At 37.8% G+C, this 144,179-nt stretch overlaps 1 protein-coding gene and 1 long non-coding RNA gene across 9 annotated transcripts; one reads left to right on the top strand and one right to left on the bottom strand.

Annotated features, from left to right (window-relative positions):
* Window positions 1-37,922: 37,922 nt before the first annotated feature.
* LOC149775066 (uncharacterized) lies at window positions 37,923-39,518 on the bottom strand. The gene is made up of 2 exons (XR_016416547.1): window positions 38,958-39,518; window positions 37,923-38,374 (listed from the first exon to the last, which is right to left on the bottom strand). It is a non-coding gene; the product is annotated as an uncharacterized LOC149775066 (long non-coding RNA).
* A 1,696-nt stretch (window positions 39,519-41,214) lies between these two features.
* On the top strand, window positions 41,215-105,143 carry LOC149775065 (beta-1,3-galactosyltransferase 1-like). 8 transcript variants are annotated; one of them, XM_089942974.1, is made up of 3 exons: window positions 41,215-41,464; window positions 70,536-70,590; window positions 96,759-105,143. In XM_089942974.1, exon 3 carries the CDS (start codon window positions 96,830-96,832, stop codon window positions 97,868-97,870), a length of 1,041 nt encoding a protein of 346 aa, XP_089799100.1. In that variant the 5' UTR covers window positions 41,215-41,464; window positions 70,536-70,590; window positions 96,759-96,829; the 3' UTR covers window positions 97,871-105,143. The 8 variants fall into 8 exon arrangements, with proteins under 8 accessions (XP_089799100.1, XP_089799096.1, XP_089799099.1 ...); XM_089942977.1 differs by lacking the exons at window positions 41,215-41,464; window positions 70,536-70,590 and adding exons at window positions 85,418-85,630; window positions 89,524-89,660; XM_089942970.1 differs by lacking the exon at window positions 70,536-70,590.
* Window positions 105,144-144,179: the final 39,036 nt, after the last annotated feature.

The following is a 144,179-nucleotide window of genomic DNA, read 5'->3' as shown; positions in this document are numbered from 1 at the left end:
ATGATTATAATTGGGCCATCTGGAAGTGGTAAAACACAACTATTGCTTAATCTGATAATGAGATGGCTCAAATGGGACAAGATGTATCTAGTAGCTCCGTCTGTAGATTATCAGCGATGCTATGATGTACTTAAAGACTTTAATGAAAACGCAAATTTGTTGGATGAAAACGGTGATGATGTTATTGAATTTATTACTGATATTAATGAAGCGCCATCTGTAGATGATATTGATGGATTTTATTAATAATTTAGTTGTATACGACGATGTAATGTTGGATGAGCAATCAAATCCTGCTAGAATATTTTCACGCGGTAGACATAAAAACACAGATGTAATTTATGTAACCCAGCGGTATACACAAATACCAAAAGTGATCAGAGATAACTGCAATATTTTAGCTGTATTTAATGGAGTTGATACACATAATCTGCGAAATATTCATCAGACTTGGTGCAGCGGAGATATGGACATAATTAAGTTTAGAAATTTATTTAGTCAGGCTCAGTTATCCCCGCATGGATTTATAACAATAAACTTACATGATCCGCGTTCGAGATACCGAGCCGGTCTTGATAAATGTTTTGGATAGTAGCAGCAAAGATGGTGCTGTCTCGGCACCCCAGTCACCGCCGCGATGTTTTTTTTTTTTCGATTTTCAGAAAGACTTATTTTTGCGATTCAAGAGTGAGTCAATTAGAGTTTTTGCGATTTTCAGAGGAAGGCTTATTTTGCTATTTGACAGGTAAGTCAATTAGAGTCTGTTCACCCTCTATGCTGCTTCCCTTGACTAAATTCAAAATTAATGTTATAATCCGAGAATATTATTGAGCTTTTTGTAATTCCAGTTAATAATAATTTGAATAAATAAATCCAACTAAACTAAAAACTAAACACAACAATAATGCTGATTCTGCTTTTAAAGCGACTTTCGTAGTCAATGCATTAACTAGTTGCATATTTGTCAGAATGCTTATTTACTTAAATTATCAACCGTACAATAGAGGTGCTAATTTTAGGTGCAAGCCCCACTTCCCCACCATACACCTCCAACACACGCACACACAGCATGGGAGAGATGTATTCAAAGTCATCGACGGGAAGCAGACGGAATATAAATATTGCTGAATGTGACCGACAGGAAGAAAATTTAGGTTTCCCAAGTGGAAATCTACCCGACTATGTCGCATTTGTTACATTTGATACTCTTGAAGAATGTTCTAAACAAAATATCATAGATCGGTATGTCAACGTAAAAAATTAAACCTGCCATTATACCCATGTCATTGAAATGCCAGTAAATATTCCGGTCGGCATACTGATCTAAGATGTTTCATCTAGTATATTGTCAAATCGTATCAGATGATCAAATAGGAAATGTGATATATTCCGGTAGATTGGACCCTGCTAAACCCAAATTATCTTCCTGTCGGCCAATTTTAGCATAGTCATTTTTGGAATCCTTTCTTATATTGCATCAAAATGGTTCTTCAGAATGAAGGGAAGTACTACAGGACTAAAAGAGTTGACATTAATACAAATGTATTTGCGCCAGTGAGCATGTCCCCTCATTCTTCCACTATTGTATCGACGTCATTACTGTTCTTATCCAATTAAAGTCATCATTTTATCATTTTTAAATGACCACATGGCATTTATCCCGAACGCTTACTTGTATTCATTGGTCAATTTAACCAAATGGTACTAGATTTTGCTTATGGAGAAATTATTGCCATAGTTGATACATTTTGTTCGCACGACTTTCTTAACTTTATGTCAGGTTATTTAATTTTGTATATAATGTCTAGAAATTTATCTTTATAGCAAGCTATACATCCATGTGATTTTTCTATCACATCAATATCCCATATTCACCATATATATATATATATATATATATATATATATATATATATATATATACATACATATATATATATATATATATATATATATATATATATATATATATATATATATATATATATATATATATATATATATATATATATATATATATATATATATATATATATATATATATATATATATATATATATATATATATGCACAGTTTGTTTTTAAAATGATTGACCAGTTCATTGTACTGTTTTAGTTGCCTATAGATCATTATTTTTTTTTTCAAACGTAAAATAAAGTTTCTTATGCTTAATGCAAGTCGCCACTCCCACACACACACACCGGTATAAAGGTATTTCACTGACAGGAAACAGACGGAAAATAAATATTGCTACAAGTGGCCGACAGGAAGAAAATTTTCGTTGATTTGACCCTACTTAACCTAAATTTTCTTCCTGTTAGCACCTTTTTTGGTGTATTTGTTTTTAAAGATCCTTTCCGATAGTGAATAGGAATACTTTCTGAACTTGTAAAATGAGGCTTGAATCTGTCCGATATGCCAGAGAGAATACATATCCATCTGTAAATAAATATGACTTTATGGAACGACTAAGGCTTCGAAATTAGCCTTAAATCATATAATGCTTGCTAAAATACCATAGAATGATTAAACGACAGTCAATCTGATTAAAATCAGATCTTCGCTGTTAAACATGAAGAAATGACAGCGACCGCTCAGGAGTCATGTTCTGATAACGTATGTTATTACCATAATCGCTAATTTTATAAACCATTTAGATGAAGTCCTATATCTTCGCGTTTGGAGAAAGAGCATTGAGGATGAAGAGCATCAATATGTACCGAACGATTTGATTCACTTTCAGATTTTTGAAAGCTGCATTCCCGTTGGCTAATTCAAAGGTCACCAGAACATGACCAGTTTGCGGTTGTCGTCAGATCTTCACGTAGGACAGCGGAGATCTAATTTTAATCGGATTGAAGCAACAGTTCACATTGTTTTAGTCTTTTAACCCAACAGAAAACTAAAAAATTGATCAGATAAAAGAATCGCTCAGATTCAAGGATAATCCTGAATTTGTAGCAAAACTATAACATACAAATTCGAAAAGGGGAGACTATCCGAAGAGATCCTTAGAATCGAGTTTACAGCAAAACAAACCAACAGACTACCCATTTGAGAACATTGAAACTAAACTTTTTTTTAAAAAGAAAACTTTGTTCCCTGCAGTTACGCTCAAACCACTTGAGGTATACCACTTAAACGTAATAGACGTGTTGTTATGCATTTCTTTAACGTACAGGCTATAAAGACACCCTTCTGAAAATTGGATTTGTTTGAGAGCCATTCTGTGTTAATATTTGTGTGAGTTGTGGCTATACACAGTTTGCTAAGTGATTATATATCAGTATAATGTGACTGGCTTGGACGCGGCTTGATGCCCCAGTGCTAGAAACCGCCACATTGCAGACATCGTAGCCATATGACTGACAAATTGTGTGTGTGTGTGTGTTTGTGTGTGTGTGTGTGATTAGGATTTTTAACGTAGCTTTTAACAATTTTTCAGTCATATCGCTACGATGTCTGCAGTGTGGCAGTTTATAGTGATGTCTAGCACTGGGGTATCATGCCACAGACACGTAGCATGATGTCCCACCCAGTCACATTATCCTGACACCAGTCCGACCAGTCCTAGCACCAACCTCTTAATGCTGAGCGCCAAGCCAGGCAGCTGTTAGTAGCATTTTTGTAAGTCTTTGGTATGACTCGGCCGGGGTTCGAACCCACGACCTCCCGCTTCCGGGGCTAACGTTCTAACTAGGCCACCGGAGCTGTCTAACAAATTGTTAAAGCTACGTTAAAAATCCAAATCACACATACACACACAGACACACCTCTAAACTTGAATCCTCGACAGTTGTGCTTTTGTAAATTTTAATCCAACTGTTATAATGTATAGCGGAGAAAGATGCTGAAAATGAACTATGACCTGATGATATACTCAGTTAATTTTCCTTAGTTCTCATGAAGAATGGTCACTGTATATAATTTTTTTTATGTATAATCGTTTGTAAATGTACCTTGTTTTTCACCTTTTGTTTCTGTATTTATATTTTTGCTGTATTCTGTATTATTTATTGTACAGTTCGTAATATACGGAAATAATCAATCAACCAACCAACCCATCAATAAAAAAACAACCAACCAATCAACCAACCAACCAATCAATCAATCAACCAAACAATAAATCAACCAACCATCCAACCAACCAATCAATAAAAATCCAATAAATCAACCAACCAACCAATCAATAAAAATCCAACCAATCAACCAAACAACCAATCAACAAATCAACCAATAAATTACCCAACCAAGTACATAACAAAATTGTTAATATTCAACCAGAAATCCACAAGATATCCATATATAAAGAATACATGAGCATTGATACGTGGAGGTAAGGCGTTGGATGTCCTAACACTTAGCCCTACGTTCGATCATTAGTAGAGGGTGAAATATAGCTCAGACCTGTATAATAATATTCTTTATACGTATAATTTCACTATATATTATCGTGCATCATCCTGTAGGATCCAGGGATAACATTTTTTCCGCTATGTCTAAAATATTTTTGCCTTGTTTTCTGCCAGAGGAATGTGGATTGACTTTATCAGAGAGCAGTCAACTGGATCGCCAATTACCTGTTTCAGCAACGTATCATTGCCTATATCCACAACGGGGGTGGGGTGGGTGGGTGGAGGAGGGGGCTTAGAAAATTCGCAATGACATTTGTAGCGTCTTGCAAATTCAACACTCAGTACCGGCCGTCATAAATATCTAACCGGTTTGATAAAAAATTGCAATTTATATTTATCACGCATCCTCTTGTGGGCTACGGGGATTGAACTTTCTGCTCTGTTTACAGCATAATTGTTACTTACAATGATTTATACGTCTTGCTTTCTATCAGGTTTTTCTGGAGTGACTGTTTAGAGGGCAGTAAATAGGCCTACTGGATAGCCAATCGAGTGTGTTAACACCGTATGAATGCCTATATTACACCGTATGAATGCCTATATTACATACTAAGTTTCGTTCTTTTGGGAAGATAGTCCAGAGGATATTGGTCTTTTATGCTGTACCGGAAAAGCGAGTTTTTACGGTAGCTCGATGAGCCGGGTTCGATTGTGTGTTCCCCTTGTCTCGATCATGTAGGAACAGTGTTCAAATTTGAACTACGTAATTTTGATTGGATAAGGTGGATTGCCTCCGCATCCAATGAAATTCACAGACCCGAAACACAGAAATATTTGCTCGATACGCCAGGGTGTAAAAAGGGTTCTCAAATGGAAACCTTGACTAGCGAAGATGATATATATTTTGTTTTCTGTCAACGGGATCTGAAATTGGTCTTGTATTTAGATCATAGATAATACTATCATAGATGGTTACTTGTGACAAGAGTGTGTGACTTACGTATAAATGCCTATATTCTCCACGGAATCCTATGATGTATTGAGGAATGTGCACTTTGTCCAGGGAGTATCGGGAATGATCCATGGTTCTCAACTTGATTTTTTTTTCGTCCAACCATGCAAAGAAAAGTGTATTCCTCCTCTCCTATCTATACTTCGTCTAACAAAGATAATTTTGTTGCCAGGCGACGTATGACAACTATAGTCAGTTATATTAGGCTAATTACCCCTTCCCACCACTATTTATAAAAACCGTTAATGACTTCGTATTTCTTCCTTAGTACTTACTAAACATAGTTATTGGGAGACTTAGTTTTTGTTTATTGGCGCAAAATGCAATATGTTCCACAACTAAAGAATATATTAACATAGACTTTATTTGCCATGTAATTTTTCGACTTTTATATCAGATGTTTCATAGAAAATGCTTTACGATGTGTGTGCCAGACGTATGCTTTTTATCCATGTTTGATGCATTTTGCAGAATGTTCTTTACGTGTTCCAAAAGATGCTTTTATGTAAGTTGCGATAGTGTGTACATTTGTGCAACATGTGTTCAAGGTGCATTCTAATTACAACGTACATGTGCGTGAAGTACAAAATGCATCTTGAAAAATCTCGCACGCGAAATGGTTTCTTTAGATTTGTCAAATAAAAAAATGGACCTTTCATACATCAAAGGTTTTTTCCCTTAATCATCGGCATTCCTTATTTTGCATAAAATTTGCATGACATTTCCTGCGTGTATCGAAAATTATAAAGAAATAAAGACATTTGGCATTTAATATTTTTCAGGATAACGTTGCTTCATTGGTGAACTATTTCGGAATGTGCTTACTGCGTAGAGGGGATTAAATTTTATTAACCTTTGGACGTTTAAACATGTATTAAATATCCTTAGCAATAAAGCGACAAGATATGACAATATCATCAAGCCACCTGCTGTGTTACATGTATTAAATATCCTTAGGAATAAAGCGACAAGATATGACAATATCATCGAGCCACCTGCTGTGTTACATGTATTAAATATCCTTAGGAATAAAGCGACAAGATATGACAATATCATCGAGCCACCTTCTGTGTTACATGTATTAAATATCCTTAGCAATAAAGCGACAAGATATGACAATATCATCAAGCCACCTGCTGTGTTACATGTATTAAATATCCTTAGGAATAAAGCGACAAGATATGACAATATCATCGAGCCACCTGCTGTGTTACATGTATTAAATATCCTTAGGAATAAAGCGACAAGATATGACAATATCATCGAGCCACCTTCTGTGTTACATGTATTAAATATCCTTAGCAATAAAGCGACAAGATATGACAATATCATCAAGCCACCTGCTGTGTTACATGTATTAAATATCCTTAGGAATAAAGCGACAAGATATGACAATATCATCGAGCCACCTTCTGTGTTACATGTATTAAATATCCTTAGGAATAAAGCGACAAGATATGACAATATCATCGAGCCACCTTCTGTGTTACATGTATTAAATATCCTTAGGAATAAAGCGACAAGATATGACAATATCATCGAGCCACCTTCTGTGTTACATGTATTAAATATCCTTAGGAATAAAGCGACAAGATATGACAATATCATCGAGCCACCTTCTGTGTTACATGTATTAAATATCCTTAGCAATAAAGCGACAAGATATGACAATATCATCAAGCCACCTGCTGTGTTACATGTATTAAATATCCTTAGGAATAAAGCGACAAGATATGACAATATCATCGAGCCACCTTCTGTGTTACATGTATTAAATATCCTTAGGAATAAAGCGACAAGATATGACAATATCATCGAGCCACCCTCTGTGTTACATGTATTAAATATCCTTAGCAATAAAGCGACAAGATATGACAATATCATCAAGCCACCTGCTGTGTTACATGTATTAAATATCCTTAGGAATAAAGCGACAAGATATGACAATATCATCGAGCCACCTTCTGTGTTACATGTATTAAATATCCTTAGGAATAAAGCGACAAGATATGACAATATCATCGAGCCACCTGCTATGTTACATGTATTAAATATCCTTAGCAATAAAGCGACAAGATATGACAATATCATAGAGCCACCTGCTGTGTTACATGTATTAAGATAATCCAGTGAGCTGAAGACGTGAAGACGTGTCAAAATGGCACCACTGTAAACCCCTTACCAACACTGTAATGTAAATTAGTCATGTTTTTGTTCCAGATAAGCTATTCATCCTTTCCAATTTCCAATATTCAGAACTTTAAGTATGTTCATGTTTCTTTAAATTCGTGTGCAGATTTGTAAGCTTGAATCTTTGCCATCAAACGGGCGACATTTTATCACCAATTACCCCCACCCACATGAACTGTCCTGTGAACTGAATTAGCATTCAGTCTATGGTTTTGCTTTAAATGTGTTCAAATAATCAATGTACAATTACATTGAAATAAAGCACACTTGTCAGCTGTGATATTCATACCTATGACATTAACCTTTTTAATGTTTGTAACTGTATATTGCATTATATTGAAAATAATTCTATATACGTCAGTACTTTGAGATCATGTTTTATGTTTTTTTGTTCAATCCAGTCTCGCCCAACTGAACTCAGTAAAGGTAACATCATCCATCATTCCATATAAGCATCACGTGATCAGTTTGTGCGAGTTGGCAGACATTTATTACGTATTGCAAGACGCTCTCATCCATTATTACCTCTTAATACCTTTTGACTATCAAAACCAAATTATAGGTATATTTTATATTTCATATTTTATATTTTTGAAAGTGTATTCCTTGTATCTGTTGACTTTCAAATGCAGAATGATAAACTTTGATAGAATGGCATGAATGATAGTAATCACTCCACTCTTGCATTATATATATATATATATATATATATATATATATATATATATATATATATATATACATATGTTTGTGTGTTTTACTCAAAAGATATTAATTAACTAAAGCTCATTATGTCTAATTGTTCTTAAGTGAAGAATGTTATTCATTATTTCTTCCATACACCGTGTGATGACTTACCTTCAGTATTTGCATGTGAGTGGCACTTTATATTGGTTTATAAACCTTAACGTTTTGTACTGAAATGTTATTAAAGTTATTTTGGTGTACCAATATTCAATCCAACGCTTTCTGAAACAGGCAAATGTAAAAATACGCCTCTCATTATTTGATAAACTGTATGGTTTTACACTTACACAATGCTTTACCAGGAAGAACATCTTCTGTAGAACCGATCCCACATTTCACGTCCATACTGTTCGAAAAATACTTTACGGTTCCAGATAACTAGTTTTACATACATTGCCAGCAATAATCAAAACTTAAGACCAACAATAATCAAAACTTAAGACCATGCTATTTTCATTTTTTTAAATATAATTCTTGGACAATGAATTTAATTCTGTTCCTCACTTCCACCAATCAAAACAATGATGTTCATTCAACATTACCATGCTTGTTCATTCAACATTACCATGCTTGTTCATTTAACACTAGCATGCTTTTAAAAAGTAAGTATATTTGAAGTGAAATAAATTATTTCAAATTTGTATACACTGACATCGAGTAAGTTTGTATGTACGTTTTGAAAATAATGTGGGTTTTCATTAAAAGAACACTTAATTTTACTTGAAATCAGTCTGGTAGTATAGTGGACCTAATAGCAAAAGTCACTTTAACAGGAAACGCTTGTGGAGACCATTCTGGTCTATGAAATAAATTTAATCTTGCTAAATTTTATTTAATTACCTAATTATACAATAAATAATAATTCATACATGAATAAAAAAATGTTACTATATAGGATATTAATGGAAGTTAAATTTACTGGTGAGAAGAAAATGATAAGGAGAGTGGACCATCTTTAGTCATTTTATTCTTGGAGTATGCATTTTTGATTTCCAGTAATAACGTGAACCTCACGGTTGTTTGGCACAATCAAAACCTTCCATAAAGAATATATTAACGTTCATAAATGTGGCATTGTGCAGGGAAGTTTGTTTTCTTCTCCAAATCTTTCCAAAATCACTGTCCTCGTTATGGTGGGGAATGTTTGGAAGACATTTCATTATGTTCAGATACTTAATTCACAAATCCATTATTTATCACTCCTGCTCTCGTCGAAGCAATATGCAATTGTTAAACATACATCGATAACAACAAACGTTGTAGAGTTGAAAGATTTATATTTAAATACAATATGTAATTATCCTTTGGATATATTGCACTTATATTTAAATATAATATGCAATTATCCATTGGATATATTGCGCTGATATTTAAATATAATATGTAATTATCTATTGGATATATTGCACTGATATTTAAATATAATATATAATTATCCATTGGATATATTACACTGATATTTAAGTATCTACTCGAAAAAGGGGCATGTTGGTTTTTGGCTGTCCATTCGTCACTCCGGCTGCCACGCCATAAGTTATAAGCAAGCTACAAGTCACACAAATCCAGACTGGACATTTATGTATATCGAGATCTTTTTTACTCAAAGACCCGATTTGGTTCTGGCAAATTACCTTTTTGAATTATTTGTAGATATATTGTGAAACTTATTTTGTCATAGACATTTTTCGTAAAACATCCATTACCTAATGGAAAATAACTTTCTAGCATGATTTAATGAGCCTTGTTTTTTTTTTTTTTTAAAAAAAAAAACATAATAGCCTCTAAAATTTATTTTGGATTCCCCAAAACCCTGACCCAAATCAATATGTTTACCTGAAAAATAATTCGGTTAATTGGCTCATACACACACAGAATAATATAATACTGAATTAACCCGATCCAACTTGATAATTTTTTCATCTTTATCACATTTATAAACATTTGGGACTTTGTCCTGTTTGACATAAACATTGCTAAAAAGATTAAGCTAAAATCACTTGAGGTTATTACGACAAATGGAATATTTTTAGGCATATTTTTAGATTATATGATTAGAATTTCAAGCCTGTGAAGTGTCGAATTTTGAATTACAGAAATTTTAAACTGGAATGCATTGAGCACTTAAAGTCTTATCACAGTTAAGCCAGAGAAGTCTTTGTGAAATGTGACTTCAAACTTTCGTCGTTCATCCCCCCCCCCCATGTCTGTGTAAACTTCAAAGGAGCAATATTTCCGACCCAGTGAAATTGACCGGGGTCTCTTAAAACGGTCTTTAGAAGTAAACATTTGAGCTACCAACCCTAATTGCTTGGTAGGAACCTATGCCCACTTATCATATTTTCAAAGGGAAAATTGTCACGCACTGTGGTACACAGATTCTGGGCTGTCTAAATCTCATGAAAGAAATTATTTCTTTGGGAAAGATTAGGGATCCTTGCCTACGATTGGGTAGACTAAATTAGGGCGTACACTTTAGAGCAATCTGACTTTAAAGTGACGAACCTAGTCGAAATTCTTTAGTCTGGAAATTTCCTAGAAGAGGAAACTTCGTCTCGACACCGTGGAAGCCTGAGATTAGTGTTTTCCTCGTGAAACAAGAAAGGGACCAGTGGGTCGTCGTGTAAAAGGAAAGGCATGTTTAGTGCTAGGACGCGCAAGTCCTGAAAATACAGCGACGAGGTACGCAATTTTAGTTTCACGTAATATCCTATTATTTGATTGTTTGTTTTATGAAAATGTGTTTGCTATGACTAGGTTTCTATACTATGTATCGTTTATTCAATTCATTGAAATGTGCTGATGCTAGAGTTGTTAAGCAACTTGCTTTATTCAATTTCATAGAGAGTGTTGATGCTAGAGTCATTATGCAATTTATTTTATTCAATTTCACTGAAAGTGTTGATGATAGAATTGTTATGCAATTTACCTTTCCAATCATACAGTTCATTGGTAGAATTGACTGCATGCGATCCAAATGTTCATATGTGTAGGATTTCATATGGTTATATGAAGTAACTTGTTGTAAGGACGATACAGATCATCGTGAGTTAACGATAATTACCTGATTATATCTGATTTTGTAATGCTTGGATAATCTTGTAGTTAAGGAATGCCGTGAGTTACATTTCTTTTTAATTTCATGCAGTAGTAATCGAACATGTAGTAGCATATGTAAATTAATATGGTAATACTTAGTAGTCACATGGTAATTTGACTTGCCGCTGGAAAGCGAGGTCAATGTCCTACCGTACTAAGTCAGAATTTACGCGGTGTGTGGATAGCCACAGGCTCTGAATAACGATTAAGTGAATTGTATACATGTCTATAGAGGGTATACAGTAGTATGGGGCAAATTTGTCCTTTAAGGAACAGCTTTCGGAGAGAAGGACGAGACAGTCCGAAGACAGGAGTACGGGGAAAAGAAAGAAAGAAGGACGAGGTCAGAGTAAAAGGACCAGGAAGTCCATGAAGATGCAGAACCTAAAGTTTGGAAGGATGAACTAGGAGACGTTGATATACCGTCAAAGTGAATGAAGGTGATGCAATCAATCGTGGATATTGCGCTCTTTCACCTCTCGTTATGATGATGTAATAAATCCAGATTAGACACACCTGTTAAATTCTACTGATATAATCTAACTTGAATTTGAATTACCGTTTTAATTTGTCCTGACTAAATTTGTTATTTTCGTGTCAAAGGGGGCTCGTATTGTTTTGTTTCTCCCCAGTATTCTCGCTCAGTTCTCTGTTGAAATTCCATTCTTCTTTCACTCCCGCCGGGCTATAATATCGAGGGAGGTCATCCTCTGAATAACGCAGCCAAATACAATTAACCACCCTCTTTATAAGAGGGGAACGTTACAAAGCCATTATAGCAATTCGTTCCATTTTTAAAAATCTATTCTTGAACTTTCTGACCAAAACTTTGTTTTTAATTTACATTGTAGCAAAATATCAACCAAAATAAAGAAACGAAAGCAACTATCCAGCCAAGGCAGCCAGCTATGCAGCAAAAGCAGCCAACTATCCAGCCAAGGCAGGTCAAATCAGATAGATGATGGTGATTGTGCTTATGGTTCAATTTTGCACACCTATTTAAACTTTAGAATAAAACTAAATTTTAAATTAAACACTTAATGGAATGGATAACCAAGAATCAATTAAGGTAGAAAAATAAAATGTAGTGTTATGTAAATGACCTGAATAGGCTTCCTGACCATAACAACAATCTTTCCATTTTTTGTTGTGGGGTTTAACGCCATTTTTCAGCACGATAGGCTATACATGGCGGCCAGTATTAATGGTGGAGGAAGAAACCGTAAAACCCCGGAAAGAACCACCGACCCACGAGAAGCTACTGGCAAGCTTTCTCACATGCCCACATTGGCTGAATCTTAGACTCGAACCGCCGCAGACAGAGGTGAGATGGCAGTGATCCGTAACGAAGAGCGCTTTAGACCACTCGGCCACTCGGGGCCCCCTTTCCATTTTTTTTTAAATACATAATTAGCAATATTTGTAACTTGGCTTTGTTTCTGAATCAGTAACAAATCAATTTAAAAAAAAAAAAACGACTTGATGAAGGTATGGTATACATGTTAACAGGTATATATAGGTATATATAGGTGGCTTCTTTATATTGGATGCTATCATATCCGCTTTTCATATGCTTTACTTCTAGGCACCTAATATTTCCCTTTGACCTTCTAAATCAGGGATTTCTATGCCACACTACTAATAACATTTCCTTTTCTTCACCTTGCTAGATTTGTCCTTTCCATGTGTCAAGTACCAGAACAACAAAATATAGTATCAGGGTGGGGAGGGTGGATACCTATTCTGTCTTTCAGAAACAAACGCCTTCCATTTTACCAAAGTGTAAGTACTATCCACTGAAAAATCTGATTAAAATCAGATCTCAGCTGTCCTACGTGAAGATCTGACGACGACGCATAAGGGTCAGGCTCTTGTGACCTTTGCATTAGCCAAAATCTGCAAGTGAAACAATTCGTTCGGTACACATTCATGCTCTTCATCCACAGTGTTTTGTCTCCAAAAGCGAAGATATAAGACTTCATCTGACTGGTTGACAAAATTAGCGACTATGGTAATACCATAAGTTATCCGAAGATGACCCCTAAGCGGTCTGTGTCATATCTTCATGTTTAACAGCGGAGATCTGATTTTTAATCAGATTGATCAACTGAATGTTTTACTAAATGAATGCATTCCAATCTCAAGTGTATGCATGGTTCATTAAAAGATCTTGGTTTTACAGATATATATTTCCCTGCATCTAGCTGGGCTTGTACCGCTCCGGTGGCCTAGTGGTTAGAGCGTCCTCCTCGGAAGCGGGATGTAGTGGGTTCGAACCCCGGCCAAGTCATACCAAACACTTACAAAAATGGTACTAACATTTGCCTCGCTTGGCGCTCAGCATTAAGGGATTAGTGTTAGGACTGGTCGGCCAAGTGTCTGGCTAATGTGACTGTGTGGGACAGCATGCTACATGTCTGCGGCATGATGCCCCAGTGCTAGACATCACTATAAACTGCCACACTGCAGACATCGTAGCGATATGACTGAAAAATTGTTAAAGCTACGTTTACAATCCAAATCACACACTAGATGACTTGTAACAGCGTAGTGACTTGTAGTCACTTTGCAAAAAAGGCATGTGCAGGTATCCTAAGGAGGTTACAGTAAGACCCAGGTGTTTTTTGGAAGGTAAACTCTCATTAAAAATATTGTTTTCAAGATTGTTGTTTACGTTAACATTTCATGCCCAAGTGACCTGACACGGTTTGAACAGAGTGCTGATGTAATGTGCTCGCTCTTCCCAGGGAATACAACTGTACCATCACCATCCTCTACATTTTATGTGTCATATGCTTGTTTAAATTTCCCAGGAAATGTAACTGTACCATCCCAAGGATCAACATTTTATGTGTCATATACTTGTTTAAATTTCCCAAGGAATGTAACTGTACCATCCCCAGGGTCTACATTTTATGTGTCATAGGCTTGTTTAAATTTACCAGGAAATGTAACTGTACCATCCCCAGGGTCTACATTTTATGTGTCATAGGCTTGTTTAAATTTCCCAGGAAATGTAAGTGTACCATCCCCAGGGTCTACATTTTATGTCATATACTTGTTTAAATTTCCCAGTGAATGCAACTGTACCATCCCCAGGGTCTACATTTTATGTCATATACTTGTTTAAATTTGCCAGGGAATGTAACTGTACCATCCCCAGGGTCTACATTTTATGTGTCATAGGCTTGTTTAAATTTACCAGGAAATGTAACTGTACCATCCCCAGGGTCTATATTTTATGTGTCATAGGCTTGTTTAAATTTCCCAGGAAATGTAAGTGTACCATCCCCAGGGTCTACATTTTATGTCATATACTTGTTTAAATTTCCCAGTGAATGCAACTGTACCATCCCCAGGGTCTACATTTTATGTCATATACTTGTTTAAATTTGCCAGGGAATGTAACTGTACCATCCCCAGGGTCTACATTTTATGTGTCATAGGCTTGTTTAAATTGTGGTGTTAGCTGAACCTCTGTAAGGAAGCTAATATTGGCTTATAATCTGAGACACTTATAAAGGCAAGTTAATTACTTCGACTTACTTTTCCTAATTTGTAGCTATTTAAAGCTTCCGGTTTGTTTTTGTTGTTTAATTTTGTGAATATTTTCTCTGTTGGTATGAAATAAAATATTTAAGCTTTCATCTTGAAATAAAAATATATATATATAATTCATGCAAAATACTAACGTGCACTGCTTAAACTGTTCATTCTAGATCCATTAAGTTTGATGAAACTTGATAAGAGGGTGTTTCTAGAGAACCACATATCCTCCTAATGACCAGGATAAGTCATTGCGACATACTTTTCCCAACTGCTAGTATTATAAGTTTTCTTTTCGCATATCTGACAATCGACACAACTTTACAGACACTTAAAGTATGGAATAAAAAAAGAAATATTTTTCTTTTGGCCCAGAAGCGAAAATCAAATTATTTCTGTTTCAATTGCTTGTTTATTGGACTTATGGTGACTTTAGAATTTGGTTCACTACTTTAGGCATACAGGGCTCAATTATGCCTGGCAAAGGCTATACTGATTTGTTCACTTCCATGTCATTTTGTAAATGAACTGTATCCAGGCAACTTTGGAACATAACCTACTATATACATATTAAAACAAAATGGGTAAAGCATCCATTCCTTTTTTCCCTTGATCTGATTTTGTCCACATGATTGCAAGCATTACATATGTCCCTTCGTAAAAGTAAAGGTCTATTTTTTATTGTTTACAGACTAGGGTAGGAGTGGTGGTTTATACATAACAAATTCTAAAACATTTTGTGTGCTGCAATAAAGAATAGCTGAAATGTATCACTTTCAACAAAAGAACAAGCTACAGTCAGTAGATAATACAACAAAATCGTTGTTTTCTCATCCCGAAGGCCAGTTATTGTATCAATTATTCCAAAGATGCGTGTACTTTTAACACATTCCCTCAGTAAAAAATAGTTTAAACAAGAAACGATTCAAAATTAGAACCAAAGTTTCATTAATCATTTTCTCCATTCAATTTATTTGGTTTATTTTCAGTATATAGAGATTCCGAAATTGTCCATTCATCGGCCGTACATTAGATACAGTATTCGTGACCACTTTGTTTTAGGAAAGATCAATACCGTTCGAGTTATACGTATAAGTAGAACAGGAGACCAGTCTACACTCAACCAAATGCGAATCATCAAACTCATCAAACTGATATGTATTCAAACTGTTATGTATATTCATTTTGCATTCTTTGTTAGTTATTTTTTTAATATGTCTTTATTTCATTACATGCTATTGTAATGTAGCATTGTATGTGGACTTGACCTTGTCCAAAACTGAATTCATTTCTGCTTGACCTGAATTCATTTTTTTTTATTTTATTCTGTAAACATCTAAGACATATCGAAATTATTCTCTATGTGCATGGGTTTAAAATCAGAATTATTACTAATAGAAGTAAATATGTTTATTTGGGTCTAGCTGATATTTAGTGCATTTGACATAGTTCAGTTTCTGGTTTCTAATAATAATCAACATTTTTTATTAATATTTTGTAAACATTAGAATCATTCTAGACGATTATTTTCCATTAAGTAATATTTTTTTGCGCATAAAATGCTATTTATGTGACCTGAGGTCGAGTAGAGAACAATATAATAATTAAACGGAGTGGATTTTGCTTTCGTGCTGTAAGTTATAGCACAATCAAGTTGTATTATATGTTGCGTCCAGTATTATTTCGGGCTGGAATCTGTTTGTTTTTTCCAAATTATTGAAGTCAAGTGATTATTTTCTCTGGAAATACCAAAGTACTCAGATAAAAAATATCTTGGATAGAGACATTCACTGGAATTTATAATATATTCAAGCCTGGAATTCTATTACTGTTATTTAACAAAAGACTGTTGACACATCAACACTCTACGAGGTACCACAGACGTACTATTACCTTCAGGTTTGGATTTAATTTGGACTCCAACGGATTTTTTTTCAGGACCTTAAATTATTAGGACTTGTATCTGTAATTTTAGGATTATTTGGGATTCAATTCATAATACTGTAAGTTCCTTTTTATGACATTTTTACTTGTATTCTAGGGAAATAAATTATTTTGTTTAATTTTGCAAACCTGTTTGTTTTTCACTCTTTCCTGTTACTTAGTTTATGAGCATAGACTCGTAACACTACACCTACTTCCGAGTGTATCACACGGCCTGACAGACTTGGTCGAGCGACGTACCGATAGTAGTGAATAGGGCCACCGTAGCGACAATGGGAATTAGCATTACAGACCCCCCCCCCCCCGGGCCACTTTAGCGACAAGGGAAATTTAACATGGGAAAAAACCCTGGGCCACTTTAGCGACAAGGGAAATTAACATGGGAATAAATCGTGGGTGTGTCTAGCGACAAGGGAAATTAACATGGGAAAAAGTGTTGGGTCACTCTAGCGACAAGGGGAATTTAACATGGAACTATAGTGTGGGTCTGTCTAGCGACAAGGGAAATTAACATGAGGAATAGAGTTTGGGCTTGTCTAGGGACAAGGGGAATTGAACATGGGATTTTTTTAAATTTTTTTTTTGAAATTTTTTTTTAAAAAAAAGGGTAGGCAATCGAAAGTCATTCTCTTTTCGAGAAATATGGGTGGCCCTGAAAAGGGCCTTTGCTTTCATCATTATCTTCTTTTATTTCCTCCACTTCTGTAGCCATCTTCTAACTTTTGCCATTATTCCTGTCTTCTTCTTTATTTCTGATTCAGGCATCCAGTCCGGGTGACCTATGGCTCGGAATTTCTCCTGTATTCGTATCCAGTTATTGTTCAGTTTCTCAAAGCTTACTTTTCTCTTTCTATTTTCTTCTTCTTTTCTTTCTTTCTTCCATCTCTCTTTAATCTTCTTTACCTCTACCTCCATCACTTTTCTCATCAACTCCTCTCCTTTCCTCAGTCTGTCCTGACCTCTCTCCACAAAAGAGCACTCTGTCCCATGTGACATATTTTCAAGAAAGCACCTGACTTTGCTTGCTTTCCTTTAGGCTTCCCACTCTGACATAGGTGGGATTTATCATACCTCTCAATCTCTTTTCCTCTTCTTCTATCATTTCTGCTATCACTTCTTTTGCTACGTTTAGGCATTTAGCGTAGTCCAAATGCTCTGCTATCTACCATTCTTTTTCTGGTCTCTCCACTACATAGATACCATCCATTATCCAATTGTATATATCTACCAAGTTGTTGAACAAATCACTTGCAACCACCATCTTCGTTTTTATTATTCCGTAGAATGGTTCGAACATCAAACCTTGTGGGTTCTTATAGTGAAAGCGTGGACGTGATGGAAAACATCCCCCTAAAAACATAAAATTGATCTTACCTAGATCATGACCAAACAACGCGCGGACGTGAAGGAAAACATCCCCCTACTTTCTCAGTTCATATAATAAAACCCAAACTATACTCTCCACATACGCTAAGAAACAATAAAGAAACCCATAATCTACTATTCACACAAACTTACGTGATCAGTTACAAACACAAACACAAATACATACACTCACACTATGAAAAAAGAGTCAGTGTTTATATTCACACCACTCTACCTACACACATTGGCAAATCGATGGTTATTTCTTTTCTAGAGTATTGGGTAGCCCTGAAAAGGGCTGTGTTTTTGGAACTTCATGGACACCTGGTTAATGGTGGCACCTTCCAGGCCTGGCGCCACATACACATCTTGTTCCCCAGTTGCTTTTTACTTTTTTGGGGAGAGAGCAGAGGCAGGATAAATAGCTTCAGAATCCCAATTTTCTGTCTCTGGGATTCTGAAATTTCTTCTTCTCTCCTTTACCTCCTCTTCTTTGTTTCTTCTCTCCTCTTCCTCTTCTTTGTATCTTCTCTCCGCCTCTTCTTTGTATCTCCTCTCCTCCTCTTCTTTGTTTCTTCTCTCCTCCTCCTCTCTCATCCTTCCCTCTTCCACAATGGCTTCCGCGGCCAGTTCGTTCAACAGGTGCCTGGCATATTCCAGATGCACATGAAGTTCCAACAGTTTCGCTAGTCTGGTGTTCATTCTGGTGTTGATCAATCAACAAGGGTAGCTGGACTGACGAGTGACTTTTAATTTATACTAAAAGCGCGGACGTGAAGGAAAACATCCCCCTAAAACATAAAATTGATCTTACCTAGATCATGACCAACACAACGCGCGGACCTAAAAGAAACACTCACTCACTTTTTTATACTACCCATTCCTATTCTAAAAGATTTTTTCATTAATCACTTCAATATACTATTCACATACGCAAAGCAATCCAATCAACCCCCATATCTACTCCTCCCCACACCTCTAACAGCAAAAATAAAGACATGATCTTAATCTACTATCCATACCAACGTACGTTAGCATTTACAAACACACAATCCTATACACTAACACATACCCTCACACTATAAAAAAGAATTAGTGTTTATATTCACACTACTCTACCTACACACATTGGCAAATTGATGGTTATTTCTTTTCTAGAGTATTGGGGTAGCCCTGAAAAGGGCTGTTTTTTGTTTGCTATGGCAATCTTTTAGTTTCTAAGAATGCGATGTCCTCTGAGGATAGACTTTCTGGCGATAGGTCTGCTTCTTCGGAAAGAGAAGAAGAACTCTTTGGTGTCGATACGACAATCGACAAAGCCTCTGTCAGGTTCAGGTTCCTGCTGCTGTTGTTGTTGTTGTTGCTGTTGCTGCTGTCTCTGAAGCCTGTACTTCTCTGTCCATTCTTCTTTCTCCCTGTTCACTTCTTCTCTGAAGAGCTCTTCTATCAGGTCTTCAGTGACTTTTAACATTCTCACATTCTCTATCTCTTCAGGCTTCGGTATCAGACTGTGTCTGACCCTATGCAAATTCACGTAGGCTTCGTTTATCTTAGCTAGTTTGGAGCACATCTTCGTAGGAGGATGAGTCGACAATGGATGGTTAGACTGGAAACTACCCCGGTTCTTAAAGTCAAAGCGCGGACGTGAAGGAAAACATCCCTCCACGGTTCTCGAGTCGCAACGTTCAATGAGTGTCATGAGAAGGATAGTAAGAAGTCAAAGAGCATGAATCAAACATTCTTATAGCCAAACAAACGACAAAGGCATTTTTTTCAAAGCACAACATTTTTTATTCAAAAATCACTTAACACTAAACAACAACTCTAACATTTTTTTTACAATAATCTAACACTATAACATCAAACATTTTTTTCAAATCACAAACATTTTTTTCAATTTACAGCCTACTTTAAACAGGCCTGACAACGTTGTGAATGAAATTGTGATTTCCACTGTTGGAAGTCATTAGTCCATTGATGGACACTACGTTTCCTAGCTTGAGACAAAAGATAAGCATAATGGTCACAGAACCATCGATCTACTTTCACATCGTTTCTAGAAGAAGAACGAGGATCAAAATGAGTCACTAAATGTTCTAAGGAATAGCCCAGGCTGCGATGATGCAGAAAATACACACAATATTGTCCACACACCAATGAATCTGTGCCTTGTAATTTCACATTATTGAATCGGGTGGTCTGAGCATTTCTTCTCATAAAGTCAATGATATCGTCTTCCAAAGGGGGCAATCCGTACGAATCGAAATATTCCACACATCCTTCTTGAGGAAAGTAAACGGCTACCCAGTGGGTTCCTGGGAGATGACTATCGTCCGTGTTGATCACGTAAGCTAGATGGTCTTGAGGTTTGCGATGAGGGAGTTCATCTTTAGCACAGACGACAGGATTCCAAGAAGCCGTATACGAACTTTGGTTCAAAAGGTAATAAAGTTCCCAGGTATCCATTTGTGTGTTGTTTTTTCTTCTTCACAGGTAATAATAAGTCATCAATTCGATCCTGACTTTTTGCTTGAAAATGTCTGACAAATAACCGTTTCTTCGTTTCGTCTCCTCACTTTCGTTCAGGAGAGCTTCGATGCGATCGATCTCTTGAGTGGTTAATGGTGGACAAGAATGTTCACGCAAGTCTTTATACCACTGATGCAACACGTCTTCGTCCGAGATGAGACTCCAAGCATCGTCCAGATACTCGTCCAATTTTTCTTCTTGACTCAGCATCAGGCATTTATCGTGTTGAATTTGACTGGGATGATCGTTTTGACATCCATAGCAATCTTTCTTGATCAATTCCGTCATTTTTTCGACGAAGTGTTTGGCAAAACAGGAGACTAAATGGGCTTCTTGTTCTTGCCATCTTGACTTCATCATGATATCTTCTTCTTCTTTTTCCATGGTCTCCTCACATTCCATCTCCAAAGTTTCTCCACTAGGTAAAGAGGGATAACAGTCTTCCATGGCTTCTAATAGTCTAGAATGACTTCTCTCAATCTGTTGATTTCTATGGTATTATCGAATTCTGCATACAGGATGACGTTCACCGTGTCTGGTAGAGCATTAGTAAATTGAAGTTCCACACGAATCTGGCCTGATTTTATAGGGTGGAAATGTCCCTCGTCGCTGCCTTGGTCTGGAGTGAAATCGAAAGCCCACAAAGCATAACCTCCTGCGTAATCTTCGTACGTAATGCCGTGACTGGTGTTGGTCCCTAATTGTTCAGTGGCTTCGTACAGGGACAAGTACGATCTCAAGTAATTCTTCCTCTCAAAGTCAGGTTCGAAAGGTCGGGTACACAAGGTCTTGCCATCGCGACTGACTTCGATCTTGGACACGCCAAAGTGTTGAAAGTGGAAAGGATTTTTAGCGAAGGCTCCGTTGAAGGCTGAATTCTCGACCATACCAAGGATTAAACGTTTGGATAACTGTCCTTGAAACAGATGATCTTCAATCATGGATCGCTGTCCCTTGGGAATGGTGAAGGTTTTCACTTCCACGCGACGGATCGGATACTTGGCGGTCGTTCTGCTCAACGTCTGACTGATGTCGTTTCCCACTTTGGGTAACACTTCCACGCGTCGTACGTAGAGTTTGGCCTCCTCGATTTTGCTTTTAGGAGTGCCAGCAGCAGTATCAGCCAACAAATGAAAGCGGCACTGCTGCGAATCAGTCTCAAGCGGACATTTACCCCGTTCAGCAAATATTTCTCTTGCAACCACATGTCCAAATGCAAACGATCCATCAGTTCTAAACTGTTCTTATTTAAGATTTTGCTTCGTCTTTCCTCAAAGCCGTCATTGTCTTTATCTATTACGTCAAACTTGGTCGCTTCGTCAGGTTCCCATAGCACACAAGCATTGAGATGAGTGTTCTTGGCATCTATTCCGTACGTCAAGAGATTTTCCAGGTAGGCACGATAAGGGTAAGTATCCATGCTGCTGCTGACCAGTTTGTTATTCAAGTACAAGTCCAATGAGCTGAACAAGGAATGCATGAAATTGTTGACTGGAGCTATATTCTCGGTGTCTTCTACTGCACCATTATCCTTATCTAGAACTTTGACTTTCAAGTACAAGTAACTGCTATTCAGATCGATGTAATCTTCGGGCTGTCCCTTGATTTCAAACTCGATGGGAGCGGAATCCGTCAAAGAGGAGACGGGCTGAAATTCCACCCATTGGGATTCTTGCATCGTCATCATCGTGGGGGGCATGGCAAACAGGTCCAGTTCCGTCTTGGAACAAGCGCAAGATTCTCGGTGCATCGTTTTTTCTCTGTGTCTCAATAATCGAAAACGTCTAAGTCTCGAACGATTCTTCTTTTCTTTGTCTTTCTCGCTTTAGACGTGTGAAGTCTGGTGAAAGGGTGTTCTCTTCGTCGTCTCTTTCTGCCTTGTCCTTGCTGAATGCCTGACTCGGTAGCGTGCAGGGCATTTATAGGTGTTTCTCGGCGACCCAAAATGTCTTTGCCCGTTTGCAGCAAGACATTTTTGCCAGCCCTCATGAAGGCTTCTTTAGGGTTTTGTTTGTCGATGATGACATTTTGGAGAAATTCTTTGCCTTGCGTCAGTGCCGCATCTTTCAAGGCGTGCAATCCGCGTGTCACCATCGGTTTCAACACCGGGGCCACCGAACGAAAGGCCGATTTTAACATATCTCCTAAACCGTGTCCTCGCTGTCGAGCAACCCCTCGGTACACTGGATACATGACTTACGAATCGTGAGAGAACCGTTTTCGAAAATGGAGTTTCACCGTGACTTTTCCTTTGGTGAATGGAATATTTTGTCCCAAATCTCCTTTTATAGTAATGTTGACCGTGTCCAAATACGACTTGCTGACCGGCCAATAGTGAGGATGTACAAATTCGCGGTGGACGTGATAAGTGTTTCCACCTTCCTCGTCAGCGTTCGTGGCAGAATCCACTTTGAAAGGAATGACACGCAGCAACGGCACAGAGGTGTGTCCCACCACGTTGTACTCCACCACATCGGAGTACACGAACATCAAATTCAGTCCTTGGTTCAGTTCTACCGGGGTACGAAATAACTTGATAAAAGACTCGTTGTCGTAAACGATTGGTAATTCGTTTTTCTTGAGCATGGTCATTCTCATGTTCATGTCTCCGCCTAACATGTCAAACAATTCAGGACAAAATAAAATGGACAGGCTTTTACTCCCGTCAAATCTCATCGAGAAGCGACGAGCTGCTTTGTGGTATTCCATGGTGACACACTTTTTCTGACACTCTCCAAAGCTTTAAGAAACAAACTATTAAACCTGGTAGCTATGGTGCTGACCAAATGTTGACCACTAAAATAATAGCCTGAGGGAATGAACAAGTGGTAGGTCCACTTTTGATTTTGTGTACGGGTTTTCTTGTCATATTTGACATTCTTATCCAAGTACTCTTGCACTTGCTCGTCATGAACTTCCACATCAAAAACATTTTGATTGGGATGGACATTGAGGACTTGGGTCGGGTGAATGATTTCCACTAAAGCCACTTCCCAATTGGCTTCGTGATCTAAGGGGATGGCCTGAGGTAATTTGGCCGTGTAACAGCACAACGTGTTGTGGGGAAACACCTCCATGGAACTGTCACTGGGTAAGGTTAAATAAAACTGGTTTTGGTGACTCATAATTCCAGAGTTCTGTGGCTGTCCGAGGGGTTACTGGACGTCAGAGGCGTGTCTCCGCCTAAAATGGGGTTCTGGTTGTGGTTGTTGTTGTTGGAGTGGTGACTGGCACTGGCACTGGACACTAGGTTCCCGTGATTCCCGTTGGAAGAGAGTTTCAGGGAGGGATTGGGAAGCAGGTAACCGATGCAACTGCTCAATAAAATGGTCCACAATTGTTTGTCTCCTTGTTGCAAACTCAAATTGGCAATGGCTGCCCCGATGACACAATACACCACGAAGATTTGGCAGAAAAAGACGATTTGCGTTCTCCACACCACACCCACAAGGGTTGTTTTTGTAAATCTTGCACAGAAGAACTGGGTGAAGGAGTGGTGGACGTAGCTGCATCTGTGTGAAAGGGCATGATGGTCACTTCTTTTTATAGTCGATGACTTGCGAAGCGTCGATCCAAGAATCAAAACTGGGTGGATATCCTTTCCAACGTACTTTGACTTCTTTGACACGTCGTTTGCCCACTTTACGGGTTCTGCGTTCGAGAATGCTTTCGATGTCGTACACGTCGTCTTCTTTTTTGGTGACACGTTGTAACTCGGGCAAATAAAACGTTCCTTTGAGCACTTCTCCGTTCATGTCTTCCAATTTATAGACGGCAGGATGACGGCTATGCACTCGTCCAGTGACACTAAACAATTCGGTCGTCCAGTTAGGTAAGTAATCTTTGTCGAAAGTGCGTTTGGTTTTGCCAATGCGCACCCAATCTCTTACGGCCAACACTCCACTTTTCTTGGGGACAGCCCTCGTCGGGGACGTACCAAACAGGCTCTCAAACACCAACACTTCGTTGTCGGGAGTCACTTCTTGCGGGGCACGTCCGATACTTCGATGGTAAGATTGGTTGTAGGCTTGCACCAGGTGCGGTAAGATGTCGATGTACTTCAGAGTGTGGTGATGCGTAAAATATTTCCACATGCGTTCTTTCAAAGTGAGTTGAAAATGTTCCACGATGCTGACTTTGGTTTCGGGATTCTCGGTGGTAAAAAAATGAATGTCACGTTTCTTTAATTCTTTTTGGAAAGCTTGATTCAGAAATTCGGTGCCTTTGTCCGTTTGCCATCGAAGAGGGTGACAACCGCTTTGTTTCAACACCCGTTGAAAGGCTCGCACTAACTCGCTGCTCGATTTGGAAGTCAAGGGCACGACCCAGGCAAATTTGGAAAAGACGTCGATGACACAAAACAAATATTTGTAGCCACGATTGTAGCTGGCCAAATGAGAGACATCGGCTAAATCGGCTTGCCATTGATGATCGATGCCTTCCACTCGGGTGCGACTTCTGGCAAACTTGCGTCGAATGGGTTTGTGTAAAGTGTAGGTAGCTTGTTCTTGTAACCATCGTTGCACTTGAGGTAAACGGAGACATTTCAGTCGAGTTTTGGCAGCACGATACAATTTTTGAACTCCTGCATAACCTGCAGGATGGGAGGGATCGTAGTAAATGCTGGCTAAGACTTTTTCCATTTTTTTGTGTTTGTGTGTTAATAAGACACCCACTCTTGGAGGATGCTACTCTTTTTCTCTTGGGGTATTTTCTTGGATTGCAATGCTTTGCGTGTGCGACCGGCAATAGGTGTTGAAGAGGAGGATGTCTGAGCGGGGGATATCGGTTCTTGTTTCACTTCTGTCTTCACTTTCTTTTTCTCTTGTGATGAAGAAGGGGTGGCATCATCTTTTTAATCCATCCAATTCTGGAGGTAGGTGGTGTTGTTAACTTGCGTACTTTTTCTGGTGGAGTTTGAAACACTTCTTCTTCTTCTTCTTCTTCTTTCATGTCTTGGTCGCTGGTAGTGGTGGTAGTAGTACTGGTGATGGTGCTGGACTTTTCATCAAGGTCTTAAAATCTTTCAGAGTGGGTAGAGCTGTTTCGTCTAGAGCTTTTTGGTGAAAGAGTTGCAGTCGTTGCAAGAGTTGACCGTACTTTTGCGATTTTTCTGTTTCGGACAAATCTTGGCGATCGATCAAGGACTGCAATTCGTGTTGTAACTGGGACATCTCGCTCAAATTGGGATTGGGAGGTAAATGCGGGGTGCGTTGTTCTTGCCACCGATGGTATTCCATCCATCGTTTGTAAGGCACTAAAGCTAGTTTTCGTCCTTCCATGGGGTTGTCAGGGGTCGATTCTGAGATCTTGGGACTTCCGAAGGCCTTTTTATCTTGCTCCCACCAGTCCTCCCAACATGGTTCCCAAGACTCCTTTCAGTAAGGGGCCTAACAAGACAGGTAAAATGCCTCCACGTTGGACCAACATCTTCTTCTTTTGACGAATGGGAATTTTCTTTTGAACCATTTGGCGAAGAACGTGACGATTTTGCCTAAGCATTGTTTCTGGTGTTTGGACAAAGGAATCGTGCCTTTCAAGACGTTCAAACAACATTCGCACACGGTATCGATGACCTCTTTGGAGGCCGATTGAATGAGTTTTTTTCGTACAGGTTGAGAAGCTTTGGACAGGACAGATAACATGTCCCCATGTTTGACTAAACGTGGTGGTAGTCCTTTCCTTTTGTTTCCTTGGGGTTTTCTGGAGGGTGACATCTTTGTGTCTTCAGGAGCACCAAAAAACCACTGATACCCTACTTGGTCACACACCTTTTTTTATACTGGAACGCGTCGCCACTGATTGTTTTTACGTCGTATCAACTTCAGGACAGGCATAACACGTCGTGCAGGGGTACGCAACGGACTAAATCGAGCCAGTTCTTGCTTGGACAAATCCAGGAAACTTTGTAACATGCCCGATCTTTCTTGAACTTTGATTCTGGGAGAAGGTACTTTGTGAGCAGCAGCCACTGCCACTAAATTGGAGGGTCCTGCCACTGGGGAAGTTCTTTTTGGGGTCATCAACGGAGAAGTTCTTGGTGTGATCAACGTCTCCAAGTACTCTTCAGTTCTTGGTATCATCAACGGAGAAGTGGATGAACGTGAGGCTGCCGGAGACGTGGTCACCGCCGTGGCAGGTCGTGGTTTGCGAGTGTAAGGTTGCGTCCTGGCCGAAGTGCCTCTCTTGCGACTAGTTTTCTTCTGTGGACTTTTCTTTTTCTGGGGACTTTTTCTCTGTTTCTTTTTCTGGGGGCTTCTTTTCTTTTCCGGAGTGGTGTCTGGTAAGAGGAGGGTCCCGCCACTGGAGAAGTTCTCCTTGGGGACCTGGCTTTTTTCTTCTTCTTGGGGCTTCGTTGGACTTTTTTCTTGGGGAGAAGTTTGGGGGCATTAGGATCCCATCTTAAGAGAAAGCGAATGATGACCCCTCCTAGAGTACCGCTCCCTCCAGGTTTCAAAATGATTTGTTTTTTGGTTTGAGTGTCGATGCGGGGATCGGCCAGTTGGACCAAAGCGACTTTGTTTCGATCAAAAAAGCGTTTGGTTTGATGAGGAATCTGAATGATTCCTTGGAGTAATTGACGTGCCGTCACCGTGAACCATCGTAAGACTTCTTTGCGACTAGCTTCTAAGACACGAGCTCGTATTTGTGGATTTTTTTTCTCAACTGATGCCATACAAGGCACGAATCAATTTGACGGGAAGATGCGACTGAAGGGACGTCATGTTGACGTTGTGTGAGACAGACGAAAAGGGTCTGAGGTTTTTATAGATTTTTTATGTGGAGTGAAATTAAGTCGAGGACGGAGACGTGTACAGGACAGGCCCTCCGTCTTGGCACCAGTGGTGAAACAAGTGGGTACGAAATCGCAAATCCTCGGTGGTTGTAGGTTTCAAATCGACGAGTAAATAGGCGTGTGGCGTTTGAGTGGCATCGTCGTACGCCTGAGTGAACCAAGGCGTTTCTAACTGTTTGGCTAAGACTTGCACTTGCGATTTATCTCGAGGGCTTTTAAACAAGACCACGTAATGTGCATTGAGACTGATGGTGCGATGGGTTTTACTTTGTTGAAACAAATTTTGGGTGATGTAAAGGACACTGCCATTACGGTGATGCCCTTTGCGTGTCAACCACAGTTTAATTTCTTCTTTGTCTTCTCCTAACATGTCGTCAAAAATGACCAAATGGGTTTGACGGGAGTCAGAGACGATGCCGTCGTCTTCTTTAGGAATGCCTTCCACAAAACACGATGGAATCGCCTTGACTTTCTCGCAAGAGGCTGTACGCCGATTGCCACTCTTTGTAACACCACACGATCCGTTGAGGTGGCCGATCGATCAAATGATGTTTATGTTCGATCAAACGTTTGACGAATTCGGTTTTGCCTGAACCGCTAGGTCCAGCAATGAGCATGTTAAAGGGATGGCGAAGATACAAAGCCTCCCAACTGGCACGATCTAAGTGTTCGTCGATGACTTTGACAGTAGAGGAAGAGGGAGCAGAGATAGCAGAGGTAGCCATAGTGTGAGAAATGTCACTTGTGACACGAAAACAAACAAGACAAGAGTTTATATACTTTTTTCAGAACACGTTTATTAAATGTTTCAAATATGAACATCACGAAAGACAAAAATACATAAAAGCCAAATAGTTATGTACAGGAATAAAAAAGACATCAAAACGATCAAAGTGGAATATAAACAAGTCTCTGTACAACATGTTTTGGGTAACCAAGATGTCCTAGGGACAGTGTGTAATGTTCTTACAGTCTCTTCATGAGGTATTGTCACACAAGTGTCCTCCCGGAATGACCTTTCAGGAATGTCCATGACAGTCCTGTCCTGAAGCGAGTGGTTGTTCTCGGTGACGGGTTCTTCTGGCACTGTCACTAACACAGGTTGTTGAAAAGTTAGTTTTTTCCTTGAACAACTCTTGTGCATACTGAGCCACTTCTTGGGTCCAAGCCTCAAAACCCCCCTTTTTCCAGTCACGAACATCTGTCCAATGGGGGTGTAAGTCACAAGCGACACACACATCGTCATACACGTCTTCGGTAGCTAAAAGTTGACGAATCCTTTTTTCCTGTTGAGGTCGAGAAGTATCCAGATGAAACCGCAAGGCTTTAAGCAAAAGGAGTTTTTCGTGACCATTTAAGGCCATGGGGTATGGTAAGTACTGATCGTAAAGACTCCACAAAGAATCGGCTGGTAAACGAAATCCCAGAAAACAAGTCACTAAGACACACACCACTTGTCGACCCAAATTGAATGGATACAGTTCTTGTAATAATCGATGGTAATGATCCACGGTTTGAATATGGTCATTGAGTTCCTTCCACGGAATCTGTTCAATCACTTGTGACATAAGCCGTGGCATGGATTCCTGTTTTTATGCTCTCTTTTTTTTCGGAAGCAATACACGTACATTCTACCCAGACATCTTCGTTCTCCAGTAGGAGATCTAGAATACTGTAACCTACAGTTCAAACTTCGATTAGAAGTTTTCTCTTCTACTAAGCAGATTCCACGTAACATATGTTGGTAATCCTTTAACTCGTCTTCCTCAATGCGTTGCTCTAGGTGAATCTCGAAGTAACCAAAATGATGAACATTTCGTGCATTCACTAACTCACTAACAAGGTCTGACCACTGAAACAATTTCTGACGAATCAGTTCTCTTATACCATTCATGTACCAGTGGTTAAAGATCTGGTGACGCAACGGATGCAATTGCTCTTTACGTTTGACTTGTATTTTCACCAGGTCTCGGTAAATCCTTCTTCTCAACTCCTCAGGCAAGCCCAAAATGTTCTCTTGTAAAGTATCCATAAGTATATACACTGTTTTTGGAATCCTTGGGTGGTGTCCAATAGCCTCGTTTACCTTTGTGCCTGATGTAATATCCACTTATAATCAGTTTTCTTATACTTTGGAACAGAGGATAATTTAAAAACGGTTCAATAACTTTGCGTTTGCGTTTCACTTGTATTTTGATCAGTTCTCGGTAAATGCGTTCTCTCAACTCCACAGGCAAAGCACGAATGTTCTCGTGTAAAGTATCCATGAACAGATTATGGTAAGTTACTTCAGTGTCTCGGTCCCACTAAGGGTAAGTAATGACAATTCGGTGACCATCGAGCATGTTCTACGTAGGCCGAATCTTGCGGTTCCCAGTGGTGAAGTGACACACTGCAACTGAAGCACTTGACTTTATCTCCTTCGCCCAAGTAGAAAAATCCGGCTCTGGCTAATTCTTCGGGGGTCGGTCCTCCCAGATACTTAGGCCATTTTCCTTTGAACGATTGAAGACGATTTTCAAAGTCGCAGTATTCCGACAAACGCACAGGAAACGAATATTCGTCTTTCACAGGTTCGTTTCGATGAGGGTTGGGTGACATGAACAGGAGTTTGCTCAGGGCTAGATGACATCCGTAGGGGGGTAGACGTGAAGGTGAACATTCCCCTTTAAAACGAAACCCAGTAAAATGTCCAAGAGGACGAGCGGCATCACTTTCGCATCCCACAGGTTTGACACGCACAGCATCACTTTCCATGATAGGGGTAGTGACACTAAAGTTCCCATGATGCTTTACGGCATCGCTAAGGTCACAACGTACAGCATCGTACCCATCGCAAGGCTCACAATCGCATTCCACTTCAGAAGCCCCACACTTGAATTGTGCCTTTCTAAACAACTTGTTCTGTGTTTCTCTGAAAATATTCATCTTGTTCGCTCGGTCTTGGTAGTCACAATGAACTATCAATCTTGCCTAGGGTTCCTTTTTATATACAGACCAATACCGACGTGTCCATACGGTAAGGTGAAATGATTGGGAAGTCGAACTCGCTTCTGGTACACAATTTGATAGACTTTTTCCAAGGGCCGACTGACGATGTGGTGAGTGGGTAAACGTACAATCTTGTTCGGTTGATAGGTGGTCACTTTAAAGTTTGCATCCTCTCCCGATTGCAAGGCTTCTTTCAATACCCCAAAGTTGACCACACGACTGGTACGATAATTCAGAGTCAGTCCTTTCACTTTGCACGTCGTGTGCACTTCTCCTTGTGGGTCCCGGTCTCCGTAGCCGTAATTTTTGGGACCGCCACTGACGAAACTTAGAATCTTGTCGTCGAGATGCTCGTCTGTCCAGGCTCCTAAACGGTCTCCTTCGATGTCAGGGTGCTGTTGACTCGGGTGATGGATGTAAATGCAACTGTCCGTGTCAAAGTACAGGACGCGTTCCCCTAACAGTTCTAAAGCTTCGTACAATTTTAAGCGAGCATGGGCTGTCACGTAAGCCGCAATGATGACATTTCCAAAAGGGTCGTCTTGTACAAAGTCCAGATCTTCTTCGTAATTGACCAAGATCAAATCCTCACGAACGACGTCCACGTGTTTCATGAATTTGGTTTTATCGTGAATCATCTGAAAGTAGCGGGAAGGTTCTGTCAAATATTCCGTCTTGGGTAAACACGTTCGTTGTGCCATTTTACCCCACAAGCAATTTAACATCACTTTGGCAAACGATCGCCTGCCTTCGTTTTTCTCGATGTGGTCTAAAGAGATGCCTTCTTGTTCATAGCATTTCTCTTTGAATTGTATTTGGTCTTCGGGAGTATGACACCAGGAAGGATAGCCACTGGCTTCTTGCTTCAGTTTCAAAAAGGCATCCACGTAGTCGGCGAAAATGCCTTTCTGAGCGGGGTCACCCTTGTGGTATTGTTCTGTCTTGGGAAAGTGGCAAATTTCGTACACTTCTAACAGTTGGTATCCCATGTTCAGAGCTTTGAACAATTCTACGCTGACCCAGGTTCCCCTCAAGGCACGTTCTTCCTGGGTGTGCTGACAAGGTTGGTCTTGGTTGCACGTTTCGGCACAAGTACGGCACAATGGAAACATCAGTTTGCCTTGACAATGGTGAGGTAAGACGGGATGGTATAGGTTCGTGGGAGGCAAAACTTTACACTTGATCAAGCCTTCGTATTGTCGAATGTTTTTCAGGTCGATGCATTCCGTTAACAATTGCGGGTGCCCTACAGGAAAGCGACAATATTTGCACACGTAGGGATACAGCGAACACACGTCAAAGTATTTGATTTCTTCTCCTTTCTCTTCGTCGGCTTGGTACAGCAAACAGGTGGCATTGGTCCTTCCTCCGTACAAACTATCCCTCGGGTTCAGCGCGTCCATGAACTGGTAACTTTCCACGAGGCGTTTAAACTCGGGATCGGTTTTCAAACGGTGATCGTACTCGTGTTCCCACATTTCCACCACTTGGTATCCTTCCTGTTCCAACTTTAGGCGCCGCTGACAAGTGTCCTGGTACAAGTCTTCCATGGTTCGTTGTAAAAACTGATTTTTAGTGCTACGATCAGGGTAACAGACGGGACATCCGTGAAATAAGCAACCGTTAAACTCGTACACGATCTTGGGGTTTTCTAAGTCCCAGCCATCGACCGAATGCGTTCCGATGGTCTTTTCGCCCGCTTCGTTGCGAGCATGCTGAATCCATTTGTCTTCCTTGTCGCACAAGTAATGTAACCAGCGTAGGGCTTTGACCGAGTATTGACGTTTGATATAGTGGGTCGTTTGAGAACTGATGACAGCCACGGTGTTTTCAGGCATGAATCGTTGTCGATACACTAAGGAACACGCTTTGGCAATGGTGCAAGCTTCTTTCAAAGGATCGACCCCTCCGTGTTCCATGAACAGTTCTCGAAATTTTCCACAGCAACGCCGTAAAATGTCCACGTCGGAACGACAATACTTTAGCATTTCTTCCTGAAAGTCGAAAGGGTCCGAGGCGTGAGCCTGGTACCAAGCGTAGAAAGCTTCTCGTTGTTCGGTACGCATGTTGTCGGCGTCGTAATAGTGAGCCTCAGGCAAATGGGGTAGAACGGCATGTTGATTGGCTTCGGTATTGAAAAAGTGTGCAAAGTACCCTTTAGCCATTTCTGTCATTCCAAACGTTTTAGGCATTCGACTCAAAGGCATGGCCAAATAGCTCATCGAATCTTTAAACTGTACTTGTCCCACTTGTATGAAAATGATTTTGGCTCCATTCAAAGTCACTTTAGGACGCTCGGTGCCATGTTCCGTATAGTATCTCAAAAGAAACTGTCCATCGTATCCGGAGAAATTGTGAGCCATCACCGTGGCATGACGATGACAATCTCCGTAACGTTCGATGTCCTCTTGGCTCCACGTCTTGTCGATGGGGTCTAAAAGCCATTGGGCAAAATCGGCTAACGTGTTCGGTCCTCGAAAGATTTTTTCACGCCCTCCGGGAATCTTGCTACAGTGAGGGCAATGACTGAAGATAGGTTCCTGAATGCACTTCTCGCACGCTCGATGAGCCACGCAGAAATTAGGAACGTGAATACCGGTCTCTTGCATGCATTCGAAATCAAAAAAGATGAAATTGCCTTTCTTCTTGTGACCGTCCTCTTTCTCTGGTGGAGGTTGGTATTTTTGCACGTAGCATTGGTTTTCCAAGTCCACGATGTGGTGACAAATGTGACATTTTTTCTTTCCTCGACATACGTGTGCCTTGGCCGTATTGGTACATATGCCTTGTCCACACGTAGGGCACAATCTCAGGAGTTGACAAGCACATTTCTGCTGTGAACCTTGCGTCTTCAGATGTTGTTGGTAACAGGTAGGGCTGACAAACGTGCGCAGACAAGTTGAACAAGGTACTGGTCCTTCGCTCAGACAGGGTTGAGAGGCCAAACATCCTGAACATTTCAATCCACAATGCTTGTGTTGCTCTCGATTATTATAACCATGGTCACATTTCTCACAGTAATATCTATATCTTAGAAATCCGGTGATACTGGTAATGGTATCGAAATGTTCATCGTGATGATAAAGGTGAATGTATTTTCCATCCTTAAAGTCTTTCCCTCGAAACAACAAAGACCCGTGCACTTCTCGAGGGTGCACTTTCAAAGTGTAGCGTGGAGCTAGGGCATCTTGCAATTTTTGCATCTCAGGAATGCCACAGGGTGTGTCTTTGGACAGGCCAGCTTGTTGCAACAGGAGTTCTGCTTCATTTCGTTGTTTGGCTCGATCGGATCGTTGAATACTTTTCCAGGCTCTTTTCCATTCTACCGTGTCGTTCTTGTTGGCATAGGTTCGTCCCACCACGTTGGCTCGGGCTAAACACATCTGGTCTTGAGGGTTGTGAATTTGGACGAGGCTACGCTTATTGCTGCGAAGCTCGTTCACCAATAACACCTTATTGCGTTGTCCGGTCCCTTGAGGAGGAGAGACGTGGGCCATTTTCAGTGTGGCTTTACCATCGGTGATGTCAAACTGGTCATTAGATTGTTGTACGTGTTGAATCTTGTCCATGACTTTGGAAGGTGTTAGTTCTGCGGGTCTCCTAAACTCGATCCAAACAGGGGATTTCAAGCTGTCGTGATCTATGGATAGTGTCAAGCGATCGTCTTCTTTGGGTTGACATTGTCGCTTGAGTGCAGTGAGCAAAGAATCCCACACCCCAGTGATGAACACTTCTGCTTTCTCTAACGGCACTTCAGCCTTGAAATCTTTAAACTTCACCGTGTATTTGTAAGCCGTGGTTCAAAATTTTCTAGAGGAGCGCTTTTCCGTCTCTCGAATGGAATAGTATTTTTCAGGGTTGACTAAGGGTGGTGAACTTGGTTTAGAGGTTTCAAATTCTGGTTCACTCATGTCCTCTTCAAAATCACTGGCATGAATTTGTGCCAAGATTTCAGCCCTGGTACGAGGCGATAGATCACGTTTCTGCCTCTTACTTTCTTCTTCTTTCTTCTCGAATGAATAGGATCGTTTCATCTTGAGTGCAAAACGTCAAATGACTCAAGTTTAAACACCATAGACTAATTTATAGTCATGACAAACCAGCGTATATAAAAAGGGTGTGTGTCTTGTCCTTTCACTATTCATTTCACTCTCAAGCCGAGCACAACGATGGAAGAGACTAACCAAATCGAACGTTTCGTCAGAGCTTTGCGAGGGGTCATTAGAAAATTCTCTTCAGACCAGCCTACGGACTACTCTCCTTCCTTTCGAGATAAAAGTCAAGATACTTGCTATATCTGTCAGAAGAAAGGGCATTGGTCTTCAGAGTGTCCAGACCGTCAAAAAAGAAAAAAAGGGGCTAGAAAAGACAAAAGTCAAGATACCTGTTATTATTGTCAAGAAAAAGGATATTGGTCTCCAGATTGCCCCCCAAAAAAAAAACAAGAGGAGTCAGAAGAAAAAAGGGATTCTTCAGAAGAAGAGAGAGATTCTTCAGAAGAAGAGAGGGATTCTTCAGAGGAAGAAAGCAGACAGGTGAAGAAAAAGAAACAGGAGAAGAAAAGAAGAAGGGAAGAAAGTGAGGAGGAAGAAGAGGAAAAGCCTGTGACGGTGAAGAAATTTTAAAAACAGAGAGACTAAACAAGGAGACAGAAGAAGTCAATGAACTTTTTAAAGTGCTCAGTTGTGAATTGTGAATTGGATTGTAACTATGGATAAAAGAATAAATTAATTATATAAGGTAAGTGTCTTTGAGTTTTGATTTTAAGATAAGAACGTACACTCACGCACTCATATACACGTACTATAGGGGTAAAATGGTTTTTTTTGTTGATTTTTGAGTTATTGGCAAATTGAAAGGCTATTTCTTTTCGAGAAATGTGGGTGGCCCTGAAAAGGGCCTTTTTTGGTGTAGGGGTGAGTTTAAGCAATCAACTTTAACTGCCTTAAGCCTTTGCCACGGCCGAGGCCTACTTGTGATGATGATGATTGGGTTGAAATCACTAAGGGTGGTACGGTAGGCTTAGTCACAGGGTTGATGTGTTTAGCTCGGGAAGGTCGTATTCTCTTCGGTCGTGATTAAGAAGTCTGATACATTTGTTTCAGACTCCTTAACTCCGCTAAAATGTCCAATAGTACCGTGACCGTTTGATTTTCACCCTCTTGTTTCTTTGCTGCTACTTCTTTTTGTTGTTGTTGTTTTTTTCTTCCCTCTTCTTCTTGCTGCTGTTGCTGTAGGAGAAAAGCTTGTTCCGCTTCCTTTTTGTCGTTGTATAAATTTCTCCAATTCTTCTTTCTGTCTCTGTCTAAAATTCTCCACTTGCGGTAATGAAGAAGGTAACGAAGGTTCCGGAACAAATTCTTGCGAGGTAAGAAAATCCACAAAATCCCAATTCATCTCTTCTGAAAGTAAGTCCGGGTTCCCTTGGGCGGTCTCCACTGCTGGTGCACCCCAATGGATCGTTTTCTGAGTTTCCGTCATGTTGAATCACTGTCGCATAGATTGACTGCACACAAGCGCTAACGAATCTATATAGACCACGTGACGTCACAGACTGCTCTCTTCGGATTGGATGCGGGCTGACTGAATTTTGTCACGCGTGTTTGGATTGGTGAATGAACTCAATCCGTTTCAATCCTTCCTCTACCTATAAATAAACGCAGTTCACTGCACTGATTCACCTGTTCTCGTCGCCTCAAGATGTGGACCACAGTTGAATCATCCACCCTTGTGTCTTCGATGATGTTTAGGACGGACATGCTCATGTATGTCCGGTCCAAGTGGACTGTTGTTGATAGGACAGATACTAGTCTATGGATGAGAAGAGTTTACATAGAAAGACAAGGATGTCTCAATAGGGTACTTGTGTATGGACCTACAGTTAGAAGGAGTTTAAGAAGAAGAAGATGTGACAGATGCCATCTATGTTAATATTAATATTAACATAAACCCAAAGGCCCTTTTCAGGGCCACCCACATTTCTCGAAAAGAGAATGACTTTCGATTGGCTACCTCTTTTTTTTTTTTTAAATTTAAAAAAAAAAAAAAAAAAATCCCGTGTTCAATTCCCTTTGTCCCTAGACAAGCCCAAACTCTATTCCTCATGTTAATTTCCCTTGTCGCTAGACAGACCCACACTATAGTTCCATGTTAAATTCCCCTTGTCGCTAGAGTGACCCAACAATTTTCCCCATGTTAATTTCCCTTGTCGCTAGACAGACCCACGATTTATTCCCATGTTAATTTCCCTTGTCGCTAAAGTGGCCCAGGGGTTTTTCCCATGTTAAATTTCCCTTGTCGCTAAAGTGGCCCGGGGGCGTGGGGTCTGTAATGCTAATTCCCATTGTCGCTACGGTGGCCCTATTCACTACTACCGATCAATTTCTTTCGTTGAGGTGAAAATAATTTTAACAAAAATTATCTCGACGTAATAGTTTCGCAATATGTTGTAAACATTTAATACCTTTCTGCAAATTAACACAGTACTGTTTCGGAAAAGTTCGTTATTTTCCGTTAAGTTATTGAGAAAGAATGACTATTAGACCACAGTTTGTTATACATTAAGGGGTCGTCCATCACTTATATCAACAAAATGGGGGGAGGGCGTTTGAAGAAGTTTGACAATTGTTGACATGGGGGAGGGGGAGTTCAAGATAAATTGACGTCAACAATGTTATTTTTTTAGAATAAATTTAATAAATCAAAAAATAGGAAATTAGTCGGTGCGTTTTTATGGCACACACTCGCTCGCCCGTCAACAGCCCACCAGTTTAATCCTAAACCGGTTTAGCTCTTGCCAAGGAAGTCATAGTCTTGCATCATCATATTTTGTTTTTATTCAGTGTAGATTGTAGACTGTAGACAGATTTTTAAGGGAAGCTGTTACTAAATTCAAAGACTGCACTGAGCCATAGACATCTAAATAGTATAGCTATCCATGGACTTCTATTAAATAGCATCTACATTATATGTATAGATGCTATATGTATTGAAGTCCATGAGCTATCCCTCCAAGGATGGATAACTGAGCCTAGGAAACTTGAGAGCTTGACCATTATACAGTCATCTTTAACATAATACATAAAATAAATTATGTAGCCTACACAAGCTTACAATTTCTTCAACCACATGCAGTAACCTTAATGCCTTACAAATATTGTACACTTTGATAACAGACTGTTACACGGGGGGAGTGAATGTCCCTCTGTATTTGGTTTTCGTTATCTAAGGGTTGACCACCCTCGATGTTATCGCCCGGTTCGAGTAAATATAAATATAAGTGGTGAAACTTATAGGTGGAATAGATAGAGATCTGAGCAGGTATATAGAACAAACCAACACGAGCCCCCGTACATGTAAACAAACAATTTAATCAATTACATACAAACACTGTGAAAATTCATTACATCAGGAATGTACTCTGCTTTTAAAAATTTAACTTTCACCGAAATACAAAGAAAACGCAAATAGATCTAAATAAGATAGCCGATCTGTTACTGATAGATTTAGTTCATCATAGGATCGAGTGAACAATCGAAGTCAACGTCTTGTATGATTTCATAACCTGCTCGTCCTCAGTCTGTTTTTGCTTCCTCTGTCGCTGTTCAGACCCCTGGATCTCGGGATGATACTTTCTACCACCCGTCTCAGGACACTCTTAAAATACTTCTTCAGAAATTAATACGTCGCAGGATTGCGTCACAGGATTATATGTCTCACTGCACTCTTCTCTATGCTTCTCCGTATAGGTCTCAGAATAACATCACTCATTCGTTCCATACGTCTCTGGAACTATTTTCTCCCTTTTAAATAAATATAAATAGAGACAACCTAAATTTCCCGTTATTTATGAAACGGTTAATTCTTTATTATTCTCCCTCGTTATCAGATTTCACTATCAGTGCTAAACAGACGCTAAGGCTATCAATCGACTCCACATGTCCTATATTGACCCTAGTTAGTCAAATGGCTAATTCGTTACGCCTTGACCTTACACATTACCACATACACAGCGAATAAATAGGATACATCACGTCAATCAATTACTAGATCATTTCCGTCATTACACACTTATTCTTAATCATACGTGAAATCTTCTAAATTCGGCGAATTCACACGGATTCTTGTAATCATATTAACTAATGTAATGCATTAAATTCTTAGAACATAATTCTTATGCAAACAAGACGACAAATTCAAACAATTCGTCAAACTTATCTAAAGAAGATTAATGTACAACTTCCTATGCATAAACTCAACACAGTTATACTTCATAAAGCAAATTATTACACGAATGTAGAAAAAAGATTCATGCAGATACAAGTAAATAACTTCAGCAAAGCATTATATATGGCATCAACAAATTACATGGAATTGTCACACTACCTTTGCTGTCAACGTTTCTTCCTCTAATCGGTAAATTAGTTCGTCGGTTCCTTTCGACAATCGTCCCCCTTTTGGACAACAGTTTTACGGAAATTTCTTGCAAATTCCCGGAGTCGTAACCTTTGGGTCTCCTCTTGTAGGAAAAGCTTAGACTGATTAAAATTCGATGCGGGCGATATTAAAACCTATGAAATTTTGTGTTGGAACACGCCCTCTCATTTAACGTACCAATCAGAATCAAATATCTCTGCCGCCTTTTTTCCAGAGGCGCCAAAGTCAGGGTCAACTTGACCTGGTAGTTTGAGTAACAGAGTTTCTGCGTTCTCTCAGTTTGTGACAACTTTACCATGAAAATGAAGTTTTCCTTGTCCTAAATTGTCCGCCTGGCTGCTGTATAAACAAATGTTTAATTAGGAACAGAATTCTCCCTCTAAAGGACATTACCGTACACGGTAGTATGGCGATATGATACGCGCTTGTCTCCATAAATCTAATTAATGGTTGTCTGGTCTCAGCTAATGTATTCTTGTTAGATCGACATAAAATTTGCCACTTCACACAGACTCTTGTTCATTTCAGGCAAAAGCCCCCCCCCCCCTTTGCATAAACTGTAAAATTGTTATAGTCAATTTGAAATATGTTAAACAAGTAAAAACATGTATTAAAATTTATTTGTAGACCTTTTAATTTCCATAATTCTATTTTTAGCATAAAAGCCAGCCGTATAAAATATTGTTATTTTTTTGGGGGGGGGGGGGTAAAGTTTTATTAGGGGGGTCACTGAAAGTTTGACAGTTGTTGACAAGGGGGTAGGGGGGTAAAAAATTGCCTAAAAGTTGTTGACATAATTAATGGACGTCCCCTAATCATTTTGCATTTAGGATTAAAAACGAGTAACTGCTGAAAAAAATAAATATTTAGTAGTCCTTCATATGCACATAACCCACCAGTCTACATTCGTAAAACCAATCCAGTTATAGTTTAATATTTATAGCAACTGTGTCTTGTTGAACACACAGTAACAAGCGCACATAGCCGACTCAAGTTATTGATCATTGTTGGGAAAGCCACGAATACAAAATGATATAGGTAAAGCCTAGCTTGACAACGCGGCCGACAGACTTTGTTGATGCGTTCGCACACTGACTAATATAGCATCTCTATGCGAAAATGAATTGATTGTGACTAATAAAATGTCAGCAATTTTGAAAGTTTACATTTGAAGAAGTAATAACATGCCCGTCTAATAAATATGTCGAAAAAAAGAGGTTTAGACATGTCTATAAAATGTTTGAGAATTACTAATAATTCAAGTAGTACAAAATGACAGATGTTCACGCTTTATGTCAGCTGATTCATGCGTATTCTTACTAGTCTGTTTGGTTGATATCCATGTTTCATAAGTTTTAATGTAAAATTGTTCAGCGGTGGCGGTGACGTTAACTGACGCTGCGATATGTTATATTTCTTGTTCAATAAGCGGAATTATAATTTTTCTGATGCGGTTAATTGTTCGATTCTCGAAGTTGTTGTAAAACCACACACACACACACACACACACACACACACACATAGGAACTTACAGTAAGCAACATGTGAATGTATGATTTCAGTACAATAAGGGAGGTCACACTATCGTATTTCCTAGAAACGTAGACTGGTTTGCGGTTATTTTGGCTGAAGGATACGTTAGAAACAGTCTGTGATCGGGCTATCTAACAAATGTGACGGACACCAATGAACAATTCCAAAATGCTAACAGACATCAGGGAACATTTCCAAAATAATTCCATGTTTCAGTCGGCGAAAGAAACTTGAGTTTTACAATTTAAAAAAAAAAAATGAAAACATGTTTACCCTACGGGGTCGCTTAAGAAAGAAAACTGGCAAATCGTGATCCCAAGTTCTCTGTTGTGTCGAACCTCAATGAACAGTCGCACTACACAAGTCAGATGTGCCCTGTAGGCCATTACACTATTGAGTTTTCCGTCTATTTATTCAGCCAGATCTCAGTAAGTGTGTGTGTGTGTGTGTGTGTGTGTGTGTGTATTTTATGTCATATTTGAAACTAAAACAGCATATGATACCCGCCAAAACTTAAGTAACAAATGTCAGCTTGATTTCTATTATTTGAAATAATACTGACTTTTCCATACCGCGTAGGTTTCTAATTTGACCTATGTAGGAGAAACAAGTAAGCCTTTTGAGGTATTGTATTTAATCTATCAGTGTTCACGAGAAAACATAATATTACAATCTCTGTTGTTTAAGGTTTGGCCAGAGGGGATTCACGTAACTCATTTATCAACACGCAGTTCAACTAGGTATGTGGTAACTATTCACAATGTTGTGGTATTGCGGTCTCTCCGTATCATTGGGAAACTTGAGCAAGAGCGCCGTGACAGAGGCGAGACGCGCATTGCTGATGAGGATGTAAGGGCGGTTTCTGAGGGAAGAGAGACATACACTCAGGAACGTATGAGTGGATTGATGTAACTATTAAACAGGTCAGTAATTATTCTGATAACTATCATTCCTTCAGGTCTTTAGTCATGATTATTCAAGTGTTCCATGTTGAAACTATGACTAGCATGCATAACACCGACATGGTAACCACCAGCTGATGACAGTTTTATTAAAGGTATGTTAAGCAGTATATCTCTCTTCATGGCATGACAGCTAATAAACTTAAATTTATTGATTCTCGCCTCCTTTGATCGGTACCTAATCTACAATCTTTTCTCATATCAGGGTTCTTTAAAATTTATTCAGAGATTGTTTAGAAGCAAAATCGAGTGGGAACTTCTTCAGGTTGACTGATCACATTTCCCTATTTCTCACTCCTGCCTAGATATACTAACCTGTATGATAGAGAGACGGGGAAGTTTACACTCGTATTGTAGGGTTTTCTTCAAAGATTGAATATTCGTGGCGCATAGGAGTTAAGGTCCATAAACAAATACTAGAATAATGGACACAGGAATTGAAACCCACCTTATTGTGGTGGTGGGCGCAGCTATTACTCCCAAGTACAATGGAATGTCAAGAGCCCCCAGGTGACGCACCAGCCATAATACAAAAAATGACTCGGGTTAGTAGCTGTATACATGTACCGTAAAAAGCTTTCACATTATTAGACTCACAGTCTTTCTTTGACTCAGCATCATTTGAACAATGTTATATCGATCAAGTCAAATGTACATGTCAGGCGTTCCGCTGTATCGTGAACAGACGCCATTAATCCATACTGGACAGATACTACACACATGGAATCGATTATTTTACATCACATCTACATATAATGATGATAATTAAAAATGCAGCAGAATTGCACTTGAAGGATTAGATGCATTGACCTAGTTTTGTCTTTAAGGACGGAATACAATATGGCAAGAGATTGCGTACTAGAATCCACGAAAGTTTCCTTAATTTAAAAAAATTGGTAGAAATAAATAATTGTTGAATACGTTCTCGTTTATATCAAAAAATGTTCTTCGTTGCACACCATATTTTACAAAAGATCATGTTACTTACTGACTATTATCTTTCATCGAAAGTGATGACTGTTGAGGAATAGTCAATACTTAATCGGTGGAGGTGGGTGGGTGGGACGATCCACATACAAATCATTACAATGTATGACAATTCTAACGCCATCATCAACGTTATACAGAATATCCGGCTTTACTATAGTACCGTATATCCTTGCTTAAAAGTCGTGTATGTGTGAGATTTGGATTTTTAACGTAGCTTTAACAATGTTTTAGTCATATCGCTACGACGTCTGCAGTGTGGCAGTTTATAGTGATGTCTAGCACTGGGGCATCATGTCGCAGACATGTAGCATGATGTCACACCCAGTCACATTATCCTGACACCAGGCCGACCAATCCTAACACTAACCTCGTAATGCTGAGCGCCAAGCGATGAAGCTGTTAGTACCATTGTTGTAAGTCTTTGGTATGACTCGGCCGGGGATCGAACCCACGACCTCCCTTATCCGATGCGGACGCTCTAACCACTAGGCCACCGGAACGGTCAAAAAGTCGGATTCAACTGCAGACTGCATTATTAGTTAGGACTAATAAATATAACAAAAAAACATAAACCCAGATCTCCCGGCGCATAATGCGACGACAGATCTGGGTTTATACTGTGTGCAGTTCGACCCAAGTATATAAGATCCATATTCGGTTCATTTAGTTTGCACCAAAATATGATATCTTAACATTTGAGTGCTCCGGAAAAAAAACCCCACATATAACATCCAAACTGCTCAATCCCCTCCTTGCCATATACTGTCACTTTGTTAATGTTTCATTTTGAAAGCAAGCTTCGACACAGTTAATGTGAAAATAGACCAAGATATGGTTGCTATTTTGATTAGACAGTTAATGTGAAAATAGGCCAAGATATGGTTGCTATTTTGATTAGACAGTTAATGTGAAAATAGGCCAAGATATGGTTGCTATTTTGATTAGACAGTTAATGTGAAAATAGGCCTAGATATGGTTGCTATTTTGATTAGACAGTTAATGTGAAAATAGGCCAATATATGGTTGTTATTTTGATTAGACAGTTAATGTGAAAATAGACCAAGATATGGTTGCTATTTTGATTATACGTGCAATGTAAAAATTGACCAAGATATGGTTGCTATTTTGATTTGACAGTTAATGTGAAAATAGACCAAGATATGGTTGCTATTTTGATTAGACAGTTAATATGAAAATAGACCAAGATATGGTTGCTATTTTGATTAGACAGTTAATATGAAAATAGACCAAGATATGGTTGCTATTTTGATTAGTTAATGTGAAAATAGACCAAGATATGGTTGCTATTTTGATCATACATGTAATGTAAAAATTGACCAAGATATGGTTGCTATTTTGATTAGTCAGCAGTCTATAAGCCACACTCCATAGCGCCACGACAGTATCTAACTTGAAATTAATTGCAAACAATTGTTAAAAATTGAATTAGGCATTGAATAATACATTACAACAGAGAAAAGTTTGTAATCAAATGTGTAATAAGTCTTAAAGTCGAGAGAGTAATCATAGGGAAAGGTACTGGAAAAACAATGTAAAAACTGAACTTTCAAGTAATGGAGAGAGAGAGAGAGAGAGAGAGAGAGAGAGAGAGAGAGAGAGAAGACTAAATACAGGATATACATTCAATATATCCTTGCAAATATCCGTGTTTTGAGAATCAGTCATTATATCGCTACCGTATCCGTAAGCTAAAGTCCAGCGAATCATTCTATTGTAATAGGTCACACGTAGACATTCACTGAAGAAATGATATATATTTTCTCAAAGATTGCCAAGTCAACAATTTGGAGAGTTAGCTAGTGAAGATTGACAAGGCCCAGTAGAGTACTAAGGGGAAAGGAGAGCGGACGGGGTGGTTGCCCTGGGCGCCAGAGGTCTTGGGGCGTAAACCCCTTTGGGCCATCAAAGACGCCCCAGGCTCTATTTACCCTTAGTATGCCACTTACAAGGACAGAATGCAGATTATTCGTCTGTCAAGGAACTGTTAAGTGTTTTAGATTTTTAGAAACTTCGATTATATTTTCTGGAGTAATTTGTAAAGCTACGCAAAGAACTGTTATTATAATATTCATCGTTTAAGATATTCCAGAGTTAGGTGGTGGAATAGGATATATATATATATATATATATATATATATATATATATATATATATATATATATATATATATATATGTGTGTGTGTGTGTGTGTGTGTGTGTGTGTGTGTGTGTGTGTGTGTGTGATTAGCTTTTAACGTAGCTTTAACAATTTTTCAGTCATATCACTACGATATCTGCAGTGTGACAGTTTACTGGGGCATCATGCTGCAGACACGTAGCATGATGTCCCACCAAGTCACATTATCTTGACACCAGGCCGACCAGTCCTAACAATAACCTCTTAATGCTGAGCGCCTAGCGAGGCAGCTGTTTGTACCATTTTTGTAAGTCTTTGGTATGACTCGGCAGGGGTTCTAACTTGCGAACTACCGCATCCGGGACGGACGCTCTAACCACTAGGCCAATGGAGCGGTGTGCATAGGAAATAAACAGTCTCATTATATGAGGCAGTAGTGGTTCCTGCATAGTTTAAATTATCTTGTTTTACGTTATACGTATCTGTGTTACTGCCCCCCCCCCCAATTTTTTAAAATAATAAATTAAGCTTTAATATCTAACTACAGTGTTCTTGAGTATTCTGCTGTTAAGTTGGGCTGATGAAATAAATCATCCACTCTTTAGTAGATTTTATTTTTGGCTGTTTTTGTGTCTTTACGTAGAAAAAGACTTTCGTGTTGTTCTGTATTGTTTATGAGTAGAGGAAAATATGTAATGTAACAATTTAACACTGTACCCATCACGCGCCAGGTAAATTGAATAGAGTAGCCTTCATATATAAAATGATTCATCTCCAAGGGAGTTGAATAAGCCGAGTTCTTTCAGCTCTCTTCGCTAATATGAACTGCCGTGCTTTGTTCGTGTTTAAAGTAAAACTACACCCGGCAAAGGAAGCGGTGTAGGTAGATACATTTCTAATTTGTTGGTAGAACATATGTGAAGAAATATAGCAAAGTACAAAGAGAGACGAAGAACTAGTTGCATTGAACAAAAGTTGTAACTGAGGTTAATATTCATCATCCTGTCTTGAGAGACCACTGTCATGAGAAATAACTTGTCTCGAGCTACTTGGTTCTACATGCAATGATTGATTGATTACATATTGTAAGGACTTGTCAATTGAGACCAACTGTGTTGAAACCATCATTTTGTGACAAAAGGGGAAATCTTTCAAAATAGTTTAACTGTATTTTAAAATTGCAGTTATTTTGTTTGTTGTCTTGTAAGTGTTTATATATTTCATTAGGATCGCATTGACGAACTGAAGCTGAATAGAACCAACATTAATAATAATAAGAGGTGAAGGAGAAATATGGGTATGTTTATTAACTATGAAAACTATAGCGAGATATCAAAGTAAAGTTGCAACAGTCATCAAACTAAGTTTGAAAAGATAATGGTTAGAAAATGCGTTTTTACAACGAAAACATTGCGATGACATGAAAAGACTTTAAAAGGTTTGCTTTTTGCATTAGTGGAGTAAATTCGTCCAAAAAGACCAGTAATATAATGAGAGCGTGTTAAATTTGTATTGCTGAACTAAGGCACAACATTCTATCCCATATGACTTTGTTCTCATTTCACGGGTACATATCCACGTGTGATTGTTGCCCACAGTGGGCCTGCCAGAAAGGTCATGTTGGGTGGAAGGTTGTGACCTAGATTAGTAATCAACAAAACTGCTATTATCATACTACTACACCACACTTGAACTCGACAATGCTAATTATTCCTCGAAGCCACTGGGTAGAGTTTATTAATTGTATTGAGACTGATTGTGCCTCAGCGGGAAGTTCTGAATAGACACGTATTCGTGAAGGCCAGTAACATCTGTTAGTAACAATTGGACTCCAACATCAAATCGCGATTGGTGTACCTGTGATAGTTGCCGCAGTCCTGATTTCCAGCACAAGCAGACCAACGGTGGCTGCCGTGGCTATTCCACAAATAGCATCTACGAACACGTACATGGATTTGTTTTTCATGAGTAACGCGGTTCTTTTGATGATTTCATCTCGTAACTGTTGTATCGCTTCGAGTATTTTCTCTCTTTGGTAACAATGAGGGTGTATCATAGTTCTTTTATTAATATTGTTATCGCGCAGTATAATTGCTCGACAGGAAGCTCCTGCCCAGACTCATCACGTACAGGCGCAACACGCACTTCCAACCCATTAATCTTTGTTTACTGGTGCAACGGTCATGCATTTATTACATGTAACTCACCGCCTGAGGAATATTTAGGTCGTTATGGAGGCCTAACACCACGTTCAGATCGATACAAACCAATTACGCCACTATATGGTGCGAGAAACGATCGTTTTCGTCTTTGCCCCCCCCCCCCAAAAAAAAAAAACTGTTACAAGTGCGTCCTTGTTGAATGACAGTTGGGATTTCCTTTTCTTGCATGAGTCAGTATTGGTTTAATAAAATCAATGGAGAAAATGTAACTGGAGTGGATTTGTCAATAAACTCCACGTCCTCGTTGTAAAAACAATCCCAGAATGGCTTCATCGTTGGCTGTGCATTCAACGGTTGAACGTTTTCACGTGTTAAAACACCAAGCTGGCACCGAGTTGGTATTGGTATATCAGAATGGTCCCAACTATCGATTTCTGTCTGATTTTTTAACAAGATTTTATTTCAGTGCATACGATGGTTTGTTAGCAACACTTGACACAGATACTCTTAGACAAGTGGAACACAATTATCATCAGTTTTAATATCCGCTGTCAGCTGGCGCCACACCCAGTCAGCAATTGCCGCAACCTCATCACCGGGGTCAAAATCCATCATTTTAAAAATGATAACATTTAATCTTTAAAAAAAAATACCAAAGGCGGATAAGTACCCGTATGGATAGACGTGGAATGATTCAAATTGACTTTCATCTTTAGCAACTAATTATATTGATATCGTACATGTGAAAGAGTCTGTTCCTTCGTCAGGATTGTTACATATTGCTATTCGTGGACCAGGATGAGTACTTATCAAATATGTTAATTGACCCCAAGCATTAAAATAATCGGATACGATAAATACACATGATCCAGATTCGCGTAAAGTTAACACTTGAGATTTAAGTTTATCAAAACCATTCACAGTAGCACAAAGAAATTCGACCATCTGTTAGTATAGGATCAGTTTTTTTTCTCTACTTATTTGGTCAGCAGGTTTTGGTATAGTGAAAATGAAGTTACTACATGTGGTGGCAAAGGTACCATCGTGATCTGTTCATCCACGTATTGTTTTGTAGTAGTAACAGCATGATCAACACAGGCTTTGATAACGCAACTGACACATAAGAATCCCTGATTCTCCAGTTTTTGTTTATTTCATGAATGTTCTTTGCGACGGCTCCGCGCAGCCTCACAACAATGTCTTGCATGTCCAAGTTAGAGGTTTCAAGTTTTCCAGTTCGATCTTCAAAAATCGACGTCAACAACAACTCGGTTGTTAAACTGAGTATAATTCGCTTTGGTGGCCAACCAGGTCATATCGAGATGATGGCTGAGCGGTCGCGGGCATGAACGTCCGTCAGCATCAATATATATTTGGTACACTATTAAGTTTACTTCAGTGTAAAACTAATAAGCATTGGCTGAGATGGTAAAAACTTAAATGCACGCAACGCTTTCAGAATCACCACGGCGTATATGTAATTCAAATTTTGGTACTTTGTTATTGTCGTGTTTTTGCTGCAGCGTCAGTAACAATGGCGCTCTTCATCACCAACTATCGGTGCTGTTTCATTCATCTTGATTTGTGTAGGTATCTTGATAGTATATTGAGCTGATGTCGCGGCTGCTTTAGCGAAAATACCGGAAACACCATGGAGTAAATACACTTAGACACGATTATTGCGGGCCTGATACACGGTTAAAATACGATTTGATTCTAACAAGCAACCAAAACCTTAAGAAGCACCAATCAATTGTGTTGATTGCTGCATGTTACTAACATCATCTTGCATATAAAGCAATATGTGATCCATGACTCAAACACGATCAACCCCACACTCGGTTAAAAACTGCTAGATGGTTAATCATGGGACGCATGAAAGCGAAGATTGCATGTATATACAATACTCTGTTCCTTATGGACTATGTATATACAATACTGTGTTCCTTATGGACTATGTATATACAATACTGCGTTCCTTATGGACTATGTATATACAATACTGTGTTCCTTATGGACTATGTATATACAGTACTGTGTTCCTTATGGACTATGTATATACAATACTGCGTTCCTTATGGACTATGTATATACAATACTGCGTTCCTTATGGACTATGTATATACAATACTGTGTTCCTTATGGACTATGTATATACAGTACTGTGTTCCTTATGGACTATGTATATACAATACTGCGTTCCTTATGGACTATGTATATACAATACTGCGTTCCTTATGGACTATGTATATACAATACTGCGTTCCTTATGGACTATGTATATACAATACTGTGTTCCTTATGGACTATGTATATACAGTATTGTGTTCCTTATGGACTATGTATATACAATACTGCGTTCCTTATGGACTATGTATATACAATACTGTGTTCCTTATGGACTATGTATATACAGTATTGTGTTCCTTATGGACTATGTATATACAATACTGCGTTCCTTATGGACTATGCATATACAATACATATACAGTATTGTGTTCCTTATGGACTATGTATATCCAATACTGCCTTCCTTATGGACTATGTATATACAGTATTGTGTTCCTTATGGACTATGTATATACAATACTGCGTTCCTTATGGACTATGTATATACAATACTGCGTTCCTTATGGACTATGTATATACAATACTGCGTTCCTTATGGACTATGTATTTAAGTATTGTGTTCCTTATGGACTATGTATATACAATACTGCGTTCCTTATGGACTATGTATATACAGTATTGTGTTCCTTATGGACTATGTATATACAATACTGCGTTCCTTATGGACTATGTATATACAGTATTGTGTTCCTTATGGACTATGTATATACAATACTGCGTTCCTTATGGACTATGTATATACAATACTGTGTTCCTTATGGACTATGTATATACAATACTGCGTTCCTTATGGACTATGTATATACAATACTGTGTTCCTTATGGACTATGTATATACAATACTGCGTTCCTTATGGACTATGTATATACAGTATTGTGTTCCTTATGGACTATGTATATACAATCCTGCGTTCCTTATGGACTATGTATATACAGTATTGTGTTCCTTATGGACTATGTATATACAATGCTGCGTTCCTTATGGACTATGTATATACAGTATTGTGTTCCTTATGGACTATGTATATACAATACTACGTTCCTTATGGACCATGTATATACAGTATTGTGTTCCTTATGGACTATGTATATACAATACTGTGTTCCTTATGGACTATGTATATACAGTATTGTGTTCCTTATGGACTATGTATATACAATACTGCGTTCCTTATGGACTATGTATATACAATACTGTGTTCCTTATGGACTATGTATATACAATACTGCGTTCCTTATGGACTATGTATATACAATAATGTGTTCCTTATGGACTATGTATATACAATACTGCGTTCCTTATGGACTATGTATATACAATACTGTGTTCCTTATGGACTATGTATATACAATACTGTGTTCCTTATGGACTATGTATATACAGTATTGTGTTCCTTATGGACTATGTATATACAATACTGCGTTCCTTATGGACTATGTATATACAATACTGCGTTCCTTATGGACTATGTATATACAGTATTGTGTTCCTTATGGACTATGTATATACAGTACTGCGTTCCTTATGGACTATGCATATACAATACATATACAGTATTGTGTTCCTTATGGACTATGTATATCCAATACTGCCTTCCTTATGGACTATGTATATACAGTATTGTGTTCCTTATGGACTATGTATATACAATACTGCGTTCCTTATGGACTATGTATATACAATACTGCGTTCCTTATGGACTATGTATATACAATACTGCGTTCCTTATGGACTATGTATTTAAGTATTGTGTTCCTTATGGACTATGTATATACAATACTGCGTTCCTTATGGACTATGTATATACAGTATTGTGTTCCTTATGGACTATGTATATACAATACTGCGTTCCTTATGGACTATGTATATACAGTATTGTGTTACTTATGGACTATGTATATACAATACTGCGTTCCTTATGGACTATGTATATACAGTATTGTGTTCCTTATGGACTATGTATATACAATACTGCGTTCCTTATGGACTATGTATATACAATACTGTGTTCCTTATGGACTATGTATATACAATACTGCGTTCCTTATGGACTATGTATATACAATACTGTGTTCCTTATGGACTATGTATATACAATAATGCGTTCCTTATGGACTATGTATATACAGTATTGTGTTCCTTATGGACTATGTATATACAATACTGCGTTCCTTATGGACTATGTATATACAGTATTGTGTTCCTTATGGACTATGTATATACAATACTGCGTTCCTTATGGACTATGTATATACAGTATTGTGTTCCTTATGGACTATGTATATACAATACTGTGTTCCTTATGGACTATGTATATACAGTATTGTGTTCCTTATGGACTATGTATATACAATACTGTGTTCCTTATGGACTATGTATATACAGTATTGTGTTCCTTATGGACTATGTATATACAATACTGTGTTCCTTATGGACTATGTATATACAGGATTGTGTTCCTTATGGACTATGTATATACAATACTGCGTTCCTTATGGACTATGTATATACAATACTGTGTTCCTTATGGACTATGTATATACAATACTGCGTTCCTTATGGACTATGTATATACAATACTGTGTTCCTTATGGACTATGTATATACAATACTGCGTTCCTTATGGACTATGTATATACAATACTGTGTTCCTTATGGACTATGTATATACAATACTGTGTTCCTTATGGACTATGTATATACAGTATTGTGTTCCTTATGGACTATGTATATACAATACTGCGTTCCTTATGGACTATGTATATACAATACTGTGTTCCTTATGGACTATGTATATACAGTATTGTGTTCCTTATGGACTATGTATATACAGTACTGCGTTCCTTATGGACTATGCATATACAATACTGCGTTCCTTATGGACTATGTATATACAGTATTGTGTTCCTTATGGACTATGTATATACAATACTGCGTTCCTTATGGACTATGTATATACAGTATTGTGTTCCTTATGGACTATGTATATACAATACTGCGTTCCTTATGGACTATGTATATACAATACTGCGTTCCTTATGGACAATGTATATACAGTATTGTGTTCCTTATGGACTATGTATATACAATACTGTGTTCCTTATGGACTATGTATATACAATACTGTGTTCCTTATGGACTATATATATACAATACTGCGTTCCTTATGGACTATGTATATACAATACTGTGTTCCATATGGACTATGTATATACAGTATTGTGTTCCTTATGGACTATGTATATACAATACTGTGTTCCTTATGGACTATGTATATACAATACTGCGTTCCTTATGGACAATGTATATACAGTATTGTGTTCCTTATGGACTATGTATATACAATACTGTGTTCCTTATGGACTATGTATATACAATACTGTGTTCCTTATGGACTATATATATACAATACTGCGTTCCTTATGGACTATGTATATACAATACTGTGTTTCATATGGACTATGTATATACAGTATTGTGTTCCTTATGGACTATGTATATACAATACTGTGTTCCTTATGGACTATGTATATACAATACTGTGTTCCTTATGGACTATATATATATACAATACTGAGTTCCTTATCGACTATGTATATACAATGCTGCGTTCCTTATGGACTATGTATATACAGTACTGCGTTCCTTATGGACTATGTATATACAATGCTGCGTTCCTTATGGACTATCTATACACTTATAAGGCAATGTAGATAAGAGTTACCTACCCATTCTATAATTACAATTTTTCTTTTTACTTCTGCTTCTATCATACTCTCTTTTTTTTGCCAGTATACAACTTTCTCGATTGTGCTACCAAATATAAAACTTCTCTGTCTATTACCAGACAGCGCCGTTACTTCATACACAAAGTAACGTAGTCAAAAATAATCTTTACAAGAAACCATGCATCAAAACATTATGTTCATTAAAGAAATTAAATTCCTTTCTTTTCACACATTTTATGTATATTAGCCTCAGTTACAATATCTTGCATGCCATTGCTCATGCACCCATTCTGTTTCTTTTCTAAAGTACCAATCCCGTGTTTGTTTCTTATCGGTTTGGAGAAACTTGGTATAGCCAAGATTAAGGAGTCGAACTAATATAAGGCAAGTTGTATTGGTAGTGACAAGCAAACCTGGAATGCAAATATTACTGTATTGGAGTCTACAAACTTATTAAGTCAGACTGAACCACGTCCAGATATTACAGAAAACCCATTGTACCTTAGCTTATTTTGCAAGCTTAGAGACTCTTATCTGACTGTAAGGGTGAATGTGGATAAATGCGGTCGTACTCTAGTCTGTACGATCGAAAAATGTGTCGCTTAGGTGAATCTGATGTTGAAAAGGGATACAATGTATGTGAATATTGGTCTTTTGAAATGTGTGGCATATATAACTGACACTTAAAATCGTATGCTGGTAATACCGTGCACCTCAAGACAGCATACATTCCTGTAAGTATATGAATAATTTTCCCAAGGTTTATGTATATTTAATTTATATTATGTGTTAGATCGTTGTGAATGAAGGTAGAGTTTTTGTCCCACCTGACTATTGTCATGATTTGCCTACCTGATTATTGTGATGCGTTCAAGATGTTTTCATGAATATAAGTTCAAAACCTGTCCTTGTTTACGAATTAGTGAATTTTTCCATTAGAAATGATCAGTTTTCCACAACATCCTATCTTACGATCAGTCTGTGGAATTATTCATATCTGTGTTCAGCTATAATTTAAGAGGAATCATTCATTTAAAATGTTAAATTGAATTACAAAGTGCTCAGTGACTTTGTGGACTCAAATACTTTTTTGTGTTTATTGAGAACTCAGTCAAAGACATTTTGGATTACATCAATGAGGCACGTCAAGACATTCAGGACTATTGGAATTCATTTGGAACATTTCTACCTTTTTGACTCGTGATATGACATTGAGGATTATTTAGGATTTAAATCACAATAATGTAATTGTCTTTTGAAACTAGATTGTTTTGTCGAATTCGACTTAAATTGATGGTTTCATTTCTTTTTGTTACTTTAAGAATCGAAATCGTAACTGAAGACATTTTTTGCAAACTTAGATAAGAAATGAGTAATTTTTTCTCAAGTGTTTTAGCCGATTCCCAACAACGTTTACAGAATGTATGTTTTTGTAATCTATTTATAATCTGTGAATGTCTAGTCAGCAGGTGAATGGTCAAGATCTAGCTGGGGTAACGACCAAGAAACGTTTCACTTCTGGACGATCAGCAATTTTCCTTTTTATGATACACGTGCACAGCTGTTGAGAATGAAGGCTTAACCAAAATGGACCATTTAGTACAAAAGTTGGTGGAAACTGAGACTGTTGAATTTCTTGTTTAAAATGCAAGTTACCGAATCTTTTCTTGTGAAATGTAATTACATACCTATATAAATATATAATGGTATATTTACTTTGTCGTGCCAACGTAATAATAAAGTCGCACAATCCTGACAAAACCAGTGATCTGGGGAAAGTGTAAAATTTTGTCTCTCACTGTCTCTTAACTTCTCCGATATGGAAAGCTTAAATATGTGTAATATCAAGTCGAAAAAGATGACACCTAGAGTACTGGAAGTTTGCACTGTAAACGCGAATACCACTAGTAAATCAAGGGATATATATGTACCTGCAATTTCTCGAGTTACAAACCTTGTCTCTAATTACACTTTTATCTAAGGAGCCATGTATTAGAACATAGTATTTTCATGGTTTTGATCCACCGTCTTTGTATCTGGCTTGCATCAAATGCGCATGGCTCTTTTGTTAAAGCGTTGGGAATGTGGTGCGGAAGTGTGTTTAGTTTAAACATTTGATTATGACAGTATGTTAAAGTGGAATTGGGCATACGTTCTAACACTTTAAATTAACCCTCGCTACATAATATAAGTAATACAACATATTTCAAACTGACAACATTGATTTGAGAGAGAGAGAGAGGGAGAGACGGAGGGAGAGGGGCACATGCTATTGTTGCAGGAATCGCTTGTGGCGTTATCAGTTCGATAAAAGCGGTTAAATGTCGAAAGGGTTGCACTCGAATAATGCGCACTAACATCAGAGCGGATAATACAGTCATACACAAAATAGAAACTTTTCTCAAGAAAGGTCATCAAGACGCTCATGCTGGTGATAAGTATGCTGAATGCGGCGAGAGCAGGCAAATTAATGTGTTTATTTCTGGCTGAGTGCCCTCAGGGACTAGTGCCCGCAATTTCGGATCGATCTTTTCTGACAAATCCAGCAATATGGATGCTTATTCTAAATGTACACAGACACGCTTTCTAAAGGAATGAATGGCTTTTGGATAACCATGTACATTATTTTCTGGCGAGAGATGAATGGGTCCATAAATATTTCATATTTTAAGTGGTTTTTATAACGCATTACAGGATTAGATAATGCTTGCTCAAAACATAGAATAATGTCCCAGTCTGACAAATTCATTTCTAAGTTGAATTTAATGACAAATTTATTTCTGTGTTGCATTGAATGTTTCAAGGTCACACATTTTAGTTTCAGATGTATGTCCTTATTTAGCGTCAGTTCAGTTTTAATTAATTACACTGAGTTGCATCGAAAGATTCTGTTTGGGAACTTTAAACGTTCTTTGGCAGCTGGATTTGATTCACTTAAATTTCTCTACTCCGTTAAACCTGAATGTGAAAGCTTTTAGACTAGTGTTAAGTGCACCAGAAACACCTGAAAGAGACTTCTATATAAAGGATCAATTTACAACGCCTATTGGGTGTCCTTCATAAACAGATTGTAATGTATATCTTGGCACTGTGTTTCTTTTCCTTGCAATTTTGCGAAAGCGGTTTTTCTTAACTATTGGAAGAAAATTTAGCAGAAAATCTGATTGGTGTATTACAATTTCGCAGCAAGATTTTAAGTAGTTACTGGTCTTTTTGCGTAGACTATAAAAACTCACCCCATAATCCTGTTTATATCAAGGAAATAAAAATCGTACCGATTGCGATATGTGACATATGATTAGTATTATTAACATTTGTACAACTAACTTTGGCACTTGCCAATGTCTTGTCAGTTTAAAATGTTACTCTCGTCCATCAAGGGGCTGGCTACTTTCTTACTCCTCACCCCACCCCCGAAAAAGAAAAAGACAATCATTTAGCAACTTTTACCCATTTAATTTTTTTCTAAGTTTTTCAATTAGGACCTTGTGCACCAAGAAACCAAATTTAATTTCACACTTTGGCGTGCGAATTCTTTCTCACTTAGAAGCAGCAAAATTCGGTATTAAAATATTGCAAAAATTGTATACACCCATATCAAAAGTATGGTCATCAAATCCTCGCAGGATACTACGTAATGAAAGCAGGGTCTCCTATTGTGACTGTGCGTCCCAGTAGTCAGACGATTCGATTCATGGAGACTTGGTTGAAACTGCCGTCGCAACATGTTGACATCCAGAGTAGTATAGGAAAAGGGGGCTATGACAACATATGTATGTTTCAGGAGGGCTTTCCCCGTTTTTAACATATAATGGAGAGAGAGAGAGAGAGAGAGAGAGAGAGAGCATATCGTTGCCATCACCACACCTTAGGAAAACCAATTTAATCGGTAAAACCATATTATCGTATAAAGCTCCGAGGAGATTTTTTGGGAAAGAAGGCGCAAACAAACTATCTCCCCTACATTATATTTTAAAGTTACACTAGTTACCTGGCTTGCCTGCATTCTTTTTTTCTGCTGACAACAAAAGTTACCTTCCTTGCCTGCATTATACTTTTAACGACACAAAATATGCAAATTTTGGTAACCAGAAACTCGGCATCGTGGTATAGTGCTTATTGAAATCTCTGGAATAGTAGTATGTTGTCTCACTGGGTGGGCCACTTTCTCTTGACATTCGGGATGAGAGATAGTAAGGAGGACTTACTGAACTTCTGTTGTGTACAAAACAAAAATGTTGATGGAAGTCGACAAGGTTATGGGCCAATAACCTTTTTCTGAAGCCGTCTACATTTGCAGTGGATTAACGCTTCCGATACGTTCCTTTTATGCTGATGAACTTTATGATTAAGTAGCGAATTCAATTGATTTGAGACTGGGCTTGTGCAAAAATGTCTTTCAACCGCATGCTAGTGATGCCAATAGAGCCCTCTTTAAAATACTACCTGCCAAATGCTGTTTATATCAGCGCTACGAAAATGTAAAATCAGACAGAGAAAGATACTTTTATATCTTATTTTAGAAAGAACATCCTATTTACGATAAATACGAGTCGAATGAGAACGAAAATTACAGGCATATCATGCGGCATACAATTCTCACAAAAAATTCACACTTTGCTACATTCTCAGTTTCCAAAAGAGGCAAGAAAGTACTAAGAGCGCTTCGTATTATTTCTGAGGGTCATCATGGTTTCATTCCAAATGACATTATCATTGATGATATTAATGTGAATAGTTCAGACAATCGCATCGAGAATCTCGATGCCATCTCGAGTCAGACAAATAATCCGTGCGGAGAAGATGTTAAGCATAAAAACAGCACGTCCTATGCAAGCGACAAATAAGTGTTCAAGGCCGAGAATTATTTAGGTACTAGTCGACGTCCTATCTTAATCTATTGTAATTTCATCCGTAATAAATCTTGCTCGCCAATTCGCAGTTCTGGTTTTGTTTTTTTCTAGATAGATAGGCTCAACTCAGCAAAATCATATTGCACAATGTCATTTGATTTGGTTCTGTATTGATCTTGGGTCAACTTGCTGACCCCATCATCAACAACGGATCTTTTTATTGTCGTGGACGGATCTTATTAAGCCTCGTTGTGGTCAGCACATGGTTGTCTAATGTGAAACTATTCTTGGCGTATTGTTTTGTCGCCAGAGAGCGCCGCCAAATAATCACCGTACTTCATAATGTTTGGACGACTTTTGTCTTGATAGCCATTACACGCTTTTCTGATTCGTTCTAAAGCATTATCTGATATATTGTTATATCTTAGCGCGATAACTTCTTGTGTAGCTGCCATATGCTCTTCTTTGAACTTTCCAGCACTCTTTTTTGTTGCTTGCATCACAGTACTTACTGAGAGGGTTATCATTATTTATAGGGCAATCAGAGAAATTAGATTTTGTCCCGCGTTGAAAACATTTTAGCTCTTATTTCGTGGCAGAGCGAATCAGTTTATGTAAGCAGCAGCATGGCCTATGGCATTGAATCAGGCGCTGCAGCAGCAAGCAGATGCAGTAGAGGTAAAATGCCATCATGGGTTTTAATATGCTCTGCAGGCAACTTTAAATATGACACTTTTGCCCCGCGCTTTGCTTTCTTAATTGTGTCATGTTGGCTCTTTGTCAACAAGAGGATGTCTCTACCAGCTTACAGCTATGTTGCAGGGAGTATTATGGACAAAGGACTATCTCTTGAAGCAACAGTCGCAATTGTCTTACCTTGTGCTTCAGAGAGGGGTAGGCTCATTTCTTGATACTACATTACTACATGGATTGTTTATACAAAAATATTTTGAATCTGCGTCTATGTCTTCTTCCGCTGACTGTTGATTTTCCATGGCGTCTGATAACACTTTAGTTGCTGACGGAATTGCAAGCGAAGCAGACAAAATTGTTGGACATAAGGCTGCTGACACAGGCAGCATTGTTGGAATTGTGCCACTCAGTCGAGGTAGCTTGATGTATGGTTTCAAAGTTAAGCCATTGCATGTGATCCTGGTTTAGCTAACGTTTGCTAAATTTAATGTGCAGTATTTCTTTAGTGGTTGGATGTTCTGTCCTTCATGGAGTTGGTCGCTGCTAGGTTTGATCTACCGCCATATGTATTGTTTATGGCATTTTGAATTGAATGTTGTTACTCTGGTGTCAAAATAACTCATACTGAGATGTAGCCCGTTGTATGACACATTTGATAAATGTAACAATATCGAATTATCTTAAACGATCGCTGTCATCTTTCCCCTAAGAGAATCGAGCGTGAGATATCTGCCAGCAGTTATCATGGCACAGACATGATAGTGCACGGGTACTTCGGGTTGATTGGTCCACTTAGCTTGAACATCCGCCACGAAGTCCTTTGTTCGTTCCAAATACGTAGAAACTGAAAACTGATTAAACGTGTACTAGCTGACAAATTCGTCCAGAGACATTTGAGTTCCTGAATCTGCATCCATAAACTCGCTAAGCATGATAAGACAAATCTGAAACCAATATTTGTCACATGATCCAGTGCTTTTCACTCCCAGCCGACCTCCTAAGCCTCAACCCATAGTGATGACTTACACATAATGGAGATAACGAGATAACAAATTTACAATATTGTTTTCATCAAATGAAGTGATCCATTGTAACGAAATATAAGATGATCAAAATATATCTCATAGCGAGTCAAATGCTCTCCTATATTTGAGTTCCTTGTTCACAGAAATGATTGTGTCTGTGCATGTTTTAATTCAAGGGTCCTTTGAGTTTGACGTGATGTGATAGTTCCCTGTAGCATTACATCCTAGACATACGTCAGATGTAGTTTATTCATTTATACTGACCACAGAATGTAGCACGACATTTTCTTGATCTAAACTTTAAATTCAAACCACTTTGAAAAAATATTTATGTTGAGACAGAAAGATTTTTGTACCGATTCATTTATGGAATGGTTTTGTGGTTGTTCTGATTAATTTATGTATAATGATTTGGTGTTTATACCAATTCATTTATGTGTAATTAATTTGTGTTTGCACTGATTCATTTATGTTGGATTATTTTATGCTTGCACTGATTTATGTTTCTAAGATGATTTAGTGTATGCACTGATTAATTTGCGTAGGATGATTTAATTTTGGTTTTAGTATGTGCGGTAATAACTGCTGACAGATAGCGGACTCTCGATGTTCTCGACGGAAAGATGACAGGGATCGTATAAGACAATCTGATCTTATTAACTTTATCAAATGTGCCATGAAACGGGCTACATCTCAGTAAGAAAAGCAAAATGTTAGGGACGAATGTTTCCAGAATTTACGTAACAGATGCAAGTACATACTAGTCATATATTAGTTGAAACTTGCGATGAAAATTGAAATGATACCCTAGTAAGAACTTAATTGATCGTAAGCATTTTTAGTGTGAGGCTAGAGATTAAAGAGCAATATACAAAGGTAACGCATCATCTGAGATTGGGACAAACACAAAGACACATAATGCAACAAATAAATATATAAATTTTTCTTATGTCATTGCACTTAGCAATGGTTTTGCCTGAAATAATACATTTGATAGCATTTGAGATGTAGTATAATATATCTGAATACATGTAAACATCATCACCATCATCATCAGCATCATCTTAGCCTCGTCAGCATCAAACCCGAGAGATCGTCATGAGCAACTCTTCCAATCGCACTTTTTTGTGCCACCTTCTTGACCTTTCCGCAGATGGTTTCCCCCGCTATCTTTATCTCTTCCTCAATGGGGCTTTTCAGTATTTTCTTTGGTCTGCCCACTCTCATCTAACCTTAAGGGTTCCACTCATAGGCTTGATGAATGATGTTGTCCGATTGCTTCCTTGGTATGTTCCCATCCCAACTCCAGCTTGTCTCAGCTATTTCGTTGGTGATATGTTGCTGGCATGTTAATTCCAAGAGATATGGATCGCTGATTATTTCTGGCCATCTGATTTTGAATAGACGTTGGAAATATTTGTTGATAATTGGCTGCAATTTGTTTAATATGGTTGAGTCTCCCTGTCTCTGTCTCCCTGTCCAGCAGCACTAGTTTGACACTGCTGTTGAATATGTGTTGTTTGAAGAAGTATGGCGGGTGCCCATACAGGTTTAAGGTTTCTAAAAACATGTATGACTCTTACGATCCTGATTTGTACATCTTTTTCTCCATTTATTGACACTAGGCTGCCAAGGTATGTAAAGTTTTTCACCTCCTCTAGGTTATTTCTGTGGAGTTTGATTGCTTAGTGTTGCTTGTTATTAAATTATGAAACCTGGGTTTTCCCTGTAGTTACTCTCAGTCCATTGTGTCATGCATCCACTGATAGCTTTTATACAGTTTGGCTGCATATGTTGGATGTTTGAGGTAGTAGGCAAAAGTCTAATACACAATACTGGTCTTCCTGGGAAGATCTGAGTGACCATTCGATACGTCTCTTGTTCTGCTTTAACGTTTCTCGAAAGATCGAATCGATTCTTGTTCTGCTTTATTGTTTCTCGAATGATCAGATCGTTCACCATGTGGAAAAGCATAGGTGAAAGGAGGTAGTCTTGCCCCTATTTTGATTGGAAAACATGTTAGCTTTCCTCCTTGGATGACTCTAAAGACTGCATCATCGTACAGCTGATGAATGAGAATGGTGAACACCTGTGGCGAATGAAAGTGCTTAACGAGTTTGTAGATAACGTCTCTGTCTACAGTGGCAATTTTTTTTTTTTACAAGTCTATAAAGTTCATGTACGAGGAAGACTGTTATTCTTGAGACTGTTCAGTGATGGTCCTGAGAGTAGCCATCTGGTCTGTAGATGACCTTTCATGGCTAAATCAAATTTGTTTTGGCAGAGACTTTGGTATTTTGCCTTCTTTAGCTCTTCGACGATGATATGGGTCAGAAATGTGCTCGGTACCGACTGTATCATGATTCCATGTCAGTACTTTTGCATTGTCTCAGTTCCTTTCTTGTGGCTCTTGACTAAGTTGCCTGTTCCTTATTCGGTAGATATGTATTCTGTTTGCCATAGTTTCCAAAGAAAAGTATGTGTCCTGTCCGGTGATGTGTTGATGTCAACTGTCAGTTCTTCTGTGGATATACGGTGCGTTCCAGCTGCATTTCCGTTTTTTAACAGTTTCATTACTTTAATCATTTCTGTGTTTGTTTGAAGGTTGGTGTTTACGCTTAACACTTTATGTACGGAGGATATTTCTGCTTTTTGCAGCTTGCAGTGGGCGGTTGAGTAGTTCTTGAAAGCGTTCAGTCCCTCTGACCCTCTCTTCTTCCTTGGTGCTCTCCTTTCAAGACGTGCTTTTTACTGGTTTGGTCTGATTCTCTGATAGGCTTTGAAGGATCCATTCGAGTGTCTTTAAAGATTTCTTCCGCTTGTGTTGACAAATCATCTGGACTCTTTTATCTTTCCTAGTATTTTTTATATTTATTTGTTCAGCATCAAGTAGCGGATCTGACGTTCTTTTTGTTTGCAGATTCATTGCATTTGTCGACGGTTAGCCTGACTTATTACTGTTTTATCTGTTTCCGTGACTGTTTTGCCATCTGTTATTTGCGCTGTCTCTACAGTCTGCTGAGGACTGCAGTGCTGGTGTCTCTCCAGATCACAGAGGCTGTTTGTTCTATCAGTGTTTTCAGAGCTGCATTTTTGTTACTGAGGAAGATGGAAAATTCTTTCGTTGGTCTACAATGTTTTGTGCTCTTCGAAGATTGACTTTATGGCGAAGTGTGTCACTTGTATCTCTAAATGTCCGTAATTTCAACCTCAGCATGCATATTAGAAGGTGTTGGTCGGAAGCATATGTCCCTCTCTTCACCCGGACATCGAGAAGACTTCTTCTGCATGTCATTGAACGTCCTTGTGGTCAAAAACACTGACCCCAGTAACCAAATCGTTGAAGGAAGAAAGAGATTGGCGAGCTCTCCGTTCTCATTTATTTTCCCGAAGCTATTGTTTCTTATTATCATTTTCCCCGTGTTTTCTGGGCCGACATTTGCGTTTATACCTCTCATTACGATCTTGATATATTTTTTTGGGGCCCGATATAGTAAACCCTATGGTTTTTCATAAGTCTTTTCTCTCAGAAGTAGCATTGTTTGTAGGGCCATATCAATGGATGGTTGTAGCCTTCCTGCCCTTGAGCTGATCTTTGCGGTATGTAATCGTGATGAAAAAGGTTCCCATTTTATTTTGACTTCGGCAGTGTTTGGTTACATCATGATGAACTCTTCTTCTGTATGGTCGTTGTCTGTGTCTGATCATGGCTTGAGTAGATACCCTGTTCACTGCTAGAAAGAGTTATATAGCGAGATTCATTATATCTGCTCTCCCAGATTCCAAGCATCTGTTATTGTATGTTCTCAGTTTCTATGCTAATTTGGTATCCTTTCCTGTCTTATACAGAATTCGTGGTTTCAGTTTTAGATGCTGCTTTCGTCGTCAGATGATTTGTCGGCGAGCTGGCTTTCGTAGTCTTTCACTCGAATGCGTCATGCATCTCTACGATACATCTCTCTGAGTCAAGCGATATTGTTATGTTGCTAAAGTTTATGTAGTCCTCACTGACTGGGTGATTGGCCCTGCATACTTCACCAGACAGAGGCGGCGTTAGGAGTACGTGGGGCCTAGGGCCGCCCATGACCGCGCAGGGCCAGAGTATCAGTATCTCAATTGGTATGCTACTGCAAACACTGATTATGTCTAGACTGGATCAACTTTCGCGATTTGGCGATCGAATTTAGTTTTTTCATTATTCATTAAAAAAAATCATGTTTGTGGACAACGGGTTTTTTAATCGAAATAATAACATGACAACTATGCCTTTGACTTAGCAACTTTGCGTGCATTACGTGCGGCCTGTATCAGCGCTTCCAATTTACTGGAGAATATAGCTTGACAAACTCATCAGGACGACCTTAGGCCTGAAGCGCGGGCCCTCCTCAAGAGCGGGGCCTGGGGCGGTCGCTCCAATTGCCACCCCCATACGGCGTTCATGTCACCAGAGCACAGTTAGCCGGCGTGTCTCGCAATGGATCTAGGCTGACCTTCCTGGCTTCCGTTGCGGTCCGGAGAGATAAAACCTCCACCATACCTCGCTCCACCTAGCAAGCCCTACTTTACCCTTTCTTCACCTCCCACGAGGAGGACTAGGGGTTGGACACATGGGGGACTTCATACGCATTTTTCAGATGATTTTATTTTGTTAACGGATCGCGTCTCAACAATCGTGTATAATTTTTCAGAGGCTGCAGATTAGGGTCTTAAGTCTCATGACTTTGATTTAGATTACTTACAAATAGATGAGTAATGCATAATTTTCTTTAACTCTTTGTTATAGAAATACACAAGTTGTAGTGTTAATCCCTGCTGGTGGTGCACACTATATGCAACCTGACGTACAATGGTGCACACAATATTGATATTTAAATACGTATCATAGAAGTAGAGGAATGTGGGTACTAATTCAAAACAATTTTAATATACAATTCTTATTCATGAAAACCTTCTTCAGGCCTGATAGTACTTTTTTCTTCTTTTTTCATGGGACACTACTTTTTTCTTCTTTTTTATGTGGACACCTGTCGGCTTCCAAATATGACAAACTAGTAGGCATAGAGATGTGACCCCAATTATCTAAAATTAAATTCTGTTATATCTGCCCCTACACCGTTGTGTATTGTATTTTTTTTTTAAATTAACAGAAAAATATTACTTTTACTAGGATTTATATTCTCTTTATGATCGGGGCTTATTTGTTTAGCTTCCCGTTGTCAGGTTCCACCGCTAAGACTAAAATTGTATTTCAAAACAGGTTTATGCTCCCTTGTTGAAGTATTTAACCTTATGGCTAGTTTCTACACCCATTGGGAAAGTTTGAAATGATCCATGGATCGATATAAATTCTCCTTTCCAAGTGTGCAAGGTGCCGTATTTGTTGCGAAAGGTACATTTATCCTTTTGATAGGACTGTTCTTTCGTTCAATCAAGCATGTTTTAAGTTTATTATATCAATGTATAGCAACAAAAAAGAAAAATGAAATAAAATATATATAAGTTAAAATTCTACGCCGAAAGAGTATCTATATTCTAGTACCGAGCGCTAGCCTAAATGCAAAGGCTGATCGCACCACACGCGCGATGAAGATAAAACATACCATAAACTTATATTGCTGTATGAATTATTGGTGTGTTTGTTTTTCGTAATGGACATCAGCCAAGTCAATAAACTGCCTTCACGCTTATCACATAAAACAAACACAGATGTGTACGTAGCACGCTATTTTTAAGGGAGGCAAACAGTACTGTATATTATTAGAATGTGTGGGTTTTACTTGTATTTATTTGTTAATGTTTGTATCTGTCTCCACCCCCACCCCTATTTCTTGTTGTGTTTTGTAGAATGTTTCATTGTGTCCTTGTTTTCTGGGCCTCGTACGAAAGCCTGTCTCAGCGCCGTGATAGATTATCCTCTGGTCGTCTCCACCTAGTACTTCAGGTGCGTAACCCCGCTGTTTCATGTCTGTTTCCAACAGCGACACCTATCTGGGTTAGGATTGCGTTAGTATGCTCGTTTTGTTTAGTTCTGCGTGATATTATTTTTGGTTATCCGTTGCATAAATTGACTTTCTTCGCGTCTGCTGGGGATGGAATTTTTCCATCATGTGATGGTTTGATCTTGGGCCACACCATATGCTGGGGATGGAATTTTTCCATCATGTGAGGGTGGATGTAGGGCCACACCATGTGCTGGGATAGAATTTTTCCATCATGTGAGGGTGGATGTTTTTCCATCATGTGAGGGTGGATGTTGGGCCACACCATGTGCTGGGATAGAATTTTTCCATCATGTGAGGGTGGATGTTGGGCCACACCATGTGATGGCATAAAATTTTTCCATCATGTGAGGGTGGATGTTGGGCCACACCATGCGCTGGGATAGAATTTTTCCATCATGTGAGGGTGGATGTAGGGCCACACCATGCGCTGGGATAGAATTTTTCCATCATGTAAGGGTGGATGTTGGGCCACACGATGTGTTGGGATGGAATTTTTCCATCATGTGAGGGTGGATGTTGGGCCACACCATGTGCTGGGATAGAATTTTTCCATCATGTGAGGGTGGATGTTGGGCCACACCATGTGCTGGGATAGAATTTTTCCATCATATGAGGGTGGATGTAGGGCCACACAATGTGCTGGGATAGAATTTTTCCATCATGTGAGGGTGGATGTAGGGCCACACTATGTGCTGGGATAGAATTTTTCCATCATGTGAGGGTGGATGTAGGGCCACACCATGTGCTGGGATAGAATTTTTCCATCATGTGAGGGTGGATGTAGGGCCACACCATGTGCTGGGGATGGAATTTTTCCATCATGTGAGGGTGGATGTTGGGCCACACTGCACCATCTGCATACATTTCCCTCCCCAGTGTCGTTACTTTGCCACACACACACACCCCTTAGGTGTGGTTCTTGTGAGCTACATTCGTAACTGAAATAAATTCACCGTAACATCTACATTTTTATATAAAACGGTCACGTGACAGCAACCGTGTCACGGTAGGGCTACATAAATCAAAATCATTAATGAAGATAGCACCTTTAGTGAGAACGTTCACTCTCAGTCAACACAGTTTCATGTAATGCCACAGGCGATGTATGCTACGCTAAGAACAACATATGCAGTTTAATTTATGATTTATATGGTATCATGTAGTACCACACTATTATTAACAATAATACTAAATTTATTTAACGAGAGTGCCGTTTTAGTTGATTACAATGGTCCATATGGCTTACAGAAGAAAAAGAGTCAACATACATGTTTGAAAGAACTAAAGGTTCTACTATAATCCATTTGACATTGCAAGGTTTCAGTCATAAACACATTTCAACAAAGCAGCCACAACACTTGTACAAACTTTAATAACAAAGAGATAGCTGCTTAACACCTCACAGTGTTTCGAGCACTTTGGGTTACAATTTTAAATTCATCAGCATATTTTGTTATTTGGAGTGTTATTGGATCTGTGATAACAGTCACATGGCTGTTAGTGGTTAGACCGTCCGTCTCGGATGCGAGAGGTCGTGGGTTCGATCCCCGGCCGAGTCATACCAAAGACTTATTTAAAATAATGGTGCTAACAGCTGTTTCGCTTGGCAATCAGCATTAAGAGGCTAGTGTTTGGATACGTCGGCCTGAGATCAAGATAATGTGAATGGGTGGGACATCATGCTACATGTCTGCGACATGATGCACCAGTGCTAGACATAACTATAAATTGCCACATTGCATACATCGTAGCGATTTGACTGAAAAATTGTTAAAGCTAAGCTACAACTCCAAATCCACATCACATCACATGACTGCTTATCGACCTGGATCTTTACTTTCGAGTAATTCCGTAGCTAATGCGCATGCATCGACATGTATATTCGCCTTAATTTGAGACAAATTGTTTCATTTTTCGGTTCAGACAGGCAAATTCTTTCAACGTTTTATTATAAATCTGTGTTTTGATGAACTTTGTAAATTTGTAATGAACATAACGTTCATAACTTGATCATACCTACATAAGTACTTCTTTAAAATTCATTTAACATAGTAATTCCGTAATAGTTGGGCATTTGGGTTGAGTGAAACATGAGTATATTGAATTTTTACGGCAAATTATCAACTGAGTCGAACTTGAAACTGTTAGAACAAGTTTTAACAGAGCTAAGATTGGATTTGACACTTAATTTATGTGGCATTGTTGACAGCAGTGTCATGAAACCTATTGAAGTCAGAGCTAAGATTGGATTTGACACTTAATTTATGTGGCATTGTTGACAGCAGTGTCATGAAACCTATTGAAGTCAGAGCTAAGATTGGATTTGACACTTAATTTACGTGGCATTGTTGACAGCAGTGTCACGAAACCTATTGAAGTCATAATTGTGTAATTAACAAATGATGAAATCAAAATCAGGTCATGCTAACCTACATTTCCTCCTCATACAGTTTGGTTGTATTTAAATGGATTTCTAAGAGACTGTTTAATCGTTGGGTCAGGGAGTGGGTTATGGAATGCTTTGAGTTCTAAGGCAGTACTCGCTGTATGATCTCTTGGATACGTAATGTATCTTTGTAAGCAGAACATAAATCGTCATTCAGTATTAGATGGAATGTATCCTTATAAAGAGTGCATAATTACTCATTTAATACGTGATGGAATGTATCCTTATCAAGAGTGCACAAGTACTCATTAAATACGTGATGGAATGTATCCTTATCAAGAGTACATAATTCTTCATTTAATACGTGATGGAATGTATCCTTATTAAGATTGCATAATTACTCGTTAAACAAGTGAAATGTATCATTTTAAAGTGAGCATAATTATCGATTAAATAAGTGAAGATTACAAATATTACATGATAAATTGATTTACGTAGGTAAAATTATATAGTTATGCCAAAGTCTCAGAACGTTTTCAGAGTTTTATTGCGATAATTGCAATTGTATTATAATAATCATCTTTGGTTTTGCTATCTCTTAAAACGGTGCATCATTTATTTGAACGTGAGCCCCTAGAACTTTTATTTCTTTTCCAGAATTGATTAAAATATAACTCTGAGACGCCTTTAACATTTCGATTAAGGAACGTGGAAAAACCAAATTAGAATGATATATCTATACTTTTTCTGCTTTTCTGATTGATATTTAAAACTCCTTGTCCTATATTTCAAACTGTTTGTGATAGAGTTCGACATTTTCGTCTGTTGTATATTTTTCGATCTGCATTTATAACTTAGGGCTATAGCACATAACATAAAATATAGCATTGATTTACGTACTTCGGTAAATGTACATGAATCTTAAAACCTATTTCTCTTTGAACAGGACTTAATACTAACGAAAATATACAAAAGTAAAGATAACCAAATATATGAACTCTTGTGTATCATTGTATGTATTTACATACTTCCGTACATTCAAACTGATGTGCCCTTAATGTTTTTATTCATTTTTAATCGAACTTTGGTGTAGATACTATTATAGACGAAGATGATATATCGTAGATTTGACCGTTGCTGACCATCGCAGTTAACACTATTATTCATTCCAAGAATTTCCTCTGGCACCATTAAACAGTGGTTTTTATCAATATAACTCATATCTCGAAAAAAAGTAACACCAACATTGTTATTAATTTGAGCAAACTACATCGTTTCCTCCCCGCTCTCTGACCCTAGCTATAGTGAGTCACACTGGATTTCCGTGGCCCCAGTCTTCCCGGTGGCTGGCTTAGAAACAGAGGTTATTCTCAACTCGGAACTCAAAAACGCCAAAAGACGAATCGAGTCCTAGGATGTTGTGGTCAAGCTGTGGACTTATTGAATTCTGACTGAATATGAAGGTTGTACAATTGTTGATGTTCTACTCTTTTTCAAGATATTCAAACTTGTACGTACCTCAACATAAAATGTTAAATTGTGTCTCATAAAACTGTATCATCCATCATACAGCGAAGGGCGATTTGCTGCGAACATGAAATGTCTGATATCATCTTAATATCGCAACAATTACTGATCCAAAATACATTTCTTTCTTTGTTTCTTTGGAAATGTAGCCTTGATTGTAATATGTAATATAGCATTCTAACTCGTATTTCTGCAGGTTTAGATAAGTGGAAATAATAGTACGACCCACAAAATTTATTTTTCGCTAGTTTATTCGTTTAACATAAGAAAACAAGCGCTCCAACCTACAATGAAACTGGAGTGAGTTTTTTGGTCAAAGGTCGGCAATCAGGTACAGTGGACAGTTAATGTTTGAATCGGTACATACAGTATAACCAGCATAGATTGATGCAGTAGATCTGAGTCAACAATCAGCGTCTCGATATTTAATTTGTAATAGTGATTTTTGCTGATGTTTTGGGGGGCCGCAATAGTTGCCCATAATAATGTGGCTTCATAAATTTGGTGGGTGTCGAATACCGTTCTTTTGAAAAAGCCTTACTTTTCTGTGGAGTCAATGTTTGAATTCGTGCATATGCCTTTGATTGGGATCAGTTGCTGTTATCTTCATAGATAAATAATCTGGTACCACGAATCATTAGGCAATTTAGTACAGGTTTTCCAGACATGTTTCAGGGGAAACCTCAGCACGTGCTCAAGGTTGTGTAGTTTTACTAGAATTAACTAACTTTATGAGAGAGAGAGAGAGAGAGAGAGAGATTACTTTCCACCATTCATTTACAAAGATTGGAAATGATCCTCAAATTTATTTAAAATTAAAACCGCTACCTGGAATTACCAATGGGAAAATCACAACTGCTTCCGGGAGTTACCGAGGTAAAAATCATAACCACTACCGGTAGTTACCGAGGTGAAAAGTTGCCATGTAAAACGAACATTGACAACACGTGGCAGCTTCGAAAGATAAAACGTGGGCGTGTTTTAGTGATTGATTTAATTACAGCCAGAATGTAATTACCGATTACATAGCTCGCATCTACGAACTTTTCCTTGATCTACAGCTGCCTTGCAGACAATGAGTAAATGCCGAATTGATCGTTACCTAGCAGATGTTGGCCATTGTAACATGGCATAAACAAAGAAAACAATAAGGAACATGTTTTGCTGTCTATTATTTTAGAAGCTAGATTTTACTGTCCGTGTCATGGAGTGACAGCCAGTATGATAGGTGTTACAAGCCTTGTTCATCCATCAATCTTGGTTAGTGATAAAGATGCATCCAGTCATGAATCTTCACAACTCTAAGAAGAACAGCAATGACAAATTAACATTTCAATACACAACCTCAACAAAATCACAGAACCATGAAATTTAGGCCCGAGATCTCTTTTTTGCAGAAAAGGTGGAATATTTTGTCAAGATACTTCCTTTCGTCAAGTTTCACGAGTCAAGGTAAGTAGGAACGTTTGCATAGTCGAGGTCATCAGATAAACATTACAACTTAAGCAAAGCGATTAAAAGGTCAAATGTAGGTAAGCTGAACCCCCATTATCTTAAGGATGTGGCATAAATATAGGTACATTGAAACCAAATAATTGTGTACTTGTCATCCAACGCGAAACCTACTAGGTTTTTCTTTTCTTTCTATTATCACATTTTTTTCTTGTTCTGGCTGCAAAATGTAGCAAACATAAAATTTATACTCTTAAGTACTACTACTCGACAAGTTCCTCCCAAAACAGCAAAGATAAATGAATACATGGTTTATATTAGAGTTCTAATTTCTCTTTTGGTCTGATATTTTGATACGTATCCATGTGCTAATTTGCCATTACATTTTAACTTGGACTTCATATTTGTGCTTTAATATCGAAGTCAAGTCTTCGCCTTGATTTTAAAAATTGTCAGTATTTCCTGTTTGATTCAGTAATTGTATTTAGCTACTCCTCTTTTACCATACTTTGACCAATATCACTACTTAAAGTGTTCATTGTGTGTTTTTTTAAAAACAATACTCACTCAAAAAACACAGTTGTGCGAAACTCAAACATTACTTCTTGCAGCAATGTAATACATGGGATGTAGAATCACAAGGTTAACAGAGGTCAAGTCAGCATCCTCCTGAATGTAATACATGGGATGTAGAATCACAAGGTTAACAGAGGTCAAGTCAGCATCCTGCTGAATTTAATTCTGATATGCGTTATGTACTAATGAATTGAAAATATGTTTATCTCTGATCCTTAAGCAATATTATTTTCTTTTTATTTTATGGACAGAAAGAAGAAAAGCAAAGCAAAATAATGATAATAACAATAACAAGATAACGAATAGCCCCTCACATTGTTGACAATTGACAAATTACAAAGTCATGTCTCATTGAAGTAGCGTTTATTTCAAAGGAATATTCTGGTTCTGTCTAAAAGTGAATGATATTTTCGTGACGTGTTTCATGGTGTTTACCAAGTAATAATTTAGGTTCCGACTTCGACACCAACTTCCCCGTAATAAACAAATATATTTCCTTCCATGGTCTTTTTACAACAACATTGTCACTCCATGTGATTTTACCTTCATCTGTAATATTTCAGAGAATAACACATACACACACGTCATTGTCAAAAAACGAGTTTAATATTTAGAAAAATGTATAAAGTTTAAAAATAATTACCATAATATCATATATGAAGCATATCATGGAGTTATATTTCTGATTTATTCTTTCCTCCCCGCTACGTTGGTTTGCCAACGACCCGACAATGACCGCTTTTCTATATTAAGACGTGATATTTAAGACGAAGTATTCGATACTGCGACAAATTGGCTTTACACAAGCTTGGAAGTTGTAATAAGTACTACAAAAAATATTACATTTCTACCAAGCTGCTTAAGACGAACAGCGTTAAAGACAGAAAGATGGAGTCCATCCTAGTCAAATTTGTACCAAAAATTGATACAAATATTCAAAAGCAAAAATGGATTTGGTGTGGTTTGGTGTTTTACGGCAAAACAACAAAAGTAGTTTAGTTAGTGCCAAGGTAACTGGAGTAAAATGCTTTGCCAGATGTTTTACCATGAGAAGACTATTGTAGCGGACCTTAACTGATCCAATTTTAGGACTCGAACATTGTAGGAGACACGGTACTAATGATATGGAAAAATGGGAACCAGCCTGGAAATGGGTGAACATAAAATAGAGTATATATGGGTTAGGCTGACCAGGATTGGTTAATAAAGTTATGTTTTAGGAAAAAGAATCTTTTGAGAGCTTATCTTAGTTGTAAGTGAGAAGAAAAAAAAATAGAGACATTGTTTTATTGAGGAATTTCAGTCCTTTAACAGTCTTGAATTTGGAACACCCAGTACTAAAATTAGCACCTGACTCTTTGGTGCGGAATTGAAAGAACATGTTTCAAACACATGCAGTTCCAGAAAATGCCACGGCTCATGTCCTTTCATCAACACAGACGCTGACATGCAGATTTCATCTATCCTGATAAATATAGATATGATCATGAGCACTCAAAATTTTTAATTTATTTAATTTTTAATATCATGTTGTTTGCATAGGTTTACTATGGGAACTGAATTAGGACCGTGAGTCATGTGCATGTTCGATCACAAGTCATGCACATCAATTGCTGAGCCACTGCGGTCCTTGCCGCCTTTAGTCGCCCCCCCCCCCTCCGGTCATCTTTGTATGTTTCCGTTCCCGAATGACTAGTACAGTGCATAATTGTTCGTGAAGTTTGTATGTTGTTCCATTTAACCAACACCATCTAATATTTATGTTATGTTCTACTATTCATTTCACTTGACCCCTCCCAATGGTACTACGTTTAGATCATTCTCAGAGAATTCTGGGTAAAGTAATTTGCTTGTTTATCTCGTCTACGAAGGCAGTGTATCGAAAATTGTAACTGTTGTGTGGAGTGCAAAATATTGCGGTGAATGGTGACTCCTAATTCAGCATAGAAACGTTGATATTTGTTATTTTTACATGCAACATCAGCTTGAAACACGAATTTACTTTTTTTTAAAGGTTTTGTACTTATTTTTAAAAAATCTTTTGATTAGTGAACACAAAAGAAACATCATGTTAAAGGAAGTTAAGATTGAAATAAAACTCTGCATGAATCTACGACGTTAATTTGAATATCAATTTAATTATTTTGTACGGGAATTGTTCATTTTGTATGCAGTTGAGGGGTGGCTTGGATTTTTAGTCTTTGTCACCTCTCAGACATAGTTTTATCATTGTTTTTGTTAATTTTATATGTTTTTCCATTTAGTTGATACAATTTATTGATTTCTCCATACGTAGCTAAATCCAAAATCTTCTAGCAATTTATTGATTTCTCCATACGTAGCTAAATCCAAAATCTTCTAGCAATTTATTGATTTCTCCATACGTAGCTAAATCCAAAATCTTTTAGATTTTACTTCTGATATCCATTTATTGGCCTGGGAATTTTCACAAAAATATTTGTAGAAGAGAGATTGCATATGTTAAAATATTATTTGTTCATAACCACTAATTACTTTAGCCCAAATAGTTTGGCATGAAAGTTTTATGTTGCTAATTTGTGTGAACCGATCTAGTTATTAGATACTGAGGGTTACATTTCTGGGTATTCTGCACACTTCTAAGGAAAGAAAGATTAGTTTGTTAAACTGCCCTAGATCTTACAAATCTCCAAATCAATAATCACGGGTTCAAACCAATACCGTGGTCCAATCTAACTGTTTCAGCTGATAGTTAATAGACCAGTCTATATTGTGTATCTAATTTATCAATAAATGTATATATGTATTAGCTATGGATTGTAGATTATTCGCCCCATTAGAGAACTTTCCAGTCTTGTGAAATATAAAGCCTAGATATTTACATTCCTCCACATCCTACAACATCAATATCGGCATTTCAAATCGCAATTTACATGTTTGATCCTTTTGTAATCAAATACAATAATTTTTTTTGCGTGTCTCTCTTTCTTTCGCAAAATTTCTTCCTGATATTTATAAGAATATATAATACACAAATTCGTGAACGATATATATTGAACAATTTGAAAGGAAAGAAAAACGCAACTTTGGTTGGCCCTACTCACCAATTTCTATATTAGTAAATATGGAAACACGATTTAAATAAATATAAATTATTTTGCCCACTTAATCATTTTGTTGTATATATCCAAATTGGATTGTATTTATTTGCTTTGACTGATTTTATTTCCGATATAGGCTATAGGTATAATGGTTTCGCTGACGTAATTTTCTGCCGGGTTTCCAGGAAACCGAAGACGTGTTCTTAATGGCTGTATGTAACTGACATATATTGATCGTTATTTCTATGAATTCTTGCATATATATAAAAATGCAGCCAACGATGAATAAATTTAATGGATTGTTTTAAAAGAGTTACAGTTATTCTGTCGTTTATAGGTGTAAAATTTAATTATAAGGATTGACACGTTATTTTTTTAACTTCATTTCAATATGAACCGAATAAAATTACAGAATGAATCAAAGTCGTCGTTATGGTCATTATGTACATCGTTATGCATACTTAAGCACGGTATGACAATCATAAGTCAATAAATATGCCATTTACTAACTAAAAGAAAACAAAACACGAAACTTTTTTTCTGTTTTAAAATGTTTTACGAGACCATACTGTGCTGATGACGTAAGAGTAAGGCTGGCTGCAAACATTTTATCTTCTGGCGGAAATAACACATCAATCGAAACTAGTCATCGAAACTAGTCACCTCACCACAAAAGTTCAGTTCTCTTTTTAATCATTGAAGCGACTATGACATTTGAAAATACCGATCAAAATCTTTTACTGGGTATGTTGCCATGACTCTCTGTAAGGTTAATAGAGTAACATGATATAGTTTTGTGTCAGTGGCATAGGCCTTGGTGCTTTACATAAAATCATTATTTTTTTGTAAATTGTTTTTTACAATTATGCCCTGGAAACGCATAGAACGCAGGAACTTCCGAGGGCATTGCTCTTTGGGCTCCCATGAAGAATTCAGCCCCACAGATCCCTCGACTGCTTGTTTCCCCACCCCAAAGAAAATAAGTATACGGTGATATCATGCTGATCTGTGTCAAGAGAGAGATCAAGAGAGAGAGAGAGAGAGAAAAAAAAAACAGAGAGAGAGAGACAAAGACAGAGAAAGAGAAAAAGTTTAATTTGGACGTTTAACGTAGCTTTAACAATTTTTAAGTCATGTCGCTACGATGTCTGCAGTGTGGCAGATTTTACAGTGATGTCTAGCACTGGGGAATCATGCCGCAGACATGTAGGATGATGTCCCACCAAGTCACATTATACTGACACCAGCCTCTTAATGCTAAGCGCCAAGCGAGGCAGCTGTTAGTACCATTTTTGTAAGTCTTTGGTATGACTCTGCCGGGTATCGAACCCACGACCTCCCGCATCCCTAGCGGCCGCTCTAACCACTAGGTCACCGGAGTGGTTTAGAGAGAGAGGAGTGGGTAGAATAAATGTATGTAATAGTGTAGCATCTTATGTTTCTTGGGAGGGGATAATTTTCATTTGCGAACAAACCTCGCAATAAGAGTAAGGTGCAATAACAAAATGATATGATAATTGGACCGTGCTGTGACACCTGTTCTGGAAGCAATTTTAGGTGTGTTTTTTTCGGGTTTAAATTCTACTGGCGTTGTGCTATAACAACTTTTTCTTTATAATGAGAAGATATAATTATTATAGATATTTATTACATAAATACTATTATTAAGGTTTTTATTATAAAGCAGTACAAGTGCATACTTTGTTATGGATATTTATTATATGAGTTGTACAAATAATTATATTATCGATAGTGATTATATAAGCAGTACAAATACAAGTACTGTTATTGCGAATATCTATTATGTAGGCAACACAAGCACATCACACAATATCAGAATATTTATAAGGCTTCTCAGAAATGCGCTAAATGCGTGATATTTGTTATTTTGTACAAAATAAATTCTCTTAGTGTTTGACGAGATGAATCAGTGAGGTTGTATTCGTTAATTATTTTTCTTAAATACTGTAATATAGCGTATTCACTGCTACACCACCAACATCATCATCAGGGACCATCTATTCCCGGGTGCTAAGCTCCTTATCCCGGAACACTCTCCTGATGCGGGGCGGTAGTGTTGATCAGTCACTACCTAATGATGGTAGGTAGGCAACCTGCTCTTCTCCTCCCGTTTCATCCGTCTCGAGGTGGACGTATTTTCAGCAGTTTTCGCAAGTTTATGAATAGCGGCTTCGCGTTTTTTTTTTTCTTTGTTATCCCCATAGCATGGAGCATCTTCAGACTAATTGAGCAGTAAACGCTTTACTGGGAACAACCAAGTACTCCATCCCCTGCTCTTGCATGTCTCTACGAGCTCTGCATACTTGGCCAACTTTTTTAACAGCCTCATCACACCTCCCATTGTATAGTCAGCTCTATGGCAGCCAGCTTCTTCCTAGATTCTGACCAAATCATTACATCTAGATATAGAGACATGTTTACCATTTCAGGGAAAATCATTTTCTTCCCCAAATCTACGTGCATTTCCCAAATCTCTTATTCACCGAGGATTGCCCTCATCTGTAGTGAGGCGATACTGGTTTTGTCCTCTTTGACAAAGTTGATATACCTTGGCCTGGTGATTGCTGTTGATCTTTCATTCTTTTTCTCCCTATCCAAGATCTCTGCTAGCTCTCAGAGGACCCTGTCGTGCATCATCTGTAGCGGCCTTGCTGACGCAGTGTGGTCTAGATCACTGCTCTTAGCATACAGAAGACGCGCAAAATTATCAAGTCCCATTTGTGCATGTGTTTTGGAAATGGCGTAAGATCATCACTGATATAAACTGTATCCGGGGAGGCTCTTAATTCCAAACGACCACCTGTTATGGCTTCCCACTTGGACAATCTTTGGTTGTTGATTCTCCTTCTCCACTTTCTGTACCTCATACTGCTTCAGTGGCCTTCTCGTATGTGGGTCAGCTTCCTTCCAATGCTGGTTGTCTGGTTGTGGCCTGCTCCTAAGCCATGTCTGCCAAATTAGGCTGTTCCCAATATATCCTTATACTGGAGTCTACTTTCTCCTCATTCATTTGATAGGTAAAATGACCACTTTTTCCAAGTCCTGACTTCAAAAATGTATGTAGCTGAAACCTTCTTGTCTTGTGAGTGCTTCAGCTTCATAAATAATCTGCGTTTTCGCCTTGTACTCTTCCTCGTACTCTTCCATCTGAACTCTTTACAGCGCAAATGTTGTAGTGATGAGCTGCTCTGGTATAAATCGTAGCTGGATGTTGCTATAATACCGATGTACACGCTCTGATGTAAGGTAAATCTCAAGAGCTAATTGAATCAGCTTGTGGGGTATCGAACCATAGACTCTGGCAAGATCCATACGATTGTCCGATTGTTATCTTGAATTCTGGCTTCTCAGATGAATTGAAATTGTATGTTCAATAACCTAGAAAGCACCATTGCTCTTCCTTTGTATAACAATGTATCGATATACATGTTGTTTATCATGTAGATGGTTATTCTCATTGCCGAGTCCGAGAGGAATACATTTCCTTCTGCACTCAGTAGCGATATCGTCCGGAACTGACATATATCTTTGAAGTCAGTCTCCTTTGGTACAAAGCATCAATCAGCGTCCTGCCTACTTATCAGCTTAATCAATCCCGATAGACGTCAAAGTAAGTAAGGGCAAATCTTGTGTACCGTGGGGTCGAGCTAGATCTTGCTTGTCTTACGAGCTCTCACACTTCTTTCCATGTAGGCTCCGTCGCTTCAATAGCACTGGATAGTGACACTATAGGTATGATTCCCGGATACACTCCCAGTTCATTTTCTCTGTGTGAGTCAGACTGTGTTTGCTTCATGAACTCTGCTGCTTCCATTCTACTTAACTCCAGATTGCCAGACAGCTTTTCATTCAGGAAGGATGGAGCAAATGCCCTCTTGCACGACTTTATTCTCCTCCTTGTTCTGCGTCTTAACTATAAGCATCCTTTCTTTGAGGATCTCTTGCAACTGTTTCAGCCCCACCTTCTCTTTTTGTTTAGCATCTTTGAATTGTCTTCACGAAAACCGAAGCTCCTGTTGTGTCGTCTTTAACTCGATTATTCGTCTATTTGGTCTAGACGATGTGGGCATTTATCTTGTTTTATGTACACCAAACCTCTCTTGTTTATGGTATAAGTGATCGTAAAAAGGAACTAGATCCTTTTGATAACATTGTTCTGCAGAGGAGCATTTAAAACGGTCTCCAAGCCACTGTCGAACTAATCCCAAGCGTTCTTATTGCCCAGTTTAAGGCATTCCAGTCTCTTCCTTGGTTCTATCGTAAGTCGATTAAGCGTTTCCTGTTGTTGCACTTGGCCGTAAGTGATAAGTTGTTGTATCTCAGGCTGACTAAAAAGCAATAAGTATAATCCCTTTTCCAGTGGATGCGAAGAGTTTAATTGGCTTGATCCTGTACTGTCAAAAGTGTCCAGAGTATGCTTTTCATCCAGCCCACCCGCTGTACTTGCCTGGGACAAATCTGCGACGTAGAGAGCGTCAACACTGTGGTGTGATACCTGGATAGTATCCTCCTTCCCTCTCCAGAGACAATCTCAGCGCATTGCAACAGATTTCTCACAAGCCCGCTCCGGACTTTCAATGATTGAACTTTAGATCTCTTGCATTCTTGTAAGGCATCCCAAATTGGCATCTAATCACCGCTACCATGCTTGTCAGTGTCCATTACACAATACGTACAAGTTCCCGCTAAATCTGTTGTCTAGAGTATTGTGTCCCCTTTCCTTCTTGGATGGCTCTGGTGTTTTTAATTTTCTTACTGTGTACTAGCTGTTTAGTGGGTACCCCCTTACGAGGGCTACATCAAGGGATGCCACTCCGTCATCTCTCTGACGTGGTCTTTCCGAGCTGTTGCCTGTCTCTCCAGCGTCACCGATCTACACTCAGTTGCCATACAGCCTTTCCTGATATTCACTGGTTACACCTGATCGCATACGCTAATAATGACTGGCTGTTCGTTCTACTTTTTTTGTTGGACTTTACGTGGATATACTATATTCAATAATGGAATATCGTAGCACAAGCGCATTAGTAAAATCTATGCGACCATTTTTATTATAAAGCATGCTAGTCGCTTTGAGGTTACTAGTACGAATATTCAGAAAGGCATTTTGGTAATCTATCGCTCCAAATATTTTCTGCTTTTCTAGTTGTGATGGACTTGATGTATTGCCTGGATCAATACCGTAAATGTAAATGGAATGACTGCTGCACATGTGTTCGTGTTTTGTCTTTGGTTGTTTTGATTAATAATGTGGGAAATACATATTTTTTTTGTAAATTGAAATTATCAGATAGATGCCAGATTAAATATTGTTTGCTATGGAACTACGTTCATTTTCTGTACCGTAAGGAGAATGTGATTAACAGAAATAACTATAAAAGTTCATTTTGAGGAAATTCAGGATACAGACAGGTAAGTATATTTGTTGCATTTGTTATTACCTGTGCCTTATTACTTTACGCTGTTTGTTAGACCCTGGCCATTGATACGACCTGTATGACTTATATCATTATTATAGATCCAAACATTGTATCAAAAAGTAAAACGGGAAAATTGCAAAGCAGCTACTTCAAAGGCTCTTGGACTTCGATCAAAACCCGTATTCTTTAGTTGCGTTTTTTTAAATTCAAATTTAGTTTTTAGACTGACTTGTTAAATGATGCCTCACTGACGGAGATGGGGTAGTCCTTAGCCTTAATATGCCATTCTGTGCTACTTGTATAGACCCTAGGGAGCACGGGTCTTAGTCTAAACCATTCGATTTGCGAAAAGTTATGAACATGTCTCCAAAATAGACATTCACGTATATTGTGGACATTGCGGATATCACGTTCATTCGTTTGCTTGGTTGACAGTTCCTTTTGTGACTCACTGAACTCGTCCATATCGTCAGCCTTAGTCTGTAAACTTTCAGATGGACCAATAAATTATTTAGTTCATTCACATACAAATCTAATAAATCAAAACTCTGTCGTCTGCTACATGAGCGTACATTGTTTGTTTTCAATCAAAACTCTTTCGTCTGCTACATGAGCGTACGTTGTTTATTTTCAATCAAAATTTCGTTTCTAATATACGATATTATGTTGAGACACACGTGACGTGCAGTATGAAGCAGTTCCATAAAAAAATAATGCACGAATCTGACAAAGTAATGTTAACTGAAAAAAATTAGCATAAAATAATCTCCTACATTTTAAGACCTTTCGCGTCATGACGTCGTAAGATATAATGTAATCATTGACGAAGACATGCGTAAATAATGTCCCAAATTTCAAGTTTGTTCCCGACAAAACAAGCATAATTATGATAGCTGTCACGTGACCGATGATTCATTGGTGAATTGTTTTCAGTAATGCACCAGGTGAAATCATGACAAATGAGGACGTTAAATTTTCCCGTAAATATGGCCTCACGTGTATAATAAAAGAGGTTTTCATTCAGCAAGACTCTTTTATCAATCAGTGTTAAAACATTCCTGGCATCATTTCGATTATTGCAGGTGAATCTTTACCATCGTTTAATATGCAATGCACAATGTTTTTATATAACGTTTCTTATGTTGAGGATAGAACGTCTGGTGGTCCTATGTAATTAATTCAAAGTCATACTGATACGCAATCGCCCAAGAGAATTCATACAACATAGTAATGTATATACCGTCAGAATAAACACAGTAGCGGTATTAGTATTTTTCCGTTTCCATTTCTGGGCAGTAATCTGTCAGTTTGTAGTAGGAATATTATTCTGAGCTGAGATATTCCGCATACAATCTACGGTCTGGAGGGGCGTGTACATGGTTAGCTGTAACAAGGAAATACATTTTTATAGTTGCTGCCCAAGGTTGCTATATAATAATATTTAATTGTTACAAATGAAAGTCCTAATTTAATCGTTTTAAATTGTTTCATCCTTATATTTCTAAAGGAATGTTTTTAGTTTTATTTTTGTTTCTCTTGCTAAAAAGTAGGTACCGTAACGGATGGAGGGGGGGGGGGGATATGTGGGAAATCATATAGTTATAGTAAATTAAAATGCTTCAGTTCAGGACCATTTTAATTTTAATATATGGGTAAGTCTCGATCTCTGCATCTTCTATTACATTACAAGATGCAAAATTACTCTTTAATAAGTAATGACCTTATTGAGATATGGCTGTTTAATTTATGACATGGGAAAATTCCCTCGCCATTATAATAAAACTTTAGAGCCCCAGGTCTAATCCAGGACCTATCTACGGACATGAATAATGAACTGCAATTAACACGGTCTTTTGCTTTAATGACTTTATAAAACTCTTAATATCCACTGATAGATGTCTCCTACGCTGATAACGCCCTATCTTTCTGGACTCGCGGTTTGTGTTTTATTAATTAATAACACTCCGTAACCTGATTGACAGTAAACTACGGTAGTAAGCCTCAGGCGATGGTATGCTACACACCTTTGCCACAAAAGGGTGCCCTTGCGGAGGTTTCCTAGTTTTTCTTTAGTACATATAAACAAGAATACCTCAGTTGATAAGTCATTGGTCAGCAGAACTTGCTGATAGGGTCTGGACACAGTGGGAAAGATGTTGACAATATCCTGGATAATAATGGTTGGAGCAGTTGTTGAAAAGGTAGGATGAGGTTAAAGTGACTGTTCACATAAATCATCGGTGTCTAGGTCCGTTCTTTAGAGCTCTTTGCAATTTTAAGTTGGTGTTTAATGTTTGTAAGATGCCGTGGCATGGGTACGCGAGCGTAGAACGGAATGCAGATAGTGACTGTATATTGTAGTGTTTATCTTCAACAGCCAGTACTCATTCTCAGTGAAAAGTTAGCAGGCTGACATTCGGTACATCGAGGTTTATTAACATACATATTATAATATGCTATTATTTAGTTATATTTCACATGTCTTGAATTACAGGTCATATATTTGATCTGAACCACACCAGGTAATAAAATAACCTATGTACACAGCTGGCTAGTGACAAGATTTTGCGGGAAAAGGTTCAAAAGCCTTGACCTTTATTGCGGGAAAAAGTTCAAAAGCCTTGACCTTTATTGCGGGAAAAAGTTCAAAAGCCTTGACCTTTATTGCGGGGGAAAAGTTCAAAGGCCTTGACCTTTATTCTACTGCTCAGTATTAATGACATTATTCTCGCACGGAGCTTCGCTCAGCAAGAATCCCAACGAAGATAAAGAAGCATAGAGAGAAGGAAAAGAAATGGGCCAATTAGAGGGTGAAACGCCACGAAGGGCATCTTACACTGAAAACGTTTCTGCCTCCCTACACAAACTCGAACCCATGCGGACAGTGGTGAGATGGGAGTGTTCGGTAAAGACGAACGCTTCAGACCAATCGGCCACCCCCACCCCAAATTGAGTCTAAAGGTGTATTGGCGATGGCATTAGTGAGATTGAAGAAGGAAATATAAATTGATTTTAAAAATGATATCTCAAAAGTCCATTCAGAAATCGCCATTGTAAGAAAGAAGGTAGTTGATGTGCGTACGTAACATGAAAGCCTAAGAAACAAGATGGAAGCTCTCGAAAAAGAAAGTCTGATACAGTCTAGACCTTCAGCTAGTGAACAGTAAGTTGAGGGAGAGAACGAGCGAATTAGGGCAGTACACCAGACAAGGTTCTAAAAAATCTTAGGTTTGAAAGACAAAAATTATACGGCAAAACACTGGAGCAAATAGTGGCAAAGTGGTGAGGTTTTACGCAGCACTGGGTTGGGCTGTGTGGGTTTAGAAATTGGAAAAAATGTTCCAGATCGTCTCGGTACTTTTGTTAAAGACACCAATTTGCTGTTCAGCTTCAAGTTTATTTGCAGACTTAAGAAAATGGAATTACTGAAATAGGAATAAGTTGAAAGGTTCTGTCTAATATCCAAGGTATTTACATTCATTTGAAGAGGTCTGGATTATTTTTACTGTAACCATTTTGACAAGTTTCGTAAAGGCCGAAAACACCGAGTTAGAGAAATTGGCGATCTAATATAATGGATGGAGTAGGTGACTGTATTTGGAAGCTTTGCTTTCTATGAATAGTGCAGTCTGCTATAATTCATTTTAGTTCACACATATATCTTTTGCACAACTGTTAAAATAATTGTATTGTTTCCTGAACATGCTTTGTTGCGAAATTATGTACATTCCAAAGGAGTGAGCGTGATCAAGGGAGATAACTTCTGAACACATTGTAATTCATAAGTTTAATGCTTTTAAGTTTTATGTTGTTAATGGTGGGTGGGGATATTTTTGGTCATTGCGCGATGTAACGTGGTCATATGGTTTCGGATGCGTACGGCTTGGAGCAGGGATATGGACTGAGATGACGTTTATTTGTTTCGGTGTAGGTTATTCGGCATTATTTTAAGGGGCTGGACCGTAAACAAAACAACGTGCAGTGGGTTACAGATTTCTCTTCCGGACCAGCAACACTGCCTGTTATTTACTGTGTACCGTCACCAGAACGCACATAGGCAACCACACCATAATGCTCAAATTCTAAACTATAACTAATTACCTTTAAATCTAACTCATGCATCACCACAAAAATAATAGAGAGAAAAGGGGAGCGGATTCGTGACCTTTACTTCCGTTGAGATTGTAGTTTACAGGAGACAACCTTTTATAAATTTCTGGACAGACAATATCACTCAAATTGAAAAAAAGACTGAAAAAAGTTTATATAAATAATTAATTGATAATGAAATACCAACTACAATAAAGAAGTGGAATGCTCAGTTCAATAATATGAAAGAAAGCGATTGGACCCCATTTTTTAAACTTCTGTGCAAAGCACAAAGCGCCCAAACCTTAATGGGTGCAACTGATGATATTACGTAGGCTACATATACCTTACTTAAAACAGTCAAAATTGTCACAGATCATCTTTGTTCTCTGTGTACGTGTCATGCTGCAAAATTACCCTAGCCTTTTGGGGAGTGTAACATAACACACACATGTCTACGTGACATGTTCCAGTGAATCAAATCAAGGGCAGTCAAACCTGCACTTAGTTTTCTTTAAGAAATTAGTATTATTTGTTTTATCTAATTGTAGAAAAAATAAAGAGAGACCTAAATTATCATGGTAACTACATTTCATTTCAGTGTCGAAAACTACAATGCATACATAAACTGTGAATGGGAAAAGTTTGATAGTAAATGGTTATTTTGCAAATAATTAATCGAAAAATCTTATGTTTGTATCAAGTTTCATCTCATTTGAGAGAACGATCTATTCCTCGTCTTGTATCTTGTGTGACATGGGATACATGTCAATATTTTTAGGTAACAATTACATTGGTGAAGTTCAAACAAAACTGTGTGCAGCTTAACCATCATGAATAAAAAGCTTGCGGAATGAGCTTGTATGTATGTATGTATGTATGTATGTGTGTATGTATGTATGCATGCATGCATGTATGTATGTATGTATGTATGTAAATGGCTATATGCATCATGACGCAGCTGTATATTGTATATATGTACATGTCTGTATTTGTGTGCACGCTCAAGTAAATATGTACGTATAATTGTCTAGTACTGATTACATTTTTGTCTTTTCGAATAGTCGTTGAAATACTTATCCAATATTTAATGTATTATATGCATGTGACACCTATCTTTTTTTATGTATTTCTTGTGTGCGCCACCCCTCTTGATGTAAACAAGTTTTGTAAGAGAAACAGATATCTGATCAAAAACACATATAATGAATCTTCTTCAAATCAGTGAAAATGTGCGTTGTATCGATAGAACAGTGAAAATGTGCGTTGTATCGATAGAACAGTGAAAATATGCGTTTTATCGATAGAACAGTGAAAATGTGCGTTGTATCGATAGAACAGTGAAAATATGCGTTGTATCGTTAGAACAGTGAAAATGTGCGTTGTATCGATAGAACAGTGAAAATGTCCGTTGTATCGATAGAACAGTGAAAATGTGCGTTGTATCGATAGAACAGTGAAAATATGCGTTGTATCAATAGAACAGTGAAAATGTGCGTTGTATCGATAGAACAGTGAAAATGTGCGTTGTATCGATAATACAGTGACCTGACTATTTCAAAGATCATCACTGACTGGCTCATTCAAACAGAGTGAAAGGTTGTGTTGTGTGACAATGGTAAGTTTTTGTTATAGTTGCGCTCGCAGTGATTGGTTAAGCAGGTGAAGTAGGTTTATGCCTATTCATGCGAAACTAGGAAACATCGCAAAACAGCCTGTTATCAAAGGAGCGTAGTTGATTTTCCTTCGTGAATCCAAACGATGTCGAGACTTTGATCAGTTACTAGTATCTGAACCACGTCGGGAAGAGAAGTGTGAATTCGTTCCTTGTCTGTGGACAATTTCATTATAAACGTATGTACAATAAGGTCGGTTCTTTGATTATTTAATTTAGTACAGTTGAAACCAAACTTTTCATTTATTAGTTTGCTCCAACTTGCCTCAGTTACATTGTTTTCTTTGTCGTCTTTATATGCAACAATTCTCTGAATATTTATTCTAAAAGGGAGTTTTAAGTTATAAACTAAAGTTCATTGTTTTTAATGATACAAATAATTAATAGTAGGATAATGCTACATTGGACTGTACTACACTAATATCTTGTCAGAAGTACACCTGCATAGGACTGTACTACACTAATATATTGTCAGAAGTACACCTACATTGGACTGTACTACACTAATATTTTGTCAGATGTACACCTACACAGGACTGTAATACACTAATATCTTGTCAGAAGTACACCTACATTGGACTGTACGACACTAATATCTTGTCAGAAGTACACCTACATAGTACTGTACTACACTAATATCTTGTCAGAAGTACACCTACATTGGACTGTACTACACTAACATCTTGTCAGAAGTACACCTACATAGGACTGTAATACACTAATATCTTGTCAGAAGTACACCTACATAGGACTGTAATACACTAATATATTGTCAGAAGTACACCTACATTGGATTGTAATACACTAATATATTGTCAGACGTACACTTACATTGAACTGTAGTACACTAATATTTTGTCAGAAGTACACCTACATTGGACTGTAGTACACTAATATCTTGTCAGAAGTACACCTATATAGGACTGCAATACACTAATATATTGTCAGAAGTACACCTACATTGGACTGTAATACACTAATATATTGTCAGAAGTACACCTACATTGGACTGTACTACACTAATATCTTGTCAGAAGTACACCTACATTGGACTGTAATACACTAATATCTTGTCAGAAGTACACCTACATTGGACTGTACTACACTAATATCTTGTCAGAAGTACACGTACATTGGACTGTAATACACTAATATCTTGTCAGAAGTTCATCTACATTGGACTGTAGTACACTAATATTTTGTCAGAAGTACGCCTATATTGGACTGTACGACACTAATATCTTGTAAGAAGTACGCCTACATTGGACTGTAATACACCAATATCTTGTCAGAAGTGCACATACATTAGACTGTAGTACACTAATATCTTGTCAGAAGTACACGTACATTGGACTGTAATACACCAATATCTTGTCAGAAGTACACCTACACTAGACTGCAGTACACTAATATCTTGTCAGAAGTACACCTACATTGCACTGTAATATACAAATATCTTGTTAGAAGTACACCTACATTTCACTGTAATACACAAATATCTTGTTAGAAGTACACCTACATTGGACTGTAATACACTAATACTTTGTCAGAAGTACTCAAATAAATATCAATCACAGGTTAATACGCTTCATGCAGAAAATAATCTCGCTATACAAAGCGAACGTCTAAATAGAAGAGATGACTAAATTAAGAAAGAAAAAAAGTTGACATCCTAATAATACTCACATGGTTTAAATGTTCACTTGTTTTTGTTTGGTTGTTTTTTGTGTGTTTTTTTTACTTGATACGTTTATGTTATGGAGTTCTCTTAATAAAGGGAGTGATACCTGGACCCAGATAAATTATATGTTTTTAAATATTCGCTCTCCGGTGCCATTTGGTGCAAAGCAATTCATTCGATGTATTTTGATGGAATGCATTCTATACCTGTGTTATTAGTGTATTTTATGCCGGTCGATACCTGTGTTATTAGTGTATCTTAACAAAGGTGTTGACGTGCATTGCAGTTGCAATGACAGATTTGCTTTAGCGAATTTAGTAAGCTTACATGTTAATAAATTTTCACGGTATGCATAAATACTCAGAGGACGGAAGAGTAATTCAGGGTCAGTTACTTCGGGTCGCACAATTTAGTTACCTCTGTCGATCAACCGATATCGCACGCTATACATGACAACATGATAAGTATAATAAAATAATCCAGCTTATTAAAGCGTGTTGCGGCGTGGCATATTTTTAATGAATCAAAAATAAACTTAAAATGCATAATTTAATTCAAGGCGAGCTTTGCTCTGTCGATACATGCTTTGGACGAAACAATATCGGTCAGTGCCAAATCCTGAAATTCTTCCATCTGAATTGGATTTGCATTGTTCATGTTTCGTAGCCAGTTATACGACCCATTTCTAATACACCATTTAAAGAAACGAAATCGATAAAAACTGAGACACCTAGTTTCCAGTGAATGTACTGTTCGGTTCAACGACGCGTTAGGTACAATTTTAATCTCGTAGGTTGACAATCAATGTATCCATGGAAAAAAGTACTGCAAGCTGTAAGGAATCGTTTTTTTTTATAAAAAGAAGCTATTTACAAGATCCTTGTTAATGAGAAAATGAACCTACACATGTGCAATTGAACGTTTAAGGGTTGCCGCTTCAAAATAAAATGCATTCAGTTGGAGAAATGTCTAATTTAAGCTAAAAATATTTGCTTTGACATAGAAGACGAAAATCAAGTTCAATATATAAAATTTTGTAAAATTTGCTTTTTTTAAATGAATGATGCAGCTGTAGAAAGCAACCATTGTTTCTCGCATACCGCATCAATCAAATTTGAACAATTGATGCCATCTTTAAGATCAATCGTGACCGCTGTTAAATGGGGTTGTTTACATTTTCCAAAATAGGATACTGTATGTTTATTTTTTAATTGATTTTGATTCATAATTTCATAGTTTGGAGAAATTTGTAAATTAGGATTCAGTAAAGGATGCAAATATTTCGATGCGATGCTTGTAATCATTACACCATGTATGCTGACTATATGGCTTCAAAATGAGCACCGCGGAAACTGTACATTGCAACTAACTCTAGCTGACATTGGTGGCTCTTTTACAGCATTTTAATTACCAAGAGGTATAAATATTTAATCAACTGCTATTGGAATAATAATTTTTTTTTAAAATTTAATTTCCAAAATGTCATAAAAATTGACTATGTTCTAAACATCCATATATTTTTTTTGATTTACTTCTCCAAGATATAGCAGTCGTAAGTCGAGGTTTATCACTTTTAGCATCAGTGACCACTTTGTTTTGAATAAATGACCACAATCGTATGAAGATATCTTTACATATGCTGTCATCTATATTTATAAGGGTTCTTTCAGAATATCTTTGAAATATTTTGTACATTGTCATTTTTGGGCGAAATGTTTGTGGATAATAAAATAGATTGGTTGCTTTGGTAGATAATAACAATAGATTGGTTGCTCTGGTGGTAGTTTATTAACTATTACTTACTAATTAGCACTACTATTCTGATGGGCAGTTTCCACTACCTTCATTCACGTAACTATATTATCTCATTTAACTGGCACTGTATAGCCATTATTGTGCTTACGTTACTATAGATAAATTACTGTTTGTGTTCAGTGTATTTTCATGACACAAGTGTATACACATTTTTTTTTTGCCAGTATTTTTATATTACACCTCACTGTGCATCATTAGTTAGTCAAATTTCAGAGCACGGGAGAGAATCCAGGTTATTCACGAATCTTGTTTCCTTTAAGGTGTGTCAACTTTCCCACAATAGTAATTTAACGTAAAGGGCTCAAGGCACACTGGCCACTGTAGCAGCAGTTTCTTTGTTCAAACAGTCCAGTGACAGATGTTCGTCCGCTCAGATGCTATAACTTCATTGGTCAAATCGCCATCAGTGTGGTTTAGGTGGCACGTTATAGCAATCTCTACGCCCACCTCCCCATAACAAATATATAAAAAATAAAGCAGTTTTTATTAGCTCTTAAAACCCTTCCCGAAATGATAAGAAATATTCCGATTAGTTCTAATACTTTATTGTAAATTTCAATTATATCAATCCGAAAGGTGCGTTGTTTCGTACAAACCACGCGAGATATTACACCATAAGACCCAGATGCAATCCTGATTGGACATCCTTTGCTCACCTTATGTTGCAACCATCCAATAAAAAGCGACACTTCAGACTCTGATGCTTGTTTCAGGTGAGTACAATGTCGTCTTTTTTTTCCACAGGACAATACATTTGTTTTCACGCTTTTTACGCAATAGAAACCTTGACTTTTTGTTTCTCTTGCTGAGTCTAGCTGTAGTGGAGAATTGCTTAACGGCGATTAAGACGTTAGCCTAAAGTTCACGGACAGATAGTTAAGATTCAGATTTAGTTTTGTGGCATTAACCAAGTTTTTCAGTGCATGCTAGACTATAAATGGCAAAGAGTACATGTGATTGAGGAAGGACCAACGGGAAGCTGCTGGCAAACTTACTCACATTCACAAGTTGGCCGGGACGAGTCTCGAACACACGCAGACATTTTTCTTTAATCATGAATTAACAGAAATATAAACATTTGTCGAGGTAAATATGAAATTATATGGACCAATAGAATCAATCACATTGACGTCCCTCCATAAAGTTTCATTTTTCACTTCACCAAAGGACAGAAACTGTATACTAGCAATAACCTCATCACATGCCAAAGACTGAATTCAGTGTGTGTGTGTGTTTGTGTGTGTGTGTGTGATTTGGATTTTTAACGTAGCTGTAAAAAAAAAATCCAGTCATGGCTGTTTATAAGTGATGTCTAGCAATGGTGGGTGGGGGGACGGGCATCATGCCGCAGACATGTAGCTTGATGTATCATCCAGTCACATTATTTTGACATCAGGCCCACCGGTCCTGACACTAACCTCTTAATGTTGAGCACCTAACCGAGGCAGCTGTTAGTACCGCTCTAACCACTCTAACCAAGAGGCCACCGGAGCGGTCGAATTCATTGTGATTTGATGTACTGAAATAAAAAGGCCGACTTCATATCAATTGCTGTAAGGAAGCCAGTCCTTCGGTATTTCGCACATGGATAGGACAGGAAAGAAGTACTGTAGATATAAGTATTTAAGTATATCACAAACGAGATATTTACTCTTCTCGAATATATACAGAAAATATTTCACGAGTGGAGTGGAAATATTGTGTTGTCACGAGTTACCGTTTCACGAATGACAATTTGAAATATTTCGACCTGATGAGTAAACATAACATTGTATCTTCTCAAAATAAAAGAGAATTTATTTTCATGACATATACTTGAAGGCAAAACCGTCAGCATGCACGCATTTATTTTTAAAATTCTTCGTCAGTGTTGTTAACGGCTATATTAACATCAATCAAAAGAACTTCTGAAATATTTTCCGCAATAACTTTCGGACTATGAGCTTTAGCAAATTTATCTCCAATATAGATGGCTTTAGAGTGTATATTTTATCAAATTCATGTCCATTTCAGTCGAAAAATACCAGTCTTTAGTTTACACATTTTTGGGCTGCATTCAAACATGACTTCTGCTTCCTTGGCTTGCTAGCACTCGTGTGTGTGTGTGTGTGTGTGTGTGCACGCATTGGATTTTAACGTTTCGTTAAAAAATGTTCAGTCATATCGCTACGATGTCTGCAGTGTGGCAGTTTATAGGGATGTCATGCACTGGGGCATCATGCCGCAGACATATAACATGACGTCCCACCCAGTCACATTATCCTGATACCAGGCGGACCATTCATAACACTAACTCTTTAATGCTGAGCGGCTAGCGAGGCAGATGTTAGTACCATTTTTATAAGTCTTTGGTATAACGGAGGGGTTCGAACCCGCGACCTTCCGCATCCGAGGCGAACGCGCTAACCACGTATGCCATTGGAGAGGTGGGGAGAAATTAATTAGGCATATATATAGAAATATAGCATGCATAAGGGACCTCAACTGTGTCGATATAAATTTTTTCACACTGATGCATTTCAGTATACCGTTTCGAGTTATTTAAAAGTAAACCCGAAGCTACCCATAATACTGGCCTCTGAATTATTCCTTATGATGAATTATACGATATCTGAAAATTTTGGATCGATGCTATCTCTTAGAGTGATCTTTAAGTTTAAATATAAGTGCCAAAATATTCCACATAAGCCATGTACAACTTCGCTGGTTTCCATGTCTCGACTCTTTAGTCGAATTGGTTTATCACAGAATACAATCGCGGCGTTGCGATCGCTCGATTATTGAATGTTAAACAAGAAAAGTATGTAACGTCGATACATTCATATTTTGAACGATAGTTCAGACAAAAATTTGTTTAAAGCAAATCAAAAACAGATATTTGAATAAGTTTGCTAATTAAAAATTACTCTTAGCAACGAAGACCTATCAACGATAGGAGGTGTTTTTAAGGAATTACTAGTATAATATTTCTTCATTTACATAAGAAAAGAGGCTCCCTAATCCTGAAAGATACAAACATGACATTCCAATCAACGTCACGATATCACTTAGTCAAATCTCTCTTAAAGGTAAACTGTGTTTTGAAAACAAATATGTTAAACAGCCAATCTTTACAGATTCCCTTCTATAAATGATTGCCGCAATAAACCTTTATGAAACAGTCATCTGTCTTGAAAGGATACTTTACTTTGTCTTGAATGGACAATTTGCTTACTTCCTAGAAGTGACTGCATACAATTTTCTTAATAACGCAAAGCTCTTGACAACTAGTCAGTATGTGATCTGCCGTTAAGATAGTAGGTAACACGTTTATATCTTTTATCCGTATTAGACTGGGATTGGAAATTTTGTATTATCTTGACTTATTCAAAAGGTGATTTGGAACTTTCCCAACGGCATTCGGACTAAATAAAACGGAGGATCAAGCTTCAGTATATTTAACCGGTCTCAATTCTGATGACAGAATGAAAAAGGTATTGTGATGCAATGGTCTTGTTTGAATGACATATCAATGTACGACTTATCAAAACGAATGTACTGATATAACATTGTTAGGTTCAGCTATGTATACTTTATTTTGCAGAGCGGACTAAATGGAGGAAAGAGGCATATATCACCTTTATATAGAATAGCTTGAAACACACACACACACACACACACACACTCCGGTGGTCCGCCTCGGATGCGGGAGGTCGTGGGTTCGATCCCCGGCCGAGTCATACCAAAGACTTACAAAAATGGTACTAACAACTGCCTCGCTTGGCGTTCAGCATTAAGATGTTAGTGGTAGGACTGGTCGGCCTGTTGTCAGGATAATGTGTCTGGGTGGGACATCATGCTACATGTCTGCGGCATGATGCCCCAGTGCTAGACATCACTATAAACTGCCACACTGCTGACATCGTAGCGATATGACTTTTTTATTTTAAAGCTACGTTAAAAATCCAACTCTCTCCCTCTCTCTCTCTCTCTCTCTCTCTCTCAATTATATAGGCTAACGCACGTAGTAGTTACATGAAATTGAAGCCATGAGTTAATCTTCCCCCTCTCTCCACCACTTCCTTGTGGGATGAAACATATAGCATTGGTCAGAGATGTTTTCCTGTTTGTCGCATAAGGCGATTGATGAAGACCAATATTTTGCCGTGGAATGAGTCAATCGAGGCTGTTTTAACTGAGACGGTCTTGGTCGGTTTTAAAAGGGTACGATTTAAAAAGAAAATTATAATGACCTTACATTTATACATTTAAAAGATATTAGTCCTCTGTTGGTTCTATATTTTTTATGCATCCGATTGAGTTTTTGATGAATCTTTACCTTTCAACTCATATTGCATTTTTTTTTTATTTGGAGGGGTTTGAGGCAATGTTTCGATCTCTACCACTTTTTCTACTCAGCTTTATGCTCGGCACTGCATATGGCCATGACTGTGCTGATGTGCCATTAACTTACACACACACACACACACACACACATGCATATATATATATATATATATATATATATATATATACACATACATACATACATACATACATACAATACATACATTCACATATACATACATACATACACACACACACACACACATACATACATACATACATACATACATACATACATACATACATACATACATACATACATACATACGCAAACAATCACAAAATCTTATTTGTGCGAAATGCTTCTAAACAAATCAGTGTTAGAAATTTTTACTGATGATTTCAGCTAATCATATTATTTCGGCTGCACGTTATATGATTGAATGATGTGAAACTGCCAGAATCGTACATCGGTTAAAGTTGGTTTAGATGAGTGTACGATTTGTCTTGAATTGTTTATGTGAAACAACCCAATTATTAGTTTTACATTAAATGTTCGTATTCTGTGTCTCTGAAAATGGTTTTTCTTGGTTTGGTTAAGTCCTGAAAGTATTCTTGAACATGGAAGGATATTTAAGGACTTCTTAGAGAGTCTTTTTTTCTGGTATTCTTTCAAATGAGAAAGTATAGTCAATGACATATTTTCTCCTATGAATATCAGGCAACAAGCAGGTGGCTTAAAACCTACATTTTATTTTATCATTGACGATATAACGATCAAACTTGTCAGGTGACTTTCCTGTCAAAGAATTTACAGTTAGCTTTAAAAATTCCTTTGCGATTCTAAGAGCTCCCAGGATCTCCGGTACAGAGATTAATGTACCCACCCACCCCTGTAAAAATATGTAGATTACTCGTTTCTACTCCGTTGATCATTCTTTTGATGTTCAGTTTTGGTGCAGCTGATAAATTAAAAAATACAAGATACAGGCAATAATGGGAGTCGTGTGGCAAGTTGTCCAAATGGCTCCAGTTTTAAATATAACTATGGTGCATCATCATTGGGTGTCTAATCAACCATCTCACTGCACCCTATGACCTCAGGATAAGGGTCAAACTGTCACTCAACGATGATATCATGTGTATAGCATAAGGATTGTCAGGATTTGAATTACAAAAAAGCCATTATTATTCATGATACATGTATAAAAATCCGGATGTGACATCCCACTGGAATGTAGGTTTGCACTGATTTTCAAGCTATCAGTTCAGCTCGACCTTCTTCCTTTCCCACCCTTACTCTAAAGTCTCACTCTGTATTTATATATAAAACTATACATTTCGCTCTTTTTCCACTTTTCTCTGTTTTAAATTTGTTTTTCTTTTGGTATATTTTTTCAGTTACTCTAGACAGATCTCGAATATAATTCCTTCTGTGTGACCCAAGAAGCGACGGAATAGGGAGTCAGAGTGGTCGGAAATAGTTGATCACCAAGTCATCTTAAAATAATATTATCACAGATGAAATCAGATATATTTGATAACATTTTGGCATGCAATGAACTTTAATCTTGAAAATATAAAATTATTTTAAAGGCATGAGATTTAGCAGATTTAAAAATGTTGTTACAATGCTCTATTAGACGGCACGAAGAGTAACTTTTTTGTGTATTCTGGTCAGACTTCGCATAGGAAGTAATACAAAGGCACGTCCTATATCTAATAGCCTTTGTATTCAAGTCAGTGACCAGAGCTATAACGAAGAGGGTTGGTGGTTAGGTGATGGAGAGAGCATGTGTGAAATTTATGATGTTGAATAATAACTATTTCAGATTGCTTTCAATATGAAACAGACATCAGTTGACCTTTTTGAATAAAGTAATTTATCAACTTATACCTTGGTTCACCACACAATATAAATTGACTAAATGGGTATAGACACTCAGTATAAATTGACTAAACGGGTATAGAGACTCATTATACATTGACTAAATGATTATAGACACTCAGAATAAATTGACTAAATGAGTATAGATACTCATTATAAATTTAATAAATGATTATAGACACTCAGTATAAATTGACTAAATGGGTATAGACACTCAGTATAGATTGACTAAATGGATATAGACACTCAGTATAGATTGACTAAATGGGTATAGACACTCAGTATAAATTGACTAAATGGGTATAGACACTCAGTATAAATTGACTAAATGGGTATAGAAACTCATTATAAATTGAATAAATGATTATAGACACTCATAATAAATTGACTAAATGGTTATTGACACTCATAATAACTTGACTAAGTGGGTATAGATATTCATTATAAATTGAATAAATGGGTATAGACACTCAGTATAGATTGACTAAATGGGTATAGACACTCAGTATAGATTGACTAAATGGGCATAGACACTCAGTATAAATTGACTAAATGGGTGTAGACACTCAGTATAGATTGACTAAATGGGTATAGACACGCAGTATAAATTGACTAAATGGTTATTGACACTCATAATAAATTGACTAAGTGGGTATAGATATTCATTATAAATTGAATAAATGGGTATAGACACAGTATAAATTGACTAAATGGGTATAGACACTCAGTATAAATTGAATAAATGATTATAGACACTCAGAATAAATTGACTAAATGGGTATAGACACGCAGTATAAATTGACTAAATGGTTATTGACACTCAATAAATTGACTAAGTGGGTATAGATATTCTATATAAATTGACTAAATGGGTATAGACACTCAGAATAAATTGACTAAATGGGTATAGACACTCAGTATAAATTGACTAAATGGGTATAGACACGCAGTATAAATTGACTAAATGGTTATTGACACTCATAATAAATTGACTAAGTGGGTATAGATATTCTATATAAATTGACTAAATGGGTATAGACACAGTATAAATTGACTAAATGGGTATAGACACTCAGTATAAATTGAATAAATGATTATAGACACTCAGAATAAATTGACTAAATGGGTATAGACACTCAGAATAAATTGACTAAATGGGTATAGACACTCAGTATAAATTGACTAAATGGGTATAGACACTCAGTATAAATTGACTAAATCGGTATAGACACTCAGTATAAATTGACTAAATCGGTATAGACATTCAGTATAAATGGATTATATGGATATAGACACATGGTATTCTAAAGGTGATTGTCAAACTTTTAAATAATACCGACTTCACATTTTCTGTGCAATTCGCACATACACTATATATATATATATATATATATATATATATATATATATATATATATATATATATATATATATATATATATATATATATATATATAAATAATGCATATATCTCCAAGAAAAACACGTTCGTTTCTTAGATCAAAAGCAGATGTGTAAATAATAAAATTACATACATACTATCTTTAAAGTGAGAATAGATGTAATGGTTTTGTTTTTCTTTTCTTTTAATTTTCAGATTTGCCGATGTAACCAGTGAAATGGGCCATCCTTATGTTGAGAAACGATTGAGATCGTGCACCTGTCATTATGGTACCCAGAAAAATCGTCAGGCAAACTGGGTTTGTATTCCTTGCCTCTTTATGTTTTATTTTCCTAAATGTTACCTTTATCATCGAATGGGGAGATGACGTCAGCTGGATACCGTACGAAATTCGGGATAATTCAAATAGTTCTTTCTGGATTCCTCTTGCTGACGGCAAAACGGTGTTCTACACTAATTTCACATTTATGCCCTTTATGCCTGAGTACATTCTCAATAATCCGGAAATATGCCAAAATAAAGAATCGATGTTTTTTCTAGTGATGGTTCATACCGCAGTGTTCCATTTTGATCAGAGAGAATTCCTTCGGAGGACTTGGGCCAATAAGGATCTTCTCCGCAGTCACATGATGAGAGTCGTGTTTCTCGTTGGTCTTCCACGAGAGTCTTCCATGCAGGAAAGGCTTCTGAAAGAGAATGACCAAAACGGGGATATTGTCCAGGGAGATTTTATCGACGATTATCACAACCTTACTCACAAAGGAGTGATGGGATTTAAATGGATAAGTGAAAATTGTAAAAATGCAAAATATGTGATCAAAATCGATGATGACGTTTTCGTAAATATATTTCATTTGATAGAAACAGTATTACCAGTGGTAGAGAAACATCCTAGGCATATATTTTGCTATACGCGAGGAAACAACACAGTGGCGAGAGACGGACGCCACGCTGTAGATATACATTATTTTCCTGGTGTGCAGCGCTTGCCGTTTCCATTTTGTGCTGGACCGTTTGTACTTTTTCCAAACGCAATTGTAACTGAAATGTATGTAGCTTCTTTAAGTACACCATTCCTTTGGCTGGATGACGTATATTTATTCGGAATACTGCCACTTGTGACTGGAAATATATCCTTGTACCATCTTCCAAAGTGTCACGAGGATCCAAATAATGCATTAGAATGTTTCTCATCAAAAGCGCAATGTGATATTCTGGCAGCGTTCGCTTGGGACGGCAAAGCAATGTTTTCGCTGTGGAACTACAGTCTTAAGCAATATAATGAGAGGTTGTGGCGATATGTATAGGTTACAGGTTTTCATCAGCCTCCATTATTTACTTTTTATGCCCCACTGCGATAGCACATTTGATCTGTTTTAGTTCTCATATAATGTTATTCATTACGATTCTATGACCATTCTCTTGAAAACCTCCCCACCCCCATCCTGCCAAAATAACCAACCCCCCCCCCCATAAAAGAACAAACATAAAGTTGATATGCAAAACAACATGAACGAAAAAAAGAATTAAAACAGCAACTACAAAAAGAAAACAAACATCTATACAACGTAGAACTTACACGATCGTACAAAACATTAGCATTGCCATGTGTAGATGGTCCAATGAGATTTTCTCTTGTTCAGAGTTACAAGTTTTAGCATTGCCATATTCAAATTGCCTAATTAGATTTTCTTTTGGTAAAAACCCTAATTTTCAGGAAATGTTATAAACATTTATGAGTGAGAATTTTTAAATGTCGGTCTTGAGTCTATTTTGGTACGATCACACAAAAACTATTTAATGTACATTCATGAGATTATACACAGTTTATGAAGGTTCTGTGTCGATTTCATGTGTATTACCTATTTTGGTACGAAGCAGTGGCTATGGTTTACTTAGAATTTTCCAAGCTGGTACTAAATCTTTGTCCGAACGGTTGCACATAAGCTATTTCAAGTTGAGCCACCACGTGTAACATACCCTGTGATGGCGGTTGGTCATATGTAGATGTTGGCAGTTGGTCATACGAAGATGTTGTCAGTTAGTCATATGCAGATGTTGGCAGTTGGTCACATGTTCATGATGGCATTTGTTCATATGTAGATGAGGTCAGTTGGTCATATGTTGAAGACGTCAGATGGTTATCTGAAGATGTCGGCAGCTGGTCATATGCAGATGATGTCAGTTGGTCATATGTAGATGATACCAGTTGGTCATTTGTTAATGTCAGTTGGTAATATGTTGATGATGTCAGTTGGTCATATGCAGCTATTGGCAGTTGGTCATATGCAGATGATGTAAGTTGGTCATATGTTGATGTAAGTTGATCATCTGCATTCGTTGGCAGTTGGTCATATGTAGGTGATGTCAGCTGGTCATATGTTGACGTCAGTTGGTAATATGTTGATGATGTCAGTTGGTCATATGTAGATGATGTCAGCTGGTCATATGTTGATGTCAGTTGGTAATATGTTGATGATGTCAGCTGGTAATATGCAGATGTTGGCAGTTGGTCATATGTAGATGATGTCAGTTGGTCATATGTTGATGTCAGTTGGTAATATTTTGATGATGGCATTTGGTTACGTGCAGTCGATGGCAGTTGGTCATATGTAGATGATTCGATTGCAACGTTACACACACTATCACTATATATATATATATATATATATATATATATATATATATATATATATATATATATATATATATATATATATATATATATATATAGTGATATTTTGTTATGACATATGACCCTTTTCGACTTAGAATGTTTCAAGAGATCAGATCTCAAGTATATCAGTAATGGCTGACCAGCATGCTTTTCTTGACTGTATAACATATATGGATAACAGTAATTAGGAATTTTATTATTATTATTATTATTATTATTATTCTTATTGGATCCCAGTGCCATGTAGCTAATTTTCATATTTGTATTTGCCTAATGTACATTTTGAACTTCAACCTATCTTTAAAGAACTCATAAGGTATTTCAGGTCAGTGACCAACCTTGGGAAATTTTTATTTCTTTCATGTTAAGTTAAAGGTATTGTTTAGTTAATTTGTTGATAGATAAAGTGAGGATTTGGGGTTTATCATGGTACATAACTTGTTCATAACAAACTGTGTGAAAACACTGAATTTGTTTAAGCATAGCGCGGACGAAACATTGCGGAAGTGCGATAAAACAACGTTGGGGAAGAGCGCTAATGCGAACACTGGGGAAGAAGGTTAATACAACCACCGTGGACTATCGCTAATACGAATATTAAGGGTATACGTGTTTTACGAACACAATTGCTTAGTTAATCAGATTTTTAAAAATGTGAGTAGTGAAGAAGGGATGTAATATAAACAGTGATGATCTTTGTGTTATGTTTTGCTAAATAACACAAAACATGGTTTGGTCTAACTACTTTAATGGCTAGGTTTAACTGACTCCAAACGGAGAATACACACGCACACTAGTTTCTCACGCCAATGTTATCATAAGGCACATACGGCTACAACTGAGTGAGACCCTGGAGCTGACCTTAGGTGACCTGTAACTGTCAGACCATTTGTAGCAACAGAATGTTTATACCGTCTATTACCACTATATGTAGCAACAGGATGTTAATACCGTATATTACCACTATTTGTAGCAACAGGATGTTAATACCGTATATTACCACTATTTGTAGCAACAGGATGTTAATACCGTATATTACCACTATTTGTAGCAACAGGATGTTAATACCGTATATTACCACTATTTGTAGCAACAGGATGTTAATACCGTATATTACCACTATTTGTAGCAACAGGATGTTAATACCGTATATTACCACTATTTGTAGCAACAGGATGTTAATACCGTATATTACCACTATTTGTAGCAACAGGATGTTAATACCGTATATTACCACTATTTGTAGCAACAGGATGTTAATACCGTATATTACCAATATTTGTAGCTACAGGATGTTAATACCGTATATTACCACTATATGTATTTTAAAAATTATAATGTAGCTTAGCTTGTAAAATTAAAAATAGAAACCACCCAAAAAATCGTCTGTTGCAAAGGAAGGATCGAGTACTAAGAAGTAATGAAAGATATCATTTCACGTAGAAATGTAATAATTCTTTAGGGTCATGGAAAATACGGTTATGCTCATGAATTATTATATATGCATATATATCTTTACAAATCAAACACAGTTACGGCTGTTTGTATAGTTATCACATAATTTATCAGCCTACTTGCTAACGTCAGTTTGGGGGAATATCTTCTCCCCTCCAGGCGCACACAGGTCCCCACCTTCTCACTTTCTTCACCCACTCCAATATCATTTAAACTATTATGTAGATATAGCATTGGTTTGTATACGGACGGTACTCATCTGACTTTTCCCCTGTCGTAGTAATCATTTTGTAGGATGTAATCTCAAGGATGTCAGTACTCTCGAACTGCTCAGTTGCAAATGAGTTGTATATTTTTGCCAAATTCAATGTTATTTTTTATTATACAATACACTTGAGATTGAGCATGCACACACATATATCTAATATCTTGCAAAAATTTTTCTATGAGAGATATTCACGGTTACGCAGGTGTGGATGTTACACTGTTTGTAACATAAGAGAACTCTGTATCGAGCATCAATATCTAAAATATAACATTCCAAAACAAACTAAGGAATACATATCATATTTGTGCATTCCATATTGTTATGTCAAATACTGTAAACATATCAATAATTGAATCTGCCAAGAAACATGTAATGTTAAAACAATATTTAATGTACTTTTGTAACGAAGGAACTTACAAGTTCAAACTATTGCATAATGATGCAGATTGTTTTGTTTTTGTTGATAATCATTCGTTGGATAAATTTTTTTGAATGAAATATAAGCCTTCATGTTTAATGACTTTCCTCAACAAGCCTGTTTGTTTGATATTCTGGTAACTCCGGTAGTGATGCTGGTGTCTTGTACCAAGTTGACTGTGTTAAGGGTATACAATTTATATTTAGTGTTTATTCTAAAAACAAAGCGGATGCCTTTACTTAATGAAGTCAGATTGATGTATGAGTGATTTGATCTCTGTGTCGTTTTGTACATTGATCAATAATATATGGTATATTTAATTTAGGTCACTTATGCAATTTTTTCTTGTAACTTACGACATAATTATTTCAGAGGTGAATAAGCAGCCAGATTCTGTCACTATGTTCATGTAATCAGACTTAAAATAATTTCTACAAAACTATGACGATCTTAAGATTGTATGCATTGGTTATTCAGAATGTTTAAAATGTTTGACCGATTTCTTGGACGAAGTTATTGGTTCCTTTCATTTTTTTTCCTTAATATCTTTCATTTATGAGAACGATATGTAAGAAGGAAGTAGAAATGCGTTCATAAAGACTTCCTTGGAGTTTGTGCGTTTGTGGGCTAATAAAAAGAGTTTGGTACAAAACAGGAGTAAGTGTACAGGATCCGTAAAAGAGCACTTGATATGAGGTGCTGACGTTTGTACAGATTTCATGTTTGAGTTTCGCAAGAATGTACATTGCCATACAATCACACTACCATTGACACCTATTTTTCAGGTTGTGTGCTGATATCCACCCTCGTATTTCTTGTAATGTAAGTGCACAAAAGACCTTTAGTAATCATAAAACATTATTATGCCATTATTTTCTCCAAAGTCAGACACTTGTCCATTATCGTTAAGTGTTCCATTGCTTAAAAAATAAAAAAATTCAAAGAAATCTGTCATAGTCTCTTTCCTGAGATTTGCAATCAAAGAATCTAGCATATCTTCATCAGTAACCCTTACCATTCTGTTGAAAATATATTTTATTGCCAAATATGGATACAAGGCACAATGATTCAGAGCAAATGTAAATACAAGTTCCTCTCCATTATAATATTAATGATGCATTATTGAGCGTGCAGACAAGACTGGTGGAACAATAATTAAGATAGGAGGCATCTCTCTCTCTCTCTCTCTCTCTCTCTCTCTCTCTATATATATATATATATATATATATATATATATATATATATATATATATATATATATATATATATATATGAAGAAAATAAAGAAGAGGGGAGAAGAGTGGGAACGTTTGGTGTGGTCCGGTCGGTAAATGTTTAACTGCAGATATAAGGAAACAACGAGTAATCATAATTTTGTGAACCTTTTCGTTTTAATAATAAAAATTTGTATTTCCTATTGTAGCAAAATGTTTTGTTCTCCCAAGTAAATTTCGTTCCCAGATAAAACTATCAGAGTCGATAAACAATTAATATTCATTATTGATTTTTTTATTTATTGCCTTCTTACAAAATCGGCTTTCTAAAAGACGACGAAGGTGGTTTTCTGTTGGAGATCCGCAAAAATTGGTAGAAATTGGGACAAGATTACATTTGAATAACTCATTCAGCATGGAAACCGTGTTGCTCGGTAGTCTATGGCACTAGCCTTTACCGATTACTGTCATCTCACCTCTCGGGCTCAGTCGATGTGGTATGTGAGAAAGTGCTAGTAGTTTCCCATGGGTCAATGTTTACTCCACCAGATATACTGGCAGCCATGAATCACGCGCTGAAAAATGGAGTCAAGGTATAACGGTACCTATTGTATAAGCCCAGGTGGGCGGAGCTTAAGGTGTGGGAACATAGTATTCAGAAATAAACAACAACACTAGCTGTGATTGGTGCATTATGCAACAGTTGTACTTTCTGTTAGGCTTTAAAAAAAGTTGAGCCTCTTGGCAACATGTGAGATTATTTTAATTCATATCTAGATCATACTTGCATTTTTTATGATATTTTTAAAATGTGGTTATAATGGCTGAAAATATGTGTTGTGATTTGATAACTCTTACCCCTGTCTAGTTCCAGCAGATTTATCTCTCTTAAATGCAGTGGAGTACCTGGTTTTGTCGTTGTCAAATTGACAATCTCACACTGTTCTTTATTACAGTGTGTGACATGCATGCTGAGGTAGGATAGAAAGTATATTTATTTCACAAAACATTATCATTGAGGTCTATGCAAAAACAATTGGTACCGTGATACCTTAAGCCCACACCAGCAACATAAATAAACGAACTACATTTGTCTTAATCGGCTTATTACCACAGAAGCACGCCTATTACCAAATGAATAAACAACTATAGTATAGTATAGTATAGTATAGTATAGTATAGTATAGTATAGTATAGTATAGTATAGATATGGTGTGGCATGGCATGGCATGGTGTGGTACGGTGTGGTGTGGTGTGGTGTGGTGTGGCGAAGCGTAGCGTAACAAGGCATAGCATAGCATAGCATAGTGTTGTGTGTTGCGTGGCGTGGCGTGCCGTGGCGTGGCTGAACAGTATTGTAGATTGTGGCAGATCGTTCCACAAGTCGATACTTGTTAGTACATAATATGTGTTTTTTAACAGAGAGTTTATACATCAATATTGAATGACATTGCTGGAGATTTGTTGTACCTTATATGACATTATGACCCGTGAACAAAGCGGAAGAATAACAATTGTATAGCCCTAAGACTGATTTATGCTAATGTTTATCAAAACTACAGAGATCTTTTATGTTTCTCCTTTCTGCTAGAGTGGACTATCCGTTTTTAAACAAAATGCTTCTCTGCGTGCAAATGTTTTTGTCCTGAGATGAATCTGGCGTTTTCTAGTTTTATCTTTTTTCTAAGTCTGCAATGTTGCAGGAAGACTATTTTAGATGCATACTCCAGAAATGGGCGAATGCATGTGAAATAAATTTTATTGAGGTTGTTTTGACAATGCATATATATATATATATATATATATATATATATATATATATATATATATATAACTTGATTTTATAGACAATATTTTAAACGTTGTATCTGCATGTATGTATTTTAGTGATATATGTGTGTGTATACCCACAAGAACGTCTAGAACAACAACGATATACAAAACCGTTTCCAATATCATCACCGATTGCTGCGATTCAAGAAAATAAGACGAAGTTCAACCTAAGCTTTAGTGTTTTTAAACTTAGACGTTAATCCACCTGTCTTAAAATAATAATGGGCATATGACAGCTGAAAACATTTGTGGCTATAGTGCCAAGCACGTAGTGGTTATAAATAACGGTACAAGGCAAACTGTAAGTATCCTAATAGACAAAGAAGAATTAAAGCATGACCTGTTTAAAATATACACGGACAGGAAACACAGGCAACAACATAAAAATACGATCAAGAGTTAGTACTAAAATCTCAATGTTGTTGTTACGTCCCCACGCGTCAAAAGGAAAATTCTACATGGAACACCATTATGTATGTTGCTAACATGCTTGTTGGTGTGCTCTTTTGGCGACAAAGTGTACCGGCGAGAGAGTGTACCGTTTCTAAAACTTCAGCATGTTTATTATTTTTTTCTTCAGTTACATAATGAGTGAATAGATCATATATTTGTTGTAAAGGATTATGTGTATAAGCTTTATACGTTTCCTAGGATAGTCGCAAAAGAATTTACAATTACACGAACCTTTTGCTAAATAAAATTATTATTATTATTATTATTATTATTATTATTATTGTTGTTGTTGTTATTATTATTATTTTTATTGTTATTATTATAGTTTATTTGCATCAAACTTATACATATCTGTGTCATTTCCATATATTCTCATTGCAACAATATTATAACATTATACAATGATTTTTTTTAAAAATTACTTAAAAGATATTCCAGCTATTACAACTCCAGCATCATCACCGCTAGTGAGCCTCTTGATCTCACAAGGTCGGCGCTCACAAAATAATCTTGTCTTATGATCCCTCTATACTTCAAATAATTTCCCCATGAAGACCCCCTATTTAAAATAGCCAATCAGATTTATTTAAGCTAGTGTGTGCTTTCAAACTAGGAAGTGTAACATTACGAACGAGTGAAACCATGCTTTGTATCGGTGTCTAACTTCCTTGTGAATCTAAATATCTAAAAAGAGTGTACGAGAAAATGTGGCAGATACATTTGGAATGTGGGAACTTGTGGCTTGAAATAATTTTGTTTAGTTCCAACGTTTAAATGGATAATAATGATGGATTTGCGGCATTCTCACCTTCTCAGTTATTTAATTGGTCATTCCTCGAATGTATTGCAAACTTCATAAGTTCCCTTGTCTTTTAAAACCGGTCGGTTCCATTTAGGCATTATGGGATTGCGGACTACATATACGATTTACTTTATTCAGAAATTGAAGACCGTGGCAACCTGCACAAACTACGTCCTTCCGAAAACGAAGTTTTGACAACGGAAGTGCTCAAAGAAGCATGGGCAATTTCAGTTTCGTAAAAGCACATGCTAACACATTTTTACGAAGAATTTTACATTGGTCAAATTCTTGTCAATATATTTATTAGACTCACTGTATTAATTCATGACAACAAACAACATAAAAGAGACCAAATGTTTGGAACTTTTTTTGTTTATTCTAAACATACTTACGCGTCCGCCCAGATGGTCGGCGTAGGGATAAGATGGAACGTTCTATAGTAAATCGCTAGATAACAGGTGCACTAAGATGGCAGTGATGGTGCATGGTAGAATGTATATGTATGTCTATAGTTGGTATTTAGCCCACCGCATCTATTTATGAAACAATTGACCGAGAAGATGGAAATGAAATAGAATTTTTTCTTTTATGAGCAGATTCTCGGTCAATTATACTGCCAATTTTAACTGTAGAAATAGCCGAGATAAACCGAATATATTGCAATTTCCTTTTCTCTCCTTTGGCAAAGAAATTTCTGGAGAACAAAATGTATGATCCTATGCAAATTACTACAACGACATACATTTAACGGTTATGTTTGTTACGCAGAAATAGTCCTATTAATCTTTCGTGACACTTCTGTCGCTCGATCAGGGTCATTGCCTATAGCATTATAAATGTTTGCTGTGTTTATTACCTGGGTAAACAACATTTTCCGTGAAGACGTATGGACTCTCTCTCTCTCTCTCTCTCCCGCTGTCTCTCTGTCTGCCTCTCTCTGTCTCTGTCGCGCTCTCTCTGTCTCTGTCTGTCTGTCTGTCTCTCTCTCTCTCTCTCACCACATGTAACCATTCTTTCGTATGATCTGGTTATTTCGTCATAGTTATTGCCATGCGGACGAATAATGAAAAGTGCTGATTTGTGTTATTTTCTTAATAATCGATATTTTTTATTTGCTTTTACACCGACAATTTCTGTCGCATTCCCTTATTTACTGGATGTTATTTTGTGCAAAGTCCCTACTTATCTGAAAGCATTGCAAGCAAGAAGGACCAAATATTTAAACATAACATGAAGATAATAGAGACGTTGATTGTGTTTATTTGACTTCTACTGATTCCTTATATACGGGTTTTATTTCGTAACAGAATATAACTAAGTAAGGTCATTTTCCAAATTCAGAGGTCTTGTTGCACTACTCGCACTGAAGGTAGATATTCATATGGTAATACTCGACAAAGTAGCGATCTGATTACGCTAGTTTGATATGAAAACGCGTTTAGAGCATGTTAGAATAATATATACATACATTATTCTTTCCAGTCCATTAGCATTGTTGTTATGGATACATATTTAGTATTTATGTGACTAAACAAATTCGACGTCGTTGTTATGCACCCTTGGTTATCGCTGCCAAGGAAAGGTATACACTCCATATACCTATTCACAAATGTACATTTGTAAGACTGACATAGCGATGAATTATCTACCACAGTATGTGATGGAACAAAACAACAACCAAAATAAGCAAAATAAAATTAACAAGAGTCACAAAACCATGACCTTACATTTTAGTCAGGTTTAGCAAATACAGTCTTCACACGGTTGTGTCATGCAAGTGCATCAGTGCACTGATAAATAAATAAAGCAGACGATATGTTTACAAAAGAACTAAGCACAGTACTATATCTTCAAAATTCCTTATTGCATGAATTCACCTTAGAGTGATTCGTGTGTTTATGTCTGATGAAATCTGTCTTTGTCGACAAACCACATAAAGAACAGCTGTTTCTATGAGATACAATGTTTGTATACAATACAATGTGTATATAACATCATCTGTATGTACACTCTACTAAATCATGTATGTATGCATGTGTGTGTGTGTGTGTGTGTGTGTGTGTGTGTGTGTGTGTTTCTTTACCATTTAGTTCTTCTGTAACAGGACACGTCTTTATGTTAGATATTACGAGAATCCTCATTTGAAAGCAGTTTATAAAAGTTAACTGGACTTTCTCATATCTTAAAGGATTGAGCAGATTTAAAATTATTCACAAATTAATTTATCTTTCGGGGCGTTCTCTGTTGGCACTTGTCCGTATGAAGTGTATTTCTTTCACTTGTTTTTAAGTTAGGCATAACAGTTTATAATGTGAGAATATTAATGGTACCGTTTCACTTAATGACAATAGCGAGTGCTTTATCTCTCAGGAATTCTTCTAAACATGAATTCTTAATGTTTGCGCATGACAAAAAACCAGTCTAGGTATTCCTACTAAGGTCATGAAGATATTTATCCAAGTTGCCAATACAAACAATGCTGTTGCTAAGCAATGGCGAGCAAGTTTAAGCTTTGTGAGATATGCACCGCGTTAAAATAAACAAATACTCTCTCTCTGTCTCTCTCTCTGTCTCTCTTTGTCTCTGTCTCTCTCTGTCTCTCTCTCTCTCTCTCTGTCTCTGTCTCTCTCACTCTCTCTCTCTCTCTCTCTCTCTCTCTCTCTTCCACTACCTAGACTCTGTGTATCCTTCATAACAGTGTTTTTTTATATTTCTTTTAGACCAAATAATAATGACACTGGATGTTTACAGCAACTTGTAACGCTGCTGAAACCTTTCCTAAAGTTTACGTTTTTATTTCAGGTGCAAGTAAATAAACGGGAGAAGACTGTAAATTTGTATTGGGGGTGGGGGTGGGGTGTTGGTGGGGTTAAGGCCAGACTCTTTGAGAGATTCAGTAAGTATAACCCTTCCCTTGACTCTGAGCTCAAAACGTTGATGTTATAGATTTTACGAAATCTTGCATTCGTACTTCGCTATGAGTTTGAAAGATGATGCGTTCTTTTAAAAAGTGGCATTAAATCATCCATTGTACTCGTTGAAGCGACAGGGTGGTGTGGCGTTTAATTTTCCAATTTGTCTGACGACGAACCTCAGATCTTCTTCTAATGTTTACCTTATCGATCCACGGAGATCAAAGAATGATACGATAGCATGGCCATCCTCAGTATGTTATCAAAGGCTTACAAAAATAGTGACATTGAAATCCATGCAGTTGTGGAAAATCTCATGTCTTAGCAAAACCGATAGCGTGCCAAGACTTCAAAGTAATTAATTAACTGATCATTCATTGATTTGCTTTCAGCCCAACAGTTATTTAAAATTAATGAGAGAAAAGATTACATATTCAAATTGCTACTGAAAACGCACACCAAAGTCTTTGAACGTTTAAATTCAATGTTTTAGAAACAAATGAAGCAACTTGATGTTCAGTGTGTACTGCATGAGCGTAATTTTCTTCTTCTTTTTCTTCTTCTTCTTCTTCTTCTTGGTCACGTGAATAGTGTGTTATAAAGGTCTTATTTACCATTTACATAAATGGCGGGTTAATGCGCGAGACTTAGGCGAAATAGCTACCATTACCACCTGAGCCTTGGAATGAATACGCTTTAACCTGTTGGATTATATTAGTGCCGTTATAGCAATTTCCTTAATATATTCTTGCATCAAAAACATATAACGAGAGGTCCTGTAATAAAATATTTCCTTTAATTTTGCTATATAGCTGTCAATTTAAATTTATAATATCAGTGCTCAAAGAAAAAAACTACGAAAGAGACCCAGGGCTGCCGAATTAAAAAAATGACCATATGACCAAAATGTCCGCTTTTTTAAATAGTATTTGTCACACAACGATGCAATTGCTACACTTAAAATATATAGTTTAGTATGAGGTTTGAAGGTAATGTCATTAGTATTCATTAATATGCCCAGTTAAGACTGGATGGTAATGGTATTCAAAAACTTCCTAAATCCAGATCACAACCAAGTTGTTCTGTCCAGAGCAGAGCAGAGCAAAGGATATATATATGTGGTGTATGGCCCACGAACGCTCCATTTTTAATTCATATTATCACCCATTCTCGTTTAGGATCCTGCAGTAGCACTTCCTGTTTTGTCTTGTGTATATTTGCTCCTAACTTTTTTTTAATTATTTCCATGTACCTTAATTTGTCTCATAGGAATCTGGAGTAACATTGTTGTGGTGCGATGATTTGTGTGAACCCCTACTTCTTGTCGTTTTTGGTTATCGTTATCTAGGTGATGATTCACCACGGTATTATTACTCTGATCAAGTAAAGAATAGCATAGAAATATTAATGGATGGAATAATGGAAACCTGAGCAGATATATAGAATAGAACAACACGAGGCCCCGTCTGCAAACGAAAATAATTGAATCAGTTATATCAACAAAATGAACTCGAACATGACATTTAAATGATTAATTTTCATTCAAAATCAGGGTTACACAGCTTTTGTGAAATTCTATTAGTCGTTCTGTTTTTTCTGCTATATTTTTTATATATATCATATAATGGAGTGACTTATAGAACTCGAATTGCCGGCATGTCAGCACAGCACCAGGTGCTTCCGGTCTTTTCCAAATCCCTGTCGATGATAGGTCGGTGTTACCGTATTATTTTCATACTCTCTCTCTCTCTCTCTCTCTCTCTCTCTCTCTCTCTCTCTCTCTCTCTTCTGCCTCTTCGGGTCACCAACCGTCTTAGCTGTAGACTGTGAGCATTTACCACTGGACAGTACAGTATGGAGAAATTTGTTTCTTCAAAATAAAAATATAATACCGTACCTAATTACGTGTTAAGTTTTCCTTTTAATGGGATCAACAATACTTCCACTCTTTTCCGTCAGATATCGTCTAACGTAATTCCACGAAACTAAGCTAATATGGTCAGTTCGACATCTAATATTCACTCACAACAATATTACTATAAATTAATGTCTTTCTAGCTGCTTCCGCATTCCTAACTGGCATAATTAGGCTTCTTAGATAAGCCATCATATCCTGCTGCGGCTATTCATTTTTGGCTAAACTGTGCTGTCCCGAACCCTCGTTCGCTTATCATCAGATGTAGTTAGGAAAAGGAATGAAGTACATTAATTCCTTGTGTATAATTCTTACTTCATTCCTTTTTCTAACTGCATTGCTTTGCCAATTAGCGATTCGTTGACATAGACGTAGCCAAATGAATTCTTACCATACATGCTATTCATCATTTAAGAGAAATAATTAATTCTCACTCGACCTCTCCGGTGGCCTAGTAGTTAGAGCGTCTGCCTCGGATGCGGGAGGTCGTGGGTTCGATCCCCGGCCGAGTCATACCAAAGACTTACAAAAATGGTACATGCTGCTTCCTCGGTTGGCGCTCAGCAGTACGAGGTTAGTGTTAGGACTGGTCGGCCTGGTGTCAGGATAATTTGACTGGGTGGGACATCACGATACATATCTGCGACATGATGCCCCAGTGCTAGACATTACTATAAACTGCCACACTGCAGACATCGTAGTGATATGACTGAAAAAGTGTTAAAGCTACTTTAAAAATCCAAATCACACACACACACACACACACACACACACACACACATTAATTCTCACAATCGATGTGTCATGCTTGCTAAGCTCCAGCATTACATTCATGTATAAGCTATCAATCTACTATCTTGGAAATATTACTGCGGCCATGTGTTTGATGTCTAAAGATTTCCGCAGGCTAGTGTTAAACTCTTACATAACGTTACTGTGACCCGCCAGACACCAGAAACTTGAGTTGGCAAAGGCGACCGCTCGCATCATTTTACAAAGGCTTACCGTATCACACCTATATGTTACAGCTTAGTCCTAACATCACAGGGAAACAAGCAGGATGAACGAGAAGTGTTCTCATCCGTCCCCACGTTGACAGACAGCGAGAGGGGCATTGTGCGCTACGTTTGATTGGATTGGTTCACAGCAATATCCCATCGGAATTGAAATAGAGGGTCTGATTATAATTCCGATACGAAGAATAACTTTCCGAACTCGTAAATGAATTAGTTTCGCCTAGACCGATTGCTACGTACAGAATTATTAGATGCGAGGCGGAATTATGTAGATTGCTTGTGGTCAGAATTAATTTTGTAATTCGCTGTTAGGTTACCTCGTAGTAAACTAGTGCATTTATTAATGCGTTATGTTAGAATTTGCACATGCTTGAATTGTGAATTTGGAAAATGGGTGAAGTATGTAAGATTAGTTAATATGGATGTAGGCATATAGCAGAGTATGGATATTTGAATGTTTGTGTACTTTGTAAAGAAATGCATCTGATTATTGTGATATTGTTTCGTATAAAAGGATTAGGAATATGTATTGAACTCTGAAATGTTAATTTTATAACGTATGGAAATAAATTGTTTGTTGAATTTTTCTGAACTTGTTGATTCTGATATATACGTTACTTAGTTTCAGAAAACAGAATCGTAGCATGGTAAATGTGATGGGTTCTCGGTTATTGCAACATTTTTCATATCTTTAAATAGTTTCCTTATTTCCGTTGTCACTTTGAACACTGTATGGATAATTATTATATGCTCATTTTTTCCCCGTTAACTTTACATTGTCAGAATCGTGCAATATTACCCGATACTGAACCTGCGCGACAATACACATATAGCATTCACGTGCATAAAGGAAATACTTTCTGTTGTAAACAAACAATGGACTCAGACGCCAGCACTTTTGATTTGTAAACAAATCATGTACATTCGCGTAAGAAGCGCTTTACGTTGTGGTTGTTTAAATGTTTCTGAATGAACTAAAACAGATGTTTCGTGGACTGCCACATACCAGCTGCTTTGGCACATTCCGCGTTGATACAATGTTTCGGATTAAGGCTAGCTACAGTATACAACAGACGCAAGAAAGGGTCCTTACAAATAATAGACAAATGACAAGTCATATACTGTCTTCTATAGCTGGTGATAAGAATGGCCAAAAAATATACTTAAAGTTTTACATCCTGAATTTCCTTAAAATGTACTTTCTGCGTTCTGCAAATCCGAATTACATGAGCCATGTCATAGGTTCTCAATCTTGATTACACATTTCGAAATTGTACTGTAATTTCGATGACAAGCGCAATTACATCCACCTTACTGCACTCAAAATGAAATAAGCGTTAAATTCCATAGCGTCATTTTGATAATCGCAATTGAAAGACTTCACATTTTTCCCACATTATGATTTCAAACATTCAGTGATGGAAACAGAAACACATTTGCAGATGGCAGCACGCTTCTCTCTAGCTTCTTCAATCCCACGTATTTCATGTGGAATTGTCACATGCAAATCCAGTCCATAATCACGAAATTTCGTATAATCGAAACAAATACCAAAATCTATTCATTCCAGGTCAAATGGAAAAGTTGTTGCAATGCGCATTCATTCACAATATGACTCCAAATTTAAACTTTAATTAGACACTAAGTTCAAATTTATCTGGGCGGAGTTATGTGCGCAGTAATAATGGTGTGTAATGATGAATATGCGCTTGTGTATTTAGTTTGGAATGTAGCATACATTCGGTTACTTTGTTTCGTGAAGTATATTTTGTAAATATAATTAAGCATTAGGTAGAATTAAATTTTTTTAGCATATAATAAATTGGTAACTGCATTTATATGGGAAAATATGAATTCGTTTTGTCGGATGGATATATTGCACTATCAAGGTCGTGCAGTATTTCCATTCGAAAACCTCGTTCATATTTTCCCATACAAATGTAGTAACCTATAAATATATTTATGTACCCATATCTCTTTCACTTACGTTTAATAAACATTAGTGCAAACTCTATATCTACATGTATAGAAGTGATATTTTGTGTATCCCCACAAAAACAGCAACGCTTGACAAAACGATTTCCTATATTATCACAGACTGTGGAAATACAACGAATATAAAACGAAATTTAGTGTAAAGTTTTATATTTTAACACTTAGATGTTTCTCTATTTCTATGAAAACAAGATGGTGGTGATCGCAAATTGTGTAATGGGCTGGTGACACCATGAAACGTACACACAATGCAGTATGCATGCATGTATTCAAGCATGTTTTTAAAGGAACATCATCACAATCGTGACTGATATACAGCCGTAAAAGTCAAACATCTGTTAGCTCAGTGGTTTAAAAGTAGAAGACATGCAGAGATATGGTCAGACATAAGGCACGCAACTACATGGACATAATGAAGTCTTTCCAATTTGCACAGAGAGGTAATGACAAACCAGTTATGAACTGTGTGAAATATACATAGGTTATTGACTATCCCACCAGAATTCGAGAAATTAAGAATTTAATTTTGCTATGGAATAATTATGTTCTTACACAGTTTGGAAAGAGCAGTGATACAAAGTTTTACGAACTTAAAAAAATCTCACCTTTTGTTTGCTTTACCAAACACATCACACCAGATACTTAATGAAGTTAATACACTCCTTTATAAGTTTCTATGGAAGAGAAAACAGTATAAAAATAACACGAACAAATTGAATTGGACGGTAAATCGTTTTAAATTTCAGTTTAGTTTACAAGTTACATGACTTCGAAGAATGTTACTTTATAGTTATGGATGGAAACATCTCTCACAACTCTCAGTTCCTAAATTTCAGCATTTATACTTCTTTAGAGCAGATTGTGTTCAGTCCCTGGAAGATAATATTTAGTAATTTGGGGGGAAAATGACTTTGGCGTTATCTCCGAATTACTTAAATATCTTCAATTTAATTTGCCTGAATACTTTTTGCATTAATGTTTATGGTTCGATTCTAGCATTCAAACTGAAGGTGAGAGCGTTTGTAACAAAATCTGGTTTCTAAAAGGTGTCATCTATGTAAATGACCATGATAGTTAGTCCTGAATAGGTTTTGACAACTTCATTAGTAGATTTTCCGTCGTAACAATCTTCCTAGACTTTCAAAGCATACTAACGACTGCAAAATCTAATACACACAAAAAGGACTTCAGTTGTGATAGTAGTTTATACACGCAATATCATTAAAATTTAAAGAAGGCTGTACACGTTTGTATAAATAATTAATTGACAATAAAATACCAACTACTATAAGGAAATGGAACGATCAGCTATGTAATATGATAGAAAAAGACTGGACCCAATATTTTATACTTCTATATAAAGCACAAAGTGCCCAAACCTTAATGGCTGCAACTGATAATTTTACCCAGGCTCTTGGCTACAAATACTTTACTTAAAACAGTCAAAATTGTCACAAATCATCTTTGATCTCTCTGTGCATCACATGTTGGAAACATTTCCCACATGTTCTGTGTGCATCACGTGTTGAAAGCATTTCCCACATGTTATATGGGTGTCACATAACACAGGCATTTCTAGACGACATGTTACAGTGGATCAAGCGTAAGTGGAGCCATGTCAGCACTTAATATTCTCCAAGAAATACATAATATTTAGAATAAAGGAGAGAACCTGGCCTGAGGATGTAATAAATTACTTATCCTTTTAGCAAAACAGCATATATAAATATATATAGTATGTAAAATGTTACTTAAATTTATTTCATTTCGATGTCGGAACCTACAATGTATGTAAATTCTGTGAATGGGACAAGTTTGAAAGTAAATGTTTGTTTTGCAAATAATTAATTGAATAATCTAATGTTTGAAGCATGTGTCATCTTCATTTCACAGAACTATTTATTCCTTTCCTTGTACGTTCTATGAAACAGGAGACTTGTCACGTGTTTTTGTGTGACTGTATCATTGATGATGTTCAAACAAAACTGTTATACACCTACACCATCAGGAATAAGAAGCTTGCCGAATGAATTTGCCTACATTTGCTTGACTTATATTTTTCTGTAGAAATTCCAATATTTTCCATACACGTATGTAAATATTTCATGTATAAATATGTATTTGTGTATGTGTATATATGTATCAGGTTGCAGATTTAGATTGTGTATATGCAGGTCCATTTTTGTATGTGTATGCGTACCTGCATGTATGTACGTACTTATAAGTGTCTAATACTGCTTACAATTCATTCCTTTTTTAAACGTAGCTGGCATACTCATCCGGTATTTCATGTATTGCATGTAAGTGTCACCAGTCTAGATGTATTACATGTATGTGCCACCAGCCTTCATGTATTACATATAATTGCATCCAGTCTTCATGTTTTACATGTATGTGCCACCTGTCTTGATACCAATACATTTTTAAAGATAAACAGATACCTGATCAAAAACAGAATTAATAAATTTTCCTCCAATCAGTGCGAAATGCGCGTTGTATCGATTGAGATGTGACCATTTGAAAGAAACACTTTGATTGGCTCATACAAACTGCCTGTAAAAGTATGCCAATTTGCAATGGGAAGAACGTTGTATTTGCGTTCGCAGGGATTGGTTATCAGGTTAATGCATATTCGCAAGAAGGAAGTAAAGTCTGCGAAAAACAGCCATGGCGTTAAAGAAACCTAGCGTGCTATGTCATTTTGGAATGGCGACGGTGCCCATGCACATACTTTGATCAGTTTCATTTTAGAAATAAACTTGTAAAAAAGTTTTATTTGATACTGAACTTCACATTTTCTCCCATCGCTTTAAAATTACTTTCTCGTTCCATCTATATTTGTAAAAATTACTAGCGCGCGGGCCCACTGTGAGCGCGGTACAATCGGATTAAGGTCCGCCCAGAAAGGATTGACAGCTGTACCCGGATTTATTACATCTTATATATTTTCATGTGAACTATATATAATGCTTTTCTTTAAAGATTTTTCTTCAGCGTTATTTGATGCAATTCGATATAATATGACGGAAAGCGGGCATATACCTCTGTTGTCAATGTACCTTAACGAAGATGTTACGTGCATTGCAGTTACAATGTCAGACTTAGTTCTGTGGAGTTAATTTAGTAAACTTACATTTCACGGTATGCGAGAGTTCACGTCGGCTTGTTGTTGTTGTAGGGTTTAAAGCCATTTTTCAGCATACGATAGGCTATACATGGCGGCCAGTATTTATGGTGAGGAAGAACCCGGGAAAACCCCGGAAAGAACCACTGACCCACGAGAAGCTACTGGCAAGCTTTCTCACATACCCACATTGGCTGAATCCGAGACTCGAACCCACGCAGACAGAGGTGAGATGGCAGTGATCCGTAACGGAGAGCGCTTTAGACCACTCGGCCCCCACTCGGGGCCCCAGTTATTATGAGCAGCGCGATTTAGTTACTTCGGGTCGATCAACCGATATTGAACACTAGACACGCAGATACGATCTGACAAATAATCTAATAGTCAGATATACACGATCTGTATTGTTATTTAATAGTCAGTTATACACAATCTGTATTGTTATTTAATAATCAGTTATACCCGATCACGAGTTTATTTAATTATCCAGCTTCTGCAAGCCATGTTGCGGTGTGGCATAATACTGTGAGGTAAACTGAGAATGAATAAACAGATTGAAGGAAAACTTTGCTCTGCCGATCCATGCTTTCAACGAAACAATATCGGCCACAGCCAAACCCCGAAACTCTTCCATCATAATTGGATTTGCATTGTTCATGTTTCGTGCCCAGTTATATGAGCCATTTCTGATACACCATTTACAGAACCGAAATCAGTAAAAGTTACATTATCTAATTCGCCAGTAAGTGTATAAATTCGGAGCAATGACGCGTTAAGTGTATTATTCGGTGCGATGACACGTTAAGCACAATTTTATTTTCATAGGTTGAAAATCAATGAGCGCATGGAAAAAAGTACAAGGAATCGATTCTTTACTTAAAAAGAAAGGATATTTCCAAGATCCTTCTTAATGACAAAGTGAGCATACACAGGTGAACTTGCACGTTTGAGGGATCGCCGAGTTAACAAAGAAGCATTCAGTTGGAGAAAACCCATTTCTAAGGCTACGTTATTAGCTTGAACAAGGAAGGCGAAAAAAGTTTTGTTTTTTCTATATTCAAGTCAATTGATTCAATTTTTAAAAATGTACTTTCTAAGGCTTGATGTAGTTGTTTTGATGTCCCTGTAGCGCCTACCGCTATATTAGCTGTTATTTCTCGCATACTTCATGAAGCTAATATGAACAATGGATGTCAATTCTCTGAGCAAACGTGATTGCTGTTAAATGGACGTGTACAAATTTTATGGAGTATGATTCAGATGTTCAGTTAAAAAAATAAAAAAGATTTTGCTTTGTAACTACCTAGATTGTAGAAATCTGTATCTAAATATTTCAAGTCAAGAATGCACAGATTTTTGTTGAAGCCTTTCTCAGCTTAAATCGCATGCATCCATTATGATCATTGCACGTTTTATTTTGACATTTTAGCTTCAAACGGGCACAGCAGAAACCATATATTGTAACTAATTCTACAATACAATATTTTAATTACAAATAGGTGAAAATATTTAATCAGCTGCCATTAGAACAAACAATTTCTTATTCAGTTTAAAACACAGAAGCAAAACTGTACTAAGTTTTAAACATTCACATTTATTTTTTAATTGAACCCTTAAACACGTGGTTACTCACTGGAGATATCAGTGACCATTATGGTTTGAATCCATGACCACAATGGTGTGAAGACATCTGTGTATTTCCTGTCCTGTAGATTTATAACGGTTGTTTCAGAATATGTTTGAAATGTTTAGTTGTTTGTATATTTTAACAAAGTACTAGAAGAATTTAAAAATAAAGTTGTTGTTCTAGTGGTAGTAATTACCATCATGCAATGTATCCAGTCCTATCAATTTATAATTAATTGCAAGATGTAATTTCTGATGTACTCTTAGGAAGCAATACGTCCCAGATAAGTGCTGCAATGACTACGATTGTTGCATCAGCAATAATAAATAATATATTGTATCACTGCTTCTATTTTAACTATAATAATTTGAAAACTTTCAATTAGCTTCCTTTACATAACTCTACATTATCGCATTTGACTATTTTGCTGGTGTGAACATTACTGTTTGCGTTCAATGTATTTTCATGGCATTGGCATGAAAACATTTGTATTTGCCAATATTTTTATCTAACAAACATTTAGAGTACTGGAGAGAATTGAAATTTATTTGTGATTCTTGTTTCCTCTTATGTGGGTCAATTTTCGTACAGTAGTTCTCGGCATGGTCAAGTCATTTTACGGATTAAGTTAAGGACAACGCCGGGTACAAAATATGTCAGGTCGTTATCACGGAAAGCGATACTCTTTTCTTTGTTCAACAGAATACCTTTTTCCGTTTGATTTTGAAGTAGCCATTATTGTAGCAATTCATTTGTTAAAACAGTCAAGTGACAATTCTGTGTCCGCGAATAAGAAAACCGCATCATGCATTTTTTGTTCAAATCTCCACCTCACCTAATTAAAAAAATTCAAAGTAATTTAGCTTGTCCCTTTTGTTTAGGCAGTCGAGTGACTGATTCATATCCACGTATGACAGCCTATCATACCTTTATTGTTCAAATAACCACCAGGGCTAAATCAAAGTAATTTAATCCGTACCATTAAGTATACCCTACTCACCCAAAATGCTAGTTAAAACTAAAATAAATTTTTAAAAATCAAGCGACTTGAAGAAGTCTGGCTTTTGTTTCTCTTGCTGATTTTAGGTGTGACGGGCAATAGCTTAACAATGATTTGGACATTAGCCTAACGTTCAATACTATATAGGTGAGATGCAGAGCTGCTTTCCATTAAGTTTAATACTATAGTCTCATTACATATCCCAGTTTGTTTGTACCCCCTACGATTTCAATAACGAAAATGTGATAAAAAGTGCACATAACTAAGTCAAGTGAAACATTGATTTATAATTTCTAACCTGATTGTGATCAGAATGGCACAAATACTGGCATCCCCTTCACCTTTCATGCTTAACGGACTTTTCATACTAACACGGCGCCATATTGGGTACACTATGGGTTAGTTTATTTCCATCTGACAACATAATGACGTAGTTCATCCTTTTCGGTAACTGCCTGATAATTCCGTAAATTACCAGAACGTTGAGAGTTTGGAATTATATCCCTTGTCCTTTGCACACATGAACATAAAAATTAAACAGCTTGTTAAATCCACGTGAAAGGCATATTTTTTTGTTGTCATTTTATTCAACATTGTAACTATCGGAAGCAGACAACATATACCTATGTGTCGTTGACACACCCCTTCCGTTGACACACCCATGTCCGTCTATTATATTGAAAACTTCCGTTAAGCATGAAACGCGCAGAAGATGACGGTGTTAGGGCCACTCCACTCTACTACAGTCAGGTTATACATTTTAAATCAATGAATAAATCAGTTGGTCATATGCAGATGATTTTAGTTGGTCATATGTAAGTAGCATAGTGGGATACTATAGAGCGACAAGGGGACTTGAACGTTAAACTGGGGGGGGGGGGTTGTACCCTGGCGACAAGGGGAATTTAATATGGAGAATTTTAATTTGTACTCCACCATATCGGAGAACACAAAGATCAAACTGAGTCCTTAGTTCAGTTCAACTGAGGAACGAAACTATTTTGCACAATCCAGGTTGCTGGTAATGGTTGGTATGGGTCCACCCTTCAGTATATTCACGTCTCCACCCAAAATGTCATACAATTCACGCCAAAATCAAATACCTATCACTTTGCCATCTGGAAATTTCATCAGTTGGCGACGAGCCACTTTATGGTGCTCAAAGGTGACACTTTGTTCTTTTGTCCAATACACTTTACCAAGCAGTGCATTTAATCTGTTAGCAAGTGCGTTCACCAAATATTGACCCTAAAATATTTGCCAGCAGGAATTATGCAACTCATATGTGTGCCATTTCATTATCTCGTTCGGTGGTATTAGCTTACCGTCAGCTGCAGTTACAACAGGTTTGTGAGTGTTCAAGTATTCTTGCACTTGGTCGTCATAAATTTCGACCGCAAAACTCTTTTGATTTTCAATCATGTTTCTGATTTTTGTAGGGTGAATGATTTTTACCAAAGCCACTTCCCAATGGACTTCATGATTTAACTGGATGGTCTGAGGTAATTTGACGTGTAATAACACAAGGTGTTATTGGGAAACACCTCAATGGAACTGTCACTGCGTAACGTTAAATAAGATTGGTTTTTGTTGTTCATAAATCCAGAGTTCTGCTGCTGTCCTAGGGGTTACTCGAAGATAGGAGTGTCTAAAAGAGATCATTGTGGTGATTGTTGTTGTTGGGGTGGTGACAGGCGTTGGGTACAAGACTCCCATTGTGCCCGTTTTAGGAGTATTTCAGGGAAGGAATGAGGAGAAGGTAACCGATGCAACTGCTCAGTAAAATGGTCCATAATTGTTTGTCTCTTTGTTGCCAACTAAATTGGAAATGGCAGCACCGATGACACAATACACCACAAAGATTTAGCAGAAAAATAAACGATTTGCGTTTTAGGTACACATTCTCCACACCACACCCACAAGGGTTGTTTTTGCAACTCTTGCAGAGATGAACTCGGTTGAGTGGTCACTGCGGGGGTAGCGGTAGCTGAGGCTGTGTGGAAGGGCATGATGGTCACTTCTTTTTATAGTCGATGACTTGCGAAGCGTCGATCCAAGAATCAAAACTGGGAGGATATCCTTTTCAAAGCACTTAAACATTTTTGACACGGCGTTTTCACACTTTACAGGTATTTCGCTCGAGAATGCAATCGATGTGTTGTACATTTCATCTTCCTTTTTGGTTATGCGTTGTAACTCGGGCAAGTAAAACGTTTCTTTTAATGCTTCCCCGTTCATGTCTTCCAATTTACAGACAGAAGGATGACGGCGACGCACTCGTCCAGTGACTCGAAACAATTCGGTGGTGCAGATGGGTAAGTAACCTATGTCGAAAGTACATTTGGTTTCGCCAATGCGCACCCAATCTCCTGCTGCCAACATTCCACCTTTCTTGGAGACAGTACCCGTCGGGGACGTATCAAACAGGTGCTCAAAAATGGTCACTTCGTTGTCGAGAGTCACTTCGTTGGTTGGGGGGGGGGGCACGTCCGATGCTCCGATGGTAAGATTGGTTGTACGCTTGAACCAAGTGCGGTAAGATGTCGATGTACTTGCGACGTCTGGAAAATGTTCGTCGAACGGGTATGTGTAAAGTGTGTATGGCTTGTTCTTGTAACCATCGTTGCACTTGAGGTAAACGGAGACTTTTCAGGCGGGTTTTGGCAGTACGATACAATTTCTGAACTCCTCCGTAACCTGCAGGCTAGGATGGATCGTAGTAAATCGTAGTAAATGCTGGCTAATACCGTCTCCATTTTTTAATAAGTCACCAACTCTTCGCTGTTGATGCTTTGAATGGGGCGAAATGGTGGTTTGGATACGGCTTTACGTGTCTGATGTGCCACAGAAGTAGAAGTCGAGGATAGTGGTGGTAGCGGCTGGGGTGGTAATGGGATGACTTTGGTCTTTTTTTCTTTCTTCACTTCTGGTTTCCCTTCTTTCCTTTTGACTTCTGTCGAAGGAGGAGTGGACATCATCTTTTTATCCCAAGCTTTAAGTTCAAAGATTTATCGTACCTCTTCTTCCTTAGGCATTCGTTCGCTGCGTCTGTCTTGACCGCTGGGGGTTGTGGTGGTGATGGACTTTTCATCAGGGTCTTAAAATATTTCAGAGTTGGCGGAGCTGTTTCGTCTAAAGCTTTCTGGTGAAAGAGTTGCAGTCGTTGCAATAGGTCACTGTATTTTTGCGATTTTTCTGTTTGAGACAAATCGTTGCGATCCATCAATGACTGTAATTCGTGTTGTAACTGTGTCATCTCGGTCAAATAAAGGATTCAGAGGCAAATTAGCTGTCCGTTGTTCTTGACAACGATGGTATTCCATCCATCGTTGTAAGGCACTAACGCTAGTTTACATTTTTCCATCGGATTTCAATGGTCACGTCTGAGATTTTTGGACGCCAGAGGTCCCTTTTATCCTCTTTGTACTTTAATTTTACTCCCATGAGTCCTCGCAGCATTGTTCCCAATAGTTTATTCACCAAGAGTCCTGACAACATGTGCAAAATTCCTCCTCGTTCTACCAACATCTTTCTCTGTTGACGAATGGGTATTTTCTTTTGAACCATTTGGCGTGACGTATTTGGCAAAGCGTTTCTTCTGGTGTTGAGACAAAGGTATTGTGCCTTTCAAGACGTTGAAACAATATTCAAACACGGCATCGATGACGTCTTTGGAGGCTGTTTGAACGAGATTTTTTTCGCATGAGTGGAGAAGCTTTGGACAGGACGGACAATATGTCCCCATGTTTGACTAAACGAGGAGGAAGTCCTTTCCTTTTGTTTCCTTTGGGGTTACAACATGGATGGCTTCTGGGGGGTGACATCTTTGGGTGTTCAGGAACACAACAACACTGATTCCCATTCTTTTCCTTAGGTAATTTTTATAACAGAATGTGTCGCCACTGAATGTCTTTATGTCGAATTAATTTGATGACAGGCATCATACGTCATGGAGTGGTTCACAAAGGACTAAATCGTAAAAATTCTTGCTTGGACAAATCCAGTAAAACTCTGTAACATGCCCGATCTCTCTTGGACTTTGATTTTGGGGGCAGGTACTTTGTGAGCAGCTGACACTGCAACTAACGAGGAAGAGGGTGTCAGCGTTGGAGACGTTTTTGGAGAATCGGGTTTCGATTGTTTCATCAAATGAGGATGAATGGGTGTTAAATTAGGTTTGGCAGTCATCACCAACAATGGAGAAGTGGAAGAACCTGAGGCTACTGGAGACGCTGTCACCGTTGCTGAAGGTCATGGTTTGCGAATGTAAGGTTGCGTTCTGGCCGACGTGTCTCCCTTGCGGGTAGAAGCTGTTTTATGTGGGTTTTTCTTTTTCTGGGGACTTTTCTTTTTCTAGGGCTGTGACCTCGTCCTGACACCGTTGCTATTTTTCTTCATTGGGGTTCTTTGACATTTTTGGGAGCATCTTTTACCTTGGGGAGGACTTTTGCAGCAATAGGATCCCACATTCAGAGGGAGCGAATGATGACAACACTTAGAGAACCGCTACCTCCAGGTTTCTAAATGATTTGCCTCTTGGTTTGAGTGTTCATGCGGAGATCAAACAGTTGCGTCAAAGCTACTTTGTTTCTTCAAAAATGCGTTTGGTTTGTTGAGGAATGTGAATGATGCCTTGCAGTAACTGACGTGCTGCACCGTAAACCATCGTAAGACTTCTTTGAGATTGGCTTATAAGACATGAGAACGTATTTGTGGAATTTTTTTGCGACCGATGCCGTACAAGGCACTGATCAATTTGACGTGATGTTGACGCTGTATGTGACAGAGGTTTATATAGATTTTGTTGTTGTTGTTGTTGTTGTAGTTAAGTCGACGACGGGACCATGTACATGACAGGCCCTCCCTCTTGGCACCAGTGGTAAAAAAAGACGGGTACGAGATCGCAAATAATCGGAGGTAGTGGGTTCTAAATCTACGAGTAAATAGGCGTTTGGGGTTTGAGTGGCATCGTCGTACGCATGAGTCAGACAAGGCGTTCCTGTTTGGCTAAGACTCGCACGTGAGATTTATCTCTAGGGCTTTTAAACAAGACCACCTAATGAGCATTGAGATTGATGGTGCGATGGACTTTACTTTGTTGAAATAAATTTTATGTGATGTAAATGACACTGGCACTACGATGATGCCCTTTGCGCGTAAACCACAGTTTAATTTCTTCTTGGTCTGCTCATAATATGTCGTCGAAAATGACCAAATGGGTTTGACTAGGGCCAGACACGGTCCCGTCTTCTTCGCCATGAATGCCTTCCACAAACACTACGGAATCGCCTTGACTTGCTCGCATGAGACTGTAGGCTGATTGAAATTCTTTGTAACACCACACGATCCGTTGGACGATCGATTAAATGATGTTTATGTTCGACCAAACGTTTGACAAATTCAGTTTTGCCTGAACCGCTAGGTCCGGCAATTAATAGGTTAAAGGGATGGCGAAGATACAAGGCCTCCCAACTGGCACGATCTAAGTGTTCGTCGATGGGTTTGAAAGTGTAGGAAGAGGGATCAGATACAGCAGAGGTAGCCATAGTTCAGGGAATGTCACTTTAGGACATGAAGCCAAAGAAGAAAAGAGTTTTTTTATAGTTCTTTCAGGACACGTTTATTGATTTTTGAAAATTGAACAACACGAAAGACTAAAGTACATAAAAGCCAAATGGTTCAGTACAGTGATAAAATACACATCAAAGCGATCAAAGTGGAATATAATTAAGTCAGTGTACAACAACATTTTGGTAACAAAGGTGCCCTAGGGACAGAGTGTAATGTTCGTAAGATCTCTACTATGGGTACAGTCACACAGGTGTCCTCCCGGGATGGTCTTTTGGGAATGTCTATGACAGTCCTGTCCTGAAGGGAGTGGTTGTCCTCGGTGTCGGGTTCTTCGTCTAGCACTGTCACTAACGAAGGTTTAAAAGTTACTTTTTTCACTGGACGTTTGAATTTAGGATCACAACTCTTGGGCATAATTGGCCACTTCTTTGGTCCAAGCCTAAAAACTCCAACTTTTGCAGCCAGGTACATCTGTCCAATGAGGGTGTAAGTCACAAGCTTCACACACATCGTCTTACACATCTTCAGTACCTAAAAGTTGACGATTCTTTTATTTCCGTAGAGATCGAGAAGTATACAGATGAAAACGCAAGGCTTTTAACAAAACGAGTCTCTCGTGGACATTTAAAGAGACCACTTTCATGCTTTATTTGGTGATAATTACTGTTCGTAAAGAGTCAACAAGGAATCGACTGGTAAACGAAATCCTAGAAAGCAAGTCACTAAGACACATACCACACGTCGACCACAATTCATGGGACACAGTTCCCGTAATAAATGTTGGTAATCAACTATCGTTTGAATACTCTCATTGATTTCCTTCCACGAAATCTGTTGTATCACCAGTGATAAAGGTCGTGGCATGGTAGGTCGTTTTTATACCTCTTTTTGTTGGAGACAATAAGTGTACTTATTGCACAGAGACGATCGTACTACAGTGGCGAATCTAAATGGTTTAGTCACTTACTTGCACATCACAACTCACCGTTCAGAAGTTTCCTCTTGAACTAAGTTTACTTTGTGTAAACGTTTTAGTAACCCTCTAGCTCTTCCTCAGGAATTCGTTGCAGCATGTCTACCTTGTAGTAAAAAGAATGAGTGACAACAAACCAATCCTTCTCGCCCATTTCAAGTTTAATATTGTGTGACCACTGGAACACTTTCATCTGAATCAGTCCTCTTATATCATTGAAATACCAGTGGTTTAAACATCGGTGACGTGACGGATGCAATTGTTCTTTCCATTTCACTTGTATTTTGACCACCCCTCGGTAATTGCGTTCTCTCAACTCCAAAGGCAAACCGCGAATGTTCTCTGGTAAAGTATCCATGATCATGTCAGTCAGTATTATTTGATTTTAATTTTTCTCCTAGAGCGAAAGTAATGAACATAGTGAGTAATTTCTGACCACTGCTAGTCAGGGTAACGGTCAAGAATGTCAATACAATCTTCTATTGTAAACGGTCTAAAGCAGAATTATTGAATAAACACAAACTTGATTCAGACAAATCTGACGAGTCTGTTGACTTTTTCACTTTCGTTTTGTGAATATCTCGACACAAAAATTCTACAGTCATCAATTGAGATTTTGCTCTGGCAAGTCTATGCCAAACGTCTTTGTAGAACTTCTCTTGCAGTTCTTTTGGTAAACCTTGAATGATACTTTTCATATGGAGTTTAAATACTTGTCTCGGTGTTTTTCAACGTTTGACTTCTATCCGAGCTGGTATCTTAAAAACATGGTATGCCACTTCAATGACTACGGTCCACCTAAATGTAGGTTGTGACAATGCGGAGATCATCGATCATGTTCCAGGTAAGCTGAATCTTTCTGCTCCACTTTTGAAGTGACACACCGCAATTGAAGCACTCGCTCTATCACCTTTACCTAAGTAGATAAATCCGGATCTGGATAATTCTTCGAGTGTAGGTCCTCCCAGATATTTAGGCAATTTCTTTTAAACGTTTTCAGTCGACATTCAAAGATGCAGTATTCTGGCAAACGCAAAGAGAACGAATATTCCTCTTTCACATACTAATTTCGATGAGGGCACGGTGAAATCCGGAGCAGTTAGCTCAGTTTTGGATGACTTCCGTAGGGTGACAGCTTCATGGTTTTACATGGAGGATGACATCCACCATGAAAATCAGTAAAGTGAAAAGGTGTTCTGTAACGAGTGACATCGCTTTAGCATCCGTCAGGTTTGACACGCACAATATCACTTTCAATGGTTGGTATTGTAGTAGTCATAGAAAAGTTCCCATGATATGGTACTGAATCGCTGAGGTCAAAGCGTATTGCATCATTGTCATTGCAAGGCACGGCATCGCACTTCACTTTGAATCTTGTCGTCGGGGTGTTCGTTTGTACAGGCTTCTAAACGGTCTCCTTCGATGTCAGGGTGACATAGACCCAGGCGAGTAATGTAGATGAAACTGTCTGTGTCAATGTACAGGACGCGATCAACTAACAGTTATTAAACTTCGTACAATTTTAAGCGAGTATGGGGTGTCACATAGGCCACAATGATGACTTTTCGAAATTCGTCGGCTTTTTCAAAATTCAGTTCTTCATAATTGACTAAGATCAAGCCTTCGCGAACGACGTCCACGTGTTTCATATATTTGATTTTATCGAGAATCATCCGGAAGTAGTGGGAAGGTTCTGGCAAATACTCCGACCTGAGTAAACACGGTCGTTGTGCCATTTTGCCCCACTATCAATTTAACATCACTTTGGCAAATGATCGCCTTCCTTCGTTTTTCTCCATGTTGTCTAATGTGATACCTTCCTGTTCCCAGTATTTTTCTTTGAATTTCTTTTGGTCGTCGGGAGTGTGGCACCAGGAAGGATAGCCCCTATCTTCTTGTTTCAGTTTCAAAAAGGCATCCACGTAGTCTGCGAAAATGCCTTTCCGAGTCTCGTTGCCTTCATGGTACAGTTCTGTCTTGGGAAAGTGGTAAATTTAGTACACTTATAACAATTGGTATCCAGGTCCAGAGCTTTAAACAATATCACGCTGACCGACGTTCCCGTCAAGGCGCGTTCTTCCTTGGTGTGCTTAATAGGTTGGTCTTGGTTGCACGTTTCGGCAAAAGTACGGCAAAAGGGAAACATCAGTTTTCCTTGGCAATGGTGAGGTAACACTGGATAGTACAAGTCAGTTGTAGGCAAGACTTTACACTTAATCAATCCTTCGTATTGTCAAGGTCGATGTGTTCCGTCAGCAATTGTAGATCCTCAGCGGTAAAGTGACGATATTTGCACACGTAAGAATACAGCGAACACACGTCAAAGTACTTGATTTCTTCTCCTTTTTCTTCGTACAGCAAATAGGTGGCCTTTGCCCGTCCTCCGTACAAACTGTTCCTCGGGTTCAGTGGGTCCTCCAGCTTGTAACTTTCCACGATAAGTTTAAACTCGGGATCGGTTTTCAAACGGTGATCGTACTCGTGTTTCCACATTTACACCACCTGATAACCTTGCTGCTCTAACTTCAAGCGCCAGTGACCAGTGGCCTGATACAAGTCTTCGATAGTCCGTTGTAAAAACTGATGTTTAGTGTCACGTTGAGGGTAACGGACGGGACATCCGTGAAATAAACAGCCGTTAAACAAGTACGTGATCTTGGGATTTTCTAAGTCCCATCCATCCACATAATATGTGTCGATGGTCTTTTCGCCTCCCCCGTTGTGGACATGTTGATTCCATTTGTCTTCCTTGTCGCACAAGTAATGTAGCCAGCGTAAGACTTTGACCGATCATTGACGTTTGACAAAATTCGTCGTTTGAGGACTAATGAGAGGCAGGGTGTTTTCGGGCATAAATCTTTGGTAATGGTGCAGGCTTCTTTCAAAGAATCGATTCCTCCGTGCTCCATGAATAATGCTCAAAATGTTCCACAGCAACGCCTAACAATGTCTGCGTCGGAACGACAATACGTTAACATTTCTTCTTGAAAGTCGAAGGGGTCCGAGGCGTGAGACTGGTACCAAGCGTAAAATGCTTCTGTTGTTCGGTACGCATGTTGTCTGTATCATAGTTGTGAGCCTCATACAGATGAGGTAAAACGGCGTGTTGATTGGCTTCGGTATTGAAAAAGTGCGGCAAATAACCTTTGGTCAGTTTTGACATTCCAAACATTTTATGCATTCGACTAAAAGGCATGGTAAAGTAACTCATCGAATCTTTAAACTGCATTTATTCCACTTGCTGGAAAATGATTTTGGCTCCGTTCAAGATGACTTTAGAACGTTCGGTGCCTTGTTCCGAATAGATCCTCAAAAGAAACTGTCCATCGTACCACGAGAAGTTGTGAGCCATCAACGTGGCATGGCGATGACAGTCTCCGTAATGTTCGATGTCCTCTTGACTCCACGTTTCATGGATTGGGTCTAAGATCTATTGGGCGAAATCTGCCAACGTTTCCGGTCTTCGAAATATTTTTTCACGTCATCCAGGAATCTTGCTGCAGTGAGGGTAATGACTAAAGATAGGGTCTTGGATGTACTTCTCGCACGCTAGATGAGCCACGCAGAAATTAGGAGTGTGTATCCCAGTCTTTTGCATTGATTCGAAATCAAAAAGATGAAATTGTCTTTCTTCTGGTCATCGTCTTCCTCTTGATTTTTGAATTAGTATTTTCGAATGAAGCAATCGCTTTCCAAGTCCACAATTTGGCGACAAATGTGATATAGTTTCTTTCCTGAACATACGTGTGCCTTGGCATTATTGGTACTTATGCCTTGTCCGCAATTTTGGCACAATCTCAGGAGTTGACAAGCACCTTTATTCTGTGAACCTTGTGTCTTCGGATGTTGTTGATAGCATGCAGGGCTGACAAAAGTGCTGTGACAAGCAAGTAATGCACTCGTTCTTGTCCTTCGTCCAGACAGGATTGAGAGGCCAAACATCCTGAGCATTTCGATCCACAATGCTTGTGTTGCTCTCAATTGTTATAGCCATAATCACATTTCTCACAGTAATAACCGAATCCATAGAATGCGGTGATACTGGTAATGGTATAGAAATGTTGTTCATCGTGATGATAGACGTGAATGTAGTTTCCGTCTTTGAATCCTTTGCCTCGAAAGAACAGAAGTCCGCGAACTTCTTGAGGGTTCAACTTCAAGGTGTAGCGTGGAGCCAAGACGTCTTGCAATTTTTGCATTTCAGGAATGCCACAGAGTGTGTCTTTGGATAGCCCTGCTTGCTGTAACAAGAGTTCTCCTTCACTTCGTTTCTTCGCTCTGTCCGATCTTTGAATAGTTTTCCAGGCTCTTTTCCATTCTACCGTGTCGTTATTGTCGGCATACGTTCGTCAAACCACGATGGCACGGGCGTAATACATCTGGCCTTGAGGGTTGTTAATATGGACAAGTCCACGCTTGATGCTGCAAAGGTTGTCCACCAATAACACCTTTTTTGCGACTTGTCCCTTGGGGAAGAGACACGTGGGTCATGAACAGTGTCACTTTTCCATCGGTGATGTGAAACCTGTCGTTGGATTTTTGCACGTGTTGAATCTTGTTGATTACTTTGGAAGGTGTCAATTCTGTTGAGCTGCTAAAATCGATCCAAACGGGGGACTTCAAACTGTCGTTAGAAATGGAAAGTCTCAAGCGATCGTCTTCTTTGGCTTGACATTGCCGTTTCAGTGTGGTTAGCAAAGAATCCTACACCTCGCAAATGAACACCTCTGTTTTCTCCAATGGTATTTCGGGCTTGCAATCTTTAAACTTCATCGTGTACGTGTAAGCCGTGGTTCTAAATTTTCTAGAGGAGCGCTCTTCCGTCTCTCAAATGTGATAGTACTTTTGAGGGTTTACTGGTAGCTGTGGTCTGGATTCGGGCTCACTCACGTCATCTTCAAAATCGCTGGCATGAATCTGAGCCACGAGGTCAGCTACTGTACGAAGCGACAAATCACGTTTCTGTCTCTTACTTTCTTCTTCTTTCTCCACGAAATTATGCGTTCGTTTCATCTTGACTGCAAAATGTCAAATGACTACATTTAAACGAAATGGGTTACTATATCCATATCAAACCAGAGTCTTTCCTATATAAAGGGCCAGTGTCATCACTTCCAGTATTCATTTCACTCTCAAACCGACCAGAACGATGGAATTGCCCAAACAGATCGAACTTCTGATCAGAGCTTTACGAGGTGTCATACGAAAGTTTTCTTCAGACAAGCCAACAGACTTCTCTCCCTCCTTTCGAGATAAAAGTCAAGATACATACAATATCTGTAAGAAGAAAGGGCATTGGGATGCAGAGTGTCCAGACCGTCAAAAAAAGCAAGACATGTGTCAGAAGAAACAAAAGTCAAGATACCTGTTATTATTGTCAATAGAACGGACATTGGTCTTCAGTATGTCCTGAAAAGCAACAGAAGCAACAGTAAGAGAGGGGTTCCGAACATGAACAAGAGGTTCCCTCCTTAAAGGAAGAAACGAGACATGTCAAAAAAGATAAAAATAGAGAAGCAAAGAAGACTAGGAGAAAGTGAGGAAGAAGAGGAGGAAAAACCTGTGAAAGTCAAGAAATTCAAAGAGAGAGAGAGTGAACAAAGACACAGAAGAAGTCTATAAACTTATTAAAGTGTTTTGTGTTCTGAATTGGATTGTAAAATTTGTACCAGAGTAGACCAGGCAGAAACCGTGTCTCTTGGTTTTGATTTTTTTAGAACAAGGACCTACACTCACCCATTCACACACGTACATCATGGAGCAAAAGATAGGGATTTTGAGCTTTAATTGATTTTGTCAAAATGAATACTATATCTTTTCGAGATGTTTTGTGGCCCTAAAAAGGACCATTGGGTATTATTTTAAAATGATAAAAAAATCATGAACGAGACGTAATCCGTTTTAATTGCCTTAAGCCTCTGACACGGCCAGGGCCTACTTCTGGACTTGCTCATGTCAATGATTTGGTAGAACTCACTAGGGGTGGTATCTCAGGCGTAGTAACAGGTTTGGACTGTTTGGCTCGGGAAGGTCCTTTTCTCTTGGGTCGTATTAAAGAAGTCTGATACATTTGTTTCAGACTCCTTAACTCTGCCAAAATATCTACCGATTTACTTTTACTGTCCCCCTTCTCACTTAGACCTTGTTTCTTCTCTGCTGCTTCCTCTTCTTGTCGTTTCCTTCTTGTCTGTTCTTCTCATTGTTGCTGTTGAAGGAGAAGAGCTTGTTCTGATTCTTTCTGCTGCTGTAAAAATGTATTCAATTCTTCTTTCTGTCTCTGTTAAAAATCATCGACCAGTAGGAGAAGGAGGCGAAGGTGCTGGTATCGAAAGAAATTCTTGCTTAAAAGAAAGAAAATCGACTATATCCAATTATAATCAGTCGTTTCTCGAAGTAAGACTGTGTTGACATTGGTAGCTATAACATTACTTCTCATCTCCACAACCGTGCACCCCAATTTGTCTTCTTGGTTTCCGTCATGTTTGAAAATTATGTCGCATGGATTCAATGCGTACAGACACTAGGGCATCTATATATGGAATGTGACGTCACAGGCAGCTCTCTTTGGATTGGAAGACAGACTCCGCACTGTGACTTAATTTTGTAATGCGTGCTTGGATTGGTGAAAAAACTCAATCCGTTTCAAACCGCTCTTCCACTATAAATAACAGCGATTCACTGCATTCCCTTCACATGTTCTCGCCACAAAAGTGGACAAACGTAGAATCATCTACTCTCGTATTGTCGATGCTGTTCAACTCGGACTTATCCATGTATGTCAAATTAACATGGAAAATCACCCGGATTACCAATACGAGCGTTTGAAAAAAAAGAATTTATGTGGAGAGATAAGGCTGTTTGAAGAGAGTCCTCATCTACGGTTCATAAGTCAGAAGAAGTTTGAGGAAGAGAAGATTTATGCGATGCTCTCTGTGTTAATGGAATGATGTTAACATAAAAATCAAAGGCCGTTTTCAGGGCCACTCATATGCTTCGAAAATATTTGCTTACTTGCCTAAAAGTTTTTTTGGTCAGTTGTAAAGTTGTTTGCGTGATAGATTGATGTTCATCAAGCTATGTCTGTATGTTGTATGTCTTATATATGTCTATCTTCCGTCAGTCCCGCTCCGCCAAGAGTTCTAGGCTTCATTCCGCAATTTAGTCAAATTCATGTCAGTCCCTTGCTACATTGTTACCAATATTCTGTACCGTGACGTCACCTCACCTGTTCCATTCCTATTGTCCCTTTACAACAACCCTACGTTCCCTTGTCGCTATACAGACCCAATATTCCCATGTTAAATTTTCCTTGTCGCTATACAGTCCCATACCCTTGTCGCAATACTGTCCCGTTCTTTTTTGTCGCTCTATAGTCCCTTCCGTGTTAAAATTCCCCATGTTAAATTCCCCTTGTCTCCAGGGTACAACAATCCTAGTTTAACACTGAAATCCCCTTTCTCGCTATAGTATCCCACTATACTACTTATTTAGGATTTTCGCTAGCCAAGGTTCCGATATGTTAACCAATATACACTCTGGCAGATCGATCAAATATTTCGGTGCTTTGGTTATGTGACTTTTATTGAAGACCGATCCAATCAAAATCAAGTTGTTCGAATTTTAATACTGTTCCCGCGCCATCGAGACAAGGTGTGTACACAATTGGAATGAACACATAAATAAGCAATTTTCCCCTGCCGGTCTGTGTTTGTACAAAATACATCCTCTCCCTCAGAAAGACAACTAATGGCTTCTATCTAGTATGTAGTCGTCCTTTCGAGGTTAAACTTGCAAAGTAATCTTTTGAAGTCAATTGTCTCCACCATTTTCGGCCGATGTACAATGTACCGCTGTTAAACGCTATTGGTTAGTTGGCATTCATTATTAGTGGAGCCAGCTCATGAAATCCAATAGATGTCGCTAGGACAAAGCACTGAAATCAATGATCCGCCGAAGCGTAGATAGGGTTAACATATCGGAACCTTGTCTAGTGAAGATGGGTCGTATGTAGATGACTCGATACTTACAAGTGGATAAGATCTCAGGTAAAACTATATTAAATTTCCAGCATGTTCTTCATGTAGGTATAACACATATGAATAACATTTGCAAAACAAAAACTTGCACAATATTTAATTCGTTATAAAATCAGAACATAAGTCGAACATTGGAGATGCTCGCTAAAAAGAACATAGGAGAAGCATGCTAACATAATGATTGCTAAAGTGGGGCTACATGTGTTTTACGAATACAATAGCTTGGTTAAGCAAAATGCAAGCACTTGGAGTACTGGGGAAGAAGTGGAAAGTGATAATCTGAAAATTTCTGTACATATACAAGATATCTTTTAAAAACTTCTTCAAACTCCATCCGTGGTACACGAAAAACTGAATGCGAAAATGCGCTGAGAAAATGATATATTCTGGCTCTAACAAACGTAATAATGTATTAGTTTGCGGGAAGGTACGATAAAACGCACAGGAAAAAACAATATACGCATACAACAGTGGAAACAAAAATCAAACGCGAGTAAAACAGTTTGATTAGTTACCACATAATCTATCTACCGTCTTGCGAAATTATTTGCGGGGGAAATTTCCTCACATGGTCCTTCTCACTCTCCCCCACTCTCCAACTTCATTGAAACTATTTTGTATACTGCATCTATATTTGAAACAGACGATAGATAAAGTACGAGCATTTTCTGATTTGGAAAAAAAAACAACAACAACAGAATCCTTAAACACTGTTTTCACTACACTATTATACTAACAACGAACTACCTCAAATCTGATACCAGTGAATTAAAATTGATCAGAAAAAGTATCATATATCAGGATATTTTCGATATAATAAAAACTATACCCAGTCAAAAGGCTTGAAGACCTGGTAAACCCAGTCACCTAGTGTTAAAAGATGCCTCCCGAACCATTGCCAATCTTTGTAGATCTTATTTAACAAGTCCCGATAAGAACAAATTATTCCAAATATATGGAAACAGTTTATATTGTAACGCCAGCTTTAAAAAAGGGAATCCGAATGATCCGTCAAACTATCGACCGATATCTTTGTTAAAATGTGTTGGTAAAATAACGAAAAGAGATATATTTAAATTTTCTTACAACCATTTGCATTCAGATAATCTCCATTATAAATATCAAGCTGGTTTCCTTCCACAAATTTCCACCATACTTCAGTTAATGGATATACACCATAGTATATGCACTGCCTTCGATAAACTCGTGGATGTATGTATAATATTTTGTGATGTTTCAAAGGCATAAAGGTTTGCTATTTAAATTAAAAATATACGGAATAGATTCTAATTTAGTTACTTGCTAAGCAACTATCTTTCTGATCCACTTCAAAAAGTATTTGCTAGTACCTATGTTTGCAATAGTCCCCCCTCCTCGATTTTGTTTTTATAATCTGATAAGTGTGACAAGACATTTTGATGACGAGAGTATATTAGCTGACTCCTCATTTAATACCTGTGACAGCAAACATGTACTAAACTCTGATCTTGAAACTATAGACCAATGTTCCAAACATAGATATTGAGTGTCCATTTCTCAACGACCGAAGTTGTGTTTTCCTCCAACAAATTAGACCCAGTTTGTCCAGAGCTTGAGTTTCAAAATGAGCTTGTACAGCATCATGGACACATTTGTCTGACATGCAATAACTCTTACAGATTTTTGGAAACATGATGAAAATATCTGTATACATGCATCCAAAATGCTAGATGTTTTGGAGTCCGTTAAATACGATATAGATAGGAAAAACACCTCTCTCATATACGTCCTCTTCTAGAGTATGCTGGTAAAATGTGGGATCAATGCTCTTCCGCTGATTTTTAAGACTCGAAAGGCTGCAACCTGAAGCGGGAAGAATGTAACTGGACATATCCGTAGCGTTTTTACTAACACTATTTACAGAAAAAATACGGTTGGCTCCCATTATCGGAAAAAAGGAAACTTCATAAACTCTGTACCTTTCAGACAATTGTATTTTGTTCTTCTCCCAAGGGTAGCCATTGTCTAAGATGTAAAGTATGAAGTTGCTGAATAAATGTAACTGTGACAGTAGTTACATCTCATCTGACATTAGATCACTGAACGGGTCTTCACAAGTAGTAACGCTGTTGAGATTCATATAAAATGTTATTCATGTACACAATTTATTTAATTGTTACCTTTATGTTAGTAAAGGATCTTGTTCACATTTCGATGTTGTTAATTGATAAAATCCATTATGATTTAAGGTTTGATTGGAAATTTAATCTAGCACACTAGATCATTCCGTATCAGCTGTTATTATGTAAGGTCATGGTCATCTGACGTAGCAGTTGGGACTGACTAAAATTTGAACAAGAATGTTGTAAATGAACTAGATGTGTTGAAACCATCGGTAGCCATTGACTACGATGTAAAGTATGAAGTTTCTGAATAAACGTAACTGTGAGAGTAGTCAATATGTTCGTGTGATTCTGTACAGGTTATGTATTATGGGGTGATGTGAAGCGGCGAATGAAAGGAAAGTACGCGCTGCTTAAATTGGAATGCATTGTTGATGGAATAAGTTGATTTGACGAAGAAAGGACGAAATTGGAATTATAACGATTAAATGATCATGGTTGGGTATTTATCGATGTGTAAATTTTACCTAATCACTCACAAAGTTAACATAAAGTCCGAAGGACTTTATCTACTTTGTGAGTGATTAGATAAAATTTACACATCGATAAAAACCCAACTATTATCATTTAATCCTATAATAATTCAAAGAATCGTTGAATGAATTCACGATAATCCAAAACTAGTGATTTAGTACCGAAACTAATGATGTGCATTTTGTATTTCCAGTGAATAATTTTTTTTTAAAATTTAAATAAATAAATAAGTAAATAAATAAATTAATAAATAAATACTTTCAAGTTAAAAATTGAACACAACAATAAATACTGATTTCACTTTGGATGCTGCGATAGGAATGATTAATTTATATTAAAAGATAAGACACAATAACAGTGTCAGGATGACTATCGTTATTCCATCAAATTCGTGTAAAACTTCATTCTAGAACGTTCTTAATTTCTGAACTTAACGCTAGTAGTAAATAGGGGCACTATAGCCTGAATGGGAATTAGCATTACAGAGACCCCTGGGTCACTATAGCCTCAATGGAAATTTAACATGGAGAAAAATCGTGGGTCAATATAGCCTCAAGGGGAATTTAACATGGGAAATAGTCTTGGGTCACTATAGCCTCAAGGGGAATTGAACATGGGAAATAGTCTTGGGTCACTATAGCCTCAAGGGGAATTGAACATGGAGAAAAAGTCTTGGGTCAATTTAGCCTCAAGGGGAATTTAACATGGGAATAAATCGTGGGCCACTTTAGCGTCAAGGGGAATTGAATATGGAGAAAAATCGTGGGACTGTCTAGCGTCAAGGGAAATTGAACATGGTGGGATTGTCTAGGGACAATGATGGTAGAGGGTCAAACACAACAGAGACAGAGACATACATACACTAGTACAAGCGTGAGATTTATATATAAAGCATTACCAAGACCTGAAATCTAGCTGGGATGTTCAAAAATTTGCATAATTGTAATGATGCTATAAATAGCTATAATCAAGGAAATGCTCAACGACAAAATGGATGTGACTAAAAGTAACGCTAAAATGACGAAATTGTCCCAGAATTTAAAGGAAAATAAACATATCCAGGAAAATTAAGTTACAACGGTTTAGAATAAAATGGATAAAATTAGTAACTACTTACAAAATCAACTTGTGTGACGATCGTCGATAAACACCCATGTATCTATTTATAGCTATAATCAGCTAAAATTCCTATGAAATTCCACAATCTATTTATAGCTCCAACTTGTGGGTTATTCCTTTGGAAAATCCCACTATCTTTTTATAGCCTCAGCTTGAGTGACGTTCCTGTTTATGAACTCTAGTATATATGTATAGCTACAACCTGTGGAAATCCCCAAGTCCATATTTATAGTCTCGAAATTTCCAGCGTCAGTGACGTCACTGTACTGAACACTAGGGGATAAGTGTCAACAGTGTTGCAAGTGGCTGACCTGAATACGCTCTACTGTAGGTAGGTAGGTAGGTAGGTTAGGGGATAAGTGTCAACAGTGTTGCAAGTGGCTGACCTGAATACGCGCTACTGTAGGTAGGTAGGTAGCTAGAATGTATTTGATAGGGATAAAGGGAGTTTTATACGGACAAACAGAGACCAATAGACACACACACACACACACACACACAAACACACAAACACACACACACACACAACGTACGCGCGCAGACATACTCTCACACACACACACACACACAAACACACAAACACACACACACACAACGTACGCTCGAAGACATACTCACACACACACAAAAACACACAACGTACGCACGCAGACATACACACACATACACACAAACACACAATGTACGCGCGCAGACATACACACACACAAGCATACACACACACTATAAAATGGATAAAATTAGTAACTACTTACAAAATTAACTTGTGTGACGATCGTCGATAAACACCCATGTATCTATTTACAGTTATAATCAGCTAAAATTCCTATGAAATTCCACTATCTATTTATGCTACAACTTGTGGGTTATTCCTTTGGAAAATCCCACTATCTTTTTATAGCCTCAGCTTGAGTGACGTTCCTGTTTATGAACTCTAGTATATATGTATAGCTACAACCTGTGGAAATCCCCAATTCCATATTTACTGTCTCAAACTTTCCAGCGTCAGTGACGTCACTGTACTGAACACTAGGGGATAAGTGTCAACAGTGTTGCAAGTGGCTGACCTGAATACGCTCTACTGTAGGTAGGTAGGTAGGTAGGTTAGGGCATAAGTGTCAACAGTGTTGCAAGTGGCTGACCTGAATACGCGATACTGTAGGTAGGTAGGTAGGTAGGTAGAATGTATTTGATAGGGATGAAGGGAGTTTTATACGGACAAACAGAGACCAATAGACACACACACACACACAAACACAAAAACACACACACACACACAACGTACGCGCGCAGACATACACACACACAAACAAATAAACACACAACGTACGCTCGCAGACATACTCACACACACACACACACACACAAACACACAACGTACGGGCGCAGACATACACACACACACACAAACACACAACGTACGCGCGCAGACATACACACGCACAAACACACAAACACTGTAAAATTGATAAAATTAGTAACTACTTACAAAATCAACTTGTGTGACGATCGTCGATAAACACCCACGTATCTATTTATAGTTATAATCAGCTCAAATTCCTATGAAATCTCACTATCTATTTATACTACAACTTGTGGGTTATTCCTTTGGAAAATCCCACTATCTTTTTATAGCCTCAGCTTGAGTGACGTTCCTGTTTATGAACTCTAGTATATATGTATAGCTACAACCTGTGGAAATCCCCAAGTCCATATTTATAGTCTCGAAATTTCCAGCGTCAGTGACGTCAAAGTACTGAACACTAGGGGATAAGTGTCAACAGTGTTGCAAGTGGCTGACCTGAATACACGCTACTGCAGGTAGGTAGGTAGAGTGTATCTGATAGGGATAAAGTGAGTTTTATAGGGAGAAACAGAGACCAATACACACACCCACACACACACACAACGTACGCGCGCAGACATATGCACACACACACACACACACACACACACACATACACACACAGAGGGAAGAGGAAAAAACAAACCCCAAATATACTATCAACACAGAAGGGAGATAATACAAACCCCAAATAAACTATCCACACAAACGTACGCGAACGCATACAAACCCCAAATATACTATCCACACAACGTCGCTAACGCATACAAACCCCAAATATGCTATCCACACTCGGGAGGAAGAAGAAAAAAAACAACCAAATATACGATCTGCACAACGTACGCGAACACACACACACACACACACACACACACACAGACAGGGAAGAGGAAAAAACAAACCCAAACAAACCATCCACACAAACGTACGCGAACGCATACAAACCCCAAATATACTATCAACACAGAGTGAAGAAGAAAAAGTTTTTTTGAAAGCACCTAAGCCCTCACCTGCAATGACCAACTCTGCCAAACACCTACACCCCACCCCCCACTCCCAACATTACAAAACCCATTTGACCCGTTACTTTATGGCATCAGTGTGTGATTTAGGAAATATCAAGACACAAAATGATGGATGAATAGACTGACTATTGTTTACGGACTTGCATGCCTAAAGAGCGTGCGTGAAGGAAAACATCCTTCCATTTCAATTCTAACTAAAACATGATCCAGAGGGATAGAGAGAGGTGAAAGAGCACAATTTCATAAAGTGTGAGTAAAAACAAAACACGCCATCCTTATTATACAATGTCAAGACCAAGAGACACTTACGTTTTCTTTCTGGTCTATTCTCTTTTAGAAGGTAGTATGAAATTTCACATCAGGGCCAACGCATCGGCTCACATTGTCAATTTTTTCCATTTCCATGTCTTTACTGGCACAAGTTCTTCATCATCTTCAATTTCTTCTTCTTCTTCTGAATCCCTCTTCTCTGTTTCGTCTTGTTTCTGTTTCTTCTCTTTTCTCGTAGGGCACTCTGAATTCCAGTGTCCTTTCTCCTGACAACGATATTAGGTATCTTGACTTTTGTCTCTCTTTCTTAGACGAAGCAGGTATTCTGGAGACAAATACCCATTTACCTTTGCAGATATAGCAAACTTCATTAGCACACACTTTCGTATGACTCTCATCAAATCAACGACCAAAAGAGTAAGTTTTGTTGCCACTTTCGCCTGTGAATTATGCTTTCGTATGACTTTTAGCAAATATTTGACCAGCAGGTCGATCTGTGCTGACTCTTCCATCTTCTTGATCGTTTGAGAGTGGAATGAATACTCTGACGCTAAGACACTCTCCTTATATACAGAGACCTGCTGCGTATGAAACCTAGTCAAATGTAATTTTGCAATAAGATGAAACGATTTCATTGAGGAAGTAAAAGGCAATGATGTACCGTATCGCCTCACACAAAACCTGAAGTGTTAGCTCAGATCCGTGTCAGCGATTTCGAAGACGACATAACTGAGCTTTCATCAATGCTCTCCATTTATGCCACAAAACCACGAGTCCTGATTCACGCCAAAAGAAATTTCGTTCGGTCCATAAAAAATAGTATCACATCTGAGAAACGCAAAAACGAACTTCCAGAAAACTGAGAACGACGGCTTACACCTACAACGTGAAATGTATGAGTTCAAGTAGTGCGTAAAACTTAGTCAAATTAAATTTTTATAGTCAAGACGAAACGATCTCTTTTTGAAGAAGAAAGCAGACACCAAGCGACAATGGCGATCCGTGTCACACAACACTTTTCAAAATGTATATGATCAGAGGTTTGTTCTAGCGATCTGCACGGTTAAATTAAATGTTGATGTATTTTGCAATAAGACGGACACAATTTCCATGGGATCGCCCATGGAACCATTGTTCGTGCATTAGTTAAATTTTTTAAATTTTTTTTTATATAAATCGTCTATAGGATAGACCCAGTAAAGCATGGCCATTCTCGTCACTGTGTGAATAGCTACTCAAGTCAATTCGAAGTGAACGCGGTAAGAAAATAAGTATAGCCAATGAAATGGCTTACAACGGGTGATGCTTTGTTTTGTTCTAGGACTGTGTGGCATAATAATCCCTATGTTCTTGCGTTGTTACCATTACAGTACAGACAGACTGAAATGTGAACTTACAAGCCCTCTTTGTGTGTGTTGTACCATTTCTTCTTACCACATCAAAATGCTGAGCGTCACAGTATTGGTTCGCGTTTTCAAGCTGACCATTTTTTTTTATATCTCACTTAAACATTTTAACATAAACGCTCACACTCACATCGGTAGAGTCAGAACAGACGTGTTACAGTATTGAGGGGCATGTTATCTTTTTTTTTCTTCAAACTAATGAATTTGGGGTTTGTATGAAGTAAAGAACCGAAAGTACAGTGAAACTCAAGGATGATGACCCAATCTGTCTGTCTATTGATGCGTGTATTTACTTAAGAAGAAATATGACCTCTAAAACACAAAGAGATACGGCAAGCATGATTTGAATGAACATAACGATGTTTTCTTCACGCCCGTGTAATTTAGAGTTTCAATCCTCTTTGAAGACAAACTTGGTCTCCTTTTGTAGGGCTTGAAATAATAAAAAACCTGAAAAAATCTTAAGCACTTTGCTATAGATAATTTCATCAACAGACTAAACAACATAAATACCGTTACAACACTAGAAAGCCTTAAATCTTCTATCAAAAAGAAATGCATCAAAAAATTAAAGATTAACGATAACTAACCGATGAAACCGAATTTAACAAAGGCAGTGACATGTGAAGAAATGTCTCTCACTTTGGAAAGGTAGGCGAATGTACTCTGTCATGCACCATCAACTTGAAAAAAAATTATAAACGGAGAGAAACCTGAATTCAAAATTCAGTTGTTTTTTTCTTCAAAATTGTTTCGTTTCTTTTTTCTTTTTTTGAAACAAATCTAAGCACTAATATAGAGTGGAAAAGGGAAAATGCACATACAAGCTTTGATATTTCTGAAAAAAGGAGGGGATATTCCTAACGTTCATAACGACCTATGGACTTGGACTTGTCTGTGACTTATCCACAAAACAAGATGTACATATTTCTGGTCAAGCTGCAAGTGTGTGCGTGTTTTGAAAATGGTAAAAATGGGATATACAATTTTCTCGTGACACTTATAAAGTGAAGAGTCTGTGCCAGTGTCAAAAGCCAAAGTCATATAAGTTTTGTATTTTGTACGGCTTGTAAAGATTTCCACTTTAGAAAATGTGAAGTATCACAAGTTATTATCACAAACAGAAGTGGAACATAGGGGCTTGCAAGAAAGAAAATAACCCAGACAGTTGGTGTCATCAAGAGTGCTAGAGACGGTACCCGAACTTGCTTGCTTGCTTACTTGAATTAAAGTGATTTTCGCTCTAATGGAGCATATATCACTGGTTTAATAACGCACCGCGCGATTTTTAATTACTCCTAGGGAAGGAAAGAGAGCCTCATCTCCCAGGCTTTTATGTACTCACAGACTACTTTTAAATTTAGCCACTCAGGTGTAGGACTAACTAGTCCTTAACAACCTGACTGAAAGGCTTTAAACATGAGTGGGAATAGTCTCACCACACACTCATTTTTCTGTCCGAGCGTGGTAAAGGAGGAAAAAGGTGCTCAAAAAGACAGCCATGGGTGTTAAGTACTCAACAAAACGCTAGCCCGTACTTATTTCAAATCAAGTCCCGTTTTTGCTAATGGACAGTAAAAAGTACAAATAATGTGTTAATCACTTGTGCAATTAGTTCAAATCTAACGAGTCTGTTAAATTTCCTACTTCCTAACATATCTATCTAATATTAGTACTTAGTGTACATAACAATAGCCATACTGATCTTATTTAAATTATTATGTCTAAGAGACATATACCAGTTTGGTCACTGTTAGGTTTAAAAAGTTAAGTTTGTTGCGGTGTTCCAATGGGTCAAGTTTGTTTCGAGAAGAGTTTAGTCAAGGAGGGATACCAAGCCAAATATGGTTCCCTATTTAATAAAAAGAAATCTTCTTTTGGAGCCCTAAAAAAGGTTGTTTTTTTTCTATTAGAAGGTAACACGTCTCTCTTTTGCTTTCACGTTCTTTCCCTCACTCCTAGTCTCATGATTCTTGATATCAGGAAATGTGTAGCCATAATGGGCGGCAATGTAAGCAGCGGCTTCTACCAGTTGACTGAGGGGGTATCCAGTGTAGGTTTGTCTGTAGAATTGGGGAAGAACTCTGACCCTAATCCCCATTGCGAAGGTCTTGGTTTAAAGGTGTCTAGAGATTTGTAGGCAACGTATTGTATGGCTCTAATAAACTGCCCTGCTTTGTTGACGTCATACAATGCTTGATCATTTCGGTGTATTTCTCAACGAGGGTCAGCATCCCCCTCTTCCTCCTCAACCGCCTCAATTTCCTCTTCTGGTTCTGACACTAATTCTTTAGTTGAGGTAGATAGTTTCAAATCCGCTGCTATGGTGTCTGTCGCTTTTATTGTTGTTGTGGTTGTTCTTTCAGCTGAGATTGCCTGTAGTATCGGAGTGAGAAAAGAACGTTGTTGTTGTTGTAGGGTTTAACGCCATTTTTCAGCACGCGATAGGCTATACATGGTGGCCAGTATTAATGGTGGAGGAAGAACCCGGGAAAAACCCGGAAAGAACCACCGACCCACGAGAAG

This window comes from Sinohyriopsis cumingii, chromosome 19 (assembly GCF_028554795.1).
Source record: "Sinohyriopsis cumingii isolate HCF-2022 chromosome 19, ASM2855479v2, whole genome shotgun sequence".
Lineage (NCBI taxonomy): Eukaryota > Metazoa > Mollusca > Bivalvia > Unionida > Unionidae > Sinohyriopsis > Sinohyriopsis cumingii.
This window is presented reverse-complemented; position numbering and strand designations above follow the sequence as displayed.

What these genes read in the sequence shown, in the direction of transcription:
- LOC149775065 (XM_089942970.1), top strand. Translation starts at nt 96,830, where the DNA reads ATGGTACCCAGAAAAATCGTCAGGCAAACTGGGTTTGTATTCCTTGCC.